At 45.2% G+C, this 134,342-nt stretch overlaps 2 protein-coding genes across 10 annotated transcripts; one reads left to right on the top strand and one right to left on the bottom strand.

Moving 5' to 3' along the window:
* Nucleotides 1-38,859: 38,859 nt before the first annotated feature.
* LOC147115519 (stress-associated endoplasmic reticulum protein 1) lies at nucleotides 38,860-54,803 on the bottom strand. Of its 8 annotated transcripts, none has more exons than XR_015078631.1 (6): nucleotides 54,717-54,803; nucleotides 50,101-50,225; nucleotides 48,140-48,215; nucleotides 47,529-47,737; nucleotides 45,613-45,785; nucleotides 38,860-39,922 (listed from the first exon to the last, which is right to left on the bottom strand). XR_015078631.1 is itself a non-coding variant. In XM_085989817.1 (4 exons), the coding sequence occupies exons 2-4, from the start codon at nucleotides 50,182-50,184 to the stop codon at nucleotides 39,882-39,884; spliced, it is 201 nt and encodes a 66-aa protein (XP_085845943.1). In that variant the 5' UTR covers nucleotides 50,185-50,225; nucleotides 54,447-54,549; the 3' UTR covers nucleotides 38,860-39,881. The 8 variants fall into 8 exon arrangements, 1 of the variants encoding a protein (XP_085845943.1); XR_015078633.1 differs by having other exon boundaries at nucleotides 54,692-54,785; XR_015078628.1 differs by lacking the exon at nucleotides 54,717-54,803 and adding an exon at nucleotides 54,447-54,553.
* eif2a (eukaryotic translation initiation factor 2A) lies at nucleotides 54,798-110,765 on the top strand. 2 transcript variants are annotated; one of them, XM_085989816.1, is made up of 15 exons: nucleotides 54,840-54,902; nucleotides 63,050-63,226; nucleotides 67,769-67,838; nucleotides 73,003-73,077; nucleotides 73,512-73,630; nucleotides 82,582-82,681; nucleotides 84,388-84,470; nucleotides 86,366-86,439; nucleotides 87,821-87,965; nucleotides 90,282-90,398; nucleotides 99,062-99,633; nucleotides 107,564-107,674; nucleotides 107,914-108,030; nucleotides 108,271-108,336; nucleotides 110,524-110,765. In XM_085989816.1, exons 3-15 carry the CDS (start codon nucleotides 67,792-67,794, stop codon nucleotides 110,587-110,589), a joined length of 1,692 nt encoding a protein of 563 aa, XP_085845942.1. In that variant the 5' UTR covers nucleotides 54,840-54,902; nucleotides 63,050-63,226; nucleotides 67,769-67,791; the 3' UTR covers nucleotides 110,590-110,765. The 2 variants fall into 2 exon arrangements, with proteins under 2 accessions (XP_085845941.1, XP_085845942.1); XM_085989815.1 differs by lacking the exon at nucleotides 63,050-63,226 and having other exon boundaries at nucleotides 54,798-54,902.
* The last annotated feature ends 23,577 nt before the right edge of the window (nucleotides 110,766-134,342 follow it).

The following is a 134,342-nucleotide window of genomic DNA, read 5'->3' as shown; positions in this document are numbered from 1 at the left end:
GGACCCGAGGCGGGAAAGGATTAGTGCCAGTTAACTGCCTGTTAACGGGCAATTTTTAGCCTAATCCCTATTTTTAAGCTTGAACTGTGGGATTCCCGATGGCTCCAAACCACGCCAAGTTGGAGAAGTTGTGTTGAAGGGCTTGGAGGGGTCGATGTTCAGGTAAGTGTGTGCATGAGTGCAAAGGTAAGTGTGTTTGGTGTGTCTAAAGTGATTAAATAAGTTTTACATACATTTTCTTACCTTTTCAGCCTTCCTTCCTTTAGGTTCCGGGAGTCCCTCATCTCACCAGCACCGAAAGCAGAATGGCTGCGAACTGTCAAAAGTGACAGCCTGCAGCTTTCTGTACAGGAGAGATTTCTAACTGAGTCTGTGGAGAAGGACTCAGGTTAGAAGTAAGACTGTCAGTGTTTGACAGCTTCAAACAGCTGTGAAACGCTGATATTTCATCTGTCAAAACGTCTTGACAGATGAAATGTCAATCTGTGATGTTGCCGGGTGGCCCTTAATTGGCCTGCTGGGCGGGCTCAACAAGGTCAATCAAGTTAAAATCGCACGGATTGGCCGCATCTCAATGGAGGCAGGACTGCAACCCCGAGAGTTGTAGTCCCGCCTCCAACCCGACTCCTGAATGACAATCCAGCCCGATGTCTCTTCTTTCATCCCCTCCCCCCATTTCCCAGCCCCCCAACTGCCTTTTAATCTTTTCATTTCCTGCCTTTTTTTCCTCAGTTCTGTTGAAGGGTTTCGACCCGAAACGTTGACTCTTTCTCCACTGATGCTGCCTGGCCTGCTGAGTTTTTCCAGCGTTTTCTGTTGTTTTGGATTTCCAGCATCCGCAGTATTTTGCTATCGTATACTGTTTAATTTAATCCAGATGCTATTTAGTTCAAACTTGTGTTGCCAAACACTTCTGCGCGCACAGGCCTGCTATCGATGTTTGTGACGTCTGGAGCACCAGACTGAAGCAGCTGACTGACTTGCTGCTATCACATGCTTCCTAGTCGTCAATTAAGACGTTTTTTGTTTGTTTTCTCTGCTTTGCTTCTACTTTAGTTTGCTTGTTTTTCTCAACAGCCTTTGAAGATTTTTTTTAAATGCGGGGCATTTTAATCAGGCACACCAACGTAACTGATGGGCTGAAATACTTTCCACTGAAAGTGCTTGACCCGACCCTTTTAGGTGTCGAGAAGGTGTGAATTAACACTTAAGCGAGAAGCTGCATAGTTTAACCATTAGCAAAATACTGCGGATGCTGGAAATCTGAAATAACAACAGAAAATGCTGGAAATACTCAGCAGGCCAGGCCATGCTTTAATTCTCCGCTTCACTCCCACTCTGATCTCTCTGTCCTCGGCCTATTACATTGTTCCAATGAAGCTCGAGGAACAGCACCTCCTTTCGATGAGGCACTTTACAGCCTTCTGGACTCAACATAGAGTTCAACAATTTCAGATGATAATCCCTGCCTCCATTTTTCATGGGAATGGCAAAATCATACAGCAACATTTTCACAGTATGTTCTTTCAATTCCTTCCTCCCCTCCTAACCCCCCCCCCCCCTTTCTCTGTACCTGCTTAATATCTGTTACATTTCCAGCTTTTTCCAGTTCTGATGAAGCGTCCCAGACCTGAAACGTTAACTGTTTCTCTCCACGGATGCTGCCTGGCCTGCTGAGTGTTTCCAGCATTTTCTGTTATTTTAGTTAAACCATTGCTGCTTTAGTAAATTAATCCACTTCTTACTGTTCCTTCAGACCTCCTCTACTCATCAGCCCAACCCCGATTTACTCTTGCTGATTCAATTCTACATTCATAAGTGTCCTTTCGCTTGCACATCCTCAGTGCTCACAACCTCTAGTCCTGCAAAAACCGCTTAAATCTTGATCTCTGTGCTTTTCAAATAGATAAACAATAATGTTTATCCATTCTTCAAAGACTAGTCTCTTGTTCCTCATAGTGAACCAGTGGTTGCAAATCCTTTGCTCCACCTTCCATCTTAGACTAGAATCAGAATGGTTACAGCACAGAAGGAGACCATTCGGCCCATTGAGCCCATGCCGGCTCTCCGCCAGAGCACTTCAGCTCATCCCACTCCCCCACCTTTTCCCTGTAGCCTTGCAGATTTTTTTCCTTCAGGTACTTATCCAATTTCCTTTTGAAAGCCACAATTGAATCTGCCTCCACCACCCTTTCAGGCAGTGCATTCCAGATCCTAGCCATTCACTGTGTAAAAAAGTTTTTCCTCATGTCACCTTTGGTTCTTTTGCCAATCACTTTAAATCTGTGTCCTCTGGTTCTCAACCCTTCTGCCAATGGGAACAGTTTCTCTACTCTGTCTAGATCCCTCATGATTTTGAACACCTCTATCAAATCTCCTCGCAACCTTCTCTGCTCGAAGGAGAACAACCCCAGCTTCTCCAGTCTATCCACGCAACTGAAGTCCCTCATCCCTGGAACCATTCTTGTAAATCTTTTCTGCACCCTCTCTAAGGCCTTCACACCCTTCCTAAAGTGTAGTGCCCAGAATTGGACACAATACTCCAGTTGAGGCCGAACCAGTGTTTTGTAAAGGTTTGCTTTTGTACTCTCTGCCTCTTTTATGAAGCCCAGGATCTCGTATGCTTTATTAACCGCTTTTTCAACTTGCCCTGCCCCCTTCAACAATTTGTGCACATATACCCCCAGGTCTCTCTATTCATGCACCCCCTTTAGGATTGTACCCTTTAGTTTATATTGCCTCTCCTCGTTCTTCCTACCAAAATATATCACTTCACACTTTTCTGCGTTAAATTTCATATGGCACGTGTCCGCCCATTCCACCAGCCTGTCTGTCTTCTTGAAGTCTATCACTATCCTCCTCACTGTTCACTATACTTCCAAGTTTTGTGCCATCTGCAAATTTTGAAATTGTGCCCTGTACACCCAAGTCCATAAAAACAACCGTTCACCACTACTCTGTTTCCTGTCACTTAGCCAATTTCGTATCCATGCTGCCACCGTTCCTTTTATTCCATGGGCTTCAACTTTGCTGGCAAGCCTGTTATGTGGTACTTTATCAAATGCCTTTTGGACATTCTTGGCCTGACTATCCTCTGCTCAAATGTAACCCTCATCTACTCTATTGTTAAAACTTAGCACAAGAAGCTTGATTTCCTCTTGTGCCAAGCACCAATGGTCACTGTCTCGGCACTAAACTCTCTATAAAGCCCAAGTACATTCAAGACTTAATCCTGCTCCCTTTTCTTGGGATGCTCTTCTGTTAACATAAGAAATAGGAGCAGGAGTAGGCCATTCGGCCCCTCAAGCCTGCTCTGCCATTCAATAAGATCATGGCTGATCTTCGACCTCAACTCCACCTTCCTGCACTATCCCCATATCCCTTGATTCCCATAGTGCCCAAAAATCTCTCGATTTCAGTCTTGAATATACAGCAAGCACAGCCCTCCGGAATTCCAAAAGGTTCGCAACCTACTGAGTAAATAAATTTCTCCTCCTCTCAGTCCTAAATGACCAACCCCTTATCCTGAGACTATGACCCCTAGTTCTAGACTCTTCAGCCAGGGGAAATAGCCTCTCACTGTCAAGCCCTCTTTATAAAAAAAAAAAAAAAAAAAAAAAAATGTTATACATTTCAATGAGATCGCCCCTCATTCTTCTAAACGCTGGAGAATATAGGCCCATTCTACTCGATCTCTCAGGACATCCCCCTCGTCCCAGGAATCGATCTAGTGAACCTTCATTGTACCCCCTCTGAGGCAAGTCTATCCTTCCTTAGGTAAGGAGACCAAAACTGTACACAGTACTCCTGGTGTGGTCTCCTCAAAACTCAATATATTTGCAGCAAAACTTCCTTACACTGCAACCCTCCACCCCCTCACCCCCTTGCAATAAAGGCTAACATACTTCTTGCCTTCCTAATTGCTTGCTGTACCTGCATGTTAACTGTGATTCGCGTACAAGGACACCCAAATCCCTCTGATTCCTGACATTTACTAGTCTCTCACCTTTATTTAAAAAAAAAAAAAAAAATTTTTAATCTGCTTTTCCATTCTTCCTACCAAAGTGGATAATTTCACACTTCCCTGCATTACATTCCACCTGCCAACTCCTTGCCCAATCACTTAACCGGTCTATACCCCTTTTCAGCCTCTCTGTGTCTTCACAGCTTACGGTTATCTCTCGTGGAGAGGATAGAAAAAACTCATCTGGTGGGAAATTGTCCCCTCACCTCCCCCCTCTGCAATCTATCTTTCTTATTGATGCAACTATGGTCTGTGCTCCTCTGAACTTCCCTCTTTCTAAGCCCCAAACATTCCATCCCATGCTTTCTCCTCCCCGCATTCTCCTCGTGTTGTCATGCAGTCTCCTATTGTACTTGTTCTTTTCCCAAGACCTCCTTAGCACTCCTCCAGTCTTTCTTTCCATATATAATCTTCAGGCTTTGAACCTCCCAATCTTAGAGTCGCCTAATCTCTACTCCCTGATCTGCCTGGTCTTTATTTCCTCTTTTCAACCTTCTGTTATCCTGAACTATGGATCTTGGTCCTTCAGTTTGGCTTCTCAATTCAACAAAAAAAATTAATCTTGACTAGTGATCAGTATCCAGGGAGAAAATGTACAAATTTATATTCTTCCTGCTGACCGGGTACTGACTAAAGCTTTTGTGTTCACAGGCAGGGGTTAAACCTGGGGATTCAGTCAGTAGTAAAGCTTTTGCTACAGTTCCTTTTTATTTAATGGAAATTAGATGTATTTCCAAAGCACTGTTGAATTCTAAATTTTAAATGTTCAGAAGTACAATTTCAACGAACTGCTCTGGATAGAGTTACGTATTACATAGAAATTACAGCACAGAAACAGACCATTCGGCCCAACTGGTCTATGCCGGTGTTTATACACACACCTTCTCTTCTTCCCCCCCCCCCCCCCCCACCCTACTTCATGTCACCCTACCAGCTCGTGCTTCTATTCCTTTCTTCCTCATGTACTTATCTAGATTTCCCTTAAAGGCATCTGCGCTATTTGCTTCAGCTACTCCCATATGGTCGCAAGTTCCATATTCTAACCACTCTCTGGGTAACGAGGTTCTGCACTCACTTATTCTGACGTGGTTTGTAATGCAGTTAATTTTTTACTGGGGAGATAGATGCCTGGTATAGTTTAGGGAGGTGCCGACCATTCTGGGCAAAGCAAAAAGAGAGGGCGTGTTATCTATTCTGAGATGTCCAGACTTCTGAATTGTGGTTCACGTAAACCCTCATGCAGCTTTGTGCTTGCATCTCTTACTTGCTAGTTGTCCTGGTTGAATTTTGTAGGGTTGGTGGTGTGGAAAGGTTTTTTTTTAGTGCTGTAACCTCTGGGGGGGAATAAATTCTAAATCTGAGCTCCAAGGTATGTTATCCACAGTTTGAGATATCTACAAATTAGTTGGAACATTGATTTCATGTGCCGCCCATGACGATGCATATGCACCCAAGTGGCTCAGGAGGGCCAAAGGCTTGGAGATGAACAGCTACAATTTGAGAATTGAAACTCTGAAGAATCCGGGATGGGTGGAGGAGGAAAGAGCCAGCTGGATACTTGCATTTTGTGCACTAATCTTAGTGCTTCCTGAACACCAAACAGGTGGAATCCAGTCTTTCATTTCTTGCCATCAAAAGAAAACAGCGCGGAGGCAGACATCAGGAAGATATAGTCTGGTGAAATGGGTAGATAAAATTTAATGCAGAGAAGTGTGAAGTGATGCATTTTGGAAGGAAGAATGAAGAAGTGTATAAGCTAAACAATACAATTTTAAAGAGGGTGCAGGAACGACGAGACCTAGGGGTTCACATACACAAAACAAAAGTTGATAAGGCTGTTAAAAAAACATATGGGATCCTTAGCTTTATAAATAGAGGCATAGAGTACAAAAGCAAGGTGTTGTGTATGTACCTTTAAGGGAATAACTGGTCTTAGACTACAGTACCGGCAGTGACCACCCCTGTATAAAAGGCCCTAGTTTCAGTTTCAAGCTGCCTCTTGTTCAGTAAAGTACCTGTTAAACTATTCTCCCGAAGTCCGTGTATTATTGAGGCGCGGACTTTACAGTGGAGACGAGTAAGTTCGAACTCGCCTGCAGTGTGGCATCATCTCACGGGGATCTCGCCTGAATGGAAGGTCGTAGTCTGAGCAACGGGCGTCGACCGAGGGCAACCGCCCAAAGAATCCATCGGTGTTTGGAGAATTGCGGGAGAGACTGTGGTTCCAGTGAATCGTGCTGGTAGCAGGTAGCACGCTGACCCTTCCGGACTGCGGCGGGCTCAAGCTCGATCGAGCGGCTCTACAAATCGGGCCGCGCAGCGTCGCCGGAAAAAGAAAAGAGAGAGGGTGGAGCGCACAGGGTGCAGTCGGTGCTCGAGAACTGGACAGCGGAGAGAAGCTAAACGGGGGGGAAGGAAAGCGAGACGCGCTGAAGCTGCGGGTCGCCGCCATTACCCCGTAGAACGCTAGGAGCAGCGTGGCAGTAAAGGGAAGAAGCAAAAGCGCGGGAGGCGCCATTTTAAATCGCCCAAGATGCCGAAAAGTGGCAGTATCACTGCTTTCGACAACGAGGTAGAAGATTGGACCACGTATGTGGAAAGAATTGAAGTGTACTGCAAGGCAAATGAGGTGGCTGATGGAAAGAGGGTGTCGGTATTATTAAATCTGATGGGTGCGAGTACGTACGGCCTATTGCGGAATTTAATTACCCCAGCTAAACCAATGGAGAAAAGTTTTGAGGAGATTGTTCATATCTTACAGGAACACCTAAGCCCTATACCACTGCTGATAGCAGAAAAATTCAAGTTCCATAAAAGAAACCAGCACAAAGATGAGAGCAATGCTGACTATCTTACGGAACTACGCAAGTTATCGAAGCACTGCCAGTTCGGAGCAGGACTGGCAGACACCTTACGGGATAAGTTTGTCTGCGGGCTCCAGAGTGAAGGAACCCAGAAACGACTACTTTCAAAAAAGGACCTGACGCTAGAACAGGCTTTCAGCGTGGCAGTATCCTACGAAGCAGCAGCACGGGGAGCTGCGGAAATACAACAGGAACCACAAGAATACAGCGCTAACGAAATGGCGTATGGAGCAGAAAAGTGCTATCGCTGCGGCAGAACAACCCATGAGCAGAAGGACTGCTGGTTTAAAGACAAAATATGTAGGCAATGCGGGAAAATGGGACATATAGCAAGAGTCTGCAGGTCGGGAAAGAAGACCAACACAACAAGAACTACTAAGGAACAGTACAGGAAAGTAAAGAAACTGACAGATAGTAGTTCAGAAGATCAGGAGAGTGATAAGGACTCCGGGAGCAGGCGACTAAGTTGTTTAAAGTTACACAACATGATCGCAAAAGAAGATCACCGAACCATTTGGGTCACCCTCATGATAGCAGGGTCCCCAGTGAAGATGGAATTGGACACAGGATCAGCCCTAACTGTCATGAATCGACGAGACTATGAGCGGCTATTCTCACACATACCCTTAAAGGACACGTCCATTGTATTGAAGACATACACGGGGCAAAAGGTCTACCCCAGAGGAAAAATAAGGGTGCCAGTTGAATATAACGGAAAGGAAACACAGAAACTATACATGTATATACTACGAGATGGAGGACCACCATTATTGGGATGTAAATGGATCCGAAGACTACAATTGGATTGGCATTCCATTCTGGCACTAACTGTGACTGACAAAAAAGATGATGACGTCGCACCTGGACGTCTGTCACAAATTCTATCTGACATGGAAGAGGTGTTCCAACAAGGACTTGGGACTCTAAAAGGAGTAAAGGCAACCATAAAGATTGAGGATAACGCAACCCCAAAATTTTTCAAGTCCAGACCGGTGCCATACGCGATACGCCCAGCTGTGGAAGCTGAACTGGAGAGTCTGGAGCGTTCGGGGGTGCTGTCTAAGGTGGACTGGAGCGAGTGGCCCACACCCATCGTTCCTGTAATGAAGAAAGCATTGAGCAGCACGCCTGGGGAGCCAAGGAAGGTTCGCATCTGTGGGGACTTCAAGGTGACTGTGAACCCAGTCCTGCACACAGTAAAGTATCCGCTTCCGCGGATAGAAGATATTTTCGCCTCACTATCTGGAGGGAAACGTTTTACAAAGATTGACCTGGCTCAAGCATATCTACAAATGGAGGTGGAAGAAGCATCTAGGAAATACCTCACGATAAACACTCACAAAGGCCTTTACCAGTACAATCGACTGGTATTTGGGGTAGCATCGGCCCCGGCTATGTGGCAGAGGGCAATGGAACAAGTCCTGCAAGGGATCCCGGGGACGCAGTGTTATTTGGACGACATCCTGGTTACGGGCGAAAATGACAATGAACACCTTGCCAACCTGGAACAGGTGCTCACGAAATTGCAGGAATATGGGCTATGAGCCAACCGTCCCAAATGCGAGTTCTTCAGGAGACAAATCTCGTATTGTGGCTACATGATTGATGAGGAAGGGTTGCATAAGTCGCCGGACAAGATTGAGGCTGTAGTCAAGGCTCCAGCACCAGAAAATGTGTCGCAACTGAGGTCGTTCCTCGGGTTGGTAAACTACTACCATAAGTTCTTGCCGAATTTATCTACAATTCTGCACCCACTGAACGCCCTCCTTCAAACTGGTGTAACATGGAAATGGAGTGATGAGTGTAAGCGTGCCTTTCAGGAATGTAAATGCCAAATCACTTCAAAAGAAGTATTGGCCCACTACAACCCAACACTACCGATTCGGTTGGCATGTGATGCGTCACCTTACGGCATTGGAGCGGTGCTGTCACACAAATTCCGTGACGGTTCAGAGAGGCCAATAGCCTTTGCATCGCGCTCGCTAACCTCAGCCGAGCGTAACTACGCCCAGATTGACATGGAGGCCCTCAGCCTGGTGTGGGGGATGAAGAAGTTCAATCACTACCTGCACGGGCAGAAATTCACCCTACTGACTGATCATCAACCCCTGGTCTCAATTTTTAACCCAAAGAAGGGCGTTCCGGTGATGACGGCGCAACGGCTGCAAAGATGGTCACTGTTTCTAGGGGCACATCAGTATGACATAGAGTACAAAGGTACGAAACAACATGGAAACGCTGATGGGCTGTCGTGCCTACCGTTGCCTACGGCGGAAGAAGCACCTGCAGTGGACCCTGTGGAGATATTCCATGCGACCATAGTCGAATGTTTGCCTGTTACAAACGCAAGTATTGAGAAGGAAACCCGAAATGACCCGACACTCTCTCGGGTCTATGATTTGACGGTGAAGGGATGGCCAGCATATGGTGACTCACTGTTGCCAGCATTCTCGCCAAGGAGGGAACAGCTGTCAGTGTGCCGGGGAACCTTGATGTGTGGATCCCGAGTGGTAATTCCACCCAAGTTGAGAGATAGAGTACTCAATGAGCTTCACGAGGGTCATCTGGGAGGGGTAAAAATGAAGAGCCTAGCCAGGGCGTTTGTGTGGTGGCCGGGAATCGATAAAGAAATCGAGGATATGACCAAGAGATGCACAGGATGCCAGAAGGTCCAAAACGCTCCACCACAGGCCCCGCTACATCCATGGGAGTGGCCCTCATCTCCATGGCAACGGGTACACATTGATTTCGCTGGTCCATTTATGGACTCAATGTTTCTAATCGCTGTGGACGCCCATTCGAAATGGCCAGAGGTCATTAAAATGTCCTCCACCACCACGGAGAAAACTATTGCAGTCCTAAGGACCATCTTCGCCAGGAATGGGTTGCCAGAACAGATCTGTTCCGACAATGGCCCACAGTTTGTGTCTGAGGATTTCCGGAGGTTCCTGAAGAATAATGGGGTGAAACATTACACATCTGCCCCATATCATCCAGCCACAAATGGATTGGCTGAGAGGTTTGTTCAGACCTTTAAAAAGGCCATAAAGGCAATGTATAATGACGACATACCACTGCAACGCAAGGTGGATAACTTCCCGTTTGCTTACCGGAATGCGACACATGCAGTAACCAACCAAACTCCAGCCGTACTGTTTTTCAACCGGAGACTAAGATGTCACTTGGATTTGCTCAAACCAAACATAAGATGAGATGTTGAGGATAAGCAGTTCCAGCACATAAATGAGAAGCCAACCAGGAGCTTCAAGATAGGGCAACCAGTCTTGGCCCGCGACTACCGAACAGAAAAATGGCAGCCAGGCACGATATGCACACAGCAGGGACCATTAATGTACACAGTGGACGTTGGAGAGAGCATCGTGAGACGCCATGCTGACCAGATTCTAGAGTCACAGGAACAAGCCAAACCTGTACCACAAGCATGTGCACCTGGTAATGAGCCCGAAGTACAGATTGCGTCTACCTCAGAAGCAGGGGTATTGGAAGCTGACGAACCAACCAATGACAATGAGCCAGAATTGACTCCACCGCCAGAACAGGATACTCGAGAAAGGCACTATCCAGTCCGGATCAGGAAGCCTCCTCAAAGACTGAACTTATAAATGACAATTTCAGTTGATGTATATATTACTGAGAAAATTGTAATTGTAATTAGTTATTTTTTAGTTGTTAAATGAATGTTATGTACTGTTTATCTAAAAGAGGAGGAATTGTTGTGTATGTACCTTTAAGGGAATAACTGGTCTTAGACTGCAGTACCGGCAGTGACCACCCCTGTATAAAAGGCCCTAGCAGGCTTCTGTAGTTTCAGTTTCAAGCTGCCTCTTGTTCAGTAAAGTACCTGTTAAACTGTTCTCCCGAAGTCCGTGTATTATTGAGGCGCGGACTTTACACAAGGCTGTTATGCTAAACATTTATAAATCACTGGTTCGGCCTCCGCTGGAGTATTGTGTTCAATTTTGGGCACCACATTTTAGGATGGATGTCAAGGTAGAGTGTGCAGAGGAGATCTGCTAGGATGATACCAAGGATGAGGGACTTCAGTTATGTGGAGAGATTAAAGAAGCTGGAATTGTTCTCCTTAGAGTAGAGAAGGTTAAGGGGAAATTTAATAGAGATGTTCAAAATTATGAGGGGTTTTGATCAGAGTAAATAAGGAGAAACTGTTTCTACTGGTAGGAGGGTCGGTAACCAGAGGACACAGATTTAAGATAATTGGCAAAAGAACCAGCGGGGAGATTAGAATTTTTTTACACAGCGAGTGGTTATGATCTGGCATGCACTGCCTGAAAGGGTGGTGAAAGCAGATTTAATCATAACTTTCAAAAGGGAATTGGATATATGCTTGAAAAGGAAAATTTACAGGGTTATGGGGAAAGAGCAGTGGAGCGGGGCTAATTGGATAACACTTTCAAAGAGTGATGGCCTGCTGTATGCTATGATTCTATGAATATGTCTCTGAAATGACTTTGTGGAGCTTCCAGAATGATTGTTTGTGAGTATATCGTGAAGGTGGTGGTGGTGTGTGTGGGCATGATGTGGAGGAGAGAGAGTATAGGCCAGGTGCCTGTCATGAGGTGCTATGTCCTCTTTTGTGGTTGAACGGCCTAATCTCTCAGGGTGGCTGGAATGGGACGCTGGGATGGAGGGGAATCTCAGCCCAGCTACTGCCGAATGGGATTGGTTTACAGTTGAGGCCAGAAAGGTGACTTCTAAATTGATCAGCTAAAACCAATAGTCCAGTAAAACCAATGCACTTCAGCCATGACTATCTTGCGTTCCTTCTATAGATTTAGATGAAAGGTTTTGAGTGTCCACCTAATGTGATTATAAAAAGGAAAAATTGGGAATGCACAGCACCTGATTAAAGCCACTTGGCTCGTACATCCAGAAGAAGTCGGTAGTCTTTTTGCTTCCATCATAGTGTTCCTCTGTTTCTTAAATGATTCCAGGGCTATTGGCTACAATACTCTACGCAGAAGCACACACCATGAAAAAACTTCTGATTTTGGACCTAAATTAGGCTTTTGCCCCATCATTGTTTATTGTGATTTGGATTTGGATTTTCTATACTGCTTACTAACTCTGTACGCTCATCTAATAATTGGCGCTTTTCAAAGCTTAAAAGCCTGTGTTTTACCTCATAACTCACTTCTAGGAGTCAGCTCGTCTCCACACCACAAGAATGTTTCCCCTGTGTCTCACTGACCATATTAGTTCAAAAATGCCACAAGAATGTTCTTCCGAATGACTGATGTGAGAAATGGAAGCGTTCTAATTGGTACGGGAGATGCTGCTGTTTTGAGGTTTGGGGTTTAAGTTGCATCATCTAGCCTAAGAACGATTGATGTGAAAAATGTTCTGTTCAGCACCTGACGGCCCTGACAAATATCCATTACACAAAATTAGGGATTTTTTAAAAGTATATTCCTGTTTAGAAGATTTAAATTTAATTGATAGGATTAGAGGGAAGTTGAGGAGAAATTTTTTCACCCAGAGGGTGGTGGGGGTCTGGAACTCACTGCCTGAAAGGGTGGTAGAGGCAGAAACCCTCATTGCATTTAAAAAGTACTTGGATATGCACTTGGAAGTGTCGTAACCTGCAAGGCTACGGACCGAGAGCTGGAAAGTTGGATTAGGCTGGATAGCTCTTTTTACAACCAGCACAGACACGATGGACCAAATGGCCTCCTTCTGTGCTGTAAATTTCTATGATTCTATTCTATTTTTGTTACTCTCTTCATTTCTGCCCCTCACCCAGAAGGCCTTCCTTCTGGCGCACAGCTCCACGGACATCAGCTGGCCTCTGGTACCTTGCCTTGAAGGTAATTCCTCAAGGTGGTGAACATCGATGGAGTCAGGTCACAGGTCAGCCATGACCTCATTGAATAACGGAACAGGCTCGCGGGGCTAAACGGCGTACTTGGTCCTATGAGAGTGTCAGCAGGCAATCCAACCACAGCGGGTTCAATGGCTGATCCCAATCCTGGAGTGAAATTTTCTCTGATCGTTATGTGTAGCAACACGGTGCTGTGTTATTTTGCCGTGTTGACAATTTTGCTGGCAATGCCGACCCTTGGAAATCACCACCAGCGTGTTACAACATTGCTGTGTATTGGCGACCAGAGGAATAATTAACCCCACTTTAACCCCACTTGCTCCCTAACATGTAGGGGTAGATTTTGACGTAAGAAAACTACTAGGCACTTGCTTTGAGTATTAAACAAGGCTTTAATCAACTGTTTTCCAACATGGAGATCTAGTTGTGTCCTTCACTAGTTCCTGTTAAAGAATGTCCTGAGCAAGCTGGGCCCATGCCCGAGTATTTATACTCTCCCTGGACAGCGCCACCAGCAGGCCACCCAGTATCATTTCATAAGTCATTTCCACATGACTGACAAGATTCATGTCAGATTTTCAATTTGTCGCCCGGGCGTAACTGGGAGTTGAGGATTGGCGGCTCGTTATAGAAACCAATTTTCATTTTCAGTGTTTAATGTCGGTCTTCGCTCGTCATTACAAGGTAAATCATCGGTTGCTGCCTATCTTCCTCCAGCTTCTCAGACATCCTGCCCACATCCTTTTTCTTGCTTCTGCCTGTGCCCTAAATGGGTGAGTCAGAGTTATGCTGTTGGATGTGGCATGGTTTGAGAAGTGCTAAGAGCCGTGATCATAGCATACCAAAACTCTGATTTTCACCACACTTGGAGAACAAGCAAGGGGTGGAAGTTGAGAGGCAGAAAAAACAAACTGAATGCTGGAAATCTGAAATAAAAGCAGAAAATACAGCAAGTTGAAGTGAAGGGTCCCATCGGAAATGATAAAAGAATACCTCTATTAATATACCACCTTGTAACATCTGTATTGTGCCTCATCTATCTATATCTTATAGAAACAGGAGTAGGCCATTCGAGCCTGCTCCGCCATTCAATGAGATCATAGCTGATCATCCAAACCCTAGCACCCGGTCCCTACACCGACAGCCATCCCACCCAAGCCCCGTAACCCCACGTATTTAATCCCCCTAACACTAAGGGTCAATTTATCATGGCCAATCAACCTAACCCGCACATCTTGGGACTGTGGGAGGAAACCGGAGCACCCGGAGGAAACCCACGCAAACACAGGGAGAATGTGCAAACTCCCTGTCACCCGAGGCCGGATTTGAACCCGGGTCCCTGGCGCTGTGAGGCAACAGTGCTAACCACTATGCCACTGTGCTGTGAAAAATCTTTTATCTGTGCACATTTCCAGTCTAATATCCTAACTTCCTGCGAAATGTTTTTGGTTGCACTTTTGTATCAAGTTTACCCATTGCAAGTTCCAATGTCTAAATTCCCCATTCAGTGTTCCTCAATGGCTCCTGTCACTGTGTAATTATAATTACAGGCTCTGGCCACTCAATGCTTTCTGGAAAAACTTTCGTCTGACATTTTTTTCTCAATAACTGAAATTTCAAAAGTCCAAAATAAGGTTTTAAACAAAAAAAAAATTAAATACTTTACAATCACAATTAAACGTAGCTATTGAATTGTCTTTTGGCATATTTTAATGCCTTAACTGAAAGTTTTTACTAGAAAGTCTCAGCCTCTCCCAAAAGCCTGGCCTGGAATAGATATTTTTACCTGGAGCTATGACTATTTTAGCTGAATTCACACGGTACCATCTGAGCATGTGCAGCATACCCAATTTCCCAGGGTGCATCCATACTATTTAGTCAGCTGAAATATGTTTCTTTAATTCCTCCAATTCTGGCCTGTTATCATCCCTGATTATAATCGCTCAACCATTGGTGGCCGTGCCTTCTGTTGCCTAGGCCCTAAGCTCTGGAATTCCCTCCCTAAACCTCTCCGCCTCTCTACCTCTCTCTGCTCCTTTAAGACGCTCCTTAAAACCTACCTCTTTAACCAAGCCTTTGGCCACCTGTCTCCTTATGTGACTCAGTGTAGAGATTCACGTATCTCTGGTAAACAGGATCGAGTGCAAACCAATATGGTGGGTATATTGTGCTTAATCAGAGTTTAGGACGGAATATAACACATTAGTAATACAGCAAAAACATACGACCGTGACAAGCAGCTGGTACCGGACCCGATCGGACAGATGGCTGGCATGCGTGAACAGTTCTCTGGCTTCTGGACTCTCTCTCTCTCTCTCTCTCTCTATGGTGTGGAGATGCCGGTGTTGGACTGGGGTGGACAAATGTAAGAAGTCACACAACACCAGGTTATAGTCCAACAGCTTTATTTGAAATCACAAGCTTTCGGAGCGCTGCTCCTTCGTCACCTGACGAAGGAGCAGCGCTCCGAAAGCTTTTGATTTCAAATAAAGCTGTTGGACTATAACCTGGTGTTGTGTGACTTCTTACATCTCTCTCTCTCTAGGGCCTTCGATGGTGAGCATGGGATCACTCTCAAAAGAGCGTTCGACCAGCTGTTCGGCGCTCCCTTCCACCGTCTGTGTGCAAGCCCTTGGGGTGTCACTTTTTATTCTCTTTTTAGGGGTGGGCCTGAGGCCAAGTTATTGACAAGACCATTTAACCCATAGAGGTTCCTCCAAAACTTCATCAACCAATGACAGCTTAAGTTCTTTGTCTTGGTGCTTGGATGAAGGCCCTCCCCAACAGAGGGTCTCATTACTTCATCCTTGTTTTTACATTTTGAAGGTTCCTCCATTGGAATCCATCTTATCTCTTTTCACTCTCTCCCCCTTAACCCAGCAAGTACAAGGCCCCAGTCAGAGCGGTCACACATTAACCAGTCGCTATCTCACCATTCTGACCTTCACAAGTAAGGTCTATGATTTACTCCCTCTTTCTGCTGTGAACTTTTCTCTCAAAACTTTTACATTCCCATGAATTATGGTTTCGCGCTGCTTTCAGTGTTCAATAGCTGTTGCTTTATACTTTTTTTCCCCTTTCAAAAATACATAGCAACTTGCAGCTCCTTGGGCTATCTCACCTTCATCTAACAAATCTGTGGAGATTATAATGGGCCAGTAATTCCGGTCCCAACGCGTGAGTACGGACGGGGTACTCACGCGTGGGCCCGTTGGAAGTGCCGGATTTCAGCATGCACAGCGCATGCGCGGGAAACCGGCATTTCCTCCAAGGGTTTCAGAGGTCCAACGCGTGCGTGCAGGACTCTGCGCGCACGCGTTGAACTTTCTTCTTTTTGACAGGTTTGCCCGTGTGCAAGGGCCTGAACTTTTTACACATATAAAAAGGAGGCATAAGGACTGGATTCTTGAAGGTAAGTGGTCTATTATTTAAAATTATTAAATTTTTTCCACAGCTTCATTGTTTTTACGGACTTTACAGTAAGGTAAGTTTATTTTTAGACCAGATTTCTTAAAAAATTATTTTTTTCAAAAATTTTATTAATTGTTTAAAATAGTTTTTTAAAGTTATTTATAGTTTATTTAATTATTGGGATTTTTTTTTAATTTTATTTAAAGTTAAACTAGTCTTTTGGGCGCCCGTACTTTTCATGAGTTTGACAGTCCTTACTGTCAAACTCATGAATGAAGTTTCCCCTCCCCTGATTGGCTGCAGAGTGCTCACCTGATCCCAGCCGGCACATCGCACTAACTACGCCGCTGGATCAGGTAAGCACATCGCGCCGATATCTGAACCGGGCCAGTGACAGGAATTCCAAGCAGGCCCAGGCTTCAGATGTCGGCGCGCCGGGTGAGTGCACATCGGGGGCTTGCACGCACGGCAAGCCCCCGAACCTAACTTCTGGCCCAACATGGTTATTAGTAATAATGGAAGAAACATAGGTTGGGCCTTTACTGGCCAAATTAAAGTTACATTAACAAAGTCAAAACCCTAACTTACAAGCAACAGATAACTAGCCTGGCAGGGCCATCCTATGGGCCCCCGTGTGGAATGTTTATGTTTCACCTAATCTAACTGATTAAGAAGACTGTCTCAAATTCTAATGCAAGCTTTCCAGGAAAACGAAACTTATCATTTAAAAACAGATTATTCATGTAGCCATATACATTTTTAGGCACCCCTAGTTTCTAACATCAGTGTCAAATTTTGTTTGATAACGCTCCTGTGAAGCGCCTTGGGACATTTTACTAAATTAAAGGCACTATATAAATACAAGTTGTTGTTGTTTTAGCTTCTAGTAATTTCTGTTAAGTTGTTTTTCAAAATTATTTGAAGAAAAGTGATAGGCAAAATTATCAGGCATTAGTGAGTATTTTAAATTTATATTTATATTGAATTTTTTTTTAAATAGTAAGGTTGCATGTTTAAATGAGAAAATATGTGAAGCACTGTATTGATTGCACATCTGTTGTAACTTTGTTACCTGAAAACTTTAGAAAGCATATTAAGCTGAGAGTCTTCATCATCCTCATTTTAGTTCAGCTTTGAAGAAAAGTTGAAATGAGAAGCAAATAGAAACTTCCAATTATCCCATGTTGACAGAAAATATTAATATTAATATTAAATTGCTGACACCTATGAAATGGAGAGGACAATTTTCCTCCTGCTCCTAATTTGATTTTTTTTTTAAAGAAAAAAAACACAAGTAAATTGAATCCTGAAAACAAACTAATGCTCTTTGAAGGATACAGACAGGAAGGGAAGGAGGAAGGAAACTAGGTTAGGGCCTCTTTGGACTCTCAGCTGTGGCTCAGTTGGTAGCACCCTTGCCTCTGGGTCAGAAGGTTGTGGGTTCAAGTCCCACTCCAGAGACTTGAGCACAAAAATCTAGGCTGACACTCCAGTGGAGTGCTGCACTATCGGAGGTGCCGTCTTTCGGGTGAAATGTTAAACTGTGGCCCCGTCTGCTCTCCCAGGTGGACGTAAAAGATCCCATGGCACGATTTGAAGAAGAACAGGTGAGTCACCAGGCACGAGTGGGCTGCAGCAAGGCCAGGGGAAAGGGTAGCTCAGGGGCCAGCTCCCCGGAGGGTGTGTTCTGCTGCACAGGACTCAGATGAGGACCTCGATGGGGAGGTCTTTGTCCTGTGTCCTGGCTAATATTTATCCTTCAATTGACATCAGTAAAAACAGATTATCTGGTCATTATCACATTGCTGTTTGTGGGAGCTTGCTGTGCGCAAATTGGCTGCCACGTTTCCCACACTACAACAGTGACTACACTTCAGAAGTACTTCATTGGCTGTAAAGCGCTTTGGGACGTCCGGTGTTCGTGAAAGGCGCTATAGAAATGCGAGTCTTTTTTTCCTTCTCACTACCTGCCCTTGGGAGAGTGAGTAGAAGTGAACGGGGAGTGGCTGGAGGGTTAAGGCAGACTTGAGGGACCGTAGACCAAGGGGAAGGCGATAATACAGGGGTCGTTCAAAGGGAAAAAAGGTAGGGTAGGAATGAGAGTGAGGGGATGCGATTGAGTGCAAGGGGTGGGAGAAAGCACGAGTGGCAGAGGTGATTGGGAAGTTAGCCGCTGAGAGCCATAGCTTCCCAGCAAGACAACTGGAAAAGCACTCCACAGCAGTCAGTGGCTCTTCTCCCTACCGGGCCACACGACCCACCACTTCCTATCTGAAAGGAAAGAAAATGGCGGAGACAGAGAGCAGCAAAGAGAGATAGAGAGACAGGAACAAAAGAGAGACAGAGAGAAAAATAGCATGATGAAGCTAAGAGACCAGATGCTCTGGCTTACCGTGTGCAACACTGTAGGAGATCTGGTGCAATGTTATTGAAGACCTTATGCATGTGCGCAATTCCTCTCCAACTTCCCGTTGTCACACGTTTTGGTTTGGCTTTTATGTTAACATTTATAATTGAAACAGTCTATACATTTGTAATGACATTTCCTGTAGGAACATAGAACATAGAAAAATAGGACCAGGAGTAGGCCATTCGGCCCTTCGAGCCTGCTCCACCATTCAATATGATCATGGCTGATCTTCTATCTCAATACCATATTCCCGCTCTCTCCCCATACCCCTTGATGCCTTTTGTGTCTAGAAATCTATCTATCTCCTTCTTAAATATATTCAGTGACTTGGCCTCCACAGCCTTCTGTTGTAGAGAATTCCACAGGTTCACCACCCTCTGAGTGAAGAAATTTCTCCTCATCTCAGTCCTAAATGTCCTACCCCTTATCCTGTGACTGTGACCCCTCGTTCTAGACCCCCCCAGCCAGGGGAAACATCCTCCCTGCATCCAGTCTGTCTAGCCCTGTCAGAATTTTATATGTTTCAATGAGATCCCCTCTGATTCTTCTAAACTCTAGTGAATACAGGCCTAGTCGACCCAATCTCTCCTCATACGACAGTCCTGCCATCCCAGGAATCAGTCTGGTGAACCTTCGCTGCACTCCCTCGATGGCAAGTATATTCTTTCTTAGGTGCCACTTACCTGTCACTCTGCAGTTGTAGGCCTCCTGCCATTGTGGCACCATCCAATGCTTATCTTCTACCTGGGCCTTCTCAGCTTCTGGATCCATGCTAGGAACAGGAGGAGGCCATTTAGACCCTCAGGTCTGTTCCGTCTTTCAATGAGATCATGGCTAACCTAACTCCGCCTTTGCCCCATATCCCTTAATACCTTTGGTGACCAAAAATCTATCAATCTCAGATTTAAAATTAACAATTGATCTAGCATCAATTGCCGTTTGTGGAAGAGAGTTCCAAACTGCGACCACCCTTTGTGTGTAGAAGTGTTTCCTAACTTCACTCCTGAAAGATCTGGCTCTAATTTTTCTACCCTATCAGTACCCCTTAATATCTTGAAAGCTTCGATCAAATCACCCCATAACTGTCTAAATTCCAGGGAATACAATGCTGTGGCCCACTTGCCTTGTCTCTGACCTACTTTTCCCACCCCCAACCCCAATTCTTCCCTACCCCACAGTGGCCCTTGCAGCCACCCCTTCCCCGAATCCTCCCAGCCCCTTGGACCCCCATGAGCAATGTCACAGAAGACCCGTTGGTAATATCAAAATGTCTCAAAGAATTTCACACAACAAATGGCTTTTTTGAGAGCGGTGACTGTTATGTAGATATCAACAACGTCCCATAAACCGGGCTGACCGTCAGGTGGCAATAGCCCTGAGGGTCCTCAACGTTAACTCCAGACCTGATGAATCATCTTGCTGATTACCACCTACTGACGAGTCCTTACTCCTTCATGTTGATCATCACTTGCTGGAAGCTCTGAGGGAAGCTAGGGCATTGAATACGTCGGCCGTGGCTCAGTGGGCAGCACTCTCACCTCTGAGTCAGAAGGTTGTGGGTTCAAGCCCCACTCCAGAGACTTGAGCATGTAATCTAGGCTGGTACGTCAGTGCGGTGCCGAGGGAGCGCCGCACCGTCGGTTTACACCGCAGGACATTTTACTGTGTTAAAGGCACTATCTGTTATAAATCTCATCATCATGAAGAAACGACTCATGAAATAACACTGGACGGCCAGCTGGTGGCGCCGTCCAAGGAGTATAAATACTCAGGCGTGGGCCCCAGCTAACCAGGGACATTTTGTAAGACAAGGAACTAGTGAAGTACAACTAGACCTCCATGTTCTGAAACAAGTTGATTAAAGCCTTGCTTTATACTCAAACCAAGTGCGTAGTGAGTTTTATTACGTCACTATCTAAATGCAAGTTGTTGTTGTTGTTGTCGGAGAGGTCACCCTTCAGTTGGGACATTAAACTGAGGCCCCGTCTCAGGTGGCAATAAACGATCGCACGGCACTATTCAGAGAAGAGTAGGGAGTTCCCCTGGCCAACATCTAACCCTCAAAAAGATTTGGTTTCTTTCGTTGCTGTTTGTGGGAGCTTGCTGTGCACAAATTAGCTGCCGCGTTTCCTACATTACAGCAGTGACCACCTTTGTAACGTGCTTTGAGGCTGTTGAAGGTGCTATATAAATACAAGTTTGTTCTTTCTTTCTATACGGTACTCTAGGCGGGAGAGTTCAATGTGAGCCACCAACAGCTCAGTGGTACCTCCGCTGACCGAGCAGACTGAGTCATAGAATCGTAGAACGTAGAAGGAGGCCATTCGGCCCATCATGCCTGTGCTGGCTCTGTGAAAGATCAGTCGTGCTCAGTCCCACATCCCCGCTTTTTGTCCATAACCCTGTCAGTTCCTCATCCTCCAGTTCCTGTCCAACTCCCTTTTAAAATTATTGATGGAATCAGCTTCCACCACCTTTTCAGGTCGAGCGTTCCAGATCCCCACAACTCTGAGTGAAAACGTTTCTCTTCATCTCCCCTCGAGATCTTTTGCCAATGATTTTGAATCTGTGACCTCTGGTTATTGACCCACTCGCCAGAGGGAATAGTTTTTCTCTCTCGACTCTAGAAGTCCTAAAAGTTCATTAAAGTTTGCCAGATATACACAAATAAAAAGTACTTTGAGTTTTCTTTTGTGTATATGTAAGTTTTCTGGAGTTAAGCTGTAGTTCCAAGCAAGGAAGATTAAATATTATAAAGAAAAATATCTTTTATCTCCTTCTTCTTCTTCTTAGGCAGTCCCTCGGAACCGAGGATGACTTGCTTCCAAATTAAAAATGAGTTCTCAGGTGACTGATGAGTCCAATGCGGGACCTACAGTCTCTGTCACAGGTGGGGCAGACGGTGGTTGAAGGGGCGGGTGGGTGGGGTGCTTGGGTTGACGTGCGCTCCTTGCGCTGTTTGCATTTGGCTTCCGCTTGCTCCCAGCGAAGAGACTCGAGGTGTTCGGCGCCTTCCCGGATGCTTCTCCTCCACTTTGTGCGGTCTTGGGCCAGGGATTCCCAGGTGTCGGTGGGGATGTTGCACTTTTTCAAGGAGGCTTTGAGTGTGTCCTTGAAGCATTTCCTCTGCCCACCTGGGGCTCTCTTGCCGTGCCGGAGCTCCGAGTAGAGCGCTTGTTTTGAGAGTCTTATATCGGGCATGCGGACAATCGGAGCTGATCGAGCGTGGTCAAAGCTTTGATGCTGGGGATGTTGGCCTGAGCAAGAACACTGACATTGGTCCGCCTATCATGCCAAAGGATTTGCAGGATCTTGCGGAGGCAGCGTTGGTGGTACCTCTCCAGTGCTTTGAGGTGCCTGCTGTACATGGTCCATGTCTCTGAGGCATACAGCAGGGCGGGTATTACTGCTGCTCTGTAGACCTCCGTCGCCTTCAGTCTAAATCCAAGGTTGTCCCATCCTCTGTCGTCGAATTACAGTATGCAAACGACGCTTGCGTCTGCGCTCACTCGGAGGTCGAACTCCAAACCATCATCAACACCTTCACTGAAGCGTACGAGAGCACGGGCCTTACACTAAACATCCATAAGACAAAGGTCCTCCACCAACCTGCCCCCGCCACACAGTGCTGCCCCCCGATTATCAAAATCCACGACAAGGCCTTGGGCAACGTGGACCACTTTCCATACCTCAGGAGCCTACTGTCAACAAGGGCAGACATCGACGACGAAGTCCAACACCGCCTTCAGTGTGCCAGTGCAGCCTTCGGTCGCCTGAGGAAGAGGGTGTTTGAAGACCAGGACCTCAAACCCGGCATATGTTTTATATATGAGCTCCATGTTTCATATTAGATGCTGCTTACGAAAATGGGGAAATATTTGGAATCGTGGTCTTGAGAATAGGGACAAAATTCCACGTACAAACTCCAAGCAAAAGTAGATCTCAAGCACCTTCTGTCCAAGCAAAATGCAATGTTTAAGATCAGTGAGAAATTTTGAGGTGGCTCTGCCCCCTATTGCTGCAGTACCGGCGATGTCCAGCAGATGGGGGAATAGGTACACTGTCTCACTACGCATTGCAAAAATGAGACAGATAATCTTAAATATAAATAATGATTTAAAAAATCAACAGATGCTGTCCTTTTTTCAAAAAAAATCAAATCAGTGTTTTTGTGCATATTTGGCAAACTTTCATTAATTAGTATCTACCAGGGCAACAAACTTATAAGGTGAGGTGCATGGGGTGCAATATGGTTGGGGTATGCAAACTGCAGCCCCCTAAACCATGACAAGTCAGCATTCAAAGCCCAAGTGATTCAGTCGTATTGGAATTTACATTTCTTATTTGCTGGTTTATGTTGCTTGAATTTTGTGAGCTTGGAGGTTGGAAAAATGTCTTTTTTTAAGCACTGTTACATTAGTGGATAAATCATAAATCTGTCAGTATCAGCCACTTGAGATATACGCAGATTAAAAGCGACGAGGACTCAAAACTTGATGTGTGCAGCCACCGCCACCCCCCCTCCCCCATGTCCCGACAACACACACACATTTGGCCAACAAAGACAAAAGGCCTGAATGGGATGACCCAAAGAAAGCTTTTTTTAAATCAGTTCATGGGATGTGGGCGTCGCTGGCAAGGTCAGCATTTATTGTCCATCCCTAATTGCCCTTGAGAAGGTGGTGGTGAGCCGCCTTCTTGAACCGCTGCAGTCCGTGTGGTGAAGGTACTCCCACAGTGCTGTTAGGGAGGGAGTTCCAGGATTTTGACCCAGCGACGATGAAGGATCAGCCGATATACTTCCAAGTCAGGATGGTGTGTGACTTGGAGGTTCCCGTGCTTGATGGAGAAGGTTTCCTCCCTCCCACACCCCCCCTGCTCGCAAATAATAAAACCATTAGAAAGTTACATTGGCTTGAAGGAATAGGTTTTAACTTCCCCCGCCACCCAGTTAACAGTAACATCACAGGACAGGAGGCAGCGGAGTGAGTGGGGCAGGAGATCCGTTGAAAAGTTTCCAGGAAATTCACCCTATAATTAGGGTGGGTGTCATCGTCACCCCAGTCAAGGCAGGATTCACATACAGGCCCCCGAAGTACCTGCCTTGCCAAAAGGATGAGGTAGCAAAGGGGGTAGCACTCCCAGGCCTACTAGGAGTAGAAAGAGCCTCTACAGAAATAGCACACATAGAAACATAGAAGATAGGAGCAGGAGTAGGCCATTCGGCCCTTCGAGCCTGCTCCGCCATTCAATGAGATCATGGCTGATCATCCAAATTCAGTACCCTGTCCCTGCCTTCTCCCCATATCCCTTGATCCCTTTAGCCTTAAGAAATATATCCAACTCTTTTTTGAATATATTTAATGAACTGGCCTCCACCGCCCTCTGTGGCAGAGAATTCCACAGGTTCACCACTCTCTGGGTGAAGAAATTCCTCCTCATTTCAGTTCTAAATGGCTTACCCCTTATCCTTAGACTATGACCCCTGGTTCTGGACTCCCCGGCCATCATAAACATCCTTCCTGCATCTAGTCTGTCCAGGCCTGACAGAATTTTATAAGTTTCGATGAGATCCCCTCTCAATCTTCTAAACTCCAGTGAGTATAAGCCCAATCGACACAATCTCTCCTCATACGTCATTCCTGCCATCCCAGGTATCAGCCTGGTGAATCTTCGCTGCACTCCTTCCATGGCAAGAACGTCCTTCCTCAGGTAAGGCGACCAAAACTGCACACAGTACTCAAGGTGCGGTCCCACCAAGGCCCTGTACAACTGTAGCAAGACATCCTTGTTCCTGTACTCGAACCCTCTTGCTACGAAGGCCAACATACCATTTGCCTTCTTAACCGCCTGCTGCACCTGCATGCTTACCTTCAGCGACTGGTGCACAAGAACACCCAGGTCTCTTTGCACTTCCCCTTCTCCCAATCTATTGCCATTCAAATAATAATCTGCCTTCCTGTTTTTGCCACCAAAGTGGATAACCTCACATTTATCCACATTATAGTGCATTTGCCATGTTTCTGCCCAATCACCCAATCTGTCCAAATCGTACTGGAGTTTCACGACATCCTCCTCACAGCTTACCCTCCCACCCAGCTTTGTGTCGTCTGCAAATTTGGAGATATTACATCCAATTCATTAATCCAGATCATTAATATATATTGTGAACAGCTGGGGTCCTAGGACCGATCCTTGCGGTACCCCACTAGTCACTGCCTGCCACTCGGAAAACGACCCGTTTATTCCAACTCTTTGCTTTCTTTGTTGCCTCCCTGGTGCCAGGGTCAAGGATGTCACTGAACGGCTTCAGGGCATTCTGAAGGGGGAGGGTGAACAGTCAGAGGTCGTGGTTCACATTGGGACCAATGACATGGGTAGGAAGAGGGATGAGGTCCTGCAGCAAGAATTTAGGGAGCTCGGTAGCAGATTAAAGAGCAGGACCTCAAAGGTTGTAATCTCTGGGTTACTCCCGGTGCCACGTGCTAGTGAGTATAGGAATAGGAGGATAGAGCAGATGAATGCGTGGCTAAAGAGTTGGTGCAGGAGGGAGGGCTTTAGTTTCCTGGATCACTGGGCCTGCTTCTGGGAAAGGTGGGACTTGTACAAGTCGGACGGGTTGCACCTGAACCAGAGCGGGACAAATATCCTTGCGGGGAGGTTTGCTAGCACTGTTCGGGGGGGTTTAAACTAAAATGGCAGGGGGTTGGGAACCTGAGCAGGGAGACAGAGGAAAGGGAAACAGGGATAAAAGCAAAAGATAGGAAGGAGAAAAACAAAAGTGGCAGTCAGAGAAATCAACGGTTTAAATCAAACGTGGCCACAGTAAATAATCATTCTAATAGGTCTAAGTGCGTTAAAAAAACAAGCCTGAAGGCTTTGTGTCTTAATGCGAGGAGCATTTGTAATAAGGTGGACGAATTGGCTGCGCAAATAGAGGTAAACGAATATGATTTGGTTGGGATTACGGAAACGTGGCTCAAGGATGGCCAAGACTAGGGTCCTCAATTTAAATAAAGGAAACTACGATGGTCTGAGGAGCGAGTTGGGTAGGATTGATTGGGGAATGTCACTCAAAGGGTTGACGGTGGATAGGCAATGGCAAACATTCAAAGACCGAATGGATGAGCTACAGAATCAGAGCTACCAAACATCACTTATCAGAAGACAAACTGCAAGCAGATGTGAAACGGGGGGTGGTGGTGGGGGGATGGTGGGGGAGGTGGTGGGGGGATGGTGGGGGAGGTGGTGGGGGGATGGTGGGGGACACTGACAACTTGAACAGAGTAACGTGGCTCCTTTTTTTAAAAAAATAATCACAGGTGCGGTCAAGGGCTTACATCGCAGCAATGTAAAACAGTGGCTGTTCTTACCGGCCACTGTGAGCTGAGCTGGCCGTGGCAGACCTTACCCCAGGCAATAGCCTGCCAAAGAAGGCTTGCGGCTTGTATCAAGGGGGTAGATTTTAACTCTGGGCAGACAGCGGGAGGAGCACTCGTGCCTGCGGAGAAGCCTGAGCCGTCTTGGCGGGCCAAACCTCCCTCCATAATCCCGCCGAGCTATCAGCGCTGCCCAGATGCTCACTGATCGGGGAGGGCGGGAGCTCCAGCGGCTCCAATCGGAAATTTAATGTGGGGGAAAGGCTGTTAGAAGATTTTTTTTGTGGGGGCCAGGAGGAGCCGAGTGATCAAGAGCAAGAATCCGGGCCGATTCCCCTCACTCCCTCCATGACAACTCAGACACTAAACTCAATTGTAACACTATCACAGCTGAGATCATTTGCATTTTGACTGTGCCGTCATGAGCTCAGGACGTCCCTAAGCGCTTTAAAGCAAACTAAATACTTTTTGAAGTGTAGTCACCATTGTAGCATGCGCGGCAGCCAATTCAAGGGATAAATATTGGCCCGGACAGCAGCTATTCTTCAAAATAATGCCGCGCGGGATCTCTTACGTCCACCTGAGAGAGCAGCTCGGTTTAACGTCTCATCCGAAAGACGGCACCTCCGACAGTGCAGCGCTCCCTCAGCACCACACTGGGAGTGTCAGCGTAGAGCACGTCACTGGAGCAGGACTCGAACCTGTTGTGTATGTGCCTTTAAGGGAATAACTGGTCTCAGACTGCAGTACCGGCAGTGACCACCCCTGTATAAAAGGCACTAGCAGCCTTCTGTAGTTTCAGTTCCAGGTTGTCTCCATTCAGTAAAGACTTGTTATAATCAACTCCTGCCGTCCGTGTCTCAATTATACACGGACATAATATTGGCGACGAGCAGATACGAATTTACCTACAGTCTGCACCACCTCATGGGATCCATCCCTGAAGCGAAGTGAGCAGAGGTCGAGGCCAGAAAGAAGAAAGAAACAGTAGAAATGGACGTCGACCGTGGGCATCCGCCTCTGAGTCAGCGGAGTTGAAGATTTGCAGGAGAGGCTGTCGAGAGTGGGGCTTGGTTCCTGTCGACAGTGCTTCAGCTAATCGGGCTGGTGGCAGGTAGTACACTGATCCTTCCTGGGCTGCGGCGGTCTAGAGCTCGAGCGGGTGGCTTGCAACGGGGCCGAGCAGCGTTGTCGGGAAGAGGAGAGAGAGAGGGTGGAGCACACAGGGCGCGGCCGGTGCTATGAAGCCGGGCAGCGTACAGACCCGAGAAGAGGAAGGCAAGAGTCCCGCAGGGTTGTTCCGACGACGGGAAAATAATAAAATTAAAAAAATTAAACGCGCAGAAAGCCGCGAGGAGCTGCAGTTACAACGGTAACCGTGGAAAGCAGCGCTAGCAACAACGGGGAAGAAGGCAAAGCGCGGGAGGCGCCATCTTAATCTAGCGGGGAAGAAGGCAAAGCGCGGGAGGCGCCATTTTGTTAAATCGGGGAAGAAGGCAAAGCGCGGGAGGCGCCATTTTAGATTTCCAAGATGCCGAAGACTGGCTGTATCACTGCCTTTGATAATGCAATAGAAGACTGGACCACGTATGTGGAAAGAGTCGAGGTATATTGCGAGGCAAACGAAATAGCCGATGAGAAAAAGGCATCGGTACTGCTAAACTTAATGGGCGCAAGAACGTACGGCCTATTGCGGGACCTGATTACTCCAGCCAAACTGAAGGTGAAGAGTTTTAACAAAATTGTTGCTATCCTACAGGAACACCTAAACCCTGCACTGCTGCTGATAGCAGAAAGATTTAAATTCCACAGGAGAACTCAGCAGAAAGATGAGAGCAATGCTGAGTACCTTACGGAACTACGCAAGCTATCAAAGCACTGCCAGTTCGGAGCAGGACTGGCAGATACCCTACGGGACAAATTTGTCTGTGAACTCCTGAGTGAAGGAACCCAGAAGAAGTTACTCTCAGAGAAAGAGCTGACGCTAGATAAGGCTTTCAGCGTGGCAGTATCGTACGAAGCAGCAGCCAGGGGAGCTGTGGAAATACAACAAAAGCCACAGGAATACGGCACCCATGAAATGACACGGGGATTTGCAAAATGTTATCGCTGCGGCAGAACAAACCATGACCAGAAGGACTGCTGGTCCAAGGATAAAATATGCAGGCAATGCGGAAAGATGGGACACATTGCACGAGTTTGCAGGTCTGGGAAGAAGACCAACGACAACAAAAAGGCTACTAAGGTACCGTACAGGAAAATACAAAAGATGACGGACAGTAGTTCCGAAGACCAGATGAGCGATAGTGAATCCGGGAACAAGAGACTAAGCTGTCTCAAACTTCACAACGTAATCGCAAAAGAGGATCACCGAACTATTTGGGTCACCCTCATGATAGCAGGGTCCCAAGTCAAAATGGAATTGGATACAGGATCAGCTCTAACCGTCATGAATCGACGAAACTACGAGCGGCTATTCTCACATATACCCTTGAGAGAGACATCCATTGTCTTGAGGACGTATACGGGGCAAAAAGTATACCCCAGAGGAAAAATAAGGGTGCCTGTCGAATACAACAGCAAGAAAATACGGAAATTGTATCTCTACATTCTGCAAGATGGTGGACCACCGTTATTGGGACGTGAATGGATCAAAAAGATAAGTTTAGACTGGCACTCCATTCAGGCACTGACGGTGGTTGGTAAAAAGGATGACGACGTCACTCCTGGACGATTGTCAACAATCTTAGCTGACGCCAAAGAGGTATTTCAACAAGAACTGGGCACTCTTAAAGGCGTAACCGCCTCGATAAAAATAGAGGAGAATGCAATTCCCAAGTTTTTCAAAGCAAGACCGGTACCATATGCAATTCGCCCAGCCGTCGAGGCAGAGCTGGAGAATCTGGAGAATGCAGGCGTGTTATCTAAGGTAGACTGGAGCGAGTGGGCGATACCCATCGTTCCTGTCATGAAGAAAACGTTAAACAATAAGTCTGAGGAGCCAAGGAAGGTTCGCATCTGTGGGGACTTCAAGGTGACGGTGAACCCAGTCCTTCACACAGTACAATATCCTCTTCCAAGGATAGAAGATATCTTCACCTCACTATCTGGAGGGAAGCGTTTTACAAAAATTGACCTAGCACAAGCATATTTGCAGATGGAGGTTGAAGAATCCTCTAGGAAGTATCTCACGATAAACACTCACAAAGGCCTTTACCAGTATAATCGACTGGTTTTCGGAGTAGCATCAGCTCCGGCGATATGGCAAAGAGCGATGGAACAAGTCCTGCAAGGGATTCCGGGGACTCAGTGTTACTTAGACGACATCCTAGTGACAGGTGAAGATGACAGTGAACACCTTGCCAACCTAGAGCAGGTGCTCACTAGACTACGTGAACATGGGCTACGAGCCAATCGCCCCAAGTGCGAGTTTTTTAAGAAACAGATATCGTATTGTGGCCACGTGATTGATGAAGAGGGGTTGCATAAGTCCCCTGACAAAATTGAAGCGGTAGTTATGGCTCCAGCACCTGAAAATGTGTCGCAACTGAGGTCATTCCTCGGATTGGTGAATTACTACCATAAGTTTTTGCCGAATTTGTCCACAATTCTGCATCCACTGAATGCCCTACTACGAATGGGAGTAGCATGGAAATGGAACGATGAATGTAAGCGGGCCTTTCAGAAGAGTAAGGACCTAATCACTTCAAGAGAAGTATTGGCTCACTACAACCCATCACTACCGATAAGACTGGCGTGTGATGCGTCTCCCTACGGCATTGGGGTGGTACTGTCACATAAATTCCTTGATGGTTCAGAGAGGCCGATAGCTTTTGCGTCACGCTCGTTAACTTCAGCCGAGCATAACTACGCCCAGATTGACAGAGAGGCCCTCAGCCTGGTGTGGGGGGTGAAGAAGTTCAATCACTACCTGCACGGTCAGAAATTTACTCTACTAACTGATCATCAACCTCTCGTCTCCATTTTTAACCCTCAGAAGGGCGTACCGATAATGACGGCACAACGGCTGCAGAGGTGGTTCCTTTTTCTAGGGGCACACCAATATGACATCGAGTACAAGGGAACAGCTGTCAGTGTGCAGAGGGACCTTGATGTGTGGATCCAGAGTAGTAATTCCACCCAAATTGAAGGATAGAGTGCTCAATGAGCTTCATGAGGGTCATCTGGGAGGGGTAAAAATGAAGAACTTAGCCAGTGCGTTTGTGTGGTGGCCGGGAATCGATAGAGAAATCGAAGAGATGATCAAGAGTTGTACAGGATGCCAGAAGGTCCAAAACGCCCCACCACAAGCTCCTCTACATCCATGGGAGTGGCCCTCATCTCCATGGCAAAGGGTGCACATTGATTTTGCTGGTCCCTTTATGGCCGCGATGTTTTTAATTGCGGTGGATGCACATTCAAAGTGGCCAGAGGTAATAAAAATGTCCTCAACCACCACAGAAAAAACTATCACAGTCTTACAAACCATATTCGCCAGGAATGGGCTGCCTGAACAGATTTGCTCTGACAATGGACCACAGTTTGTGTCTGAAGAGTTCCGGAGGTTCTTAAAGAACAATGGTGTTAAGCATTACACATCCGCCCCACATCATCCAGCCACTAATGGATTGGCCGAGAGGTTTGTTCAAACATTCAAGAAGGCTATCAAGGCAATGTGTAATGAAGATATACCCCTACAACACAAGGTGGATAACTTCTTGTTTGCCTACCGGAATGCAACACATGCGGTTACCAACCAAACTCCAGCCATGATGTTCTTCAATCGAAGACTACGATGCTGCTTGGATTTGGTTAAGCCAAACGTCCGAAGAGATGTGGAGAACAGGCAGTTTCAGAATATGAATGAAAGGCCGACCAGGAGTTTTAAGATAGGTCAACCAGTTTTGGCCCGGGACTACCGCACAGAGAAATGGCAGCTAGGAACGATCTGTACACGGCAAGGGCCTCTAATGTATACCGTGGACGTTGGAGAGAGCATTGTAAGACGCCATGCTGACCAGATTCTAGAGTCACTGGAAAACGTCAACTCCACACCACGATCTGATACACCTGGCGATGAAACCGAAGTACCAATTGCATCTACCGCAGAATCGGTGATATTGGAAGCAGACGAACCAAACAACGACATTGATCCTGACTCAACCTCACCAGAAGAACCTGATACCCCAAAGAGGCGTTATCCAGACAGAATCAGGAAGCCTCCTCAAAGACTGAACTTATAATTGCTTAACCTCAACCAATGTATCTAGCAACCGTAATTGTAATTGTAATTAGTTATTATTTAGTTGTTAAATGAATGTTATGTACTGTTTATCTAAAAGGGGAGGAATTGTTGTGTATGTACCTTTAAGGGAATAACTGGTCTCAGACTGCAGTACCAGCAGTGACCACCCCTGTATAAAAGGCACTAGCAGCCTTCTGTAGTTTCAGTTCCAGGTTGTCTCCATTCAGTAAAGACTTGTTATAATCAACTCCTGCCGTCCGTGTCTCAATTATACACGGACATAATAGAACCCACAACCTTCTGACTCAAGAGGCGAGAGTGCTACCAACTGAGCCACAACTTACATCTACAGGTAAATCGGGTCAGACTAGGGGTGAAAGCAGGGACGGTCCTGTTCTATACACCTCAATGCCACACCACAATTCCCATTTTAACTAGAAACAATAGCAGAAAAGTATACATGGAGGATATTAAGTGAATCTAAATATTTACCACCTTCTCTTCTTCACCCCTCCTCAACAGTAGAGAACATCAGGCATTTTTATACAAAAGTATTTCTATCCTTGGACAGAGACATCATTCATACACATTACAACAAGGACATTGTAATAGGGAACAATGTGCTTCTCCGTCTCTCTTGTAATGTCGTGTACCCCACCAAAATTTAACCACACCTTGCCACCCAGTTCAAATCGGAATCAACCTGCGGCTCTACAGAAAGATCAGGTTGGCTCACATGTTCTATATCGCCAGCACATTGAGTCATTTACAAGGGATGGGCTGAAGTGTTATTGAGGGGCACAGTATCCCGGGGGTCACCATTGACCAGAAACTTAACTGGACCAGCCACATAAATACTGTGACAGCAAGGGCAGGTCAGAGGCTAGGTATTCTGTGGTGAGTGACTCACCTCCTGACTCCCCAAAGCCTTTCCACCATCTACAAGGCACAAGTAAGGAGTGTGATGGAATACTCTCCACTTGCCTGGATGAGTGCAGCTCCAACAACACTCAAGAAGCTCGACACCATCCAGGACAAAGCAGCCCGCTTGATTGGCACCCCATCCACCACCTTAAACATTCACTCCCTCCACCACCGGCACACCGTGGCTGCAGTGTGTACCATCTACAAGATACACTGCAGCAACTCGCCAAGGCTTCTTCGGCAGCACCTCCCAAACCCGCAACCTCTTCCACCTAGAAGGACAAGGGCAGCAGGCGCATGGGAACACCACCACCTCCAAGTTCCCCTCCATGTCAAACACCATCCTGACTTGGAAATATATCACCGATCCTTCATCGTCGCTGGGTCAAAATCCTGGAACTCCCTCCCTCACAGCACTGTGGGAGTACCTTCACCACACGGACTGCAGCGGTTCAAGAAGGCGGCTCACCACCAGCTTCTCAAGCGCAATTAGGGATGGGCAATAAATGCCGGCCTTGCCAGCGACGCCCACATCCCAGGAACGAATAAAAAAAACATTACTATGCTGACCCTTTCTCCACCTGGAGTCCATGAACTGAACTCCTTAAAAAGAGACATGAGTTTGATCAGAAACAAAACAAAAATCAAGCCGTTTGAATAACCAAATCAACATATCTGTACCAAAATAAAATTTCACTTCACAGATTTCCCTTTAGAGTTGCATATGAATCTTGTTAACATTTCCCATATCAACCCGCCGACCCTATCACAACACATACTGCAGGGGCTGATTTGCTCCAGTCATGGCATTTAAGGACAACATCTGCTACACAGCGGATAATAAGGAAGTATCACTGCATATGTACAAATGCAACGTTAACAGACTATCTGCACTTGCTAATGAAATGACCTTTCACATTAGAGAATCATAACATCGAATCATACAGCACAGAAGGAGGCCATTCAGCCCATCGTGCCTGTACTGGAGTTTTGAAATTAACTCCACTCCCCTGCTCTTTCCCCATAGCCCCGCAATTTTTTCCTTTTCAGGTATTAGGGCCAGGCCGTTCAGGGGCGATGTCAGCAAACAATTCTTCACACAAGGGTAGTGGAAATCTGGGGGGAGAAATTCCCGACCTTAGCGCCACCCGTTAGCGCGGAGAAATTCCCGACCTTAGCGCCACCCGTTAGCGTGGCGTTAAGTGAAGAAAGCGGCAGCGGACGCTCTTCCGCCAACTGGTGGCGGGTCCCGCGTAAACCTAACGGGCAAGCCGACTGACAGAGGCCCTGTCTGCACCTCTCAAAGGGACACACACATCTTTCAGGTACGTTTGCCTTTAAGCTTTTGGACTGTTTTTTTTTCATTTTATTGAAGTCGTGACTTGCTGCAATAGTTGTTAAAAGCCTTTTAAGCGTGCAGGTAGTGCTGCTGGACACTTGCAAGGCCTCGCATGGTAAAAGAAGGCCTCTGAGAAGACAAAAAATGCTGCAAATACTCAGCAGGTCAGGCAGCATCTGTGGAGAGAGAAACAGAGTTCACATCTCAGGTCAAGATGCTGCCTGACCTGCTGAGTATTTCCAGCATTTTATGATGCCATTTCAGATTTACAGCTTCCGCTCGCAGAGGAAGGAGGAAGACTCAGAAAAGGAAGAAACAGAAGAGGAAGAAGCCGAGGAAGTGGAAGCACAAGATGAGGGAGCAGAAGGAAGGATGCAACCCAGACAGCCCCTTTCTGGCCGGGATAGCTGGGCAGGAATCATCCCCTTGCAGTCCCAGTGACCACAACCCCAATTCCCCTTTCAACATTAATCCCACACCTTACCTTCCCTCTGTTACTGAGCATCACAGCGTCCTCTTGGCCACAAAGCTGAAATAAAAGCCACCACAAAGCAAACTTTTCAATCCAACTTCATACATCTATCCATCCAATATGACATCAAGAATTCAACTCATCACCCTTGTGCAGCCTCTTGGTGACTGTCTTGAGTGTGCCTTTGCCTATCCTAATGATCTCACGCAGTGCTGCCCCACTGGCTGCAGTATGGCTGGTGGAAGGCTGCTGACTTTCAGTGGGGGACACTGCAAATGGCCTTGCTGGTCGACCTTGTGGAGCTGGTGGCTGGGATTGTGAAATCAATCATCTTCTTCTTCTTCTCTCCTCTCCCTCTTCTTGGCCAACCGTTGGCTGGGCAGGCTGCATTTTTTGGATGTGTGAAATGAGGAAGGCACAAGGGTGGCATTGTGGTGAGGAGAGGGCTAGAAAGCAAGAGGTGCATGCCAGAAGGAGGATAACGTAGGAGGATACCAGCATCTTGTATCCTTTTTGCCCCACTGCTGGCCAAAGGCTCAGCCATGTCCCTGCCAAGAATGCTGCTAAGGTGACGCTAGGAATGGACGCTGTGCCTCGTGATTGGTAGAGATTCTTGGTAGGTGAGTTATTGTGGCTGGGGGCCGGGGGAGATCGTACATTGAGAAGTGTGTGAGGCTAGTGGTGCTGTTGGTGGGAGACAGCTCTTGAAGATGCATCCACTGACCTTGACCAGTGGTCTGAGATCATGAAGCTTCTTTGGGCACTGGAGCCAGGTGGTGGGGGGGCGACACTGCTGGCAGTGACAGCCTCGGTGATGTGTCCCACATCGTACTTTCTGGAGGGCCTCCTTGCCCCTGTGCAGTGTTGACCACCTGCACACAACTGTGTGCGAGACCCTGGCTGCCCCTTCCCTGACTCGGAGTCATTTGCGTTAGTGCTGAAGCACTTTTACTATTTTTTTTAGGTGTGGCAGACAATTCAGCTTTAAGAGCTGAAGACAATTCAGCTTTAAGAGCTGAAGACCACCATTTAGGAATCATTTTTAATGTGTATGTGTTTTTTTTGAACAGCGGTAAGGGCTGAAAAATGCATTTTTTCCACTTGATTTTAATTTTTTATTAGTTTTGAATGCATAGCCCCTTTAAATGCTCCACAGTTTCGCTCCCACAGGCTGTAAGAAGCTGCAACGCCGACTGTGGACGGGAACTTCGGGTCAGAAGCCTCCACGAACACCACCAGAATGACGCTGCACGGTAAGTTAGTGCTCCGCTCCACATCGCCCACCCCCAGCGCGAATTTTTCAATGGTAGCGCTGCAGCCATTTTCAGCAACCGTTAGCTCGGAGTTGCCGGTGACACCAGCAATGCTCATGGCACATACAAATCCCGCCTCCACCCCCGGGTTCTCTCTCACTCAAAAAGCTGTTGAGGCTAGGGGTCAATTGAAAAAATTCAAAACTGAGAAGTAGACTTTTGTTAAGCAAGGATGTTAAGGGAGATGGAGCAATCGGGCGGGAAAGTGGAGTTGAGGTACAGATCAGCCATGATCTTATTGAATGGCAGAGCAGGCTCAAGGGGCTGAATGGCCTCCTCCTGTTCCAATATATCCAATTCCCTTTTGAGTTACTATTGAATCTGTTTCCATCACGCTTTCAGGTAATGCATTGCAGATCATATAATATGCTGTGTAAAAAAAAAAATTCTCATCTTCCCTCTGATCCTTTTGCCAATGATCTAAAATCTGTGTCCGCTGGCTACCGACCCTCCCGCCAGTGGAAACAGTTTCTCCTTATTTACTCTATCAAAACCCCTCATAATTTTGAACACCCCTGTTAAATCGCCCCTTAACCTTCCCTACGGGGAACAAGCATTCCATTGTACTTGTTACATATGGCAAATAAATCTAATCTGAATCTGAATCTGCTCCAAGAAGAACAACCCCAGCTTTTTAGTCTCCACGTAACTGTTCCTCATCCCTGGTACCATTCTAGTAAATCTTCTCTGCACCCTCTTCAAAGCCTTGACATCCTTCTTAAAGGGTGGTGTCCAGAGTTGGACACCGTACTCCAGCTGAGCTGGAGAAATATGGCAACTTTTAACTTTTTTTTTTGGTAATCAGTACACAAGGCTCCCTGAAGTAGATCCAGCACTGGATTCTACCCACTCAGTTCCAGATAGCTCTGCAAATCAATGCAAGAATGGGCAGGGTGCTTCTAGTGCGATAGTTCTGAGTGTCAGTGCATTCTTTTATCAGGTTTAAAAAAAACTACTTATTTAAACTTCTCGGCCGTTTGGTTCAGGAAAGATTAAGCAACGGGATTTTCATGTACGAGATACCCGCTTAACAAAATAAAAACACGAAACAGTTATTTTAATCCAGTAAAATGTAATGTATGTGCAATAAAAGGATGAGAGGCCACTTTATGTACATAGAATCGTAGAATAGTACAGCACAGAAGGAGGCCATTTGGCCCATCGAGTCTGTGCCGGCTCTTTCGAAGAGCAGTCCAGTTAGTCTCACTTCCCCATATCCCTGCAATTCTTTCTCCTTCAAGGTGCTCTCCCAACTAGGCCAATCTCCACTTGACCCACTTCATTCCCCAGGACTAGATCCAGCAATACCTTTCCTCGTTGGGCAGGAAACATACTGATCAAGAAAATTCTCTTGAACACACTTCAGAAATTCCGCCCCTGCTCTTGCCCTTAACAATTGCTAACCCCGCTCAATATTGGGGTAGTCTCCCATTATCATTGCTCTCTAGTTCTTGCACCTCAGTAATTCCTTTGCATATCTGCTCCTCAATCTCCTTCGCACTACTTGGTGGCAAATACATCAAATAGCACAATAGCTCCTTTATTGTTTCTCAACCCCCAACCAAATAGGTTCCATCTTTGACCCCTCAAGGACATTCTCAATTTCTAGCACTAATATTTTCCTAAATCAAAACTGCTAAAGCTCCTCTTTTTCCTTCCTTATCTTTCCAGAATACCTTGTACCCAGGAATATTAAGCATCCAATTTTTCCCTCTTTTGAGCTGGGTCTGTAATCGCCACTAAATCACATTCCCACGTGGCTATTTACACCTGCAGCTCACACCATGAATCACACTTCACGCATTTACACATATGCACTCCAAACCTAACTTTGACCTCTTTGTACTTTCTATGATCCCACCTAATTCTGTATTATGTCTCTCCCAGTCCTTTGTGCAACCTTGTTTCTAATTTTAAATGCTGCTGCCCAACCCCCTGCCGAATTAGTTTAAACCCATCCCCACAGCACCAGTTAACCTACCTGCAAGGCTATTGATCCCATCTCTGTTCAGGTGCAACCCGCCCATCTTGAACAGGTCCCTCCTGCCACAGAACTGGCCCCAATGTCCCAGGAATCTGAAGCCCTCCCTCCTGCAACAAGTCTCTAGCCACACATTAACCTGCCACATTGTCCTATTTCTACTCGCTAGCGCGTGGCAGTGGGAGTAATCCAGAGATTATTACCTTTGAGATCCTGCTTTTTAAAACTTCCTCGCTAGCTCCCTACACTCCTGACTGCAGGACCTCAACCCTGTTTGTCATTGGTTCTGACATGGACGATGACTTCTGCCTCTCCTCCCCCCCCCTGCAGAATGTTCTGCACCCTCTCAGTGATATGGGGGTTGCAGTACATCACATTTTAACAAAAACTTTGTTAAGCAGTAACTGGCAATGCTCACAGATAGTGTAAGACAGGTTCATGCAATGGAGCAGTTAAGCAGAGAATGATGTGAATGTCCAATGCTGCTCTTAATCCTAATGGGTTAAACATCACCCTCTCCAAAGCCTTGGGGGGGGGGGGGGGGGGGGGGGGGCGATCATTAAACTCAAGAGGTGGTCTGAATGAACTTGTATTCTGGGAGCTGCTATCCAGAATACATGCAGTTACACTGGTATGTTCTGGGAATTGCAGTTTGCCAACCATCAATCCTCTTCATTCAGGACCAGCGATAGCTGATGTAGTTAAAGGTCCACGAACTCGGGTCCCAGGAACAAAGATAGAAATATTGCTGGAGAGATTTTAAATACAAAAATAAACTTTAATGGTTAAGTATAACATTTTTTGTGAATAATTTTCTTTATTACGATAGCAAAATACTGCAGATGCTGGAAATCTGAAATAACAGAAAAAGCCGGAAAAACTCAGCAGGCCAGGCTACATCCGTGGAGAGAGAAACAGAATTAACGTTTCAGGACAAAACCCTTCTTCAGAACCCTGCTCGCAGCGACTTTGCTGCATCTGTTTCTCTCTCCAATTTTCTTTATTACATTTGTTCTGTTACAAACCTTCTTAATACTATGGCCTCAGGTTAGAGAGACGGCAGCCGACAGCAGTTTCAAAAAGATTTTGCCAATTCCATTGCTTCCCCTCTCGCTGGTAGTTTTGCTGGTCATTGGTTGTCTCCATGACTCCTCGGCACTTCTTGATGGAAGAAAATGGGAAGACAAACTACTTTTTTATTGGTAGGTTCTCTGCCTGCTCAGTCAGTCAGCTTTATGAACAGGGCACTTGAGCCAAGCAGGTGCAAGTGAGAGACATGCAAGTGGAATGCAGGCTTTATAGATGCAGCACCACCACTGGTGGGAGAATGTAATTACAGCGTGACAGGTTTACATTGGCAGTTTTCATTATAAATTCTTGTGTCCAAATTTTTATAATGAAAATATAAGCAAGGATCAAATACATGATTTAAAATAAGGACTGAATTACATGTCTGTCCGATGATCCCCCACCCGCTAACCCCACTTCACCAGAAGACTATACCTGGCTTCAACTTCCAATGGAAAATCAACTACAGCAGTATGCATGTATGGTCCTTGAAGGTAATTATTTATCACACTGTTCCGAAGTCATTTATATTTGAGGGCGACGAGATTTAAATGAGTACATCAGCCAAATCAAGCAAAAATATATTTATTTGGGCGACAAATGCTGCAGTTGCTTACAGTCAAACACAGTCGATTGGTCCTGATAAGACAAAGCAGCAACCAAGCGGTCAGGAAATGTGGCGATATCAGCATGCCGTGATTTACAACATTATCAGACAGTACAGTGTTGACAGTGGAGAAGCTGCTTGTATTTTGCTCGTTTCAGTTACCGCCGAGAGAAGAAACTGCCTGTGAACACAACTTTGAACCGGCTGTGCTTGCCCCTGAAGTGAATGGGAAAGCTTTCGATTCGAAGAATGCCGGTGCACGCTTTCAGCACCCGGATTGCTTCAGGTCTCTTAAAACCCAACCTTCCCCCTGCCCCCCCAACCCCACCCATTCTCGTCTCTCTCCCAAAAAATTAGACCTAGTCTATTACATCGATCAGACATTAAAACATTTTAAGACATTAGAGATAGATCACTCTTATTTCAACAAAAAAATCAAAATCAATTTACTTTCAAAAATCAGAGAAGTATTCCCATCTAAGTCCTAAAATGGTTGTACATTTTAATATACAAAAGAAGGCACTTTTCTGGAATTATAAATTTAATTTAGAAAGATGCACATTTTGTATCTCAAAGTGGACAGGCAGCAGAACCATCTTCTCTACAATTTTAAAGGATTCATGAAAGAATGGGCAAATTTTTTTTTTGAATACACAAAAAAGGTTCTTACCTACATACCAACTATATATGATAAAATATTCACATTAAATATGAACTTACAAACGGTTTCCCTGATTAAAATACAAAATTAAATTGCTGGATGGCTTTTACTGTATCCTTGCCTTCTTGGGACACACGAAGGAATGAACTAGACTTTTAGCAACACCATGGAATTAAAAGTTTCTTTCAAAAGCAATCACAGAAAGATTAATTCTGTAAGATCCATTGTTTGTAAGCCAAAGGAAGTGTTGGAATGGTCAGACTCATAGCTGGAATTAACAGCAAGACACTTAAAAAGGTACAGAACTTTGAACTTTGTCCATTTCACATGCCCATCCGGATACTCTGAATAATCTGGAAGATAGCTGCAGGGGGGAAAATAAAAGAAATAGAGAGAGTAAGTTATTTTAAAATCAAATGAAAAATTAACAAATCTTGTAAGAGCTACTGTCACTGCCAGGACTTCTTAAAAAAAAGTTACATAAAATTATTTTAAAAAACAAAGTTAAGTGCAGACGACACCAGCAGAGAACTGGCTTGAAGGAATCCTGGGCCTGCAAGGGAACTGAATTAATTGACACCTTTTGAAATATGAGAAGGCTGGTGCAGCTTTGGTTTGCACATTCATTCAATGTTTTCACACTGATGGAATGAACTGCAGTCACTATTCAAACATCTAAAAAAAAATTTGCAGACTCCAAATTCGACTCACAACGAAAGGAGGTTCTGAAGACGACATTTCACACAACCGCAGCTTCAGTTAACATTTAGAAAGCTGTTTTTGTGATAGACAATGGTAGGCGACTGTTCAGAGAAAGGAAGTGCTTACTGTAGAAGTTAATGGCCATCTGCCGAATTGCTTCAGCAAAAATAGATTTTTTTAAATGTAGGTTGGCAAATCAAATACATAGCCACTAATCGCAGGATTTTCTAGTGGGCTATTATGAGGAGCACTTCTAGCAGACTGTCAAACACATTGTTCCTCCAATACAGGAAACTCTATTATCCGGCACCAACGGGACTGGCGTGGTGCCGGTTTATCAAAAGGTCCGGATTACAGAGAGGTATAGTTTAAAAGGTACGAGAGCTCCGTACACAGCAACAAATCCAGGCTTCCCTGTTGCTTAGCAACATGTGCAGGAACTCCGGCCACAGACCAAGCATCCCTGTTGCTTAGCAACAAGTGCAGGAACCCCCGATTACACAGCCACAGATCCAGGAACGGCCACTAATATGAAGTAAAACTTACCTGAACCTACTCCTGAATTTTGCCGGTTAACAGAGATTTCCGGTTATTTAGGTACCGGTTAAAAGAGAGTTTCCTGTACCTTCTCCACAAGAAGGTCCGTAAACCAGCTCCTGAAAGAATGACCCTGCAAGATGTTCTTATCACTCTACCATACACATCTGAAAAAATCTGCAGGAATACACCTTCCCTGTCAACCACGTCCTTAAGATCAGCAACTCCCCAACATAATGGGCATGTGATGTTTATCGATATCAAGACAATCTAATGAATTGCTTATTGTGTACAGTTTCCGAGCCTTTAAAAAATAAAACCAACAATGAATACACTATGCTTTAACACAACATTTAAAGCAACTCTTTCTCCAAATCCTCTCCGTGGAAAAATTGTCAAAAGATCCCAAAATGTGCCTGTTGGTACACCATCCTGCTGATGGAAGATGGGAGCCGACAACTAAATACTGGAGGAAGAAACAGTTGGGCATGAAGCTCTCCTTGCTGCAGATCGGTTGATGGTGGCACCGTCAGATCTTGAGCCTGGATTCCAGTGTAGGAACATCAGACCTGACAAGGCTCATAAGCTGGGAACCATGGCCAAGCAAGATTACATTACTTGTGGCCACATGCATCCAGTATCAAAGGTATTTACAGTAAGCCAGTGCATCAGCGGCAGTCAGCTGAAGTCTGCCCGTAGCCTTCAGTATGTTGTTGAAAAGCGATCTGCACATCACTGCGGTGCAGAGTGCTCTCTTATAGCATTGGGTGGGTAAAGACTCTTGTCCTGTTCATTGTTGACTAGTTTCCCCCCTTCTACACGGGCAAGGTACACAGAAGCAGGGAACCCGGGCCGACTCCTCTCCCAATCTTTTTCCTAACCCAGGGCGCACACCAATGGGCACTGTGCGATCAGTTCACAAGATGTGGATTTGCACTGAAGCTCCACATGGTAAGCTACTTGTCCTGGAACTAGAGAGCCCAGCAGCTTCCACAGAAAAGAAAGCCATTGCACTCTTGTACACCTTCTGGGAGTCTGTGTCAGAGGCCTGGAATTGGTGTATAGCCTCAGCAAGTGTAATTTATGGATATAAGAATGGAAGAAAAATGGGGGCATAGGCACTCAGCTGCAATTCAACTCCTGCCTCTATGAAGGCATTCAGAGGGAGCCGGGCTCATCAATACCCTGAGAGGACTGGGGGAAGAAAAGGCATGGCAGTCATCCCATGGCATTTGAGAGTACCCGAGAGATTAGCCCACAGCAGCACTGGCAGTGCCCAGGAGCAAGTCTCTAGCCTATCCTTCACCTAGTTAGTGCAGGAAGACTTGGGGAAAGGAACAAAGTAAAAAATAAATTGTACAAAAATGTTTTTTGGACACTTTGAAAAAGGCACAGGACAAGGATACTAGAAATACTTTTGAATTAAAAAGTATCTAATGCTTGCTCTCTTATACTCAATACTCGAGAAAAAAAGGTTTATGGATGATGCTGCATTTCGTCCTGTCAAAAATGCACATCTTACTTTATTGTCTGTTATTTGAAGTCATGGTCCAAGTTTTGCCTGTCAAAATGCCAGAAGTGTGCTAATGCCCCCCCCCCCTCCCCCCAAACTCCTTATTACATAGGAACGGCACTAGGACGTTCAGTCCCTCGAGCCTGTTCCACCATTCAAAGGGATCATGGCTGATCTGTATCTTAACTCCATCCACCCAACTTGGTTCCATATCCTTTTATACCCTTGTCCAGCAAAAATCTATCGCTCAGATTTAAAATGATTAATTGACTGCTTTTCATGGGAGAGAGTGCAACCCTTTGTGTGAAGAAGTGTTTCCCAACTTCTCTCCTGAATGACCTGGCTCTGATTTTAAGGTTATTTCCCTTTGTCCGGGACTCCCCGCACCAACGGAAAAAGTTTCTCTCTCTCTCTCTCTACCCTGTCAATTCCTTTCAAAATCCTAAAAACATCAATCAAATCACCCCTTAACCTTCTGTATTCCAGGGAATACAAAGAGTTTTTGTAATCTGTCATCGTAATCTAATCCTTGGAGCCCTGGTAACATTCTGATGAATCTGCACTGCACTCCTTCCAAGGCCAATACATACTTTTAGTTGGTCATATAGGTCTGTAAAAAAGGATGGCAGAAAGCTGACCATTTATTTGTAAATCATATTATACAATGTCGCATGTACTTAGTTAAAGAACAGCATATTTCAAGTGGCTACGTGGCATAGCCATTATACTGCACCCTGGGGAATCTGCAAAAATAAAAATCAATAAAATCACATATTTTAATGGGGTCATTGTGACCGTGTACACACAGCAGTGATGGTTTAACAGCAATGTGAAACCTTTGCCAACAGGCATAAATATTACTATTAAAGGAGAACTCCTACCTTCACCACCACTTCCCCCACCTCCGACTTTAACAGTTAATCTGAGGCTGAACCACACTGTTTGCAAACTTGGTGTCATACTTGACCCTGAAATGAGCTTCCAACCACATAGCCGCAGCATAACTAAGCCCGCCTATTACCACCTCTATAACATCGCCCGTCTCCGTCCCTGCCTCAGCTGATCTGCTGCTGAAACCCTCATCCATGCCTTTGTTACCTCTAGACTTGACTATTCCAACGCACTCCTGGCTGGCCTCCCACATTCCACCCTACGTAAACTTGAGGTCATCCAAAACTCGGCTGCCCGTGTCCTAACTCGCACCAAGTCCCATTCGCCCATCACCCCTATGCTTGCGGTTAAGCAGCACCTCGATTTGAAAATTCTCATCCTTGTTTTCAAATCCCTCCATGGCCTCGCCCCTCCCTATCTCTGTAATCTCCGCAAGCCCCCCCACGATATCTGCACTCTTCTAATTCTGCCCTCGAGCATCCCCGATTATAAATCGCTCAACCACTGGTGGCCGTGCCTTCTGTTGCCTGGGCCCTAAGCTCTGGCACTCCCTGCCTAAACCTCGCTACCTCGTCAGACACTCCTTAAAACCTACCTCTTTGACCAAGCTTTTGATCACCTGCCCTAATTTATCCTTATGTGGTTGTCAAATTTTTTTGTCTTAAAATACTCCCGTGAAGCACCTTCGGATGTTTTACGACGTTAAAGGCGCTATATAAATACAAGTTGTTGTTGTTGAATTACAGCTACAGGAAACTTTCGATTTACCGGCACCTAAATAACCGGAAATCTCGGTTAACTGGCAAAATTCAGGAGTAGGTTCAGGTAAGTTTTACTTCATATTGTACTTGCCTTCCTCGATCTGTTGCTGTGCAAGGGTGTGGCTGCAGCTGTTGCTAAGCTAGAGATGCTTGGAACTTGTGGCCATTGTTCTGAACCTGTTGCTAAGCAACAGGGTTTGTTGCTTTATACTGAGCTCTCAGCTCTCCGTATCTTTTACTATAGCTTTCAGTTATCCGGAATTTTTGATGAACCGGCACCACGTCGGTCCCGTCGGTGCCGGATAAAAAAAGGTTTCCTGTATTTGTTTTCACCACCTTTGTTGATTTGAAGAAATTCAGTCTATTAAACACCTCTCCAAACAACAGCATGGACACTCTCCCTTCCTTCAGAGTCTGCTGGAGGAACAGTTGCCTATTGGATACAGATTCAATAGTCATAGAATCATAGAAATTTACATCACAGGCGGCCATTCGGCCCATCATGCCTGTGTCGGCTGAAAAAGAGCTATCCAGCTTAATCCCACTTTCCAGCTCTTGGTCGTAGCCTTGTAGGTTATGGCAGTTCAAAAAGGGAATTGGATAAATACTTGGAGAAAAAATTGCAGGGACATAGGGAAAGAGCGGGGGAGTGGAACTAACTTGATTGCTCTTCGACAAAGCCAGCACAGACTCAATGGGCCGAATGGCCTCCTTCTGTGCTGTACTATTCTATGATTCGGTTTTAAAATAAACCAATAGGGGTGATGCTGGGTTGCCCCAGTGACACTAGAAGAAAGGCAACTGCATAAGTGCCCCCTCAAACTGAAGAGGCACCACTAATATAATTAAACATAAAATCTAATTCATAATTCAAAGCATATTATCGGTGTCGACGAGACAATCTGTTCCCTGCGATGCCCACTGACTGCGGAAGAACACTGCACGTTCCCTTTCCAAGGCTACCCAGGCACGGACTAGACAGCGAACGAGAGGCAGGCAGCCAGAGCGACAATCCCCTGCAGGCCGCACTCATCCTGGACCCCGTGAATGACCGCCTTCGCTAGACCCGGGGCAGACCTAAGAGAAGGTCCTACGACTTGGCCGCGCCCCCACCCGCCGGAGGAATCAGTTATTGACAGGATTTCCCTCGGAATAGTATTACATGTCTCTACGTCTTTCAAAAAAGGTTACAAGAAAAGACAAGGTGTTGTATGGGGGCACTAAAGAAGCCGGGATTGTTCGTCTAAGAGCAGAGACAGTCGAGGGAGATTTAACAGAGGTGTTCAAAATTATGAAGGGTTTTAATAAGAGTAACTAGGGAGCAACTATTTCCACTGACAGGAGGGTTGGTAACCAGAGGATACAGATGTAAGTGGCAAAAGAGCCTGCAGGGGGAGATGAGAATTTTGTTTACGCAGCAAGTTATGATGATCTGGAATGCGCTGCCTGAAAGGGGGGTGGAAGCAGATTCAATAGTAACTTTCAAAAGGAAATTGGATAAATACTTGAAACGGGGGGAAATAGTAAGGGCTATGGGGAAAGAGCAGGGGAGTGGGACAAATTAGACAGCTCTTTCTCGGCATAGGCACGATGGGCCGAATGACCCCCTCCCCTTCTGTGCTGTATGATTCTATGATAAATGTGTTCTACCTGAAACATTAACCCATCTTTCTCTTTCAGATGATCAGCCTGGTGTACATTTCTGGCATTTTCGGTTTCTGTGATGATTAGCTGGGGCAGTATTTTGCACACCAGTGCCCGAAACTCTTTTTAAAAACGGGGTCACTGATTCAGCAGGTACTGCAGGAAGGAAGAGCCACTACCTTTGCGAAGGAAAACATGGATATTAGACAGAAGATATTTTTCCGAGGAACACAGAATGCGAGAACGGAGCCACAGCAAGTAAGCTCGTCAACATTCACCATTCTAAAACTGACCAAAGCTTTTTTCCCCCCCCTCAAGGTCACTTTTAGATAAAGCTGATGAAAACAGGGAAAAATATAAGTCAAGGTGATGCACATATATTCCAAATACAAACACTGCTGCATTTAATATCTCTGTTAATTAGCCATGGAATTAGATCAGCTTAAGGAGCATTTGATACTAGCTGTGCTACCAGAAAGGCAGTCAAAGCAGAAGTTAAATACTTGCTCAAAGGGTTGGAATGTGGAAAAGGAACAAGTCATAGAATCATACAGCACAGAATGAGGCCATTCGGTCCATCGTGCCTGTGCCGGCTCTTTGAAAGCTATCCAATTAGTCCTGCTCTTTCCCCATAGCTCTGCAAATTATTCCTTTTCAAGTATTTATACAATTCTCTTTTGAAACTTACTACTGAATCTGCTTCTATCACCTTTTCAGGCAGTGAGTGTATTCCAGATCATCACTGCGTAAACAAAATTCTCATCTCCCCTCTGTTTTCTTTGCCAATTATCTTAAATAATTGTCCCAGATCGCTCTTGCATACCTTACAGAAGTTGTTGGTTTAAGAGCAGGATTTTCAAAAGTCTGGTTAACTAGTCTAGTCTTTTATCCAAGGAACAGTGCATTTTCTGGCTGGAAAGAGCGAGAGCACGTGCGTGAGAGAGAGCACGCGCGCGAGTCAAGGGGAACAGAAGCGAAGGCTGTAGGAATGTGGAGAATGGAGGGAACTGAATTATCTTCACCCACCTTTGTCTCGCTAGATTATTGCTGGTAGATTATTATTTTCATAATCCAGGTGAAAGTATTTACAGAGAACACTATGGGCACCTTGAGAGCAAAATGGCCAAAAGTCAAATTTATAGAACAGCAACACGTTAAAAGCAAGGAGGCATGTAAAAGGTTTAGCAAACCACAATGGTTAAAGGGCAGTTGATTTAACGAAGTAATCCTGGAGTGCAACAATATATATATAATATATACTCTTCTGGGCATACCTGCGCACTAAAGCAATCTGCACTACAGCCAAGCAAGAAACAGATGTACATCACATGCATGGCCGAGTATCCTGGTTAAAAAACACAAATGTACTCTACCCATCATGCAAAATGTTTATTTTCTAATTGAAGTCTTCCCCTCTCATATTACAATGTGCTACGTGGCAGCATTCAGGAGCCACAACGGCAACAAGTGCAAAGTAACTGGGAACACGACAGATGTTTAGAAAGAGTTCCAAGGTCACAAAGATAAGTACAGATGAGGTAGGCCAGTCTGTTCCTTCAGCTCATCTTTCCATCAAAACCTGCAACTCCAGCACAGCATCCAGCTGCCTCTTGAATGACTCGTTCTACTACCCAGAACATCTTTATAAGTACAAAAGCAAAATGCTGCAGATGCCAGGAATCGGAAATAAAAACAGAAAACGCTGGAAATACTCAGCAGGTCAGGCAGCACCTGTGGAGTGAGAAACAGAGTTAACGTTTCAGGTCGATGACCTTTCATCAGAACTGAAACGTTAACTCTGTTTCTCTCGCCACGGATGCTGCCCGACCAGCTGATTATTTCCAGCATTTGCTGTTTTTACATCTTTTTAAGTATCAGGCAGTGTGTAAAGAAGTGCTTCCTGGCATCAGTCCTGAACCTACCTTTTATCAGTTTGCACCCATGTCATCTGGTGCTGCAGTTGTGGTTCGACTTGAAATAGTGCTCAGGATTAATATTTTTTATTCCATTTAGTTTCTTATACGGTACCATTGTAAAAGATCTCCTCTCATACACCTGCTTTCAAAGCTGGGTGGCGTGAAAGGAACATTCACTAGAGGGGCCAGGAAACAGCAGTCCACCATGACAGATTCTCCAAAAGCCAGAAGCAAAAAGGAGGGTGGAAAGAAATGAAATAAAAATAAATCAAATTGAAAGAACACGCAAGACTTTCAGAAAAAGTCAGATCCTCAATTAAAACAACAGAAATTAATTCTATTTTCTACTGAACGGTGTTAACTTTTGATTAAATGCAAGCTGCCTGAAAACAAGCTCCTTAGAAAACATTAGGCTTTGTGAAGTGCAATATCCATGAGCAACAAGTTTTGAACAGTCTTCATTTCACACAAGCTGTTTTCATGTAGCGCATCTTCCGAATTTGAAGATTTGCGACTGTTTTAACCAGATTTTATTCACAAAAGGGAGGAAATTTCAGGCAGCTTAAATATAGATTCAAACACCAGATCAGAGTTCAAATAAAAGTAAAAAGAATTACCTGATCCGCAAACAACGAAAATGAAAAGTGCCAACAGCCAGGGACCAACTGATGATTTTTCGTCCGGTGTTGTTTTCTGTAATGACAATAGACATGCCACTGTTAATGGTACACAGGCTCCATTAGTACGACCTTGTGTGACTGAAATATAAAAGGAACAACACACGCAACGGCCAACACCATGGGACAGTTCACGACGGGGTGGCCGGACTGGTATTACGGGCGCACGCACGCAGACACACACGCGGTTGATGTGGTGTACATCGATTTAGGCTTGCCAGCAAAGTTGAAGCCCATGGAATAAAAGAGACACTGGCTGCATGGATACGAAATTGGCTAAGTGACAGGAAACAGAGAGTAGCGGTAAACGGTTGATTTTCAGACTGGGGGAAGGTACACAGTGGTGTTCCCCAGGGGTCGGTACTAGGACCACTGCTTTTCTTGATATATATTAATGACTTGGACTTGGGTGTACAGGGCACAATTTCAAAATTTGCAAATGACAAAACATGGAAGTATAGTGAACAGTGAGGAGCACAGTGATAAACTTCAAGAGGACATAGACAGGCTGGTGGAATGGGCGGGCTCATGGCAGATGAAATTTAATGCAGAAAAGTGTAAAGTGATGCATTTTGGTAGGAAGAACGAGGAGAGGCAATATAAACTAAAGGGTACAATCCTAAAGGGGGTGCATGAACACAGAGAGACCTGGGGGTATATGTGCACAAATCGTTGAAGGTGGCAGGGCAGGTTGAGAAAGTGAATATAAAAGCTTATGGGATCCTGAGCTTCACAAATAGAGGTATAGAGTACAGAAGCGTGGAAGTTATGATGAACCTTTATAAAACACTGGTTCAGCCTCAACTGGAGTATTGTGTCCAATTCTGAGCACCGCAATTTAGGAAGGATGTGAAGGCCTTAGAGAGGGTGCAGAAAAGATTTACGAGGATGATTCCAGGGATGAGGGACTTCAGTTACGTGGATAGACTGGAGAAGCTGGGATTGTTCTCCTTAGAGCAGAGAAGCTTGAGAGGAGATTTGATAGAGGCGTTCAAAATCATGAGTGGTCTAGACAGAGGAGGGAGAGAGAAACTGTTCCCATTGGCAGAAGGGTTGAGAACCAGAGGACACAGATTTAAGGTGATTGGCAAAAGAACCAAAGGCGGCATAAGAAAAAACTTTTTACGCAGCGAGTGGTTAGGATCTGGAATGCACTGCCTGAAAGGGTGGTGGAGGTAGACTCACTCACGGCTTTCAAAAGGGAGTTGGATAAGTACCGTTCAGGGCTACGGGGAAAGGGCGGAGGAGTGGGACTAGCTGAGGTACTCTTGCAGAAAGCCGGCACGGGCTCGACAGGCTGAATGGAAGGCGGCCATTCTATGATTATATTCTATCCCAGCCTGGAGCACCTCAGTGGTACATTACAATACCCGCTGGTTAGTAGTCCTTGGTAAGGGATTGGCAAGGACTAAAAATCACATCAGTGAGAAAGGGCACACTGAATAAACAGTGACAAAGTCACAAATGGGTACTGAAGGTCTTCCTGGTAAGTGGGGAAGGAAAAGGTTAGATTGAGCAATTACCAATTGAGTATCTTCTTTTTATAGGTGCACTTTTTAGATGCTTTCGATTTCAATTTTCTGGACGCTACTATAAGATGGTATTTCAGTGCTGCCTGAAGCTCCCCGTGCAGCCATTTTCATTTCTCTGCAATGCGGTTTGGCCACCCTATTGAAAATCCCAAATAGGGTTTGGATGGGGGGAAAAAAATTAGATTCTTAAAGCCTCAATTATTAGTTGTACAGTCTAATCATTGAACCACTTGAGAGAAGTAAATCGAATCGAGACTTATATTTCATGATCAGCCACAAATCATATAATTCCACAGGGCCAAAGGACACGCCATACACTTAGTTCAACTTTATGGAACATTTAGAAAAGAGACGTAAACCAAAACTTACCGAACTTTTAGGAACATTCCCTCGCTGCGTGATGTTTTTACTGTGTTTCTCGTTTGCCATCCGGATCCTCTGTTTGGCCACCATTATTCCGCTGGTCCGATCTGTTTATTGACCACACAAACTGACTAAAATTCAACAAAAAAAAGTGTGAATTAATTCCAACTTCAAATGAAAGGAAATGAGTTTTAATTAGCATTTGAACTCGTAGTAAAATCTCAAAATGATTTAAAAAGGAGGAAATGGCAACTCAAAAGACCCACACTAATCTATTTAAAGTTTTTTTTCCCCATTCTGCCCCTTTCTTGGATATTCCCCCATCACCCCGAGCAGCTCCCAAGCCACTACCAAAGCTGCTCTGAAATGCTTAAGGATGGTCAGGGGTGACTTTTTTTTCCCCTTCTCTTTCGGGGAAGTGCCTGACCTTTACTTAACATCTTCCCATGTGGTGACAGCAGAGACTGGAAACTACGTATGACAACTGGGTCCAATGCCACGTCCTACCGACATGACATGCAAAACTGAGGGGCGGCTCCAACATGTTGCATTAACATTCCTTGCCTGAATGAAACCTCATGAACAGTTCTGCTTCGTGTCCTTACTGCCTCTGAGGAGTTTATATTCCTCTTATTGAATTAGCCCAATGACTACAAATGTATGCATATTTTATTCAAATCCACTGCACGCCGGTCGTCAAATAAGCTGCTGCTTTCACTTTGCAGATCAGCTAGTGCTTATGCAGGACAAAGACGGCATTGGCAGCAGAGTCTGGAAATGACAAGGCAGTCAATAAGAATTGGGAAGTAGGGAGGAGGGAGGCAAAGATGAGGCGATAACGCCGAACCAGTGAACAAGTTACTCAGACAACCCAATAAACTATTGCAGCATACTGCACGTCCTCCTCCACTGCCTCTACTCTGTGGGACTGACCTGCCACTTCTACCTACCCCAACACAAAGGCAACTTGCATTTATATAGCAACTTTAACCTAGGAAAACATCTCTAGGCGCTTCACAAGAGGCATAAACCAGACAAAAATAGATACCGAGACAAAGAAGGATATTAGAAGGGTCTGGTCAAAATGGTGGGTTGTAAAGTAGGAAAGGCGGAAGGGTTTAGGGCGGGAATTCCACGGAGTGAGGCCCAGACAGCTGAAGGCATGACTGCCAATGGGGGAGGGGGGTGCACAATAGGCCAGAGTCAGAGGTGAACGGGATTAGGGCTAGAGATAGGGTGGGGCACCGCCATGAAGAGATTTGAACACAAGAATGAAATTTAAAATTGGAAGGGGTGGGTGGAGAGAGACCAGGAGCCAAAGTAGGTCAGCAAGGACAGGGGTGATGGGTGAGCAAGACTTGGTGTGGGATAGGCAGCAGAGTTTCGGATGAACTGAAATTTATGGAGGGTGCAGGCACAACAGGACCCCGGCAGGAGACCATTGGAACAGTCGAGTGTGGAGGTGACAAAGGTATGGATGAGGGTTTCAGTGGCAGAGGCGGACGATGTTATGGAGGTGGAAGTAGACAGTCCTTGTGATGGAGGACCGCGCGAGGTCAAATAGGGTGCAAACAAGCTGGTTCAGCCCGAGACTATGGCCGAGGAGAGGGATGGAAAGGGTGGTGAGGATACAGAGTTTATTGGGGTGGCAGTAAAGACGATGGCTTCAGTCGTCCCACTGTTTAACTGGAGGAAATTGCAGTTCATCCAAGACTGGATATTGGACAAGATGTCCGATAACAGAATGGCAGTGGAGGGCACAAGAGAGGTAGTGGAGGGGTCAAAATAGGCTTCACCAGCGTACTTGTGGAAGCTGAACCCGTGTCTGCAGATTATGTCACCAAGGGGCTGCATGTAGTTGAAGGGGGCCAACAATCGATCCTTGGGGGGGACTCGAGGCAATGACGCGGGGTGGGAAGAGAAGCCGTTGCTAGAGATGCTTTACTTATGATTGGATAGGCAAGAGTGAAACCAAGTGAGGGTAATCCCATGGAGCTGGACAACGGAGGAAAGGAGTTGACGGAGGACGGTGTGGTCGACCATGTCAAAGGCTGCAGAGAGGTCGAGGAGGAATAATGCACCACCCACAGAGGATGTCATTTACATCTTTGGTTGCGGCTGTTTCAGTGCTGTGGCAAGGTTAGAAACCCGATTGGAGATATTCAAACATGGAGTTGCAGACAAGATGAGCACAGATTTTAGAAGTGACAACAGGTTCAAGAGAGGAAAGGGAGATTGGAGATAAGACGGTAGTTTTCAGGACATTCCCAAGGTCGGGAAAGGCACTAAAGTGCACGTCTTTCTTTTTTCGTACCAAATGTAAATTGTTGTATTTAACTTGCAATGTACTTTACTACTTAAAATACAGCTTAATAGTCATTATGTGATAAGCACAGACCGGATGCCATAAACTAAATGTGCAATAGTGGATGAAAGAGTTGATGCTCATTCTCATCCATATGTTGCATAAAACATGTTACATGCCAATCCAGTTTTTTTTTAATATAAAAGTAAATTTTTATTTTGAAACACGTCAGATTATCTTTTTAATGCTTATTTTCAAGTAATTCACAGGCAGAAAAACACCGTCAATAAAACACCGTCAATTCGAAAACAGTTCTGACACTAATTAAAGCTTTAAAAAAAAACAGGAATTAAACCATTATCTTTGCAGGTGAAGGTAGCACCAACACATTTCAAAAGGAGGCAAGTCACATTTGAGTTCAGCTGATTTATCCAATGCATGTAAGCAGAACAATTCCTAGAATAAAATAAAACAGTACAATAGGGATTCACATCTTTAATTCCACGTGGCAAATTACCACCTGCAGCCAATTTCTTTTTGAGGGGGTGGGGAAGAGGTACAGAGCAGATGCCACATGCAAGGCAGGCACTTGTTCTCCAGGTTTCCTCCCTCCCCCTTCCAAGCAACAGATTATACAGCACCACCAGCACTCGGGAGTAGTTCATCTCCATTCTCTTGGTGGGGAATGATGCGTGACGACTTGACGTGAGGAGGAGGTTAATTATTTTTTTAAAGCACACAAATAAAATCAACTTGTTTTCATTTAATTTGATGAAATCTCTTCCACTTCAACAAAAACCAAAAAAAAAGTTACCAGAAATGTGTTTCCTCTTCTAGTGAAACACGATCCTATTGTGCTAAAAGCTGCACAAGAGTGACAACCAGACTACGTGGACACAGCACTTGACCTTCTTGGCCCCATCCCTAAACCATTGCAAAATCTGATTACAACTGTCAGATACCAGTTTCCAAAACGTAGGTACGACGCCATATGGAAAGAGCACGCATTAAAAAAATCACACCTAGAAACATCAGAACTATAGCCACAAGCTTAGCCAGACAAACAAGAACAGGTAAACAGTTTTAGCATAGTTGGTAGCATTCTTGCCTCAGAGGCAGAAGGACATGGGTTCAAACTCCAGGCTATTTAAATACAAGATTGGGTATGTTGCATTATCAAAAGGTCCCATCCTTCATCCAAAGCACCATCGGTGGTTCTCACAGATGTTAAAAAGATCCCTTGGCACTATTCAAACAGTTTTCTCGAGTGTCCTGGACAACATTCCTCACTCAACCAACATCAAAATACCATTAACTTGGTCGTTCACCTCATTGTTGTTTGTGGAACCTGGATGTGGGCACATCACAACTGTCAAGACATTCTAACCCAAAACATTTCTGAAAGGCAGGAGAAGACACCACATAAGCAGATCATTCCCTCTTCTCATCAGGCACAACAAACACACACTAACCCTCACAACCCCGTCCACAGCACCGATTGAGAACCCCCAACCAACCCCCAAATTAAAAAAACATTGAGCCAATGGCAAGAACACCAAGCAATGCAAAAAAAACAGGCAAACACGTAGTGATCTCCAACCAGAAGAAGCACGCTCGTATCGACAACACCGAGTAGTAAAACACAACTGAATTGCATCGCCACCTTAATATTTCACATCTCAATCTTTACATTAGGAAAGGCAAGACATCCTCTTAAAAAATGGGGGCAAGAAAGAGGGGTCTTAAAGGCATTGTTTTTAAAAGCCATACATCTGGCCAATTGGTTATTTTTTTTATCTTAAAAAAAAATCTTATTTTAAACGTGTCTCACAAGGCTGGTGAGTCTGACACACAGAACATAAGGAACCTCGGTCGGTCCTTCAGCAGCAGCCCAGCCCCACTCACTCACTCAGCAGCTCGATGGCTGACACCTGCCTGGGGAGAAAGGGAAACAAACATACTGATTTAAATCACACACACGCACACTACTATTGTTAATTTAGCCCTGAGCTAGACAGAGGGGAGGGAGGGAGCGGGAGGCTCTCACCTGCTCGCCCGCCCGCCGCCTCTGCCGCCGCCCCGCTCCGAGCCCGAGGAGCCGCTGGAGGGCGAGCGGCAACGCGCGCCGGAAACACCCCCCCTCACCCTCCGCCCACACAACATAGTCCCTCCTCTCTCCCTCTCTTTCTCTCCTAAATCCTCCCCCAATCCCGCTTTACCCCCACCCCACACAACTCTTTGATTCCTAACAATTTATTTGACTGGATTGGGATGCGATCCGCCCCTCCTTACTTGGCAGTTTTTTTTTGTGGGTTACCTCATCACCCACCACCAACCACCAACCATTGGGTGAGGCGCGGAGGGAGACGACCAACCAGTCGCTCGAGCTACGTGTTGCTCGGCGGCGGCTCGGGCGCGACCTCTGAACCCGCGGCGAGGGGGGGGCGGGGTGCATGACGACACTTCCGACTTAAGATGGCGCTCTCCACGCCGTTGCTGGCAGGTTGGTGGCTTCTCTCACTTTTAAAAAAAAAACTGACTCCCTTTTTTTTTCAGCTGAATTGTGTATTTTTTTAAAAAAGTTGTTGATGCCCGATGGGTTGGTGAAAGTGTAATCTTTAAATGTTTTGGTGAATATACGTGAGGGAGGGGTGGGTGGTTGGTTGGTTGGTGGGGGGGGTGAAGAGCTGCAAATCCATAGCAACTGGTTAGCTTGACTCCTGGTTGAAAACCCAGCAATCGGCTCTTGTCCTGCTGTGTGGGGTTCTCTGCTGAGTGAGTATCCAGCGGCAATTGACTGGGAGAGCATGATGTGCATCACCAGGGTCAAACCGGCCTGGTGCCTGGGGGGTCTGCCCCGCTGTTCCGCCTTTTTTTCCAGGGGGGTGAAGAGAAATAAGTGGCTGGATGGTTGCCAAGTTCAAAACAAAGTAAAGGGCAGGGCAACAGGAAGGATTGGGTTTTGGATTTTTCTTTTTTTATTTGCTCCTGACAAGAGTGCATTGAAAGATTTTAATACCACCAGACAGAATAGTAGAGAAACATAGCCAGCTTCTATATTTTTAAAATAAACAAGGCTTTGGTATCTTGTTTACATTTTAACGATTTCTGGACAGGCCAATTCTAAGTCGAATAGGTATCAACCCCAATTGATAAGTGAGTCTGGAGGAGCTGTTTGTGCAGAGCACATTAAACTTTGAAAGCAGCAGGTGTATACTGCAGAGGAAGTGCAGAGTACATGCACTGAGGCAAGATGCAGTGTAACCCAGAAATAAAATGGGCGTTACTGATTAAATATAGTACAAGGATGACAATGACACACCTGTACTGATTGCATTGAAAGGCATTTGGGCCATCTTGGCCTGAATCTGGAACTCTCTTCCGAAATCTCTTTGCCTTGCTTCTTCACTTCCACATTTAAATGCTCCTTAAAACCCACCTTTTTGCTTTTGATCATGTCTTGTAATTCCTCTAAAACCCACCTGCTCTCCCCATGTGAAGTATCCTTGGGATGCCTATTATGCTATGTAAATGCGAGTTGTTACTGTTGTTGAAATGGTTTAATGTAGATGACCTAATTCTTTGGGACATAGTTTTTTTTCACCTTGGACATTGTGGAGCAAAGACTTCTTAACTCCATTGATCACAATGTTAATTACCTTTTCAAAATTGGGTGTAAAACATTTACAGTAGTGTGATTTACTTCCAAAGAAGTGAAGCCATCAGTGTTTCAGATGTAGTAAAGAGTATACGATAGCAAAATACTGCAGATGCTGTAACTCCAACAGAAAATGCTGGAAAAACTCAGCAGGCTGTTGCCTGGCCTGCTGAGTTTTTCCAGCATTTTCTGTAGTAAAGAGTATGTTTGGAGGAAGTGACAATTCTAATCTTTTTGGAGATGCCATTTTGTACACATACTTTATTTAAAGAAAACAAAAAATTTGCATAAGAGATTTGTTCTATATCTTGAGTTTCAAAACACTTTGCACACAATGAATTATTTTCAAGTGCAGTGATAATTATGTAGTATGTTACTGGAAAAAAAAACACATTATTAAAAAAGGAATGTTTCAAGTCTTTTTTGAGGAAGACAAATGCTTAGAGTCCAGAAGTAATTTACAGTCATTATAGAAATTTACGGCACAGATGGAGGCCATTCCGCCCAGTGTCCGTGCTGGATGAAAAAGAGCTATCCGGCCTAATCCCACTTTCCAGCTCTTGGTCCGTAGCCCGGTAGATTACGGCACTTCATGTGCATATCCAAGTACTTTTTAAATGTGATGAGGGTTTCTGCCTCTACCACCCTTTCAGGCAGTGAGTTCCAGACCCCCACCACCCTCTGGGTGAAAAAAGTTCTCCTCAACTCCCCTCTAATCCTTCCACCAATTACTTTAAATCTATGCCCCCTGGTTATTGACCCCTCTGCTAAGGGAAATAGATCCTTCCTATCCACTCTATCTAGGCCCCTCCATAATTTTATACACCTCAATTAAATCTCCCTTCAGCCTCCTCTGTTCCAACGAAAACAACCCCAGCCTATCCAATCTTTCCTCATCGCTAAAATTCCCCAGTCCAGGCAACATCCTCGTAAATCTCCTCTGTACCCTCTCTAGTGCAATCACATCCTTCCTGTAATGTGACCAGAACTGTGTGCAACACTGTAGCTGTGCACTAACTAGTGTTTTATACAGTTCAAGCAGAACATCACTGCTCTTATATTCTATGCCTCAGTTAATAAAGGAAAGTATCCCGTATGCCGCCTTAACCACTTTATCTATCTGTCCTGCTACCTTCAGGGACCTGTGGACATGCACTCCAAGATCCCTCTGTTCCTCTACACTTCTCAGTGTCCTACCACTTATGGTATATTCTTTGCCTTGTTGGCCCTCCCCAAATGCATCACCTCGCACTTCTCCGGATTGAATTCCATTTGCTACTTTTCTGCCCACCTGACCAGTCCATTGATATCTTCCTGCAGTCTACAGCTTTCTTCCTCACTATCAACCACATGTACTATTAAGTCTGGTGAAAGTACTACGTAAATATAAATTGTTTCTGTGGAGCTCCTGAATCCATAGTTAAACAGTAGTTGTGCTCAATCTGGACAGAGTTTTTCAAGCATTTGTCCCAGTCCCAGTTTCTTTGACCCACTATAATTCTTTTGTGGCAGAAAGCTGTATTTTTGAAATGAAGCACATGTCCCCATGGTGTGTAGTAGATAAAAATAGTTTCCTCGGTGAAGATCTGCCTGTCCTAGATGCAACACAATTGATATTGAGCAACTTTAGATACACTCCTAAGATAGGGGGCTCATAATACAGTGGCTTTTAAAAGAAAAAATTGTTAAATTTAACAACTTTTTTGTATGATTCTGTTGATTTTGGAATATTTTTATTCAGAGGATGTTTGCAGATGACCTCATTGATAGAAACTGAGTAGTAGCAACTGATGGTGTTGAACAGTTAAGTGGCTCTGGGCTAATGACTGCATTGCTACTAATATTAATCCATGGGTGTTGGCAGCCCTCAAGTACTTACCCAATTTTCCATTCTTCATGCAATAGCCTCGAGAGTGAGCCTCTTTGGGGCATTATAAGTCACTAGATTGATTCCTGGAATGAGATGGTTGTCCGATGAGGAAAGATTGAGCAGAATGGGCCGATATTCTCTGGAGTTTAGGAGAATGAAAGGTGATCTCGTTGAAATGTATAAAATTCTTAGAGGGCTTGACAGTGAGATGGTGTTTCCCCTGGCTGGAGAGTCTAGAACTAGGGGTCAGAGTCTCAGGATAAGGGGCCGGCCATTTGAGACTGAGATGAGAAATTTCTTCACTCAGAGGGTTGTGAATCTTTGGAATTCTCTACCCTAGAGAGCTGTGGATGCTCAGCCATTGAGTATATTCAAGGCTGAGATCGATAGATTTTTGAACACAATGGGAATCGAAGGATATGGGGATCGGGCGGGAAAGTGGCGTTGAGGTCGAAGATCAGCCATGATCTTATTGAATGGCGGAGCAGGCTCGAGGGGCCGTATGGCCTACTCTTGCTCTTATTTCTTATGTGAGCCCCACTATGACACTCATTTAATGTCCACACACACATACTTTCCAGCAGGAATAATCCTTAGATAATCAGGAGTGTGAACTTCAGCTAATGTTGCCCTCCTGGTGGGACCTACCTGCTCTCTATAGTGTAGTTCTACCTTGGGAAGTACATTTATCAGTTACAGTATTGGGAAACTACCTCTGTGCAATTTTAAAGGAATGGCTTGCCTACATTTTGTAACATTTATGGTACTGTAGTGAATAGTGCAATTCTAGCAACAGTCTTCCAAATAAAAATATCTAATTGAAAGGGGCAAGAAAAAACAAGCTTAAAATATAAGTGATGTGGGGATTGATTCTGTAAATTAAAGCAGCACCTTGAAAAGTTCTCCTCTTTTACAGATTATGTGTGAAACTGTCAGCCGTGGCTCAGTGGGCAGCACCCTCGCCTCTAAGTCAGAGGTTGTGGGTTCAAGTCCCACTCCAAGGACTTGAGCACAAAAATCTAGGCTGACACTCCAGTGCAGTGCTGAGTGAGTGCTGCACTGTCAGCGGTGCCGTCTTTCAGATGAGACGTTAAACCGAGGCCCCGTCTGCCCTCTCAGGTGGACGTAAAAGATCCCATGGCACTATTTCGAAGAAGAGCAGGGCCGTTCTCCTCGGTGTCCTGGGCCAACATTTATCCCTCAATCAACGTAACAAAAACAGATTATCTGGTCATTATCACATTGCTGTTTGTGGGAGCTTGCTGTGCGCAAATTGGCTGCCACGTTTCCTACATTACAACAGTGACTACACTCCAAAAGTACTTCATTGGCTGTAATGCACTTTGAGACGTCTGGTGGTCGTGAAAGGCGCTATAGAAATGCAAGTCTCTCGGTTAATTAAATAAATCTGGAATAAAAAGCTAGTATCAGTAATGGTGACCATGAAACTATCGGATTGTCGTAAAAACCCATCTGGTTCCCTAATGTCCTTCAGGGAAGGAAATCTGCCGTCCATACCTGGTCTGGCCTATATATGACTCCAGACGCACAGTAATTTGGTTCACTCTTAACTGCCCTCTGAAATGGCCAAGCAAACCGCTACAAGAAACAATAATAAGAATAAAACCGGACAGATCACCCGGCATTGACCTCTGCACCGGCTACGGATTCAACAACGGCACACCCAGCCCAGTCGACCCTGCAAAGTCCTCCTCACCAACATCTGGGGACTTGTGCCAAAATTGGGAGAGCTGTCCCACAGACTAGTCAAGTAACAGCCTGACATAGTCATATTCACAGAATCATACCCTTCAGCCAATGTCCCGAACTCCTCCATCACCATCCCTGGGTATGTCCTGTCCCACCGGCAGGACAGACTCACCAGGGGTGGTGGCACAGTGGTATACAGTCAGGAACGAGTGGCCCTGGGAGCCCTCAATATTGACTCCGGACCCCATGAAGTCTCATGGCTTCAGGTCAAGTATGGGCAAGGAAACCTCCTGCTGATTACCACCTACCGCCCTCCCTCAGATGATGAATCAGTACTCCTCCATGTTGAACACCACTTGGAAGAAGCACTGAGGGTAGCAAGGGCACAGAATGTACTCTGGGTGGGGAACTTCAATAGCACCACTGCTGGCCGAGTCCTGAAGGACGTAGCTGCCAGTCTGGGCCTGTAACACATGGTGAGAGAACCAACATGAGGGAATAACCTACTTGACCTCGTCCTCACCAATCTACCTGTCGCAGATGCATCTGTCCATGACAGCATTGTGGAGTGGTCACTGCTACCAGTCATTGTGGAGACAAAGTTCCGTCTTCACACTGAGGACACCCTCCATCGCGTTGTGTGGCACTACCACCGTGCTAAATGGGATAGATTCAGAACAGATCTAGCAGCTCAAAACTGGGCATCCATGAGGTGCTATGGGCCATCAGCAACAGCTGAATTGTATTCCACCACACTCTGTAACCTCATGGCCCGGCATATCACTCACTCTACCATTACCATCAAGCCAGGGGACCAACCCTGGTTCAATAAGGAGTGTAGAAGAGCATACCAGGAGCAGCACCAAGCGTACCTAAAAATGTGATGCCAATCTAGGAAAGCTACAACACAGGACTACATGCATGCTAAAGAGCGGAAGCAGCATGCTATAGACAGAGCTAAGCGATTCCACAATCAACGGATCAGATCAAAGCTCTGCAGTCCTGCCACATCCAGTCGTGAATGGTGGTGGACCATTAAACAACTAACTGGAGGAGGAGGCTCCATGAATATCCCCATCCTCAATGATGGTGGAGCCTAGCACGTGAGTTCAAAAGATAAAGCTGAAGCGTTTGCAACCATCTTCAGCCAGAAGTGCCGAGCGGATGATCCATATCGACCTTCTCCTGAGGTCTCCACCACCACAGAAGCTAGTCTTCAGCTAATTCGATTCACTCCACATGATATCAAGAAACGGCTGAGTGCACTGGATACAGCAAAGGTTAGGGGCCCTGACAACATCCCGGCTGTCGTGCTGAAGACTTGTGCTCCAGAACTAGCCGCGCCGCTAGCCAAGCTGTTCCAGTACAGCTACAACACTGGCATCTATCCGACAATGTGGAAAAATGCCCAGGTATGTCCCGTCCACAAAAAGCAGGACAAATCCAATCTGGCCAATTACCACCCCATCAGTCTACTCTCAATCATCAGCAAAATGATTGAAGGTGTTGTCGACAGTGCTATCGAGCAGCTCACTGATGCCCAGTTTGGGTTCCGCCAGGACCACTCAGCTCCAGACCTGATTACAGCTTTGGTCCAAACATGGACAAAAGAGCTGAATTCCAGAGGTGAGGTGAGAGTGACTGCCCTTGACATCAAGACAGCATTTGACCAAGTGTGTCATCAAGGAGCCCTAGTAAAATTGAAGTCAATGGGAATCGGGGTGGGGGGGTGGAAACTGGCTGGAGTCATTCCTATCACAAAGGAAGATGGTTGTGGTGTTTGGAGGTCAATCATCTCAGCCCCAGGACATCACTGCAGAAGTTCCTTAGGGCAGTGTCCTGGGCCCAACCATCTTCATCTGCTTCATCAATGACTTTCCCTTCAACATAAGGTCAGAAATGGGGATATTCGCTGATGACTGCAGTGTTCAGTGCTATTTGCAACTCCTCAGATAATGAAACAGTCTATGCCCGCATGCAACAAGACCTGTATGACATTCAGGCTTAGGCTGATGTGTGGTGCGAATGTTACCTGCCACTTAAGTGCCAGGCAATATCTCCAACAACCAAGAGTCTAACCACTGCGCCTTGACATTCAACGGCATTACCATCACCGAATCCCCCACCATCAACATCCTGGGGGTCACCATTGACCAGAAATTTAACTGGGCCAGCCACACAAATACTGTGGCAACAAGAGCAGGTCAGAAGCTAGGTATTCTGTGGTGAGTGTCTCACCACCTGACTCCCCAAAGCCTTTCCAGCATTTATTGCCCATCCCTAATTGCCCTCGAGAAGGTGGTGGTGAGCCGCCTTCTTGAACTGCTGCAGTCCGTGTGGTGAAGGTGCTCCCACAGTGCTGTTAGGTAGGGAGTTCCAGGATTTTGACTCAGCGATGATGAAGGATCGGCGATATACTTCTAAGTCAGGATGGTGTGTGACTTGGAGGGGAACTTGGAGGTGGTGGTGTTCCCATGCGCCTGCTGCCCTTGTCCTTCTAGGTGGAAGAGGTCGCGGGTTTGGGAGGTGCTGCCGAAGAAGCCTTGGTGAGTTGCTGCAGTGCATCTTGTAGATGGTACACACTGCAGCCACGGTACGCCGGTGGTGGAGGGAGTGAATGTTTAAGGTGGTGGATGGGGTGCCAATCAAGCAGGCTGCTTTGTCCTGGATGGTGTCGAGCTTCTTGAATATTGTTGGAGCTGCGCTCATCCAGCCAAGTGGAGAATATTCCATCACAATCCTTACTTGTGCCTTGTAGATGGTGGAAAGGCTTTGGGGAGTCAGGAGGTGAGACAGCTTCAGAGTGGTACCCCCGGAATTAAAAGGGTGCTGTATCAATGGAACCCATCATTGACTGAGCCATAGCTACTACAGGCTGAACGGCTTTACGATGATGTTCTAATCTGAAATGTTGGTTCTCCACTAGACTTTGAGGAATCACTCAGGCAATGTTCAACAGGCGTCAAACCCTACATTGACAACACTTTTAGCAAGTCAGTGTCAGCTGTGGCTCAGTGGGGAGCTCCCTCGCCTCTGAGTCACAAGGTCGTGGGTTCAAGTCCCGCTCCAGAGACTCGAGCACAGAGATCTAGGCTGACACTCCCAGTGCAGTGCTGAGGGAGTGCGGCACTGTCGGAGGTGCCGTCTTTCGGCTGAGATGTTAAACCGAGGCCTCGTCTGCTCTCTCTCGAGGACGTATAAGATCCTATGACGCTATTTCGAAGAAGAGCAGGAGAGTTATCCCCGGTGTCCTGGCCAATATTTATCCCTCTGTGATGACATCACTGAAACATTCTTTGATCATTATCACATTGTTGAAGTGTCCCAGACCTGAAACGTTAACTCTGTTTCTCTCCCCACGGATGCTGCCTGGCCTGCTGAGTATTTCTAGCATTTTCTGTTGTTATTTCAGATTTCCAGCATCCGCAGTATTTTGCTATTACATCACATTGTTGTTTGTGGGAGCTTGCTGTGCGCAAATTGGCCGCCATGTTTCCTACATTACAACAGTGACTACACTTCAAAAAGTACTTCATTGGCTGTAAAGCGCTTTGGGACGTCAGGTGGTCGTGAAAGGCGCTATAGAAATGCAAGTGTTTTTCTTTTCTTTTATAACAGTCATTGCAGTCCAGACAGTGTGAAGTGCTTTGAGATGTTTCAACAATGTAATAAGATGTTTATATCAGTGAAAGTATTCTTTTTTGTTTTCCTTTCCCTCCTTACAGTAATATTCCTTAAACATAAGAAATAGGAGCAGGAGTCGGTCATTTGGCCCCTCGAGCCTGCTCCGCCATTCAGTAAGATCATGGCTGATCTGATCTTGGCCGCAACTCCACTTTTCTGCCTGTTCCCCTGTAGCTCAAATATCTGTCTATCTCCGCCTTGAATATATTCACTGACCCAGCCTCCACAGCTCTCCGGGGTAGAGAATTCCAAAGATTCACAACCCTCTGAGAGAAGAAATTCCTCCTCAGCTCCGTCTTAAATGGGCGACCCCTTATCCTGAAACTATGCCCCCTAGTTCTAGATTCCCCCACGAGGGGCAACATCCTCTCAGCCTCTACCCTGTCCATCTCCCTCAGAATCTTCTTATAAGATCACCTCTCATTCTTCTAAACTCCAATGAGTATAGGCTCAACCTTTCTTCATAAGACAACCCCTTCATCCCAGGAATCAACCTCGTGAACCTTCTCTGAACTGCCTCCAATGCAAGTATATCCTTCCTTAAATAAGGAGACCAAAACTGTACGCAGTACTCCAGGTGCGGTCTCACCAACGCCCTGTACACTTGTAGCAGGACTTCCCAACTTTTATACTCCATCCCCCTTGCAATAAAGGCCAACATTCCATTTGCCTTCCTAATTACTTGCTGTACTTGCCTGCTAACTTTCTGTGTTTCATGTATGAGGACACCCAGATCCCTCTGTACTGCAGCATTCTGTAGTCTATCAATATTTAAATAATATTTTGCATTTCTATTCTTCCTAACAAAGTGGATAACTTCACATTTTCCCATATCATACTCCATCTGCCAAATTTTTGCCCACTCACTTAACCTACTTAACTCACTCCCTGTAAACAGCATATTACAACTTGCAAATTCTTTTTGTTTTTAACCATATTCCCATAAGGATTGAGGTTCAAACTTAATCTTGGATTTAAAAATCCTTTTCACAAGGGAGAGGGGCAAAGCAGACATTGCTGTCAGGGGGAGGAGTGTGAAATATTAGATGAAATAAATATAGTGAGAGAGGAAGTATTAAGGGGTTTAGCAGCTTTAAAAGTGGATAAATCCCCAGGCCCAGATGAAATGTATCCCAGGCTGTTAAGCGAAGCAAAAGAGGGAATAGCAGAGGCCCTGACTATCATTTTTCAATCCTCTCTGGCTTCAGGTGTGGTGCTAGAGGACTGCTGATGTGGTACCCTTGTTTAAAAAGGGAGAAAGGGATAGACCGAGTAATTACAGGCCAGTCAGCCTAACCTCGGTGGTGGGAAAATTATAGGAAAGAATTCTGAAGGACAGGATAAATCTTCATTTAGAAAGACACGGATTAATCAAGGATAGTCAGCATGGATTTGTTAAGGGAAGGTTGTGTCTGACAAACTTGATTGAATTTTTTGAGGCGGTAAAAAGGAGGGTAGATGAGGGTAGTGCGTTTGATGTAGTGTATATGGACTTTAGCAAGGTTTTTGATAAGGTTCCATATGGCAGACTGGTCACGAAGTTAAAAGCCCATGGGATCCAGGGCAAAGTGTCAAGTTGGATTCAGAACTGGCTCGGAGACAGGAAGCAGAGGGTAATGGTCGATGGGTGTTTTTGTGACTGGAAGGCTGTTTCCAGTGGGGTTCCGCAGGGCTCAGTACTAGGTCCCTTGCTTTTTGTGGTATATATCAACGATCTAGACTTGAATATAGGGGGTATGATTAAGAAGTTTGCAGATGATACTAAAATCGGCTGTGTGGTTGACACTGAAGAAGGAAGCTGTAGACTGCAGGAAGATATCAGTAAATTGGTCAGGTGGGCAGAACAGTGGCAAATGGAATTCAATCCAGAGAAGTGTGAGGTAATGCATTTGGGGAGAGCTAACAAGGAAAGGGAATACACATTAAATGGTAGGACACTGAGTAGTGTAGAGGAACAAAGGGATCTTGGAGTGCATGTCCACAGATCCCTGAAGGTAGCAGGCCAGGTAGATAAGGTGGCTAAGAAGGCATACGGAATGCTTGCCTTTATTAGCCGTGGCATAGAATACAAGAGCAGGGGGGTTATGCTTCAACAGTATAAAACACTAGATAGGCCTCAGCTAGAGTACTGCGTGCAGTTCTGGTCACCACATTACAGGAAAGATGTGATTGTACTAGAGAGGGTACAGAGGAGATTTACAAGGATGTTGCCGGGAGTAGAGAATCTTAGCTATGAGGAAAGACTGGATAGGCTGGGTCTGTTTTCCTTGGAACAGAGGAGGCTGAGGGGAGACCTTATTGAGGTGTATAAAATTATGAGGGGCATAGATAAAGTGGATAGAAAGGACCTATTTCCCTTAGCAGAGGGGTCAAAAACCAGGGGGCACAGCTTTAAAGTAATTGGTGGAAGGTTTAGAGGGGATTTGAGGGGAAATTTCTTCACCCGGAGGGTTGTGGGGGTCTGGAACTCAGTGCCTGAAAGGGTGGTAGAGGCAGGAACCCGAACCACATTTAACAAGTACTTGGATGTGCCCTTGGGATGCTGTAACCTGCAGGGCTACGGACCAAGAGCTGGGAAGTGGGATTAGGCTGGATAGCACTTTGTTGGCTGGTGCGGACACGATGGGCCGAAATGGCCTCCTTCCGTGCTGTAACTTTTTATGATTCTACAACTCCTTTAAAATGAATGTTATCTGTTTACTGTTTGCTGGTTTCTAGTGCCTGGGTCATTTCCAGGTCACTCGATTGCACACACGTCTCTGGGCAAATATTTCTCAGAATTAACTTGGCAAAACTTAAATGGTGTAAGGGGGGAGAGGGATGATGAGGATGTGGGTTGCTTAACTCCCTTGGATATTATTCTGTTTAGTATTTGATTGGTAGAGAGTGCCGTCTTCATAGCAAGAGGATTCGAGTACAGGAGCAAGGATGTCTTGCTGCAGTTGTACAGGGCCTTGGTGAGACCACACCTTGAGTATTGTGTGCAGTTTTGGTCGCCTTATCAGAGGAAGGATGTTCTTGCCATGGAGGGACTGCAGCGAAGATTCACCAGACTGATACCTGGGATGGCAGGAATGACGTATAAGGAGAGATTGGGTCGATTGGGCTTATACTCACTGGAGTTTAGAAGAATGAGAGGGGATCTCATTGAAACTTATAAAATTCTAACAGGACTAGACAGACTAGATGCAGGAAGGATGTTCCTGATGGCCGGGGGGTCCAGAACCAGGGGCCACAGTCTAAAGATAAGGGGTAAGCCATTTAGGACTCAGATGAGGAGGAATTTCTTCACCCAGAGAGTGGTGAACCTGTGGAATTCTCTACCACAGAAGACAGTTGAGGCCAATTCATTAAATATATTCAAGAAGGAGTTGGATATATTTCTTAAGGCTAAAGGGATCAAGGGATATGGAGAGAAGGCAGGGACAGGGTACTGAATTTGGATGATCAGCCATGATCTCATTAAATGGCGGAGCAGGCTCGAGGGGCCGAATGGCCTACTCCTGCTCCTATCTTCTATGTTTCTATGTTTAAAAACACCAACCTGCCTTTATTTTTGTTTTGAAACCAGCTGATAAAGTGCAATACGTCGTTGCAATATTCTGAAGCGAAAAAGGTGAAATAAACACATTTCACTGGCTGGAATGACATGGTGCTGTCCTGAATCTCCCAGTAAATGAGCCTAACATTGATAAATGTTACACAGCCCCCGGCTTGTAACAACAACAACAACTTGCATTTATACAGTAATACAATAGCAAAATACTGCAGATGCTGGAAAGCATCTAGAGTCAGCTTTTGTATCTTGTCCCATTACCATCTCTTTTTGCTTTGCACCTTCACCCCTTTGGTCTTTTAATCTCTCCTGCCTTCCAGCCTATCACAGACCTTCCCTTTGTTCTTTCCTCCCCTCCTCCCTTTCCCCGCCACACACTTGCTTAAAAACCTGTTCCATCTCCAACGTTTTCCAGTTCTGACGAAGGGTCATCGACCTGAAACGTTAACTCTTTCTCTCGCCATGATGCTGCCTGACCTGCTGAGTGTTTCCCGCGTTTTCTGTATTTATACAGCGGCCTTTAACGTAGTAAAACGGCCCAAGGCGCTCCACGGGAGCGTTACCAAACAGAATTTGACACCGAGCCACAAAAGGAGATATTAGGACAGATGACCAAAAGCTTGGTCAAAGAGGTAGGTTTTAAGGAGCGTCTTAAAGGAGGAAAGAGAGGTATAGCAAGGCGGAGAGGTTTAGGGAGGGAATTCCAGAGCTTAGGGCCTTGGCAGCTGAAGGCACGGCCGCCAATGGTTGATCTTCTGACCAAACATATGTTATCACTAGGCTTGAAGTCGCATTCAATGCCAGTTTCACCATTTGGTATTGTTGAACCGTAATATTGCGAAAGGCGTGTGAAATATTTTTACAGTGGATCTTTCCGATTGTGTATTACAGTTCGAGGCTCTGAAGGAATCTATATGCTCAATGGCCCTCCTACTTATACAGAAAACACCTCTTTCACAAGGTATTTTATGTAACTTTATTATTATACTTGTGAATCTTTTATTGAATGTGGCACAACATTTAGATGGAAATTATAGCAAGAAAAACCACTTTTAAAGTAGAAACTTTTGCCCGGTGGTACAGTATGTTGGTCTCTGTCTTCGGCAGTCCCTCGGAACCGAGGATGACTTGCTTCCACACTAAAAATGAGTTCTCAGGTGACTGATGAGCCCAATGCGGGACCTACAGTCTCTGTCACAGGTGGGGCAGACGGTGGTTGAAGGGGCGGGAGGCTGGGGTGCTTGGGTTGACGTGCGCTCCTTCCGCTGTTTGCGCTTGGCTTCCGCTTGCTCCTGGCGAAGAGACTCGAGGAGTTCGGCGCCTTCACGGATGCTTCTCGTCCACTTTGTGCGGTCTTGAGCCAGGGATTCCCAGGTGTCGGTGGGGATGTTTTTCAAGGGGGCTTTGAGGGTGTCCTTGAAGCGTTTCCTCTGCCCACCTGGAGCTCTCTTGCCATGTCGGAGCTCTCGCCCTCAGTAAGCTCCCCGCTGGAGTGGAGCTAATCTACAGAACAAACAGGAAACTGTTCAAGCTCCGTTGCCTCTAGTCCAGATCCAAGGTCATCCCATCCTCTGTCATCGAATTACAGTATGCAGACGACGCTTGCATCTGCGTACACTCTTGAGGTCGAACTCCAAACCATCGTAAACACCTTCACCAAAGCGTTTGAGAGCATGGGCCTTACACTAAACATCCGTAAGACAAAGGTCCTCTACCAACCTCCCCCCCCCGGTTATCAAAATCCATGATGAGGCCTTGGACAACGTGGACCACTTTCCATACCTCAGGAGCCTACTGTCAACAAGGGCAGACGTCGATGACGAAGTCCAACACCGCCTTCAGTGTGCCAGTGCAGCCTTCGGTCGCCTGAGGAAGAGCGTGTTTGAAGACCAGGACCTCAAACCCAGAACCAAGCTCATGGTCTACAGGGCAGCAGTGATACCCACCCTGCTGTATGCCTCAGAGACATGGACCATGTACAGCAGGCACCTCAGAGCACTGGCGAGGTACCACCAACGCTGCCTCCACAAGATCCTGCAAATCCATTGGCAGGATAGGTGCACCAACGTCAGTGTTCTCGCTCAGACCAACATACCCAGCATCGAAGCTTTGACCACGCTCGATCAGCTCCGATGGACGGGCCACATCGTCCGCATGCCCGATACGAGACTCCCAAAACAAGCGAAGTATGTTGGTGTACCACCATGCTTTACCATGAAATGATAGGATATGGGGAATTATGATTGCAGTCCCAAGCCACGAATTCCCAATAACGATAGGGACAGGGGTGAGTGCCAAGAGCAGAAGAGTCATAGAGTCATAGAGTTTTACAGCACAGAAAGAGGCCCTTCGGCCCATCATGTCTGCGCCGCCCATCCCTCCCTGTCCAGTCTAATCCCATTTTCCAGCATTTGGTCCATAGCCTTGTATGCAATGGCATTTCAAGTGCTCATCCAAATGCTTCTTGAATGTTGTGAGGGTTCCTGCCTCTACCACCCTTTCAGGCAGTGAGTTCCAGCTTCCAACCACCCTCTGGGTGAAAAAGTTCCTCCTCAAATCCCCCCTAAATCTCCTGCCCCTTACCCTGAATCTGTGCCCCCTTGTTATTGACCCCCCTACTAAGGGGAAAAGTTCCTCTTTATCTACCCTATCTATGCCCCTCATCATTTTGTACACCTCAATCAGGTCCCCCCTCAGCCTTCTTAGCTCCAAGGAAAACAACCCCAGCCTGTCCAGTCTCTCTTCATAGCTGAGGCGCTCCATCCCAGGTAACATCCTGGTGAATCTTCTCTGCACCCTCTCCAAAGCAATCACATCCTTCCTATAGTGAGGCGACCAGAACTGCACACAGTACTCCAGCTGTGGCCTCACCAGCGTTTTGTACAGCTCCATCATAACCTCCCTGCTCTTATATTCTATGCCTCTGCTAATGAAGGCAAGTATCCCATAAGCCTTTTTAACCACCTTATCTACCTGTTCCGCTGCCTTCAGGGAATTATGTACATGTACACCAAGGTCCCTCTGACCCTCTGTACTTCCTAGGGTCCTACCACTCATTGTGTATTCCCTTGCCTTATTTGTCCGTCCAAAATGCATCACCTCGCACTTTTCCGGGTTAAATTCCATTTGCCACTTTTCCGCCCATCTGACCAACCCGTTAATATTGTCCTGTAGCCTGAGGCTTTCCTCCTCGCAATTTACCACCCCACCAATTTTCGTGTCATCCGCGAACTTACTGATCATACCCTTTACATTCTCATCCAAATCATTAATGTAGATCACAAACAGCAAGGGACCCAGCACCGATCCCTGAGGTACCCCACTGGACACAGGCTTCCAGTCACAAAAGCAACCTTCGACCATCACCCTCTGCCTCCTGCCACTCAGCCAGTTTAGGATCCAACGCGCCAAGGCCCCCTGGATCCCATGGGCTCTTACCTTCTTGACCAGTCTCCTATGCGGGACCTTGTCAAAAGCTTTACTGAAGTCCATGTAAACCACATCCACAGCATTTCCCTCATCCACACACCTAGTCACCCCCTCGAAAAATTCAATCAGATTGGTCAGACATGATTTACCCTTGACAAAGCCATGCTGACTATCCCCGATTAATCCTTGCCTCTCCAAGTGGAGACTAATTTTGTCCCTCAGAATTTTTTCCAATAATTTCCCTACCACAGATGTTAGGCTCACTGGCCTGTAATTCCCTGGTTTATCCCTGCTACCCTTCTTGAATAATGGTACTACATTAGCTGTTCTCCAGTCCTCTGGTACATCCCCTGTGGCCAGAGAGGTTCTGAAAATTTGTGTCAGAGCCCCTGCAATCTCCTCCTTTGCCTCACACAACAGCCTGGGATACATCTCGTCCGGGCCTGGGGATTTATCCACTTTTTGGCCTGCTAAAACCGCTAGTACCTCCTCCCTCTCGATGCTAATATGTTCAAGTATGTCACAGTCCCCTTGCCCGACTTCTATATCTACATCGTCTTTCTCCATAGTGAACACTGAGGCAAAAAATTCATTTAAAACCCCACCTACTTCATCTGGCTCTACACACAGCTTGCCACTTTGGTCCCTAATGGGCCCTACCCTTTCCCTGGTTATCCTCTTGCCCTTAATATACTTATAAAACATCTTAGGATTTTCCTTTATTTTGCTCGCCAGTGTTATTTCATGGCCCCTCCTCGCCCTCCTAATTTCCTTTTTAAGTATGCCCCTGCACCTCCTATACTCCTCTAGGGCTTCCACCGTCTTTTGTCTTTTGTAACTGCCAAAAGCCCCCCTTTTTTTCCTAATGCATTTTTGTATATCCTTTGTCATCCAAGGTTCCCTTTGCTTGTTGGTCCCACCCTTGACCTTTACAGGAACATGTTGGTGTTGTACTCTCTCTATTTCCCTTCTGAAAGCCTCCCACTGTTTTGATGTGGATTTTCCTATAAGTAGCTGCTCCCAGTCCACTTTTGCCAGATCCTGTCTTATCTTATTAAAATCGGCCTTCCCCCAATTTAGAACCCTGATTTCCGGGCCGTCTTTGTCTTTTTCCATGACCACCTTAAATCTCACCGAATTGTGGTCACTATCGCCAAAATGCTCTCCTACAGACACTTCCACCACCTGCCCGGCTACATTCCCTAGAATTAGGTCCAGTACCGCCCCCTCTCTTGTAGGACTTTCTACATGTTGGCTCAAAAAGCTTTCCTGGATGCACTTTAAGAATTCTGCTCCCTCCAAGCCTTTCACACTCTGACTATCCCAATTTATATTGGGGAAGTTGAAATCCCCCACTATTACTACCGTATTATTTTCACACTTTTCTGATATCTGCCTGCATATCTGTTCCTCTATCTCCCCCTGACTGTTTTGGGGCCTATAGTACACTCCCAGCAAGGTGCTTGACCCCTTTTTGTTTTTAAGTTCTACCCATATGGCCTCATTAGAGGAACCCGCTAATATATCATCCCTCCTTACAGCAGTAATAGACTCCTTAATTAATATTGCAACACCCCCTCCCCTTTTACACCCCCCTCTGTCTCGCCTGAAGATTCTATACCCTGGAATATTTAGCTGCCAGTCCTGACCCTCCCTCAACCATGTCTCCGTGATAGCAACAATATCGTACTCCCATGTGTTCAACAACAACTTCAGTTCATCCACCTTATTTGCAAGACTCCTTGCATTAAAATAAATGCCTTCCAGCCCTGCCATATTCCCTTTTGCCTTCACATCTTTGCTCTGCCTTCCCTGCTGACTTGTTTTTTCCTCCTTATTTGGCTGTACATCACCCCCTACTATAGCTCCACTCTGTACCCCATCCCCCTGCCGAATTAGTTTAAACCCCCCCCAGCAGTGCTAGCAAACCTCCCCGCAAGGATATTGGTTCCCCTCTGGTTCAGGTGTAAACCGTCCGACTTGTACAAGTCCCACCTTTCCCAGAAGCAGACCCAGTGATCCAGGAAACTAAAGCCCTCCCTCCTGCACCATCCCTTTAGCCACGCATTCATCTGTTCTATCCTCCTATTCCTATACTAAGCCAGGTGTCTCTCTCTAAGCAAGGAAGATTCAACGGTTGAGTTGCTCTGCACCACTCTCTGCCATCTCTTGGGCCCAGTTATAGTATGGCGATGACAGAGGCTCTAGGAGTCTTTCTGCCCTCTCAGCCAGAAAATGATGGGACACTGTGGGAAGCCCCACCCCACACAAAAACTGAGAATACATTTTTAATCATGAGAAAGCCAGAATTAAATTGCATAAGTTCGAAGAACCAATCATATCGATCGTTTATCTTCTCACCTGCAGCAAATCACACCTCCCCATATGGATTGTAGTCAGTTTTCCCATTAAGCTGCGTGGCCGCGCAGCGATCTGGAGGCCAATCAACAGCTTTATAATGGAAAGAAACCGTGCATGCACGATAATTTGAATGGGCCCTGCAGCCCCTTAAAGGGGCCGCGCACCCAAAAAAAAATTAGCCGGAACATTGGTTCTAGTTCATTTGATTTTCAGTTTTTTTAAATACTTGAGCAAAGTTGTTTTTCTGGAGGAGGAGCCTGGAAGAACTTTTTAAATTTGTCTTAGTTTGAATTCTCCTAGTAATTGTGTTCTTTCCCTTTTTTTGTATTTTGCAGAGATGACAGGAAAAACTGCAAAGGCCTCACTTTCAGCAAGGATGGTTCCTTGTTCGCTTGGTGCAATGGGGAAAAGTCAGTAGCGACCTTCATTCTCACGTCACAAAACCTTCCATCTGTAAAATCCGTCACGTGTACTTTAAGCTTCCTCCTTTAACCATGTTCCCATCAGATTAAAAAATTCAGATTACTGTTGAACTTTACGCTGTGTAAAAGTTTGTTTGTGGGGGTTGTACGGCTTTATCATGGCGCCGTGTTTTAAGGTGGCGTGTTGCTATATGAATGAGCATGAGAAGACAGCGTGCTGGCAGACAAGATAACACTAGATAAATAAGCATACATGCCTGTGTTACTATTTTTATTTATATATTTCAACATGCCGTAAATGCCTACCCATCCAGTTATCTAAGCCTTTTCTTCTTTCAATACCATGTTATATTGATTGTTCATTCTGTAACCAGTTGTGATAAGCCTTTGTTTGAATAGTTTCTCCTCTTTTTTTTCTCCAGCGTAAATATCCTGGGTACCCTAGACGGACGGTTATTGCACTCTCTTGACCTGCCTAAAGTGGCTTTGCTGGCATTTTCTCCTCAGAGCAACATCTTGGTGACATGGCAACCTTATATTAGTGAGTAATTCAATTTACCGTAAGCCCGTGTTCGGCACTTCTTTTCTTGCAATTATACCAGCTAGACAGTTCGCGTGACTGCTTGGAGGGGAGATGGGGTGGGATGCTGTTTGCCTAATAATTTGTCCTTTGGTTGGGGGGAAAATGCAAAATCAGGAGTTTTTATTTTGTTTAGATGCTGTCATGCCCCCGCCAGAGTAGTAGAATGTGCCTGGCCACGGGGTGAGTGCCTGATCTAGACCAGTGCGGCACAGAAGGAGGCCATTCGGCCCATTGAGCCTGCGCCGGCTCTTTCGAAGAGCAATCCAGTTAGTCCCACTCCCCCCGCTCTTTCCCATATCCCCGCAATTGTTTCTCCTTTCATTATTTATCCAATTCCCTTTTGAAGGCGACTATTGAATCTGTATCCACCGCCTTATCAGGCAGCGCATTCCAAATCCGAACCACTCGCTGCGTGAAAAGATTTTCCTCATGACACCTGGTTCTTTTGCCAATCACCTTAAATCTGTGTCCTCTGGCTATCGACCCTTCAGCCCTTGGAAACAGTTTCTCTTTATTTACTCCATCTAAACCCTTCATGATTTTGAACACCTCTATCAAATCTCCTCTTAGCCTTCTCTGCTCTAAGGAGAACAACCCCAGCTTCTCCAGTGTCCCCATGTAACTGTAATCTCTCATCCCGGGAACCATTCTGCTAAATCTCTCCTGTACCCTCTCCAAAGCCTTCACGTCCTTCCTAAAGGGCGGTGCCCAGAATTGGACACAGTACTCCAGCTGGGGCCAAACTAGTGTTTTAAATAGGTTTAGCATAACTTTTGTACTCTATGCCTCTGTTTATAAAGCCCAGGATCCCATATGCTTTATTAACTGCTTTGTTAACCTGTCCTGCCGCCTTCAAAGATTTGTGCACAAACACCCTCATGGGTTTCTCTTCTTGCACCCCCTTTAAAATTGTACCATTTAGCATGTATTGTTTCTCCTCGTTCTTCCTACCAAAATGTATCACCTCACACTTTTCTGTGTTGAATTTCATCTGCCATGTGTCCGCCCATTCCACCAGCCTGCCTATGTCCTCTTGAAGTCTATCACTATCCTCCTCACTGTTTACTACACTTTCAAGTTTCATGTCATTTGCAAATTTCAAAATTGTGCCCTCTACTCTCCAGTCCAAGTCATTAATGTATATCAAAAATAACAGTTGTCCTAGTACTGAGCCTTGGGGAACGCCACTGTATCCCTCCCCCCATTCCGAAAAACAGTTATTCACCACAACTCTCTGTTGTGGAGGAAGTAACAAGCCAGGTGCTTCCTCCATACGGGATCTTGGGTTTCATAAATAGAGGTATTGAGTACAAAAGTAGAGAAGTTATGCTGAATCTTTATAAAGCGCTGGTTAGGTCACAACTGGAGTATGGCGTCCAGTTCTGGTCACCACACTTTAGGAAGGATGTGAAGGCCCTTGAGAGGGTGCAGAGGAGATTTACTAGAATGGTTCCAGGGATAGGGCATCTTAGCTACAAGGACAAGTTGGAGAAGCTGGATTTGTTTTCATTAGAACAAAGGAGGTTGAGGGGTGATTTGATAGAGGTGTACAAGATTATAACGGGTTTGGATAGGCTAGACGGGGAAAGGCTGTTCCCACTAGTTGATGGTACAAGGACTAGGGGACACAGATTTAAGGTTTTGGGCAAGAGATACAGGGGGGGATGTGAGTGAAAACGTTTTTACGCAGCGAGTGGTGAGGACCTGGAACTCGCTGCCGACGGAAGTGGTGGAAGCGGAGACACTCAATGTTTTCAAGGGGAGACTGGATAGGCACTTGAGGGAAATAAACTTGCAGGGCTATGGGGATAGAGCGGGGGAATGGGACTGACTGGATTGCTCTGCAGAGAGCTGGCACAGACTCGATGGGCCAAATGGCCTCCTTCTGTGCCGTTATAACTCTATGACTCCAAGTGAGGGTGGGCAGTCAGAGAACAAGCACCCTAGGCCACAGGGCCACATAAGTGCGAACCATGGAGCCTTGGGCAGCACATATAAAGTTTAAACTCATGTTCCAGTTAATTTGCGCACGTCTCAAGTTGGCTGACACGAACAGGTGTTCTGATTTACGATTTATCCAGCAATGTGACAGCAGTGCTTAAAATCAGCCCATTCCCACCCTCCCAAGGCCACAAAGTTCAGGACAAGATTGGGCTCAGTTGGGATGCTGCCTGCAGTTGAAGAATCTGCCGGCAGTCACTGTCGAGGCTTACAAATGATTAATCGCCAGTTGGGTAAGGTACTGTCGGGTATATGGCACCTGAGGAACTACACTCCACCAAGGGAGTCGGTGCCTTGGAAAAAAAGAGAGAACATCGATTAAAAACATGAGTTTAAAACAGCTGTCTTGACTTTCTGTAACATGAAGTGTGAAAACATCTCCACACCCGAATCACCATGTAGCAAATATTTTTAAGCATGCAAACCCGCAGAAATTAATTAGTAACGTTTACAATATCTCGTCGAATTAAACGTATATGGCAAAGTGGCAGCCAATTTTATTATGTGTGCAGGGCAGACGGTATCTTATTGTGCAATCCAGTGTCCCTGAGCGTTTTCCAAGGTCATTTAATGGAAAATTAAACATTAATTGCAATTATTTACTTTAGTGCTGGGAAAGCTTTCAGCTTTGATATTTTATGGGAATAGCATTGTTTGCAGCAAGATGATTATTTTTAGTTATTTTTAAATTTGCTTTGTTGGATTTGTGCAATTTTATTCCTGTTATTTAATGCTTGTCGCTTTAGATGGAAATTATATAGTATGCCTATAACGTGAATGGTATTGGATTGGGCATTCCTAAATCATCAATCATTGTTGAATGTGGAATGAATTCTAAGTGGGATAGTGGAGGCATTTAAGAAACATGCTGTGATGGGGTTGGGGGGGCGGAATTCTAAGTTCTTTCTGGGTGGATGAGCTTAGAGGGATGACATCGCCTTTCTCATCCAAGCCTATCTTGTCATAGTGCACCCATCTAAACATAGGAAGATGCTAGCAGCATCAGATACAGGCAAAGAATATTAAAATAGGATTCCTCCCCCAAAGGCTATGATAATTTGCATAACAATTAATATGGGCATTAATTCATTAATACCAGCATTTTAATCTGCGATCCCCTCCCTCTATCCTGCACAATTCTTTGGCGTAATGTAATTTCTTTGTGGTTGCTGAATGCCTTTGATAATCCTCTCTCTTGCTTATTGACTTTTCCCTCACCCCATTTCTGCCTCCATTATTACCCTCCCGCCAGCGTGCTTGATTAGGCTTTAGCTTCTGACGAGTCGTTCAGTGAGAGAGTTACCGAATGCTATTAAGGGTCGGCCTATCCCAGGCTCTCTCGCACTGTGAAATTGGTCTGTTGCTAGTGTGGCTGTATAATCATAATGGGTAATTATTACTGAATGCTGTCTGTTTATTCATATATCATGTACCATTTTGCCCTGCCCAAGTTGGGCCTGCACTTGGCTTTGGCCTCATTACTGGTGTCCACACTGGCAGGAGGACCATCCACAGATGGGGTCACTGCTTCTGAAAGGTGTCCATTGATTGGTAGACAAATAAATTTATCCCCCTCCAGTTTTGCTCTTCCCCCTCTGCCCTTACAAGGAATCCTGAGTATATGTAAGTTGAGGGATTTAAATTTTAGTCAGCCTGTTAAAAGTCTGCCATTCAATGAGATCAGGGCTGATCATCCAAACTCAGTACCCTGTCCCTGCCTTCTCCCCATATCCCTTGATCCCTTTAGCCTTAAGAAATATATCTAACTCCTTCTTGAATATATTTAATGAATTAACCTCAACTGCCTTCTGTGGCAGAGAATTCCACAGGTTCACCACTCTGGGTGAAGAAATTCCTCTTCATCTCTGTCCTAAATGGCTTACCCCTTATCCTTAGACTGTGACCCCTGGTTCTGGACTCCCCCGCCATCAGGAACAGCCTTCCTGCATCTAGTCTGTCTAGTCCTATAACCATCGTTAAAAAGAGGCCCATTGATCTTGTTTTGCTTATTTATGAATCAATTAAATTTCAGGACCAGCGAAAGGCAATTGGGGCCCTAATAAGGCTCTCCCTTTTTTTCGGCGGGTTGACCCCACCTTCTCGCCATACACCCCAATCCTCGCCATACACCCCAATCCTCGCCATACACCCCAATCCTCGCCATACACCCCAATCCTTTCTGTCTCCAGAAATGCATCCAGTTTACTACAGTGGCACCAGGGATGTGGAGATACCGGGGGAGCTGGGATTGTTTTCCTTTGAGAAGAGGAGGTTAACAACAACAACTTGTGTTTACATAGCACCTTTAATGCAGTAAAACGTCCCAAAGTACTTCACAGGAGCATTATAAAGCAAAATTTGACACCGAGCCACTCGAGGAGGTATTGGGGCAGATAACAGGTAGGTTTTAAGGACCGTCTTAAAGGAGAAAAGAGGTAGAGAGGCGAAGCGGTTTAGGGGGGGAATTCCAGAGCTTAGGGCCTAGGCAGCTGAAGGCACGGCCACCAATGGTTGAGCGATTAAAATCAGGGATGTTCAAGAGGGCAGAATTTGAGGAGCGCAGATATATCCGAGCGTTGTGGAGCTGGAAGAGATTACAGAGATAGGGAGGTGTGAGGCCATGGAGGGATTTGAAAACAAGGATGAGAATTTTAAAATCGAGGTGTTGCTTAACCAATGTAGGTCAGCGAGCACAGGGGTGATGGGCAATGTTCCCTCTTATTTTTTTGGCGGTGCGCGGTCCATTCAAAACACCGGCTGTGCGGGAGGTCCCGCGAACTGCGTAGCCTTGGTGATGAGTGAATGGGGCTTGGTGTGAGTTAGGACATGGGCAGCCAAGTTTTGGATGACCTCAGGTTTATGTAGGGTAGAATGTGGGAGGCCAGTCAGGAGTGTGTTGGAAAGGTCAAGTCTAGAGGTAGCAAAGGCATAGATGAGAGTTTGAGCAGCAGATGAGCCAAGGCGGGACAGAGTTGGGCGATGTTACGGAGGTGGAAATAGATGGTCTTAGTGATGGCGCGGATATGTGGTCGGAAGCTCATTTCAGGGTCAAATATGACACCTAGGTTGTGAACAGTCTGGTTCAGCTGCAGACAGATGCTAGGGAGAGGGATGGAGTCGGTGGCGGGGACCGGAGACAATGGCTGGAGGATGTTTCTGCTCATCCTGTGCTGGATGTTGGACAAGCAGTCTGACAATTTAGAGACCGTGGAGGGGTCGAGAGAAGTGGTGGCAAGATAAAGCTGGGTGTCGTCGGCTTACATGTGGAAACTGACGCTGTGCTTTTGGATGATGTCGCTAAAGGGCAACATGTAGATGAGAAATAGGAAGGGGGCCAAGGATAGATCCTTGGGGGGGACACCAGAGGTAACGATGTGGGAGCGGGATGAGAAGCCATTGCAGGTGATTCTCTGGCAGCGATTAGATAAATAAAAATGGAACCAGGCGAGTGCAGTCCCACCCAGCTGGACGATGGTGGAGAGGCGTTGGAGGAGGATGGAGTGGTCAACCATGTCAAAGGCTGCAGACAGGTCGAGAAGGACAAGCAGGGATAGTTTACCTTTGTCACAGTTACACAGGATGTCATTTGCGACTTTGATGAGAGCGGTTTTGGTAAGGGGAGATTTGATCGAGGTGTTCAAAACCATGAAGGGTTTTGATACAGTAAGTAAGGAGAAACTGTTTCCAGTGGCAAAAAGGTCGGTAACAAGAGGACACAAATTAAAGGCGATTGGCAAAAGAACCAGAGGTGAGATAAGAATTTTTTTTACGCAGCGAGTTATGACGATCTAGAATGCGCTGCCTGAAAGGGGGCGGTGGAAGCAGATTCAATGGTGACTTTCCAAAGGGAATTGGATAAACACTTGAAGGGGAGAACATTTTCAGGGCTATGGGGGAAAGGACGGGGGAGTGGAACTAATTGGCGAGCTCTTCCAAAGAGCCGGCACAGGCACGATGGGCCAAATGGCCGCCTCCTGTGCTGTAACATTCTATGATTCTATGAGACTAAGTGAATTAGGAAGTAACAGTCGGGTGACATCAAACTTGGGGGAAAGGGTAAGGCCATTCACAATCTACAGGCCCTGGGAAATAACCAATTAAAGTAGGAGTGGATGCAATGAGTCTATTGTGTAAATAAATAACAATGTGGCATTTTGCTATTAGCAAATTGTTGCTCTGTGACCATTTTAATTTTGCTGATACAATGTGAAAAGTAACCGGGTCTTGAAGATAGTTATTTTTCCATCATTGCATAGATTGTAATGGATTTTGTGAAGAACTCTTAAGCACAGAGCTTTGATTAAAACCATGGAAATCCCACTTATTTCACTTAAAACTCCAAGCCTGTGGATTTCCACTAATTATTCCTCGTGACCAGTTGTATTGTACTTCAAGTTACACGTGGAAGGGAGACAGGTTAAATAAATATTGAGGACCATTCTGTGGGTCGTGTATAGCTTTTAACTATTTATAGATTATTCTGTTATTCATTTATTCAGTATTATTCTCCGTGGTGGCATAAAAAAGCTTATTAATAGTTGATATAACAATTTACATTTTCGAGTATAAGTATTACCCAGGAAAACAGTACGCTTTACCATTGTACAGTGCCTACCATAACAACACAGTAAAATATTTACAGTGTGCAAACAGTTAAACATTGGAACGTATTGCCACGGCTTTACAACTGTAGGCATTGCTGAGCGTTTACCAGGGTAACACGATTGCAGTGCTGGTATTTTGTTAGAGCATATTCTACCTGAACTCTGCAGAAAATGAAATTAAAATGATTTAAGTTGATATAAAATCAGTTATACAACCTTTATGAATGTATAAATTGCTCCTTAATTTCTCAGAGGCACTGGAGAAGGTGCAATAACGATTTACATGGATGATACCAGAACTGAGAGGTTATACTTCGCAGGAAAGACTGAAAAGGCCGGGGCTCTTTTCTCTAGAAAAGAGAAGGCTGAGGGGTGATCTAATAGAGGTCTTTAAAAGTATGAAGGAATTTGATAGGATAAACGTAGAGATGATTTCACTTATGGGGGAGCCCAAAACTAGGGGCCATAAATATAAGATAGTCACTAATAAACCCAATAGGCAATACAGGAGAAACTTCTTTACCCAAAGAATGTTAAGAACATGGAACTCGCTACCACAAGGAGTAGTTGAGGTGAATAGCATAGATGCATTTAAGGGGAAGCTAGATAACCACAGGAAGGAGAAAGGAACAGAAGGCTATGTTGATGGGATTAGATGAAGAGGGGTGGGAGGAGGCTCGTCTGGAGCATAAACACCGGCATAGACCAGCTGGGCCAAATAACCAGTTTCTGGGCTGTTAATGCCATGTAATTGTGCAGTCAAAACACCACAAATCCCCATCGGCATGTAACTTCTGACAGCTAAAGAAAGTAAAAATATGCCGAAAGGCGTGATTTATACATGTGTTTTTACAGCTGGTTTTCATTGCAGTTACAATCAATTTATTGAAAAGAATCCATTCAAGCATCAGAGGCTTTGCTTGCTTTCCTGACGTGGATTATACAACAATTTGTCTTTGCTATATAAAAAAAATACGAATAGTCTTCATATACTTGCAACAGATGCATTGATTGAGATTAAAGGGGACTTCACAAGTCAAAAAAAAAACTTGTAAATGCCTGCTCACATGTATATATGGGATGACTGCAGCTTTAAAAGCACAGTACTGGTACTCGCACCGCACCCCTCAACCTCCATGGCTCAGAGAAGCTGAGTTGCTCTGAGCAAGAAGATCCCAGGCGTATTCTAAGTTAGCTGAATGCTTCAGTTGGTCTCCCTGTGTTAGGGAGGGAAAATCTGGCTGCGGTTCCTGCTCTCATCACTATCCAGGGATGCATGAGTGCAAACGTTGGGTGAGAACAGTGTCGGGCTCGATTGTGACGCCCCTGTAGCCAGTAACCCGACTAACACTCGCTGCCAAGGTGCACACGTGTTTAATGGCCGCAGTACTGGAACTGTAACCTCCCCAGCAAGGAATCAATGCCTTCAAGATAAAACGGAAGGGAAGAAAATTGGCGCGCACACAAAAACATTTTTTTGAAAATGCTTTGGGGGAAAAATTCAGTTGTTTGCGCCTTAGGAGGGCACTAATGGGGCGCAAAGCAACTAGCGCCCGTGCGCGGTGATGTTTGCGCCGTTCGTGAAATTAACTAGACATTTTGCGGCGGCGCTAAACACTACCGCCACGATCTCCTGCGCCGATAGATCGTGACGTCAGTCGAGTGCGCAACGCCCCGGACCGGATATTGAGTGGCGCCCCCTGCCTTACCGCCTGCCGCTAGCAATGACAGGTTGAGGGGAGCGTTTTGCAGTCAGAAAGGGATTGGGGGAGCACTATTTAAAGGCGACCGCTTCCTGCCTTTTTTTGTTGGTGACATTTGTGCACCACGCATTCAGAGAGAGAGAGAGAGAGAGCGACTTCTGGAGAGATTCAACGCTGTGTGAAGGAGTTTTGGGTACTGAGCAGCACTTTGCAGGTTCATTTTGATTTGCCCTTCCTTGCTTCGCCAGCGCTCTGAGGTAACGCCTCGCTCCTTGGACTTTGCGCCTTAAGACAGGTGTGAAGCGCCTGATTTAGCGCTCCAATCACCTCCAGGGGCGATAAAAGCCACGTTTGCCGTCGGAGGCGATAATTAGCGCCAGGCGCTAAACTTTGCGCACGGCCGATAACGGCGCCCCAAACGGGGCGATACTGAATTTTTCCCCCCTTGATATTTTTATATTTTATTGACTTTTTGCAGGTTTTCGGTGAGCGGTGGCTATGGGGAGAAGTATGGTGTAATGTAGCCATCAAAAATAGCAATGTGCCTTTACACCTCGAGTTTTTAAAGTTCAGTGTTCCATAATGCTTTTCTTGTCTTTAGCAACCAAAAATAATGCGCACGGGGAGCCAAACCTGCAGATTTGGGATCTTAATACTGGACAATGTCTCAAGTCATTCTTCCAAAAGAAAATGCAAGGCTGGTAAATATGAGAAATGTGTTTTTGAAAACATATAGTAATTTACAGTGTCTACTTTATTATGTTCACATGACAGGGATTGTTTTCAATTTGCACGGTACTCAAATGATATCAGGGGACTTTGAACTTGATTGTGCTTTCTTCAATCATAGTGTGCAGTTGGAAAGGATGTTTATATAACCAAGGGAGGTTAATCCCCAATATCAACTTTAAGAAGTTACATAGTAAATATTCTAAGCAAAATACCAACAAAAGAAATCTGTACCAGCATTGCAAATTTGCCTCCTTATGGCAGCTGAACTGCTCGGGGCAAGAGCTCCAGTAAAGACAACGCAGCATTCAGGAGCAGTCAGATTCACCTGAGATGGCTTTAAGATCTGCATGTTTCAGAACATAGGAATTGCTAGGTGAAGAAAGACCAAGGTCCATCTAGTTCGCCTTCTCCCATCCTGGTAGTCGCATGATCCAACGATAATGGAGCTGTTGACTATCGCCCCAGGCAACATCCCGGCTGTAGTGCTGACGACTTGTGCTCCAGAACTAGCCGCGTCTCTAGCCAAGCTGTTTCAGTACAGCTACAACACTGGCATCTACCCGACAAAGTGGAAAATTGCCCAGTTATGTCCCGACAACAAAAAGCAGGACAGATCCACTCCGGCCAATCACTGCCCCATCACTCCATTCTCAATCATCAGCAAAGTGATGGAAGGTGTCGTCAACAGTGCTATTAAGTGGCACTTACTCCCCAATAACCTGCTCACCGATGCTCAGTTTGGGTTCCGCCAGGACCACTTGGCTCCAGACCTCATTACAGCCTTGGTCCAAACATGGACCAAGGAGCTGAATTCCAGAGATGAGGTGAGAGTGACTGCCCTCGACATCAAGGCAGCATTTGACCGAGTGTGGCATCAAGGAGCCCTAGTAAAACTGAAGTCAATGGGAATCGGGGGGGGGGGAAAACTCTCCCCTGGTTGGAGTCATACCCAGCACAAAGGAAGATGGTTGTTGGAGGCCAATCATCTCGGCCAACTTTGGATGGTCGCCTTTCCCCCAGCCGAGCAGAACAGAGCACGAGTGCAGGAGAACAGGACTGTTTGTGGGTCTTCACTTATACGCTATACTCAGGGAGCCCCAGCCACAATGGCTATCCTCCCACAAGCTGCTGCGGAGTTGGCTGCCTGAAGTGGGAACTTCAAAGTAGTGAAGACCTGTCCGAATATACATTCTGTAGACAGTGCATCCAAAGATTGAGTTGCTGTCGATGAGAGGGCAATAAAATGTCATCAGCAAAACTCAGATGCAAAATACATAGGGATGCCTATTGCAAGTCAACGTACTTGAAAGCAACCTAAACATTTTCAATAGATGTCCGTCCATCTCTGAGGAGACTAGCTGATCTTGGCACTGTTTTCAATGCACATAACACGATTTACTTTCTCGGGTCAAAACAATTGCCCCTGCTGACAGATTTGAGGCTTTATAGCTTTCGAGAAGAACGCCTAATTCTGCCACATACTGCAGTAGGAAGCAAATTAAAAAGGGTTTTTCAAGAAATGCTGATTAGCTAATAGAGCAGAATTACGGAAAAGTGCAGAAAATGTTTAACAATTCTTAGTACACTGTACTATCTGAGCAATTTTAAAATGAAAACTCTGCTGTTTTAGTTATGTGTTGCAGGTGTTAATAACTGCCTTTTTTTCTGGGTTTAGGTGCCCTTGTTGGTCAGACGATGAAAGTATTTGCGCTCGAAATGTAAACAATGAAGTGCAGTTTTTTGAGGGCAATACATTTGGTATGTAATCCCATCCGAATCACTAAGAAGCCAGTTAAATTGTGCAACAAATCAGTCAATGAGTATTATTGATACATTTTGAAGTGCTTTTTAGAAGTGTTGCTTGTTGAAGACCCATTTCCTTGAATAATTTTTGGCTTTTAGATTTATTAAGCAGCATAAGGAAAAATTGCATAACGAACGAGGTTGATAAGCAAACCAGATGACTGCAGATCCCAAGGGCATTTCCATGTTTTGAATATTCTGACAGTGCTAGTCTGTTGTGATGATTTGTACTTGTTGTTTATTTCGAGTCTATAGGGAAAAGGGATGTCACTGTTAAATACAGTGTCAGGGCTACCAATGGCACTTTTTTTTATATAGTATTTGTGTTTTAAAAAGAACATTTTTCCAATGATGGTGTGATAAATTGGGCAGTTCAATGGGTACTACACATTATTTAAAAAATAAGATTGTTTTCCAAAATTTCCGATATGTTGTAAATTGTGTCATACCAAGGTAGCAAAACCGGTAGATAAGGTGGTTAAGAAGGCATGGGGGATACTTTCCTTTTATTAGCCAAGGCACAGAATATAAGAGCAGGGAGGTTATGCTAGAACTGTATAAAACACCAGTTAGGCCACAGCTGGAGTACTGCGTACAGTTCTGGTCACCACATTACAGGAAAGATGTGATTGCACTAGAGAGGGTACAGAGGAGGTTTACAAGGATGGTGCCTGGACTGGAGAATTTTAGCGATGAGGAAAGATTGGATAGGCTGGGGTTGTTTTTGTTGGAACAGAGGAGGCTGAGGGGAGATTTAATTGAGGTGTATAAAATTATGGAGGGGCCTAGATAGAGTGGATAGGAAGGACCTATTTCCCTTAGCAGGGGGCATAGATTTAAAGTAATTGTTAGAAGGATTAAAGGGGAGTTGAGGAGAACGTTCTTCACCCAGAGGGTGGTGGGAGTCTGGAACTCATTGCCTGAAAGGGTGGTAGAGGCAGAAACCCTCATCACATTTAAAAAGTACTTGGCTATGCGTTTGAAGTGCCATAACCTACAGGGCTACGGACCAAGAACTGGAAAGTGGGATTAGGCTGGAAAGCTCTTTTTCATCCGGCACAGACATAATGGGCCGAATGGCCTCCTTCTGTGCCGTAAATTTCTATGGTTCTATAGTCACCACCCAGTCCTCCACAAAAAACGGTCTGAGCGGCTAAAAGAGTAAATGAGCATAGTTCCCTTGTGATAGGGAAATGTATCATGTGGTGTGGTACTAAACCGTACATACCAGAAGGTCCTTTGTTCAATCCAATGGCCTGCATCGAGTTGGCTGATCTCAGTTGTCGGACTACCCTCGGCATACCTGGGCTAGAAGGAGGAAAGCAAAATGGCAGCTAGGATTCCCATTCCCTGATTCCATCTGGAAAGTGCACGTGTGAATGTCCGGTGAGGACAGACCTGTTGACACTCACGATCACACATGAAGAACGGCCATTTGGGAGAGGTCCCGGAGAACTGTGTATCTCAGCAAGAATCAGCATCTTTTAAGGAGAGGCTGGAAGAAAATTAGAATTTTTTTTGAATGGTCATTCTAAAATTAAACATAAATTTGTGTCGATGGTGCATTTCATGGGATCTGATGAGATTCAGATTAAATTACACTCCTGTAAAAGACCTGTGTAATGCCCACTTGTGTGACATAACCCATAACTCACCAATTCTCATCATCCACTGTATTCCATTTCTTCTTCTGTACAGAATCCCTGCAGAGAATTTGAAATAATATGTATTATAAGGTTATTACACAAAATTTCTTTGTAATAATGTATAATCTTGTATAAATAGAGGAATTTAGTAAAACAGTATTCTGTGTTGAATTTTATTGATGTTGATTCACCCCTCCTCTCCAGATAAAATAGCCAACAAACTCCATTTGCAGAAGGTGACCGATTTTGCGCTGTCACCAGGACCTCAGCCCTGCAAGGTACTTTACCAGTCACTTCCAGTTATGCTGTGAGTTTTGTACTGGTATGTTTGAAAAGATGATTGTTGGGTAAAGCCATTTCCTAATATAATAGCAGTTAAAGTTCTGGTTGCCTTTAAGTTTGGCTGATTACCTGGATCAATTTAACAATGTTTGTATTGCATGTCTCTCTTCTGTGGGAGATGGCCATTAGAACAAGCCTATTCACAATATCGCAAGACTTTTGCAAATGAGGAAGATGGTTTGACTCACCCCAGCTCAAACTACCCCCCCCGCACCTCCCGCTGCCCCCTTGGCCAGTTCCACCATAGCATGCAACTGTTACTTAAATTATTCTAGGATTCATTCCAAGTGTTAGTTATTCTCTATGTGATGCACTTCCTAACGTCAGTCTAATATTTGCCTTTTGACTGTTTGAACCTGTGTCCCCTTGTGCTCCTGCCATAATTTAATGTGAAGTAATGTTTTGTATTTACCTTTTCCATACTGTTGACATTTACATACTTAGCACTACCTAGGATTTACAGCACATAAACAGGACATTCGGCCCAACAGGTCCATGCTGTTGAGGTCCTCTCTTTGTTGCCTCCATTCAATACTGAAAAGCCCCAGTTTCTCCATGTTTCCTCATCATTTAGTCATCTAACACTAGGGATCAGCCTCGTGGCTCCTCTTTGCAAAGCTTCCAGAACTCTAATGTCTTCCTGCGTCTTAATGACTAAACTCTATTCATGCTCACTTTGTACAAGACTAGGGCTTTTATCAACTATTAAAAAATTTAATTTGGAAGAAAAATTCTGCCGTTTATGTTAAACATTATAAAACAAAGCTTTTAAAAAATTTTTAAAAAGTTAATAGAAATATCCCTCATTCAGCTCTATTTCACAAACTGCCTGCCTCCTTTATCTGGGTAAGAGGTATGGTGTGGGAAGAATTTTCCACAGCCTCTGTCAGTGACATTTCATATTGACCAATTGGAGGTTGCTGTCCAGGGCACTATTTGTCCCTTGGTGATTGACATACTCCACCCAATACAGTCACCCAACATGACCCATTTCACATAGCAGTTTACCAAAGAACTGGAGAAACTTGTCCATAGAGGTTAGTTATATTTCAGTCAGACATGAAACTTGTCAGAGTTTAAATGGCAGGCAAAATTACACTGAGTTTAGCATGCTCCAGAACTGTTAAGAAGGAAGCCAAAGAAGAAAGTTGGTGGTGTCTGGGCGTGAGGCGCTGGGGTCTGACGTCTGTATGTGAAGTAAGGTTGTCTGTAAATAAGGTGGAGAGGTCTGTACATGAGCTGGTAGATGTCTGTGCAGAACGTGTTTTGAAATACAAATTCAAAATTGACCAGAACTAACATTCTTTTTTGTACAAGGTTGCAGTTTACGTGCCTGGATCTAAGGGTGCACCGTCGTTTGTTCGATTGTATCGGTACCCAAACTTTGATGGTCCCAGCTCTGCCTTGGCAAATAAAAGTTTTTTTAAGGCTGACAAAGTGACGATGCTTTGGAATAAGAAAGGTATGGTTCACTTGAAATGAGACGGACACTTTAAGTTACCATCCTTGCACAAAAAGGCCATATAACCAGCGGGTTTGGAGTTGAGGCCCGTTAGATTAAGTTAAACTATGATATAGCCTGTCTGAGAGCTCGATGTCACAGGATACAAAGTTTGGAGTAAAATTCCTCCACCCTGTCATCTCTCCCCTTAAAGGAGTACACATGCAGAAACGTCCTACTGAACGTAACAGTACGTTGGGGCAGGTTTGAGTAACTGGGATAAGTTACAAAAGGGAGTAAGTGCAGATTTTGGAAAGTATTGATAGAGTCCGCTTCGCTTTAACACCCCCCCCCCCCCCCCCCCAAACAATGTTCTCCCCCAATTCTTTTTGGGTGCGCGGCCCATTCAAAATTTCGCGCATGCGCGGAACGACCCATTTGAAAAGCTGGTCTCTGGGTGCGTGGGACCTCCAGGCAGCTGCGCGGCCGCACACTTAGCGGGAACGTTGCCCCCCAAGTCTCATTCCGAATATTCCAAATTTTTCCTTTTACACCATTTTTCTTTGTCCATGAAACAGAGGGTGGGCAAACGAGCTGTTTGTAGGTTGAGCCAAGCAGTAGTAAATGCACAGACCTGTGCAAGTTTGTCTTGCCCTCTGATACATTCTCCTTTATTTCCACTCACCACCCCTCCCAGATTGTCGTGTTGGGATTGGGAATTTTCCATGTGGATACAAACCCACTTCCCGTTACTGTGTTGTCCAGCACGTTGCCCTCTTGTGGCCACTAAGTCTAAAAGATCCTTAAAATTACAGCTTTCATTTCATTTTTTTCCTGTGTCACTATTTTAATAATATCAATAATTTGAAACTAATACAAGTTGCAGCGAAATACAGCTCCACATCCCAATTTTGTGTACAATTACTAATCTGGACAGACAGCTTCACAAATTGGGGGTTTATGTTTGGGGGAAAAAAAACACCCCTGCAAATGAGCACTAACACTTAATGCTGCAATAGTGGCTTTTTGGGTGAAGGCATCATATTACCGAGCCACACAGAGCACAAGGTTCCAGGACGTAGTAGTAGGAGTGCTATCATTTCCCTCGATGATTCCAGAATAGGCAGAGAAAAATCAGTCAGAGTTCTTGCTTCCAATCGCTACCCAGCGATCCTGCTAGAAAGTGCATGTGTGTGGATACTAGACAAGGGTAGGGTCAGGGTTAGTAGTTATGACTGTGCACCCCCCCGGCTCCCTCTCCCATTGTTGAATACTCTGCCAACACTTATTATTCGAACAAGAATGGCTGCTTTGGTCAAGTATCATAGGGCAGTATCTGTGGCCCAAATCCAAGCATGAGTCGGCATCCTCCGTGCAGAGACATCCAAAATTGGGCAGAGGGGAGAGATTAAAAGAGCAAAAAAAAAATGGTTTCTTTTGTAAAGTTTTTAACAAATTGTAAGTGTTCAATTTCTTCCTTAGCCTTGGGAAATATTGGGAAATCCGAAGCCATTGTCTTCGGTCCCTGCCACAAACACCGTTCCCTAGGGACTCCATCCCTCTCCCTGGCCATTGTCTGAGGCTAGACCAGACCGTTCACAAACATGCCGTCCTGTTTGATCCTGAGGTGAGATTCCGATCACACATCTGCTGAATCACCAAGGCCGCCTACTTCCATCTCCGTAGCATCGCCCGACTCCGCCCCGCCTCAGCTCTTCTGCTGCTGAAACCCTCATCCATGCGGTTGTTACCTCGAGACTTGACCAATCCAACGCTCTCCTGGCCAGTCTCCCATTTTCCACTCTCCATAAACTTGAACTCGTCCAAAACTCTGCTGTCCGTGTCCTAACTCGCACCAAGTCCTGTTCACCCATCACCCCCGTACTCGCCGACCTACACTGGCTCCCGGTCCGGCAACGCCGCGATTTGAAAATTCTCATCCTTGTTTTCAATTCCCTCCATGGTCTCGCCCCTCCCTATCTCTCTAATGTCCTCCAGCCCTACAACCCTCTGAGATCTCTACACTCCTCCAATTCTGGCCGCTTGCGTATCCCTGATTTTATACGCTCCACCATTAGCAGCCGAGGCCCTAAGCTCTGGAATTCCCTCCCTAAGCCTCTCGGCCTGCCGTCCTCTCTCTTCTCCTTTAAGATGCTCCTTAAAACCTACCTCTTTGACCAAGTTTTTGGGTCACCTGTCTTAATGTCTCCTTATGTGGCTTAGTATTTGAGAGTGCTCCTGTGAAGCTCCTCGGGACGTTTTACAATGTTAAAGCTGCTATACAAGTGCAACTTGTTGTAGTCTTGGGATTTCTAATTGGGTGTTGTTTTCCTGCAGGAACTGCTGTTTTGGTAATTGCCAGCACGGATGTAGACAAGTCTGGAGCATCATATTACGGCGAACAAACCCTGCACTATATCGCGTCTAATGGAGAAAGTGCATTAGTGCAGCTGCGTATGTATTCTTTTCATACATTTAGCTTTGTAAATAAGTTCAGGAAGCTGCGGATGCCTGCCATTTGCTTGTTTAATAAATACAATCAGGCTTTTTTTGCTTAAGTAAATCTATTTGCCACGCAATTCTGTCAACCATACTCGGTGATTGCTAGTTTTCTCCTTAACAAGTAAAAAAAATTGCATGCTACTGGTAGATAAATGTGAACTTGCCAGAAAAATAGGATCGTTGACATGACAAATTCTGAGTGCTAAGATATCTGTGTCACCTGTGAGGCACACAATTGATCAGGTGAAAATTAAGAAAATAAGAAATAGAAGCAGGAGTCGGCCATTCGGCTCTTCGCGCCTGCTCCGCCATTCAATGAGATCATGGCTAATCTTCTGCTCAACTCCATTCACCGGCCCTATCGCCATATCCCTTGACGCCCTTACTAGTCAGAAATTTATCGACTTCTGTTTTGAATATACCCAATGACTGAGCCTCCACAGCCCTCTGGGGTAGAGAATTCCAACGATTCACCACCTTGTGTGTGAAGAAATTTCTTCTCATCTCAGTCCTGAATGGCCTACCCTTTATCCTGAGGCTGTGGCCCCTGGTTCTAGACTCCCCAGCCAAAGGAAACATTCTCCCAGCATCCACCCTATCAAGCCCTGTAATAGTTTTGTATGCTTCAATGAGATCCCCTCTCATTTTTCTGAATTCAGGAGAATACAGGCCTAGTTTACTCAATCTCTTATACGACAGTCCCGCCATCCCAGGAATCAATCTCGTGAATCTTCGTTGCACTCCCTCTATGGCAAGTATATCCTTCCTTAGGTAAGGAGACCAAAATTGTGCACAGTACTCCAGGTGTGGTCTCACCAAGGCCCTATATAATTGGAGTAAGACTTCTTTACTCCTGTACTCAAATCCTCTTGTAATGATGGCCAGCATACCATTTGCCTTCCTAATGGCTTGCTGCACCTGCACATTCACTTTCAGTGACTCGTGTACAAGGACACCCAGGTCCCTTTGAGCATCTGCATTCCCCAATCTTTCACCATTTAGGAAATACTCTGCCTTTCTGTTTTTTCTACCAAAGTGGATAACTTCACATTTATCCACATTATATTCCATCTGCCATGTCCTCGCCCACTCACTGAGCCTGTCGAGATCCCCTTGAAGCCTCTTCACATCCTCTTCACAACTGACACTGCCACCTAGTATCATCAGCAAATTTGGATATGTTACATTTAGTCTCCTCATCCAAATCATTGATATAGATTGTGAATAGCTGCGGCCCAAACACCAATGCTTGCGGTACCCCACTAGTCACAGCCTGCCATCCTGAAAAAGACCCGTTTATCCCTACTCTTTGCTTTCTATCTGTTAACCAATTCTCAATCCATGCTAGTATATTACCCCCAATTTCATGTGCCCTAATTTTGTTCACCAACCTCTTGTGTGGGACCTTATCTAAGGCCTTCTGAAAATCCAAATACACCACATCTACCGGCTCCCCTTTGTCTACTCCACTAGTTACATCCTAAAGAACTCCAATAAGTTTGTCAAACAGGATTTCCCTTTCATAAATCCATGTTGACTCTGCCCAATCTTACTATTACTTTCTAAGTGCCCAGTTATTGCATCCTTTATAATAGATTCCAGCATTTTCCCAACTACTGATGTGAGGCTAACAGGTCTGTAGTTCCCCGTTTTCTCTCTCCCTCCTTTCTTAAATAGCGAGGTTACATTTGCTATCCTCCAATCTGCAGGAACCGTTCCAGAATCTATAGAATTTTGGAAGATGACAACCAATGCGTCCACTATCCCAATGGCCACCTCTTCCAAAACCCTAGGATGTAGGTCATCCGTTCCTTGGGATTTATCGACATTAATTTTGCTAGTACTATTTTTTTACTAATAATAATTTCTTTAAATTCCTCTTTCACGCCACACCCTTGGTTTTCTCGTATTTCTGGGAGGTTTTTTGTGTCTTCCTCCGTGAAGACAGAAACAAAGTATTTATTTATTTTTTCTGCCATTTCCTCATTCCCCGTTATAAATTCTCCCGTCTCTGACTGTGAAGGACCTACATTTACCTTTGCCAGTCTTTTCCTTTTCACATACCTATAGAAGCTTTTACAATCCGTTTTTATATTTCTCAGATATTTGTTGGGTTGCACTGGATTATAATTCAGTAATTTAAAAGGGATAGGCTATGCTTATTGGTGATTGTGTATATTCGAGATACATTGACATCCAGCATAAAAAAGTACAGCTTTTTGCCTAACTGGGTTAGCATCAAGGTAAATACCCGCCAGCTCGTTTTTAAAATATTTTATAACCGGTGGTAGAGTAGCCAGCCCTGTCGACTTGACTGGGATTCTCCCTGAATAGAGGATTGATTTCCCGGGCACTGCTGCACAACCCGGGAGAAAAGTACTTTGCATTTGCGGTGTGGCTCAGCTGCTTCTGTAAGTCAGTACTTGCAGTTCCAGTCCCCACCATTATTCCTGGCTGTCTTCTGTCTCGGGCATTCCCTGCCTCCCATTTCAAGAAGCCGCCTGGAATTTCCTCAAAGCTGGTCCTGTCCTGTTGCCATAACTTTGCCGGAAAAGCGGCTCGCTGCACTCCCAGCGACACTATGGCACGAAGCACAACCAGCCACGAGGAAAGTCCCAGCCCGCTTTCTGAGAATTTCGACTCTGTCTACTGTTAACAGTAACTTGTGCACATTGAGGTGACAAAGGAATCCTCCTGGTATGTGTTCACTTTGTTAGTACTGCACAATTGCTAATGCACAATTGTAACTCACATTTTAGTCTGCAGGCATTTTAAATATAGCGGTGCGCTTAGTCATTTAAAAAAAAGCTGTCAGCGATGTAGGAGGAGTCAGGCAACTGGATTCCTGACATCTCCAATTTATGTTTTGTCAAATTTGATTTTAATTGCAGTTTTGGTGGATGTGGATTCATGCCCATGATTTTCCACACGGTGAGTTCCTTGTCATCCTTGTTTTTGAATCCCTCCATGGCCTCACCCCTCCCTATCTCTGTAACCTCCTCTGGCCCCACAACCCTCAGAGATCTCTGCGCTCCTCCAATTCTGGCCTCTTGCGCATCCCCGATTTTTAGCGCGCCACCATTGGCGGCCTTGCCTTTAGCTGCCGCGGCCCTAAGCTCTATTTGTGCTGTCAGGGGAAGTGTCAGGAAAAAAAATCCATGTACTCCCTCGCAGTAAGGAAAGTAAAATGGAGGGCGGGTCACCTTGGTTTGCTTTTGCCCACACCTAGAGGTTGGCTCATGATTAGCATATTCGAGGCTTGCCTGGCCAGTCCATTTGGAGTTCAATGCATGTCAGGGGGGAGAGGGGAATTTTCCACTATTATATTAGTTACTTAATTCAAAATAACCTGTGCGGAGGAGAGAAATCATGCGTTCGAATGTAGGTCGTCCAGAAATAAAGTGGAATACTAAGATTGCTCTTGCTTCGTGCTGTGGCAAATTACTTGGGCACGAGACCTCAGTGGATGTTCCTCACACTGCAAAGAGTTCCTGATTCCACACCTGTACGCAATCGAGCAAGTGGGAACCAGGCCTATTTCACAGATCGAGGTAAATATTGTGCAGTTTCCAGCACCCATTAGAGCATCTACAGCGGCCTACAAAGAGGTCACCCACTCCTTCTCTGACCTCTGGTACGAAGAGGTCATGGTGGAACAGTACAGAAAACATAAATCTAGAACACTACTTCCAATTAAACTGTGACAGTAATCCAAAGGCACACGTTCAAACGAGCAAAAGGCAGAGTTAGGAGCGTCACGCACCGTAATCAATCTGTGGAATGGAATTCCTGTCGGGTAGTGGAGGTAAAAGCCTTGACGTGTTGAAGAAACAGCTGGATGCTATAATGGGGGAGCACAGGTGGTCTACAGATGGATGAGCAAGGACAGGCTGAATGACCTTCCCCATCTGTATCTACCTTGTGAAATATAAATGACTTTACAGAAAGAATTTTGACAATGCCAGGGTCCTTTCAATGCAATATGTTCTATTAACTAGAAAGAGGGGAAAAAATGAGGAAAAATTGCCATGATGTTGCTTGTGAATTTTTTTCCCCCCTGTGCTTGTTCATAGAATAGAAATTTACAGCACAGAAGGAGGCCATTTGGCCCATCATGTCTGCGCCGGCCAAACAAGAGCTATCCAGCCTAATCCCACTTTCCAGCTCTTGGTCCGTGGCCTTGCAGGTTACGGCACTTCAAGTGCCTATCCAAGTACAGTACTTTTTAAATGCGATGAGGGTTTCTGCCCCAACCACCCTTTCAGGCAGTGAGTTCCAGACCCCTCTGGGTGAAAAAAGTTCTCCTCAACTCCTCTCTCATCCTCTACTAATTACTTTAATCTCTGCCCCCTGGTTATTGACCTCTCTACTAAGGGAAATAGGTCCTTCCTATCCACTCTATCTAGGCCCCTCATATTCGTGGAGGTTTGCAACAATATACCTGTCAGACAACTTAAGTCCTCCAGGAATTTACTGCACTACCTCTGGCTGAGTCATTCTGTCAGGCCTACCCCTCCAACAGACAATGAGCCACTTCCTTTCCTCTGCTTCAGTACTCCACTCTAGCTGTGGGGTGGCACATCCTGCAGTGTGTCATTAGCTTTGGATTGCTCTAGTAAAGAACCTGCACAGATGCAATGGATCAAATTGGCCTGCTTCGGTACTGTAAACCGCTATAGCTTTTATAGTTCTAATGTGCATTCTAGTAACCCTTTTTATGTATAGTGTGTAATGCATCTAATTCTTCTCGAGTCGAATAACATCAACAACAGCAACTTGCATTTATATAGCGCCTTAATGTAGTAAAACGACCCACTGCACTTCACAGGAGCGTTATCAAACAAAATTTGGCACTGAGACACATAAGAACAGATGACCAAAAGCTTGGTCAAAGAGGTACATAAGAAATAGGAGCAGGAGTACGTCATACAGCCCTTCGAGCCTGCTCCGCCATTCGATAAGATCATGGCTGCTCTTCCACCTCAGCTCCACTTTCCCGCCAGATCTCCATATCCCTTGATTCTCCTAGAGTCCAAAATTCTATCTATGTCAGCCTTGAATATACTCAACGATTCAGCATCCACAGCCCTCTGGGGTAGAGAAATCCAAAGATTCACAACCCTCTGAGTGAAGAAATTCCTCCTCATCTCAGTTTTAAATGGCCGACCCCTTATCCTGAGACTGTGACCCCTAGTTCTAGACTCCAGCCAGGGGGAACAACCTCTGAGCATCTACCCCCTCAGGATCACACCTCATTCTTTTAAACTCCAGAGAGTATAGGCCCAATCTACTCAATCTCTCCTCAAAGGACAACCCTCTCATCCCAGGAATCAATCTAGTGAACCTTTGTTGCACCGCCTCTAAGGCAAGTCTATCCTTCCTCAGATAAGGAGACTAAAACTGTGCACAGTACTCCAGGTGTGGTCTCACCAAAACCCTGTACAATTGTAGCAAGACTTCCTTACTCTTGTACTCCAACCCCCTTTGCAATAAAGGCAAAATGCCATTTGCCTTGCTAATGCTGTACCTGCATGCTAACTTTCTGTGATTCCTGTACGAGGACACCTAAATCTCTCTGAACACCATCATTTAATAGTTCCTCACCATTTAAAAAATATTCTGTTTTTCTATTCTTCCTACCAAAGTGAATAACCTCACCTTTCCCCACATTATACTCCATCTGCCACCTTATTGCCCACTCACTTAAGCTGTCTATATCCTTTGTCTCCTCCTCACAGCTTACTTTCCAAAATAGATTTGTATCGTCAGCAAACTTGGAAACATTACACTCGGCCCCCTCATTTAATTCATTAATAAATTGTAAATAGCTGAGGCCCAAGCACTGATCCTTGCGACATCCCACTAGTTGCAGCCTGCCAACCTGAAATGACCTGTTTTCTGTCCGTTAACCAATCCTCAATCCGTGCTAATATATTACAGGAAACTCTCTTTTTACCGGCACCTAAATAACTGGAAATCTCTCTTAACCGGCAAAATTCAGGAGTAGGTTCAGGTAAGTTTTACTTCATATTACTGGCTGTGTAACCGGGGTTCCTGGATCTGTGGCCTTGTAACCGGGGTTCCTGGATCTGTGGCCGTGTAACCGGGGTTCCTGGATCAGTGGCCGTGTAACCGGGGTTCCTGGATCAGTGGCCGTGTAACCAGGGTTCCTGGATCTGTGAACGTGTAACTGAGGTTCCTGGATCTGTGAACGTGTAACCGGGGTTCCTGGATCTGTGGCCGTGTAACCGGGGTTCCTGGATCTGTGGCCGTGTAACCGGGGTTCCTGGATCAGTGGCCGTGTAACCGGGGTTCCTGGATCAGTGGCCGTGTAACTGAGGTTCCTGGATCTGTGAACGTGTAACCGGGGTTCCTGGATCTGTGGCCGTGTAACCGGGGTTCCTGGATCTGTGGCCGTGTAACCGGGGTTCCTGGATCTGTGGCCGTGTAACCGGGGTTCCTGGATCTGTGGCCGTGTAACCGGGGTTCCTGGATCTGTGGCCGTGTAACCGGGGTTCCTGGATCTGTGGCCGTGTAACCGGGGTTCCTGGATCTGTGGCCGTGCAACCGGGGTTCCTGGATCAGTGGCCGTGTAACTGGGGTTCCTGGATCTGTGGCCGTGTAACTGGGGTTCCTGGATCTGTGGCCGTGTAACTGGGGTTCCTGGATCTGTGGCCGTGTAACTGGGGTTCCTGGATCTGTGGCCGTGTAACCGGGGTTCCTGGATCTGTGGCCGTGTAACTGGGGTTCCTGGATCTGTGGCCGTGTAACCGGGGTTCCTGGATCTGTGGCCGTGTAACCGGGGTTCCTGGATCTGTGGCCGTGTAACTGGGGTTCCTGGATCTGTGGCCGTGTAACCGGGGTTCCTGGATCTGTGGCCGTGTAACCGGGGTTCCTGGATCTGTGGCTGTGTAACCGGGGTTCCTGGATCTGTGGCCGTGTAACCGGGGTTCCTGCACCTGTGGCCGTGTAACCGGGGTTCCTGCACCTGTTGCCGTGTAACCGGGGTTCCTGCACCTGTTGCCATGCAACAGGGACGCCTGGATCTGTGGCCATGTACGGGGCTCTCGTACCTTAGTAAGTATACCGCTCTGTAATCCGGACTTTTTGATCAACCGGCAGCACGCCGGTGCCGGATAAAAAAAGAGTTTCCTGCACTTCCAACCCTATGAGCACGTACCTTGCGTAGCAACCTTTTATGTGGCACCTTATCGAATGCCTTTTGGAAATCCAAATATACTACGTTCACTGGTTCCCTTTATCTACCCTGCTAGTTACATCCCCAAAAAGCTTGAATATATTTGGTAAACCCGATTTCCCTTTCATAAAACCATGTTGACTCTGCCTAATTGTATGATTTTCTAAATGTCCTGTTATGTTAATAATGGATTCCAGCATTTTCCTGACCACTGATGTCAGGCTGACTGGCCTGTAGTTCCCTGTTTTCTCTCTTCCCTCCTTTCTTGACTAGCGTTAGCTACCTTGAAATCCGCTGGGACAGTTGTAGGGAATTTTGGAAGATCACAACCACTATCTCTGCAGCCACCTCTTTTTAGAACCCTAGGATGTAGGCCATCAGGTCCAGGGGATTTTAGGTAGGTTTTAAGGCGTGTCTTAAAGGAGGAGTAAGAGATAGAGATGCGGAGAGGTTTAGGGAGGGAATTCCAGAGCTTGGGGCCGAGGCAGCTGAAGGCACGGCCACCAATGGTGGACCGATTTTAAAATTCGAGATACGCAAGAGGCCAGAATTGGAGGACGCAGAGATCTCGGAGGGTTGTAGGGCTGGAGGAGATTACAGAGATGGGGAGCGGCAAGGCCAATGGGGGGGGGAATTGAAAACAAGGATGAGAATTTAAAAATTGAGGCGTCGCTGGACAATGTAGGTCAGCGAGCGCAGGGGTGCTGGGCGAACAGGTGCGAATTAGGCAGCAGAGTTTTGAATGTGCCTAAGTTTATGCGGGGTGCAAGGTGGGAGGCCGGCCAGCAGAACATTGTAATTGTCGTACCCAACAGAGAATATAGCTAGATAGATCGATTGAGCTTGCATTTATACTGTGCCTTGTCAAGCCCTCGTAATGTCCCAAGGTGCTTCACAACTAACGAATTACTTTTGAAGTGCAGTCGCTGTTGTTATTTAGACAAACAGCGGCTGCCAATTAGCGCAAAGCAAGGACCAGAAACAGCAACTGCATCGATGATCAGATCACCTGCTTTTGCTTGTGTTGCTCGAGGGGTGAATGTTGGTCAGTGCATTGGGAGAGCTCCCTGCTCTTCAGATAGTGCCGTAGGATCTTTTACACACACCTGAGCAGGCATCCAAAGCTGGCATTCCCTCGGTACTGCAGAACGGTCAGCCTAACTTATGTGCTGAAGCGTATGGTGAGGCTGGAACCCACAATCTTCTGACTCGAACAAGAATGCTACCAACTGAACCAAGTTCCGAATGTCTCCTCTTGGCGTCCATTCTCGTCCGATTGCGCCTCTGTGAAGCGCCCTGGAACATTTTTTTTTCTAAGTTAAAGATGCTATGTAAATGGAGGCTGTTGTTGTTGTAGTAGTTATGCACTGAAGTGGAGCGACAGCACCTCACTGTTCAAATAATTCATTTCTTTCAGCAAAAAACGGCCCAATTTATGACGTGGTCTGGAACCCAAACTCTCTAGAATTTTGTGCTGTGTATGGTTTCATGCCTGCCAAAGTTACAGTCTACAACCATAAGTGCGACCCAGTCTTTGACTTCGGCACTGGCCCTCGAAATGCGGCATTCTACAGCCCTCAGGGACACATCCTCGTGCTAGCGGGCTTTGGAAACCTCCGAGGACAGATGGAAGTTTGGGACATAAAAAAATACAAACAGATTTCTAAGCCCCAAGCCGCTGATACAACCTACTTCTCGTGGTGCCCGGATGGAGAGCACATTGTGACAGCAACTTGCGCGCCGAGACTACGGGTTAGCAATGGCTACAAGATCTGGCACTACAGTGGCGCAGTCCGTCACAAGATTGAAGTGACGTCAAACTCTGAACTCTGGGAAGTGCAGTGGCAGCCATTTGTAGACGGGGCTTTCCCGGAAAAGGGCATCAAATATCAGACTGTTCCCAATGATGTCCCTAGTATTGATGCCAAACCAGCGCAGGCTTACAGACCCCCAGCATTGAGAAACAAGCCAGTAACCAGCTCAAAACTGGTGAGTGTGATTCAGTACGTTTCCTTAGTTGAGTTTAAAATTTGTGCAACTTTAAACAATTTTTTTTATTGTTATTGCTACAAATTCCACATCATCGGAATGTGCATTGAAGTCAAAGTAAAGTTTCAGAACTTCGTATGAGAAACTCCTGAAAAATGTCCTATTTTTCTGGCCTACCTGAGTGTCTAAGCGCAAGGTGTGAATGTAATAGGGAATTGAGAAATATAAAGCTTAGATTTTAATGCTTCAGTATTTTTTGGTTCCCTCTGGGTCAATTGATTGTGGATTCAAGCCCCGCTTGCAGGAGTTGAGCACTGGCGCTACAGTGCATTTATAAAGCACTTTATCAGATCCTCATTGCTGTTCTTATGCAACTGATTTGCACACAAGGTCCCACCAACCAACACATGACCAGATAATCAGATTTAGGTGGTGTTGGTCAAGGAAGGAATGTTGATCAGGATACCAAGAAATCTCCCTGCCCTCCTTCAAATAGTGCCATGGAACCCTACATATATCTCACCAAGCAGACAGATGGGACTCTGGGTTCAACATCTCATTTGAAAGATGGCACCTCTGACAATGCATCTCTCCCTCGGTACTGCACAAGTGTCAGCCTAGATTATGTGCTGAAGTCCATATTGGGGCTTGAACTCTCAGCTGAGCCAAGCTGGCACTATTGAGAGAGTGCAACATTGTCATAGGTTCCGTCCATTGCATGGGGCAGTACGCTCTGATCATATTCTTCTGCCTCAGTGGTTCAGGTGGACATATAAAAATAGTAGGACGAGATCAAGTGGACCTTCTTCCAAACCTATCTTGTCACAGCCACTGTGAAGGATCCTTTGTGCAATATATGTTAAAGATGCTAGTAATGAGCTATATGTAGCTCTCAAGGGGTTAAGTTCACAGGACAGCAGGGTGGGGAGATGTAGATTGGGATTCATTCGGGGCATCTGAACCACCGTGCTGGAGACGATCAAAGATAGTTCAATATTCTAGTGTTAAGAACATAAGAATTAGGAGCAGGAGTTTGTTTCTTCATACTTGTTGCTCCAACGACAATCTTGTTCACTTGAACTCTGCAGGGGTCATTGCCAAGTTAGACTGGTGATGCATTCCCCTTTGGGTGGAAGGTAGTCAGTTTGAGTAAAAGCTGACACCGAAAGAAAGAAGAAAGACTTGCATTTATATAGCGCCTTCCACAACCTCAGGACGTCCCAAAGTGCTTTATAGCCAATGAAGTATTGTTGAAGTGTAGTCACTGTTGTAATGTAAGAAACACAGCAGCCAATTTGCGCACAGCAGTGTTATAATGACCAGATAATCTGTTTTAGTGATGTTGGTTGGAGGATAAATATTGGCCAGGACACCTGCGAGAATCCCCCTGCTCTTCTTTGAAATAGCGTCGTGAAATTTTTTTACGTCCACCTGAGAGGGCACACAGGGCCTCAGTTTAATGTCTCATCCAAAAGTCGGAACGTCTGACAGTGCAGCACTCCCTCAGCACTGCATTGGAGTGTCAGCCTAGATTTTGTGCACAACCTTCTGACCCAGAGGCGAGAGTGCTACCCACAGAGCCACAGCTGACACTCTAAGCCTGGGTGAAGTGAAGAAAAGACAGGCGACTGCAGGGAGATGAGATTCTTCCCTGTCCTGAAGGATATAATGCAGAGAAGTTATTCTGATTAAGTCAAGTAAGATTACGCATTGATGTGGGGAAGCATAGCATATATTTATTATTATGCAGACAGTTGTATTGCATGAAATAAGTGAATTCAGTCAAAGCTGGGGCTCTGTACATTCACATGCTGTGAAATAAGGCAGCTTAATGATTTGTATCCTGCCTCGTCTCGCCAAGTGTTGCTCATCTACCTTCGAAGTGATCGAAGAACCACTCATGCTGAAGGCACGAGGATACAGTCCAGATCATAAGGGATGCTATTGTTATGCCACTGGGTTACGCTATTGTACAACTAGATATAGGGCATTGTGAGTCAGCCTCAATAAAAGTAGGACAATCAGACCACTTACAGGAGCAACTGATGCCACTGAATCCAAGAAAGTATCTACGCCAGACCCGAATTTGAAATGCTATCTTGTGAGCATTGTGCCAGCTACTTATTTTCCTGATGATATTCACACTACAGTTAAAGCTGCTGCTTTCTTTCTGACTTTTAATAATCAGGTAATAACAACAGAAAATGCTGGAAAAACTCAGCAGGCCAGGCAACATCCGTGGAGAGAAATTAAGAGTCGACGTTTCGGGTTGAAACCCTTTTTCAAAACTGGAAAGGAAATAAAATAGATCGAAGGCAGGGCTGCGATAGAACAAAAGAAGTAAAAGAGACATTAAGAGGTATTCAAAACCAGACGAGATGGTGATAGGACAAGTGGAGACAAAAGACGGCTCAGATTAGGTGTGAAGTGTACTGGCAGAATGAGAAACAGCTGCCATGTGGGAAAGAGAAAAAAAAGGAAAGGGGGGGGGGGGAAAGGAAGACCCAAAACAAAGGGGTGGAAAAGAAATATATAAGTAAAAATGTAATAGGGGCCGAGGTTATGATCTGAAATTGTTGAACTCGATATTGAGTCCGGAAGGCTGCAAAGTGCCCTATTTCCTTTCCAGTTTTGAAAAAGGGTTTCAACCCGAAACGTCGACTTTTCCAGCATCTGCAGTATTTTGCTATCATTTTAATAATCAGGTGTTTGAAATGCACATCTGAAATGCCTCTCCCATTGTTGCATCGTGCTCAGTGATAGAGTAATTCATTTACACTTCTTTCCCTTCAGTTGTTGATTGAAATGGACTAATGATGCTTTCTTTTATTGCAGTGTACTGCATTTTCTTTATAATGTCAGGGGTACTGTAGCATGCAACTATTAAACAGAGTCACGTAATCACAGTCAGTGATGTGCAAGTAAAAATCTATTGATTTGGATACTGCCTGTGGAGTTGGGTGATGCAGACTTTTTGAGCTCTTTGTTCCTGGATTCATACTCCAGTTCAGACAGATGAGAATGATCGTCTCTTGTGCGTGCCAACATTAAAGGTTCTACAAGACAGTCATCCAACCTGCAGCCCCTGGGCCACATGCAACCAGTGAGCCTTGGCAATCCGACCATTGCAGCCAAGGCAACTCGGTTCTATTTGCACTTGTACAGGAAACTTTTTTTTATCCGGCACGGACGGGACCGACGTGGTGCCGGTTCATCAAAAATTCCGGATAACCGAACGCTATAGTAAAAGATAGGGAGAGCTGAGAGCTCCGTATAAAGCAACAAACCCTGTTGCTTAGCAACAACTGTAGAACAATGGCCTCAAGTTTCAAGCGTCTCTGTAGCTTAGCAACAGCTGCAGCCACGCCCTTGCACAGCACAGATGGAGGAAGGCAAGTAATATGAAGTAAAACCTACTCCTGAATTTTGCCGGTTAACTGAGATTTCTGGTTATTTAGGTGCCGGTAAATCAAAAGTTTCCTGTATTTCTTCCTCACTGGGTTGACCTAATTGAATTTGATGGTTCTGGAGGTTTGGTTATGGCTGTCTTTTAGCCTCGTTAGTTGTTACCGCATTGGGAGATAAATCCTAAATCAAAACACCGAAGATCCCTAATTTGAGTTGTATAAAAATTAATTTGGATACGAATTCATATGTGAACCACAAAACTCAATGAAGCATACCTATACATCCCAAAAAGCTTGGACAGAATTCCTATAAGAAATGAGTTTGCTAAATAAGGTATTAAACTCTCAATTTCACTCGGAGGCTGTTGGATGAACATAAGAAATAGGAGCAGGAATTGGCCATTCAATCCTTCGAGCCTGCTCCGCCATTCAATAAGATCATGGCTGATCTTCTACCTCAACTCCATCTTCCCACACTATCCCCATATCCCTTGATTCCCTTAATATTCAAAAATCTATCGATCTCTGCCTTGAATATACTCAACGACTGAGCCTCCACAGCCCTCTGGAGTAGAGAATTCCAAAGGTTCACCACCCTCCGAGTGAAGAAATTTCTCCTCATCTCAGTCTTAAATGGCCTTCACCTTATTCTGATACTGTGACTCCTAGTTCTAGACTCCCCAGACAGGGGAAACATTCTCCCAGCAGCTATCCTGTCAAGCCCTGTAAGAATGTTATATGTTTCAATGAGATCATCTTTCATTCTTCTAAATTTTAGAAATATAGGCCTAGTCTCGTCACTCTCTCCTCATAGGACAATCCCCCCCAATCCCAGGAATCAGTCTGGCGAGCCTTTGTTGTGCTTCCCTCTAAGGCAAGTACATCCTTCCTTGGGTAAGGAGACCAAAACTGTACACAGTACTCCTGGTGTGGTCTCACCAAGGCCCTATATAATTGCAGTAAGACTTATTTACTGTTCTACTCCAATCCTTTTGTAATAAAGGCTAACATACCATTTGCTTTCCTAATTGATTGCTGTACCTGCATGTTAACTTTCTGTGATTCGTGTACAAGGACACCCAGGTCCCTCTGAACACCAACATTTCCCAATCTCTCACCTTGTAAAAAAATATTCTGCTTTTCTATTTTTCCTACCAAATTGGATAACTTCACATTTCTCCACAATATATTCCATTTGCCGTGATCTTGCCCACTCACTTAACCTGTCTATATCCCTTTACAACCGGTGGTAAATAGAAAATGAGCTAACTTGGGCAAAGTCCCCATTCTATAGATATGTGAAGAGAAAAAGATTGGTGAAGTCAAGCATAGGTCCCTTGCAGTCAATCAGGGGAATTTATAATGGGGAACAAAGACATGGCAGACCAATTAAGTACATACTTTGGTTCTGTCTTCACAAAGGAGGACACAAATAACCTCCCAGAGATGCCAGGGAACATAGGGTCTAATGAGAGGGAGGAACTGAATGAAATCAGTATTTGTAGGGAAATGGTGTTAGGAAAATTGACGGGATTGAAGGCCGATAAATCCCCAGGGCCTGATAATCTACATCCTAGGGTACTTAAGGAAGTGGCCCTAGAAATAGTAGATGCATTGCTGGTCATCTTCCAAAATTCTATAGACTCTGGAACAGTTCCCATGGATTGGAGGGTAGGTAATGTAACCCCACTATTTAAAAAAGGTGGTAGAGAAAAAACGGGGAATTATAGACCGGTAAGCCTGACATCGGTAGTGGGGAAAATGCTAGAGTCCATTATAAAAGATGTAATAGCAGAGCACTTGGAAAACAGTGACAGGATCGGACAAAGTCAACGTGGATTTACAAAAGGTAAATCATGCTTGATTAATCTACTGGAATTTTTTGAGGATGTAACTGGTAGAATAGATCAGGGAGAACCAGTGGATGTGGTGTATTTGGACTTTCGTACTGACTTGGATAGAAAACTGTTGGCAGACAGGAAGCAAAGAGTTGGAATAAACGGGTCTTTTTCCGAGTGGCAGGCAGTGACTAGTGGGGTACCGCAGGGATCGGTGCTAGGACCCCAGTTATTCACAATATATATTAATGATCTAGACAAGGGAACTAGATGTAATATCTCCAAATTTGCAGGCAACACAAAGCTGGGTGGGCGTATGTGCTGTGAGGAGGATGCAGAGAAACTCCAGGATGATTTGGACAGGTTGGGTGATTGGGCAGAAGCATGGTAGATGCAATATAACGTGGATAAATGTGAGGTTATCCACTTTGGTGGCAAAAACAGGAAGGCAGATTATTATCTGAATGGCAATAGATTGGGAGAAGGGGAAGTGCAACGAGACCTGGGTGTCCTTGTGCACCAGTCGCTGAAGGTAAGCATGCAGGTGCAGCAGGCGGTTAAGAAGGCAAATGGTATGTTGGCCTTCGTAGCGAGAGGGTTTGAGTACAGGAACAAGGATGTCTTGCTGCAGTTGTACAAGGCCTTGGTGAGACCACATCTTGAGTATTGTGTGCAGTTTTGGTCACCTTATCTGAGGAAGGATGTCCTTGCCATGGAAGGAGTTCAGCAAAGATTCACCAGGCTGATACCTGGGATGGCAGGAATGACGTATGAGGAGAAATTGGGTCGATTGGGCTTGTACTCGCTGGCGTTTAGAAGAATGAGAGGGGGTCTCATTGAAACTTACAAAATTCTGACAGGACTGGACAGACTAGATGCAGGAAGGATGTTTCTGATGGCCGGGGGAGTCCAGAACCAGGGGTCACAGTCTAAGGATAAGGGGTAAGCCATTTAGGACAGAGATGAGGAGGAATTTCTTCACCCAGAGAGTGGTGAACCTGTGGAATTCTCTACCACAGAAGGCCGTAGAGGCCAATTCATTAAATATATTCAAGAAGGAGTTGGATATATTTCTTAAATCTAAAGGGATCAAGGGGTATGGGGAGAAAGCAGGGACCGGGTACTGAATTTGGATGATCAGCCATGATCGCATTGAATGGCGGAGCAGGCTCGAGGGGCCGAATGGCCTACTCCTGCTCCTATCTTCTATGTTTCTATGTTTTGCTGGCTCCCATGAGTGTAATGGTAATGTTTTTTGTAATTAAAATGAATTGTGACTCTCCCCTCTAACTTTTGTCCTCCCTCTGTGAGGGAAGTGTCTAGCCTGTGCTCATCCTGCCCAATATATTCAAGAGATTAGCAATAATGAGCAAGAAAAAAATGATAGTAAAAGTTGCTCCCGTTTCTTCAAAATGCTTGGTTTTCAAAATGTAACACTATGTATACATTTAAACTTAATAAGATTTAGCTCCCCTGTTGGCACAGCTAATAATAGCATTGTCCAGTATGCTACTCCGCTGTATAAACAAGGTAGGTCCCTGGTTGGTCTATGTTGAGTTTTCTGATCTCAACTGGGACAATAGGCAGGGGTATCATAATTGGCCTGAGTGGCCCTGAGCCGGGAATAGGAAAATCGCTCGGGGTTCTTGTCCCTGATCGCTAGCCAGAGACTCCTGTTTGGTAGTATGTCGGGTGAGGACAGGTTCCGGCTTGGCAACCCCTGGTCAAGTAAGCTTCTGACATTCAATATTGAGGCTCGCATATGCAAAATCTCCACTTAAGTGAGGTACTGGAGGAGTATCTGGTATTTAAGGAACTGTACCCAGCAAGAATCATCAGGAGAGGAAGGAAAACAGTTGGAAGAGTAAAAATGGGTGGATTTAAAATGAATTTGGTAAGAAATGTAATGGTGCGTAGCCTGCTTGAGGTTGAGAGCTGAATCTGTACTGGGAACTTTGAATTTTCTAATAGCAGAATGTTAAGTCTTAAACCAAAGGCTGTTGATGGCAGATACAGGAAACTCTTTGGTATCCGGCACCAACGGGACCAGCGTGTTGCCGGTTGATCAAAAATTCCGGATGACGGAGAGGGTTATCTACCGAGGCTATTTTTAACAAAGAAAAATTTAAAAAATCAAGAAATGTGCAGTATACAGTAATTGGGTACTCACCTACAGAATGTTGTGTTAAATGGATGGTGGAAGATGCTAGATTAAGTACAGTACTGCCAGTTGAGGGTAATGCAATGCAATGACTACCAGCAGCGTGGGAGACACACAGTACCCCAGTAAAATGGCGGATCAGAAGTGACTACCGGCAGCGCGGGAGAGTCAGATTCCTATTACAGGGGTATTGAGGTGTTCCGACTTCCGACAGCGCCAAGAAGCCGAGTAGTGGCTGTTTGGAGAACTACCCCCACTGACTAACTCGGCCACCACGGGAGACTCAGACTCGGCAACATTGCCAATTATTGAGGTGTTGTTTTCGGGGTGAGAATTTTGCCGGTTAATAGAGAATTCCGGATAATTTAGGTGCCGTTTAAACGAGAGTTTCCTGTATAATAAAGAACTTGTATTTAAGAACTTTCCTTTTATATTGCCGTGTACACTTGCATCTAAGGCAGTGCTTTATGAGGCCAACACCCTGAGATTTGATCTGGTGCATAACTTGTTTTCTTTCCCACTAGCATGAAGAAGAGCCACCTCAGAACATGAAACCACAAACTACAGATAAGCAGCTGTCAAAAGCCGCTGTAAAAAATCAAAAGAAACGGGAGGCTAGAAAGGCAGCAAAACAGGTATTTTTTTTTTTACTCGCTAAGCCGTAGCTATAAAACACCATAGCAGGTTTCATTACTTCCCCAACTTTGCTTTATACAGTTGCTCCTTTGGGTACAAGTCGTAAAGCAAAAGGGTAACAACATTGATTTACTGGGGAGAAAAGCATACAAGAAAACTCTGATAACCTGCAAGCAGAGATTCTTGATCTTAATAACCCCCTTCTCTCCCCCCCCCCCCCCCGCCTTATTTCCCGCAGGAGAGTAAGCCTGAGGTCATACAGGAAGCACCAGCCGACCCTGAACCTAGAGCTCTACAGTATGCCGAGGGCCACGGCGACCCGGAACTAGATAAGAAAATTAAGAACATCAAAAAAGTAAGTTCTGGGGAAGAAGTTGTGGGGTGGTGGGACAGAAAGAAACAGCAGCACTAGCTGATATACATTTGTTGACATGTTACTATTTTGATCGATGAGTTCAAACATGTCTTGCTTTATTTGCAGAAAAAAAACATGTTTTGAACTCCATTTGTCACAGCAATGGGTTTTAGAAGTTTGTTGGTTATGTTGTAAAACCTGCAACTGTTCATCTCTTAACAACAGAACTCTTTGTTGCAGAAACTTAAAGCAATTGAACAACTGAAAGAGCAAGAAGCTTCTGGCAAGCAACTAGAAAAAAATCAGGTACCAAAAAACAAAGTTACTATTTCCCTTCTAGGGATTTGCACGGCGCTGGCAGATATCAAAGAAAGACAGACTTGCATTTATATAGCGCCTTTCACGACCTCAAAACATCCCAAAGAAAGACTTGCATTTCTATAGCGCCTTTCAAGACCAACGGACGTCCCAAAGCGCTTTCCAGCCAATGAAGTATTTTTGAAGTGTAGTCCCTGTTGTAATGTATGAAACGCAGCAGCCAATTTGCGCACAGCAAGCTCCCACAAACAACAATGTGATGATGACCAGATAATCTGCTTTAGTGATGTTGATTGAGGAATAAATATTGGCCCCAGGACACCGGGGAAAACTCCCCCTGCTCTTCTAAATAGTGCCATGGGATCTTTTATGTCCACCTGAAGGAGCAGACGGGGCCTCGGTTTAACATCTCATCCGAAAGACGGCACCTCCGACAGTGCAGCACTCCCTCGGTACTGCACTGGCGTGCCAGCCTAGAGTACCAAACATTTTTCAGTTTGGATTCTGCCCTCATTAGGATGCCACCTAAAGGCCCCTGTACTCTGCCCCAGCAAAGTGTCTTAACAATTTGAGATGCTGAAACACAAAAATCCTGGAATTAAACAGCGTCTGACAAGAGAAAACACAAGTTGGAGTTATAACGAAACGTTTACACCCAACATGTGAACCCATCTTTTCAGATGCTGACAGGCTGTTTACAACCAGTGTTCTGCAGTTTTTCCCCTTGCAGATTTCAGGGAATTAGATACATACTTGAAAAGGAGAAATTTTCAGGGCTATGGGCAAAGTGCAGGGGAGTGGGAATAATTGGATAGCTCTTTCAAAGAGCCGACACATTGATGATGTGTTGTGAGATTCTATGATCTGTTTAATGGGATTGCATAGCTCATGAAAAGATATTACCACATTCAGTTATGCAGCTATTGAACGATTTTATCATTGTGTTTTTTTTTTCCTTCTAATCTCCTTTACCGTTCCTATTCTGGAGCTGGCAGTTCATGTCTTGGGTATGGTTCAGCCCTCTGTTACCTCGCTGAAGTCGCAATTTTTCATGTGCGATCCTATGGGTAGAGCTTCTGCTTTGGGCGCAATCGGGAAATCGCGCCCAAAAGGCGATTGAAATTGCACTGGTTAGGTTACAGTTCAAGTTCCGCCAAAATTCATTTGCAGAATCACAAATCTTCCATGAACCAGTGCAATCGAGGCGCGTAATAGAACGTAATTGTTCGTTCTACAAGAACATGGTTAACGTGCAACTCTTATTGTCCCTCTGATTTTTTCCCAGCGGTAGACACTGATTTGTGCTGAGTTACAGTTCCATGGGCCCCTAAGACAGTGAGTGCCAGTAAGGTTTTGATTTGGAGACGGCTTTGCAGCTGAGTACAATCTTGTCCTCGGCCAACGTCCACAAATAAGCACACTTCAACAGGTGTCACTAGTTAGTAACCACAAACAAGAACCCTGGCTTATTCTTTCCATCTCTGGCCCTGGGACACCAGCGTATAGTGAGCATGTTGCCATCTTGGCTGAGACTAGCTTGCTATGAGGGGATTAAAGATCAAACCTTGGACCTTTCTGGTCTTTGGTTTCAATTCCATGCCGAATACAGGAAACTTTTTTTTATCTGGCATTGATGGGACTGGCGTGGTGCCGGTTTATCAAAAAGTCCGGATTACAGAGAGGTATAGTTAAAAGGTACGAGAGCTCCGTACACAGCAACAAATCCAGGCTTCCCTGTTGCTTAGCAACAGGTGCATGAACCCCGGCCACAGACCAAGCGTCCCTGTTACTTAGCAACAAGTGCAGGAACCCCGGCCACAGACCAAGCGTCCCTGTTACTTAGCAACAAGTGCAGGAACCCCGGCCACAGACCAAGCATCCCTGTTACTTAGCAACAAGTGCAGGAACCCCGGTTACACGGCCACAGATCCAGGAACGGCCACTAATATGAAGTAAAACTTACCTGAACCTACTCCTGAATTTTGCCGGTTAACAGAGATTTCCGGTTATTTAGGTGCCGGTAAATCGAGAGTTTCCTGTAATTTACCAACTGAGCTGTCAGGGAAGCCAGAATTTGGCTTTTTTTTTGGATCCAAGCTTTTCTGTCTACCTGGTTCTAACTGTATCATTACTGTAAGCTGTGGTTTCTTTGACTCCATCTCTCTCCATTTACAGATAGAGAAAATGCAGAAAGAAGATGCTCTTTTGAAGGAGCTAGAAGACCTGGAACTGGGTCTGTAAATTTACCCAAGAGAAGCGCAATACCTGGTTTCACACACCATGGGAAAATGATTTTCATTGTGAAATTTAAGTGATAAAAATCCAAATACTATGCAATGTAAAAGATTCGGGCAGTATTAAAAGAAATTCTGTATTAGGGTAAGAGAATAAAAGAAACTCTGTGTTCTGTCAGTAAATTGTACTTCTTTAGTCCCACAGTCAAAGATTAACTAATATAAAAGGAAGAAATTGCATTTATATAGCAACTTTTGCAGCCTCAGGACGTCCCAAAGGTTTTACAGCCAATTATGTTTAAAACGTAGTCACTGTTGTAATGTAGGGAAATGCGGCAGCCAATTTGCACACAGCAAAATCCCACAAACAGCAATGGAATAATGACCAGATAATCTCTCTTGGTTGAGGGTTGAATGTTGGCCAGCACACCAGGGAGAACTCCTCTGCTCTTTTTCGAATAGTGCCATGGGATCTTTTATGTCCACCTGAGAGGGCAAGTGGCGCCTTGGTTTAACATCTCACTTGAAAGACAGCACTCCCTCATGTACTGCATTGTCGTGTCAGCCTAGATTATGTGCTCAGGTCTCTGGGATAGTACTTGAACCTACAACCTTCTGACTCTGAGGCGAGAGTGGTACCACTGAGCCAAGACTGACCCTTGGCACAAGATAAAAAATGTTCAGATCTTAACTTGGTGAAAAATGGTTTACAAACATTATGTGCAATATTTGGTATTACAAAGTAAAATTTGATTTACAGATTTATTTTTTTACCAGAATATACTACGTCACACTTACTGGCATCTGCCACTTTATTTGTCCATTCCACCATCTTATCAATGTCCTCTTACAGCTTCCTTTGGTCCTCCATTATTTAATATGCCTCCTATTTTAGTATCTTCTGCAAGTTTTGACACCACTCACTCAAACCCTATATCCAGATTATTGATGCACACAGTGAACAGAAACAGTCCCAGAACAGAACACAAACACTGCTACCCGCTTCCACCCACCCTTCTACTCTCCGTTTCCTCCCTTTTAACTAGCTTATCATCCAATTTTCTGCACTTTCCCTAATTCCATACCCCATTGATCTTCTCCAATAATCTCATGTGTGGCACCTTGTCAGAGGCTCTCTGAAAGTCCATATACACCACTTCCACTGCATTTTTCCCCACCTGCCATATCTGCCACCTCCTCAAAGAACTATCGAGTTTGTCAAGCACAGTTTTCCTTTCTGAAAGAACATAAGAAATAGGAACAGGAGTAGGCCATTCGGCCCCTCGAGCCTGCTCCACCATTCAGTAAGATCATGGCTGATCTTCTACCTCATCTCCACTTTCCTGCACTATCCCCATATCCCTTGATCCCCTTAATATTCAAAAATCTATCGATCTCTTGTCTTGAATATACTCAATGACTGAGCCTCCACAGCCCTCTGGGGTAGAGAATTCCAAAGATTCACCACCCTCTGAGTGAAGAAATTTCTCCTCATCTCAGTCCTAAATGGCCGACCCCTTATTCTGAGACTGTGACCCCTGGTTCTAGACTCCCCAGCCAGGGGGAAACATCCTCCCTGCATCTACCCTGTCAAGTCCTGTAAGAATGTTGTATGTTTCAATGAGATCACCTCTCATTCTTCTAAACTCTAGAGAATGTAGGCCTAGTCTCCTCATAGGACAATCCCAGGAACCAGTCTGGTGAACCTTCGTTGCACTCCCTCTATGGCAAGTATATCCTTCCTTAGGTAAGGAGACCAAAACGACACAGTACTCCAGATGTGGTCTCACCAGGGCCCTATATAATTGCAGTAAGACGTCTTTACTCTTCTACTCAAATCCTCTTGTAATAAAGGCCAACATACTTTCCTAATTGCTTGCTGTACCTGCATGTTAACTTTCAGTGATTCGTGTACAAGGACACCCAGGCCCCTCTGAACACCAACATTTCCCAGTCTCTCACCATTTAAAAAATACTCTGCTTTTCTATTTTTCCTACCAAAGTGGATAACTTCACATTTCTCCACATTATACAGGAAACTTTTTTTATCCGGCACGGACGGGACCGACGTGGTGCCGGTTCATCAAAAATTCCGGATAACCGAAAGCTATAGTAAAAGATACGGAGCTGAGAGCTCCGTATAAAGCAACAAACCCTGTTGCTTGTTCAAAACAATGGGCACAAGTTGCAAGCGTCTCTGTAGCTTAGCAACAGCTGCAGCCACACCCTTGCACAGCAACACATGGAGGAAGGCAAGTATTAAAAGTTACCTGAACCTACTCCTGAATTTTGCCAGTTAACCGACATTTCCGGTTATTTAGGTGCCGGTTAATCGAAAGTTTCCTGTATTCCATTTGCCATATTCTTGCCCACTCAATTCAATTCAATTCAATTCAAATCGCTTTATTGGCATGACAAGTTACATCTTATGTTGCCAAAGCATCGAAAAACATTCATGTTTGTACACAAAAATACAGATCTATCCATACAGTGTATAAACAGATATATCCCTGAGTGTATAAATACACTTAGCCTGTCTATATCCCCTTGAAGCCTCCTTGCATCCTCCTCACAACTTACATTCCCACCCAGCTTTGTATCATCAGCAAAGCTGTATTGGCTGCTTCTAATTATTCTCTCATCATCTCGATATTTAGTGATTGAATCTTTAATTAAAGATTCCAAAGTGTTCCCTACCAGTGATGTTAAACTACCTGGCCTATAATTACCTAGGTTAGCTATATTTGACAAATGTAATCATCCTTTAAGGAAATAACGAATGAATTTTCAAAAGGTATTTGATACGGTGCCGCATAGGAAGCTTGTTAATAAAATGAAGGCATGTGTTATTAAGGGGAATGTGACCGCATGGATAGGAAATCGGTTAAAGGACAGAAAACAATAGTGGTTAATGGAAGCTGTTCTGCCCAAAGGGATGTGAAATTTATAGCGAAGAAATGCAAAGTGATACATTTTGGGAAACGCATGGCCAGAGAATCACCTGCAAATGGCTTCTCTTCCCGCCCCCACATCGTTACCTCTGGTGTCCCCCAAGGATCTATCCTTGGTCCCCTCCTATTTCTCATCTACACGCTGCCCCTCGGCAACATCATCCGAAAACACAGCGTCAGTTTCCACATGTACGCTGACGACAGAGTAGGAAGGTTGTGGGTTCAAGCTCTCAAGGCTGGCACTCGTGCGGTACTGAGGGTGTGTTGGGTTATTGGATGTCCCTTCCCATCTGTCTTCTGGTACTTAAGTAGATGTTGGAGATCTCGTGGTACTACAGAGAACACCGAGTCCCCCTGTTGCACTGGCCAGCGTTCCTTCTTAGGGATGCTATGTAAGTGCATGTTCTTTCAGTAACTACCACTAAAAACGATCACTGCTCATTCATCTCCTTGCTGTTTGTGGGAATGGTTTAATCCTATGTTGGGCAGTACCTTTATCCACTGTTTTATCAGTGGAGCCGAGTTGCTCCCTTTTATGGAATATACTTCCCTCTTGGGCTTTCCTACACCATCTCTAGCCATGAATAGCCTCGGATTCCAGGCTTCTGTCACTTATCACAGTCAAACCAGCTGCATGAGCAAGACGATGGCAAAATACTGCGGATGCTGGAAATCCGAAATAACAACAGAAAAAGCTGGAAAAACTCAGCAGGCCAGGCAACATCCGTGGAGAGAGAAATAGAGTCAACGTTTCAGGTCGAAACCCTTCATCAGGACACAAGGGTTTCGACCTGAAACGTTGACTCTATTTTTCTCTCTCCACGGATGTTGCCTGGCCTGCTGAGTTTTTCCAGCTTTTTCTGTTGTTATTTTGCATGAGCAAGAGCCCTGCCTGAACTGGGTGACTCGACTTCCCACCATCTCAGTGAGGAAGTGTCTGCCTTCTATTCACCTCTCATGGGGAAGCTAAATAAATAAATGAGAGAAAGGAATAGAAGGACATACTGATGGGGTCAGATGAAGTAAGGTGGGAGGAGGCTTGTGTGGAGCATAAACCCCAGCATAGACCGAATGGCCTGTTTCTGTGCTGTGAATTCTATGTAATTCTTTACAATGTTGCAGCTTAGTTTTGGTAACTCAGCAGGTTGAGGATTGCAAACCATGTCCCCCCCCACCACCCTTGCATGGTTTCTATGGATTTCTGAAGTAGAAAGTGCAGAATTGTAGAATGCTCATTGACTAATGCAATGTTTTGGGAAATCATTTTAAAATATCTAAAGTAATGGTATTGTTAACACTGCATTCCTTGAAGAGTTCATTAATAAGAAACAAATTTGGGAAAATGTGATCCCTAGCAAGGGACTTCTGCAAAATGCATGTGTGTGGATGTTGAGTGAGGACAGGATTGGACTTGGCTGTAATAACCCTGTTCTCCACTAGTCCAGTTATAGGAAACTTTCAATTAACCGGCCACTAAATAACCGGAAATGTCGGTTAACCGGCAAAATTCAGGAGTAGGTTCAGATAACTTTTTTTACTCATTTCTGGCTGTGCAAGCGTCTAACTGAAGCTGTTGCTAAGCTACAGAGACGCTTGCAAGCTGTGCTGATTGTTTTGAAGCTGTTTGTTGCTTTAGACGGAGCGCTGAGCTCCGTATCTTTTAACTATAGCGCTCGATTCTCCGGCATTGTTGATAGACCGGCACCAGCTCGGTCCCGTCCGTGCCGGATACCAGAAAGTTTCCTGTACTTGCCGACACTCCCTGTAGGCTGACATGTGAAGTGCAGCCACTTTGGTGAGCGACTAGAGGTCGGCCACTGGCTGTGGAAACATACATGAGTCAGCAAGATTAGGAGAGAAGCTGGTTGGGGGGGGGGGAAATATAAAGAGACCCATGGTTATAGGTTCTACAAGCTAAAAATGAATAAAAGATTAAGGCATTCTGAGGTTGAGGATCACAATTTCAGCAATCCACAGCGGAGTTTCATCACATCACTTCCAGCCAAAGATTTGGTTTACCCTCGGAAGAGCTAGCTTTCAGTTCAAAGAAATGTAGTCAAAGCTCAATGTAATAGCTTAGCGATTACATACACCTCCTGCCCTGACCAATTCATGCTCTAGATAGACATTAACAGATCAGCGTGTTGATGCATGCAGTGTGGTTTTACTCAAGATGGAAAGAAAAGTTATGACTTTTAATAGGAAGTGGTCTTGTATTCTGAACAAATTTAGTGTCTAGCTTTTCCACACACAAGGTGTTAGAAATGACACGATCTTAAGAAACAACATAAGGTTGGAAATTATGCTGAGCTATAGTATCGTTTGTGTTGAATTCCTCTGCCTACTATTTTCATGGTGGTGGCGGCAATTTGTTTGTTTTAAACATTTTTATTTGTGATATTAATACTTTTCTAAAATAGGAATCCTAAGCTGTGCTCTTTCTATCTGTGAAATAAGATTCAAAACTGCTGGTCAGGATTGAAACATTAATGCTCTGTGTTGTTTTATTGCACCCAATTTTACTCTCATTTTGTGTGTTTTTTTTTAACTAAACAGAAATGGAAAGTTCAGACCAATAAAGTATGGCTTTGGTGCAACCAAGAAAAAGGCTAAATAAAGCTTTGAAAATCGTAAAATCGAACCACCAGAAACTCTAGATACATATTTGAAGCATCTGAAGGGAAATGTAACACAAAAACATAAGAATTAGGAGCAGGAGTGGGCCATTCAGCCCCTTAAGCCTGCTGCGCCATTCAATAGGATCATGGCTGATCTTCGACCTCAACTCCACTTTCCTGCCCGATCTCCATATCCCTTGATTCCCCTAGAGTCCAAACATCTATCTATCTCAGCCTTGAATATACTCAACGACTCAGCATCCACAGCCCTTTCAGGTAGAGAATGCCAAAGATTCACAGCCCTCTGAGTGAAGAAATTCCTCCTCATCTCAAGTCTTAAATGGCCGACCCCTTATCCTGAGACTTTTCCCCCTGGTTCTAGACTCTCCAGCCAGGGGAAACAACCTCTCAGCATCTACCCTGTCAATCCCCCTCAGAATCTTATATGTTTCAATGACGGTGTCATTTTTGGTGTGGAGATGCACCGGTGTTGGACTGGGGTGGACAAATGTAAGAAGTCACACAACACCAGGTTATAGTCCAACACCTGATGAAGGAACAGCGCTCCGAAAGCTTGTGATTTCAAATAAAACTGTTGGGACTATAACCTGGTGTTGTGTGACTTCTTACAAGTGTCATTTTTAATTGTGCTACAAGGAGCTGTTCCCATCCCATACAGCTTCATTGAGTCAGGAGAGTGAGGTAGGTCAGGTCAGGCCAGGCTTTGACCATTGTTGATAATTAGCTGGCAGGTTTGCAGTGGAGTTTTACTCCCACAATGTTGGCCGACTTCCATAAGCTGCTCTACTGAAACCCAATGATGAACTTGGTCCACAACTGTTACGGGTTGAAAAATTACCAGAATCTTGCAATGAGTGCATTTTGCAACCAGGCCAGTAAAGTATACCAGACTACAAAAGCAAAGTACTGCAGATGCTGGAAACCTGAAATAAAAACAGAAAATGCTGAAAATACTCAACTCTGTTTCTCTCTCCACAGATGCTAACGTTTCAGGTCGAATGCCTCTCGTCAGAACCAAATTTCTTCCCTCAGCCTGTAAATTGCCTGATGAGTGCTTTAGAAATATAAGCTGTTGTTCTTGACTCTGTCCACTCATTCTTGTGATGGAGATGCATAGCCACAGATGAAATTTCTAAAAAGATAAACGTCTGTTAAATTTCCGTCAGAACTGAAAAAAGTTAGAAAAGTTATCTCAAACTTTTTTCATCGACCTGAAATGCTAACTCTGTTTCTGTTTCCAAGTTAACCCTCATAGAAGGGTTTATCACAGTTGGTGAGTCATGATATGGTTACAGGTTTACCACTACTCAACCACAGCTCGATAATCAAAAAGGCTAATGGAATGTTCGCCTTTATAACTAGAGGGTTAGAACATAAAGGGGAGAAAGTTTTGCTGCAGCTGTACAAAGCCATGGTTAGACCACATGCGGAGTACTGTGTACAGTTCTGGGCACCACACCTTAGAAAGGATATATTGGCCATGGAAGGAGTGCAGCACAGATTCACCTGAATATTACCAGGGCTCCAAGAGTTAGATTATGAGGAGCGATTACACAAACTAGGTTTGTATTCCCTGGAATATGGAGGATTGAGGGGTGATTTGATTGAGACTTGTAGGATTTTGAATGGAAATGATGAGGCAGATGGAGATAAACTTTTTCCACTGGTGGGGGAGTCTGGGACAAGGGGACATAACCATAAAATCAGAGCCAGGCCGTTCAGGAGAGAAGTTAGGAAACACCTCTTCACGCAATGGGTGGTAGAAGTGTGGAACTCTCTCCCACAAAAAGCAGTCGATGCATTGCTCCATTCATTTTAAATCTGAGATCGATCGATTTTTTGCTCGACAAGGGTATTAAGGGATATGGAGTCAAGGCAGGTGGATGGAGTTAAGATACAGATCAGCCATGATCCCATTGAATGGCGGAACAGGCTCGAGGGGCTGAATGGCCTACTCCTGTTCCGATGGTTGTGTTTACTTGAATGAGTCAAATTTTGCATTTATGGGATAAATCTTTCTTGCTTTCCGTTATGGTAATTCACTGGTTGGGTAGAATCATACCTCATCTATGGAGTGGTTGAATATCGGCTCCTAGTTCAATCCCATAGGCCGAAATTTTTACATTTACACCCACCAGGAGCGGGGCGGAAGTCCGGGTTTCCTCGCATGCTGTGGAGTTTTAGATCTCCAGAGGAGGCTGCAACCCCAGGTAGATGTGAGCCCCGACCCCGGGGGGGGGGGGGGGGGCGGTGGGGGTGTCCAATCCCGTCATGGATCTGATCCCCCGACCGGGGTGGGGTGAGGGGCAGAGGAATTTGTATGGGGGGGCACGATGGTGCGGGAGCTTGGGGGGGCCGCGAGGAAGCACTCCTGCTCCTCGTGGCCCACAAGCAGTGCTCCCCGAGGCTGTCCTCACCTCGCTGCAGCTACCGGGAATCCAGAGGCCCGGGAACACTGGCCGGCCACAGTTAAACCTGCACAGCAGGTTGAATCCAAGGCTTCCAGCCTCATCATAATATTTAAAATGCCATCCCGCCTCCCGGGAGCGGGTTTGCTCCCCGCCCCCCTGTTAAAACCGCAAGTAGGTTTTTTGGGGTTAAAACTCCACCCATAATGTCCGATTCAGGGGAGGTCCTCAACTTGCACAGTCATTGCTGCTTTACTGTTGGGATCTCTATGGCCACAGTCATGGTGTGTACTTCCCGACATCACCAATACCACCTTGATGTTATCTCAGTTGTTGAGCCAATAGCTATGTTACATGGCACTGCCTTGGAATTGACCCTGTCTTAGAACCATATAGTCATCTAATGTTATATCACAGAAACTGGCCATTTGATTCAACAAGTCTATGCCAATGTTTTTCTCCACAGGAGCCACCTAGTCTAATCCCATTCTCCTGCTCATTCACTATATCACTTAATATTTTCAAGCAACTATTCCCTTTACAAATAATTTATGCATTCTGCTTCAACAACAGTTTGTGGCAGAGAATTTCAGATTCAAACCTCCTGTGTGGATATTTTTAATTCAACCTTCCCTTTAATTCTTTTGCTAGAGGTGTTCAAAATCATGAGGGGTCTAGACAGAGTAGAGAGAAAGTGTTCCCATTGGCGGAAGGGTCGAGGACCAAAGTACACAGATTTAAGGTGCTTGGCAGAAGAACCAAAGGTGACATGAGGAAAAACGTTTTTACTCAGTGAGTGGTTACGATCTGGAATGCACTGCCTGAGAGGGTGGTGGAGGCATTCTCAATCGTGGCTTTGAAAATGGAATTCGATAAGTATCTGAAGGAATTGCAGGGCTACGGGGAAAGGGCGGGGGAGTGGGACTAGCTGAAGTGCTCTTGCAGAGAGCCGGCACGGGCCAAATGGCGGCCTCCTGTGCTGTAACCATTCTATGATTCTACTTAAATTTGTGCCCACTTGCTACTGTCATGCCAACCAGTGGAAACAATCTTTCCCTATATACCTTATCGCAATCCTTCAACATTACCTTCTTGCTTCTGTACTCGTTGCCTCAAAAGCAACGCTTCTGTTTGTGTTTTTATGGCCTTATCTAATTGCAATGCCAGCTTCATTGAGCTGTATATCTGCACACCAAGATCCACCTTTACTGAGGGGGTGTAGCTGTACACCAAGGTGTACCTTTATCAGCTGTGAGTTTCTACACCAAGGTCCTTCCACTTTTAAAAGTTGTCATTTAATCAGTATTTCCATTCTCTATTCTTACTTCCAAAATGGAGTACTTACTCCCTCCCTAAACCTCTCTGCCTTTCTATCTCGCTTTCCTCCTTTAAGACGCTCCTTAAAATCTACCTCTTTGACCAAGCTTTTGGTCATCTGCCCTAATTTCTTATGTGGCTCAGTGTCAATTTTTTTGTCTTATTACACTCCTGCGAAGCGCCTTGGGATGTTTTACTACGTTAAAGGTGCTATATAAATACAAGTTGTTAATATTTTTCTGTATTGAACTACATCTGCCACCTATCTGCCCATTCTGCCAGCCTATCTATATATGTCATTCAAAGTCTTTCACAATTTTCAATCACAATTTACAGACTACACTTCAAAAGTACTTTGTTGGCTGTAAAGCACTTTTGGATGTCCTGAGGTTATGAAAGGTGCTATATAAATGCAAGTCTTTTTACACATAATCTGCAGCCACTTATTTTCACCTCTGCAACCTTGCCCGCCTCCACCCCTACTGAGGCCACACCACCACTGAAACCTTGATCCATACGTTTGTCGTTCTCGACTTGATTTTTCCAATGCCCTCCTTCCGTACGTGTGCTGACGTCGCCCAGCTCTACTTCTCCGCCGCCTTTCTTGACCCCCCTGATCACCTCCGTACTGCCAGACTACCTGTTTGACATCAAGTCATGGATGGGTCACAACTTCGTTCAACTGAATATTGGGAACACTGAAGTCATATTTATTGGCCCATGTCCCAAACGCTGCTCCCTTCCCTCTGACTCCATCTCCCTCCCCAGCCATGTGCTCAGATGGAACCTAGAGCCGAGCTTCAAACCCCACATCCTATACATCATCAAGACCACTTATTTTCACCTCTGCAACCTTGCCCGCCTCCACCCCTACTGAGGTCACTCCACCACTGAAACCGTGATCCATACTTTTGTCATTCCAGACTTGATTTTTCCAATGCCCTCCTTGCGAACCACCTATCCTCCACCTTCCATGAATTCCAATTTGTCCAAAACTCTGCTGTTTGTATGTCCTGCCCCACACTAAAACCTGCTTAATATTAATCCTTGTTTTTCCTAACCTGCATTATAACAGTGACTACACTTCAAAAGTACTGCCTTGGCTGTAAAGTGCTTTAGGATGCCGGAGGTTGAGAAAAGCACTGTATAAATGCAAGTTCTTTCTTTATTGGCTCTACCCACCAACACATTAAATTTAAAATCTTTATCATCATCTTCAAATTGTTTCATGGCCTCAACTCACTATTTTTGCAGCCTTACACCCTCTCCGGTCCTCTGACTCTGACCTTTTGTGCATCCTTCCTTCTTCACCTCAAGATTGGTGGCTGATCCTTAAATCACGTTAGCTCGACAGTCTGGAGCAACCTCCATCTCTCCATTTCTCTCTCCGCCTGTAAAAACCTGATCCAGAACAGGAATCCACTGACTTTTCCACTCGCGGGTGCTGCTGAAACCTATAGTAAGGACTCTACTCATTGCCACCCCATGTAGCCCAACACAAACCAGAGCTTGAACTTGGGACTTTTTTTGATCCATATGGCTCAACTACTCACTGCCTTTAAACGGCTGAACCATTGAGGGAGCCAAGATTTTAGTTTTAATACATATTCCATCATTTTTTTTCATTCCTTTTTATTTATATTTTAGTTCAAACAAATGTTTCCTCTTTTGTGCACTGCAGTGAGATTTTGTAATATAGGGGTGAATAAAATCATGTATAATGTCTCTCATATACATTATTTGCTACTTATAAATCATAGTAGATTCCAGGGTATGACTAACCTAATCTCAGAGCTCAAATGATCATTATGTCTCAGGCTTTTCTGTAGTGCTTAATTCTGTCACACGATCTCTTTGGTTGGATGACTATTTGTAAACATTCCTTCATTCCAAGATCCCCTATGGAGTTACATACATATCAGATCTAGTGCTAAAAAAAACCTGCAGAACTTTTACCATAACATTTAAATGTGGAAAAAAATCAGAAAGAGATTAAGCACATTCCCATATCCACAGAAGTTTCTTTTGAGAAAAAAAGACCTTTTTATATAGATACAGACAACATAAAAATAGCTAGTCGTCAAAAGGAAGTGATGGAGAGTGTATCCTGCTCTCTCACCAAGAGCCTATTAATGGGTTGAAGTAATCTTAAAACTGGGACATTAAAAGTTGTGTGAAATTAAATAACCAAATGAAATGCATCAACTTTGGGATGTATCAAGGTACAACAAAAGTACTGTACCAATTTTGAATAGATGGCTCAATTGGAAGAAATGACACCAGCGTGACATTCTTCTTCATGTGCTATTTGTAGCTATTTTTATGTTGTCTGTATGTATATATTTATATAAAGGGAATGGTAGTGTAGTGGTACTGTCACTGGGCTAGTAATCCAGAGGCCTGGGCTAATGGTCCAGAGACATGAGCTGGGGAATTTAAATTCAATTTATTAAATAAATCTGGAATAAAAAGCTAGTATCAGTAATGGTAACCATGAAACTATCGGATTTACGCTTTACTAATGGCGAGCACCATTAAATTTGCCGTTATTTTGGCAGCAGATTCTGAGCCACTGTTACCCACGTGGATAACATTTGCTGGAGTCTCTGACAGTCAAAAGAAAAGAAAGAAAGACTTGCATTTATATAGCGCCTTTCACAATCACTGGACGTCTCAAAGCATTTTACAGCCAATGAAGTACTTTTGTAGTGTAGTCACTGTTGTAATGTGGCAGCCAATTTGCGCTCAGCAAGCTCCCACAAACAGCAACGTAATAATGACCAGATAATCTGTTTTTTTGTTATGTTGACTGAAGGATAAATATTGGCTAGGACACCGGGGATAACTCCCCTGCTCTTCTTCGAAACAGTGCCATAGGATCTTTTATGTCCACCTGAGAGAGCAGACGGGGGGCCTCGGTTTAACGTCTCATCCGAAAGACGGCACCTCCGACAGTGCAGCACTCCCTCAGCGCTGATCTGGAGTGTCGGTCTAGATTTTTGTGCTCAAGTCTCTGGATTGGGACTTGAACCCACAACCTTCTGACTCAGAGGCAAGTGGGCTACCAACTAAGCCACAGCTGCCACAAAAGACTGGAGCTCCATGTTGAATTTCAGGCCACCCTGATCAAGTCCTGGGCCTGAATGACCAAGTAGCAGTTTGAACTTTCAGGCCGTTTTAATCTTGGCCGACAATCAGCACATTGAACTTGAACCCAAATATAACCCATTAAATCTGGAACAGGAACAGAGAACTGGTTGGCAGCACTGTTCTATTTGTCAGGTAAAGGTTCATAAGCAAGGTCTGGAATAAGCTCTCGACCCAGACATTTCAAGCCCAGTTATGGATTAGCTCATTGATTCAACCAACCATGCTCAAGAGGAACTGCTGGGGCAGGGTTCAATGGACCAGGACAGCTCCACTCCAGAGAACCCTTCCTGTAACCACGTCACAGCCCGGATCACAAAGCTCCACTCCAGAGAACCCTTCCTGTAACCACGTCACAGCCCGGATCACAAAGCTCCACTCCAGAGAACCCTTCCTGTAACCACGTCACAGCCCGGATCACAAAGCTCCACTCCAGGGAACCCTTCCTGTAACCACGTCACAGCCCGGATCACAAAGCTCCACTCCAGAGAACCCTTCCTGTAACCACGTCACAGCCCGGATCACAAAGCACTTTAGCGAATCATCAGATTGAACTGGCATAAAAGAGAAAAAGAATCTGAATTGTTATAAACTGTTTCTTTTCTATCAGAATCTAATGCAAACCCAGCGGACTCCAGCTGTCCAGTCCACAAACTGCATGGTTTTCCATCTGTTGGCTTTAATGGACAAAAATAATTATGTCGGCTGCAAGTCCGGGACGGAGGCCCATCTTCAAACGTCCCTCACCAGCAACACGTGGGGTAAATATTGAAGGATTTTAATGGAGTAAATATGGCAAAAACTGTTCCCAGTGACAGAAGGATCAGTACCCAGAGGACGCAGATTTAAGGTGATTGGCAAAAGAATCAGCGGCGACCGAGGAAAAAAACATTTTGCACAACGAGTTGTTATGAACTGGAAAGCAGTGTCTGAAAGGGCGGTGGAAGCAGATTCAATAGTAACTTTCAAAAGGGAATTGGATAAATACTTGAAGGGGAAAAATTTGCAGCGCTTATGGGGAAAGAGCAGGGGAGTGGGACTAATTGGAGAGCTCTTTCAGAGAGCCGGCACAGGTACGATGGGCCGAATGGAATCCTTCTGTGCTGTACAATTCTATGAATTGCTTCTTCCAGGAACTAAACAGGTCACTCCATCATGAGCTGGCTTGCAGGGGTGAACAATTAATTTTGCTTTTATAGTTCCATGTTTCTCAGTGATGCTGCTCCAGATGTTAGTTTGTCTGTTGAAGGTACGGTGGCATAAGTGGTTATGGACTAGTATTCCGGAGACATGAATTCAAATCCCACCACGGCAGCTGGGGAATTTAAACTCAGTTAATTCAATAAATCTGGAATTAAAAAGCTCGTGTCAGTAATGGTGACCATGAAACTATCGGATTGTGGTAAAAACCCATCTGGTTCACTAATGTCCTTTAGGGAAGGAAATCTGCTGTCCTTACCCGGTCTGGCCTAATGTGACTCCAGGCCCACAGCAATGTGGTTGACTCTTAGCTGCCCTCTGTGGTTCAAGAAGGTGGCTCACCACCACCTTCTCAAGGGCAATTAGGGATGGGCAATAAATGCTGGCCTTGCCAACGACGCCCAGATCCTATGAACAAATAAAAAATCGAGTCCATTGTCAAGAGGGGGCAGGGGGTGGGTGGGAGATGTGCAACAATCACATCCAATTGGAACAATCCAGGTAAAACACATCTGGGATCCAAACATGTGATCTCAATTTACCAAACCACTTCGCATTCACACCCATTCTGATCCACACATAAAAGGATTCTCTAATGACCAATGTTGTGAATTTCCTTTGGGCACAGCAAGGTCCCACAAACAGCAATGAGATAAATGACCGACTAAATTCACCAGTAACCTCAGTACTGCGCTGGAGTGGGGCTTGAACCCATGACCTTTCTGATGCAATGCCAAGAGGTCTACTGTTGACACCTGGTTATTCGTATGAACGGGGTTTCCGCTGTAGATGCAGCAGCGGAGCAGGGGAATTCCCTAAAAAAAATTCCCGGTGAAGGATTTCATTGCTCCCACTTCAAGTCCAGTGAGTCGGGAATTTCACTCCGACTGGTGTTTTTTGTTAACCAAAGGTATAAAGGGATACGGGGCAAAGGCGGGTATGTGGAGTAGGTGGCAGGTCTAATTGAATGGTGGAACAGGCTCGAGGGGCTAAATGGCCTCCTCCTGATCCTATGGTGAACAATTGCGTAAAATTCCTTTGGCTGTTATTTTAACTCAGGCACTTAGCATTAATAGCACACAAGGTAATTAAAAAAAATATGTTGATCACTGCGCCATCTCTGGAAATGAGGACCCTGGAAGTCTTGTCCCTTCTGGCTAAGAGATGTTGATAATCACCTTATTCTGTTCTTGCTTCTGTTCTTGAATCTTGAATGTCTCCCTTGGACCAGGCAGTTTCTTTCACTTTCAGTTCATGGTGTGACCTTAAAAACAGCAACAAAAGAATGTGATAAGAATACGTTAAGTGTTCGTCCATTACTTTCCCCAATAATCATTTCTAGTCTCTAGGCACTTTGTGTACTTCTCTCTCCTTTGTGTGCAGTCTGATTGCCAGCTGTTGAACTTAAAATAATTATCCCTGCTTCCTCCCGACAATAACCGATGTGGTACTCAGATACACAGATCAGACCACTCTAATCTCTCTGTCCTCGGCCTCTTACACTGTTCCAATGAAGCTCAACGGAAGCTCGAGGACAGCACCTCATCTTTCAATTAGGCACTTTAGTCTTCTGACTCAGCATTGAGTTCAATAATTTCAGATCATAGTCACTGCTCCCATGTTCTCAGACAGCAGGTGCTGGTAATGGTTCTGCTGTAATCATTTACACCTCCTCGAGACCCATCTTTTGTTTCTTTACTTGTCCTATTACCACCCACTTTTGCCTTGCACCATCATCCCTTTTGTCATTTAATCTCTCCTGCCTTTCACCCTATCACAGACATTTTAGAAAGGGTACAGAGGAGATTTACCCAGATGTTACCAGGGATGGTTGTGGTGGTTGAAGGTCAGGAGTTCCTCAGGGCAGTGTCCTAGGCCCAACCATCTTCAGCTGCTTTATCAATGACCTTCCCTCCAACATAAGGTCAGAAGTGGGGATGTTCGCTAATGACTGCACAGTGTTCAGCGCCATTCACAACTCTTCAGATAATGAAGCATTCCATGCCCACATGCAACGAGACCTGGACAACGTTCAGGCTTGGGCTGATAAGTGGCAGGTAAAATTCACGCCACAGAAATGCCAGTCAATGACTATCTCCAACAAGCGAGAGTCTAACCACCTCCCCTTGACATTCAATGGCATTACCATCGCCGAATCCCACACTATCAACATCCTGGGGGGTCACCATTAACCAGAAACTTAACTGGACCAACCACACAAATACTGTGGCAACAAGAGCAGGTCAGAGGCTGGGTATTCTGCGGCGAGTGTCTTACCTCCTGACTCCCCAAAGCCTTTCCACCAAAGCACAAGTAAGGAGTGTGATGGAATACTCTCCACTTGCCTGGATGAGTGCAGCTCCAACATCACTCAGGAAGCTCGACACCACCCAGGACAAAGCAGCCCGCTTGATTGGCACCCCATCCACCACCTTAAACATTCACTCCCTCCACCACAAGCGTACCGTGGCTGCAGTGTGTACCATCTACAAGATGCACTGCAGTAATTCACCAAGGCTTCTTCGGCAACACCTCCCAAACCCGCGACCTCTTCCACCTAAATGAACAAGGGCAGCGGGCGCATGGGAACACCACCACTTCCATCATCTTGAAAACCTCTATTGGGTCACCTTTTAACCTTCGCTGTTCCAGGGAGAACAGTCCTAACTTTTCCAACCTCTCCTCATAACTGAAGTCCCTCATCCCTGGTAACATCCGGGTAAACCTCCTCTGTACCCTTTCTAAGGCCTTTACATCTTTCCTGAAGTGTGGGGCCCAGAATTATCCACAATACTCCAGTTGTGACCTAACCAGTGATTTATAAAGTTCTAACATGATCTTTTTGCTTTTATATTCTATTCCTCTATTTATAAATCCAAGTGTTACATAGTTATGTTGGGACTACATTGTACAAGTGTACTAACACTCAAATCAAGTGTAGCAGCACTACGATGCTGGGAAAGTAGTGGGCAGGCACCGCACAGGGCACTTGGAATTATCACCCCGCACCATGCGGCAGGCAGCCATTACAACTCAAATAAAACAGTAGTTTATAATTACAAACTACCGAGTCCAGAGGCGTCTTTACAAAGCACTACGAGCGCTAGAAGACATAACATGGTGGCAGCGGTATAAGTGAGTAAAACTTACGCAAATAAAAACGATATCAGATTGAAGAAAGAAATTTAAAAGTAAACTCTGCAGCGTTTTAACCGCGAATCGTATGGGCAGCTAAAATGGCGGCGTCCAATGCACTGACCGCGAATATGCTCCCCATCATGAACTGGGAAGCCGACGATATTGTGGAAGCTTTCCAGAAATTTAAGCAAAAATGCGAGCTTACATTTAAAAGTTTCCTGAACGGCTCCTCCAATGAGGAAAAAGTCAGCTACATTCTGCTGTGGGCGGGAGAAAAAGGCTTAGATCTCTATAACAGCTGGAATTTATCCGAAGAGGATAAAACAAACCCTACGGAGATTTATGAAAAGTTCAGTAACCATCTCGAGCCTAAGTCAAACCATCGCATACACAGGTATAAATTCCAAAGCTTAAGACAGGAACCTGGTGAAACGGCTGACAATTTCCTGAAGAGATTAAAAAACGAAGCCAGCAAATGCAAGTTTACGGAACTAGAAGAAAGGCTGGTAGACCAACTAATACGGGGATCAGCACACACAGAAGTGCAAAAAGAACTAATAGGAAAAGAAAAGCTCGGAATATCAGAAACCATAGATACAGTGAGGGCTCACGAAGCCACAAAACAACAGATGAAAACGCTGAATACTCATACGGCTGACGTGCGGACAACTCCCGAACCGGGTCACAGAGTAGATGCAGTGCACGAAAAGCACAGCACACAAAAACAAGTATATGACAGCGGGAAGAATACATGTAGAAAATGCGGAAGACAACACGACTACACAGACAGAAGAAAATGTCCAGCGTATGGAACAAGCTGCAACACGTGTGGTAAAGCAAACCACTGGCAAAAGATGTGCAGAGCTAAAAGAGAGGGGCTACACACCAAAAGCAGAGGTGGACAGCAGAACCAGCAAAAGAAAAACAAAATCCATACCATGGGTGAGCAAGATGATGAAGACTGTGGTTACGACAAAGCTCTGAACATTGAAACCATAAAGGTTCTCTTACACGAAACGTCCAGAGTGGAAAGCACCCCAAAGAAAGAATGGCACACTATCATCCAGATTAAAAAGAGGATCGAAGGACAGCCCACAACCGTCAATCTAAAAGTAAAGTTGGACACAGGAGCTCAGAGCAACATCCTTCCACTGAGGCTATACCAGAGGATCTTCCCCGAAAACTTGGGCGAAGATAGATACCCGAAAAGAGGATGTTTAAAAGCAAACAACGTCACGCTGACAGCATATGGGGGGAGCAAGATCAGACAACTCGGAACAACCTATATAAAAGGAACACACAAAAGCAGAAACATCAACTGCATGTTCTATGTGACCGACTCCGAGGGACCAGCGATCCTGGGATTAAACAGCTGCGAGAAGCTGGGGTTAATCTCGGTAAACCCAGAGCCCCGAGAGAGCGGAGAGGCGGCGGACCTGCGAGGGAGCACCAGAGGCGGCGGTACATAAGGAGCAGCCTCGAGGCAGCGAGGCCCAGAGCCCCGAGAGCGGAGAGGCGGCGGACCTGCGAGGGAGCACCAGAGGCGGCTTACCAATCCAGGTTCCGGGAGAGGGAAGCAAAAAGTAATCGAAGTGTGACGTCACCAAGAAGCAGGTAAATTTTTCTAAACTTAAATTTTGTGGTTTCTAAGGTCTCTGTTGTGTAGTGGGGACTACTATTAAGCAAGGGCCTTTGAGTATATCATTTAATTGAAGTGAAATTGGTGGGATTCATTTAATTTTAATTAATTAATTAAAGGGTGAGTCATGGCAGGACAGCCCAGCCCCGTAGTATGCTCCTCCTGCTCTATGTGGGAAATCAGGGACGCTTCCTGCGTCCCTGACGACCATGTGTGCGAGAAGTGTGTCCAGCTGCAGCTACTGACAGACTGCATTGCGGCACTGGAGCTGTGGATGGATTCATTTTGGAGCATTCGCGATGCTGAGGACGTTGTGATTATCACATTTAGCGAGTTGGTCACACCGCAGGTAAAGGGTGTACAGGCAGGAAGGAAATGGGTGACCAGCAGGCAGAGTAAGAGGCGCAGGCAGGTAGTGCATGAATCCCCTGTGGCCATCCCCCTCTCAAACAGATATACCACTTTGAATACTGTTGGGGGGGATGACTCATCAGGGGAAGGCAGCAGCAGCCAACTTCCTGGCACCATCGGTGGCTCTGCTGCACAGGCTGGGAGGAAAAAGAGTGGAAGAGCTATAGTGATAGGGGACTCAATTGTAAGGGGAATAGATAGGCATTTTTGCGGCTGCAATCGAGACTCCAGGATGGTGTGTTGCCTCCCTGGTGCAAGGGTCAAGGATGTCTCAGAGCGGCTGCAGAACATTTTGGAGGGGGAGGGCGAACAGCCAGTTGTCGTGGTGCATATAGGTACCAACGATATAGGTAAAAAGCGGGATGAGGTCCTAAAAGCAGAATATAGGGAGTTAGGAGGTAAATTAAAAAATAGGACCTCAAAGGTAGTAATCTCAGGATTGCTACCAGTGCCACGTGCTAGTCAGAGTAGAAATAGAAGGATATTTCAAATGAATACGTGGCTAGAGGAATGGTGCAAGGGGGAGGGATTCAAATTCCTTGGACATTGGAACCGGTTCTGGGGGAGGTGGGACCAGTACAAACAGGACGGTTTGCACCTGGGCAGGGCCGGGACCGATGTCCTAGGGGGAGTGTTTGCTAGTGCTGTTGGGGAGGGTTTAAACTAAAGTGGCAGGGGGTTGGGAACCTGAGCAGGGAGACAGAGGAAAGGGAAACAAGGAAAAAAGCAAAAGACAGGAAGGAGAAAAACAAAATTAGAAGGCAAAGAACTCAACGGTTTAAATCAAACATGGTCACAGTAAATAATAATTCATATAGGTCTGAGAGCATTAAAAAAACAAGCCTGAAGGCTTTGTGTCTTAATGCAAGGAGCATTCGGAACAAGGTGGATGAATTAGCTGCGCAAATAGAGGTAAACGAATATGATTTGATTGGGATTACAGAAACATGGCTCCAGGGTGGCCAAGGCTGGGAACTCAACATCCAGGGGTATTCAATATTTAGGAAGGATAGGCAAAAAAGAAAGGGAGGTGGGGTAGCATTGCTGGTTAAAGAGGGGATTAACACAATTGAAAGGAAGGATATTAACTCTGATGATGCGGAATCTGTATGGGTAGAACTGAGAAATATCAAGGGGCAGAAAACATTAGTGGGAGTGGTATATAGACCTCTAAATAGTAATACGGAGGTTGGGGATGGCATTAAAAGGGAAATTAGAGAAGCACGCAGTAAGGGCACAGCAGTCATCATGGGTGACTTTAATTTACATATAGATTGGGCTAACCAAATTAGTAAAAATACTGTGGAGGAGGAATTCCTAGAATGTTTACGGGATGGTTTTCTGGAACAATATGTCGAGGAACCAACCAGAGATCAGGCCATCTTAGACTGGGTATTATGTAATGAGAGAGGATTAATTAGCAATCTTGTTGTACGAGGCCCCTTCGGTCAGAGCGATCATAATATGATAGAATTCTTCATGTGGATGGAGAGTGAAGTAGTCGACTCAGAGACTAGGGTCCTGAATTTAAATAAAGGAAACTACGATGGTATGAGGCGCGAGTTGGGTAGGATTGATTGGGAAATGTCACTCAAAGGGTTGACGGTGGATAGGCAATGGCAAACATTCAAAGACAGCATGGATGAACTACAGAAGTTGTTCATCCCAGTTTGGGATAAGAATAAAACAAAAAGGGTGACTCAACCGTGGCTAACAAGGGAAATTAGGGATAGCATAAGATCCAAGGAGAGGGCATATAAATTGGCCAGAAAAAGCGGTAACCCTGAGGATTGGGAGCAGTTTAGGATTCAACAAAGGAGGACAAAGTGATTAATTAAGAAGGGGAAAATAGAATATGAAAGTAAGCTTGCAGGGAACATAAAAACTGACTAAGAGCTTTTATCGATATGTGAAGAGAAAAAGATTAGTGAAATCAAGTGTAGGTCCCTTGCAGTCAGAAGATGGGGAAATTATAATGGGGAACAAAGAAATGGCAGACCAATTAAATGCATATTTTGGTTCTGTCTTCACAAAGGAGGACACAAATAACCTCCCAGAGATGTTGGAGAACATAGGGTCTGATGAGAGGGAGGAACTGAAAGAAATCAGTATTTGTAGGGAAATGGTGTTAGGGAAATTGACGGGATTGAAGGCCGATAAATCCCCAGGGCCTGATAATCTACGTCCTAGGGTACTTAAGGAGGTGGCCCTAGAAATAGTAGATGCATTGCTGATCATCTTCCAAAATTTGCTGGAATCTGGAACTGTACCCATGGATTGGAGGGTAGCTAATGTTACCCCACTATTCAAAAAGGGTAGTAGAGAGAAAGCAGGGAATTACAGACCGGTAAGCCTGACATCGGTAGTGGGGAAAATGCTAGAGTCCATTATAAAGGATGTAATAGCTGAGCACTTGGAAAACAGTGACAGGATCGGACAAAGTCAACATGGATTTACAAAAGGTAAATCATGCTTGACTAATCTACTGGAATTTTTTGAGGATGTAACTGGGAAAATAGATAAGGGAGAACCAGTAGATGTGGTGTATTTGGACTTTCAAAAGGCTTTCGATAAGGTCCCGCATAAGAGATTAGCGTGTAAAGTTAAGGCACATGGGATTGGGGGCAAGGTATTGACTTGGATAGAGAACTGGTTGGCAGACAGAAAGCAGAGAGTAGGAATTAACGGGTCTTTTTCTGAGTGGCAGGCAGTGACAAGTGGGGTATCGCAGGGATTGGTCCTTGGACCCCAGCTATTCACAATATACATTAATGATCTAGATAAGGGAACTAGATGTAATATCTCCAAGTTTGCAGATGACACAAAGCTGGGTGGGCGTGTGTGCTGCGAGGAGGATACCGAGAAACTCCAGGATGATTTGAACAGGTTGGGTGATTGGGCAGAAGCGTGGCAGATGCAATATAACGTGGATAAATGCGAGGTTATCCACTTTGGTATCAAAAACAGAAAGGCAGACTATTATCTGAATGGTAATAGATTGGGAGAAGGGGAAGTGCAACGAGACCTGGGTGTCCTTGTGCACCAGTCGCTGAAAGCAAGCATGCAGGTGCAGCAGGCGGTGAAGAAGGCAAATGGTATGTTGGCTTTCGTAGCGAAAGGGTTTGAGTACAGGAGCAAGGATGTCCTGCTGCAGTTGTACAGGACCTTGGTGAGACCACACCTTGAGTACTGTGTGCAGTTTTGTTTGCCTTATCTGAGGAAGGATGTTCTTGCCATGGAAGGAGTTCAGCGAAGATTCACAAGGCTGATCCCTGGGATGGCAGGAATGACGTATGAGGAGAGATTGGGTCGATTGGGCTTATACTCGCTGGAGTTTAGAAGAATGAGAGGGGATCTCATCGAAACTTATAAAATTCTGACAGGTCTGGACAAACTAGATGCAGGTAGAATGTTCCCAATGGTCGGAGAGTCCAGAACCAGGGGTCATAGTCTAAGGATAAGGGGTAAGCCATTTTGGACAGAGATGAGGAAGAATTTCTTCACCCAGAGGGTGGTGAACCTGTGGAATTCTCTACCACAGAAGGCGGTTGAGGTCAAGTCTTTAAATAAACTCTAAACTCTAAAGCCTGCACATCTGTCAATGCACTTTATTATGTTTATGTTAATGTATCACAAGCCAAATGAATGTTGAATGTTTAAATGTCTTAATCTAAATGTACACTCTCGGGAGCCGCAAGCCTACATTTTGTTGTACTGCACTTGTGCACTAACAATGACAATAAAGTTGATTATGATTATGATTATGATTATGATATTCAAGAAGGAGTTAGATATATTTCTTAGAGCTAAAGGTATCAAGGGATATGGGGAGAAGGCAGGTACGGGGTACTGAGCTTGGATGATCAGCTATGATCTCATCGAATGGCGGAGCAGGCTCGAGGGGCCGAATGGCCTACTCCTGCTCCTATCTTCTATGTAAAAAAACATCACTGAAAGTCGCCAGCAACACCCCACTGGAAAATCGTCCACAAATCATGGACACGAAACATTTGATGGACATGTATCCAGAGTGTTTTGATGACACTGTAGGATGCTTCGGGGAGTTCAAGTACCATATAACAATAGATCCAGAGGTAAAACCCGTCATCCACGCTCCAAGAAAAATACCCATCGAGCTAAAAGAAAAATTATACACCGAACTAAAAGAAATAGAAGAGAAAGAAATAATTGCAAAGGTCACTGAACCCACAGACTGGGTAAACTCGATTGTGGTACGGGAAAAGCCGAACGGGTGGCTCAGAATCTGTCTGGACCCCAAAGACTTAAACCAGGCAATAAAGCGGGACCACTACCCCACACCAACATTAGAAGAAATCACACCAGCACTGGCAGGAGCCAAAGTCTTCTCCAAACTGGATGCCAGAAACGGCTACTGGAACGTAAAACTGGACGAAGAATCAACTAACCTGACGACTTTTAATACACCATTGGGGCGTTATAAATTCCTGCGGCTGCCATTCGGGTTGAAAGTCAGCCAAGATATCTTCCAACAAAAGATCGATGAAACATGCAAAGGCTGTGAAGGAGCCATTGGAATCGCTGATGACATCCAAGTTTACGGAACAAATGAAAGAGACCACGACGTGCACTTGCACGAGGCCATGGAGCGCACGAGGCCATGGAGCGCACCAGAACGGCTGGCATCAAGCTGAACGGCGAGAAGTGCATCATTAAAAGTACGAAATGCAAATTTTTTGGCATGATCTGCACACCGGAGGGTGTCAAGCCTAATCCCGAAAAGGTCGAGGCGATAGCAGAGATGAAACCTCCAAACGACAAGAAGGAGCTGAGAAGCTACCTCGGCTTGGTCCAGTATATGAGCTCTTTCATCCCGAACATGTCAGACTACACAGCGAACCTAAGAGAATTACTAAAAGAAGACACCGAAT

This window comes from Somniosus microcephalus, chromosome 6 (assembly GCF_052327205.1).
Source record: "Somniosus microcephalus isolate GS21.2 chromosome 6, FLI_Smic_1.0, whole genome shotgun sequence".
Classification (NCBI taxonomy): Eukaryota; Metazoa; Chordata; class Chondrichthyes; order Squaliformes; family Somniosidae; genus Somniosus; species Somniosus microcephalus.
This window is presented reverse-complemented; position numbering and strand designations above follow the sequence as displayed.

Coding starts and splice junctions, on each gene's coding strand:
- LOC147115519 (XM_085989817.1), bottom strand. CDS start 50,184: ATGGTGGCCAAACAGAGGATCCGGATGGCAAACGAGAAACACAGTAAA. Junction 48,216..50,100: donor GGAATGTTCCTAAAAGTTCG/GTAAGTTTTGGT, acceptor TTGTCATTACAG/AAAACAACACCGGACGAAAA. Junction 39,923..48,139: donor TTTCGTTGTTTGCGGATCAG/GTAATTCTTTTT, acceptor TCCCCCCTGCAG/CTATCTTCCAGATTATTCAG.
- eif2a (XM_085989815.1), top strand. CDS start 54,875: ATGGCGCTCTCCACGCCGTTGCTGGCAG. Junction 82,682..84,387: donor CAAAAGAAAATGCAAGGCTG/GTAAATATGAGA, acceptor TTCTGGGTTTAG/GTGCCCTTGTTGGTCAGACG. Junction 86,440..87,820: donor CAGGACCTCAGCCCTGCAAG/GTACTTTACCAG, acceptor TTTTTGTACAAG/GTTGCAGTTTACGTGCCTGG.